The sequence below is a fragment of the Pseudopodoces humilis genome, chromosome 10 (assembly GCF_049639895.1).
Source record: "Pseudopodoces humilis isolate 2021_Gansu_Grassland_sample_001 chromosome 10, ASM4963989v1, whole genome shotgun sequence".
Classification (NCBI taxonomy): Eukaryota; Metazoa; Chordata; class Aves; order Passeriformes; family Paridae; genus Pseudopodoces; species Pseudopodoces humilis.
Window position 1 is genome coordinate 5663160 of NC_142209.1, and position 114196 is coordinate 5777355.

The 114196-nt window shown below is 43.0% G+C and overlaps 5 protein-coding genes, 2 long non-coding RNA genes and 6 other non-coding genes across 26 annotated transcripts; 11 read left to right on the forward strand and 2 right to left on the reverse strand.

The window, feature by feature from the left end:
* The first annotated feature begins 2489 nt into the window (after positions 1-2489).
* Positions 2490-10115, forward strand: SERPINC1 (serpin family C member 1). The gene is made up of 7 exons (XM_005533449.3): positions 2490-2654; positions 5736-6114; positions 7800-8015; positions 8334-8471; positions 8587-8980; positions 9314-9378; positions 9593-10115. The coding sequence occupies exons 2-7, from the start codon at positions 5740-5742 to the stop codon at positions 9764-9766; spliced, it is 1362 nt and encodes a 453-aa protein (XP_005533506.1). The 5' UTR covers positions 2490-2654; positions 5736-5739; the 3' UTR covers positions 9767-10115.
* A 105-nt stretch (positions 10116-10220) lies between these two features.
* Positions 10221-32608, reverse strand: ZBTB37 (zinc finger and BTB domain containing 37). Of its 7 annotated transcripts, XR_001332185.2 has the most exons (7): positions 32564-32607; positions 30704-30802; positions 27484-28436; positions 26089-26188; positions 20121-23880; positions 15888-15942; positions 10221-12161 (listed from the first exon to the last, which is right to left on the reverse strand). XR_001332185.2 is itself a non-coding variant. In XM_088060361.1 (6 exons), exons 4-6 carry the CDS (start codon positions 28404-28406, stop codon positions 23392-23394), a joined length of 1512 nt encoding a protein of 503 aa, XP_087916487.1. In that variant the 5' UTR covers positions 28407-28433; positions 30359-30576; positions 30704-30802; positions 32564-32608; the 3' UTR covers positions 10221-23391. The 7 variants fall into 7 exon arrangements, 5 of the variants coding, with proteins under 5 accessions (XP_087916487.1, XP_087916486.1, XP_087916485.1 ...); XR_015773337.1 differs by having other exon boundaries at positions 15888-23880; XM_088060361.1 differs by adding an exon at positions 30359-30576 and having other exon boundaries at positions 10221-23880; positions 27484-28433; positions 32564-32608.
* Positions 32609-32702: 94 nt separating this feature from the next.
* LOC106628783 (uncharacterized) lies at positions 32703-38505 on the forward strand. 4 transcript variants are annotated; one of them, XR_001332187.2, is made up of 12 exons: positions 32703-32783; positions 33915-33961; positions 34463-34505; positions 34782-34827; positions 35191-35221; positions 35724-35823; positions 36285-36309; positions 36749-36796; positions 37506-37551; positions 37948-37978; positions 38174-38215; positions 38382-38505. It is a non-coding gene; the product is annotated as an uncharacterized LOC106628783 (long non-coding RNA). The 4 variants fall into 4 exon arrangements; XR_015773338.1 differs by having other exon boundaries at positions 32716-32813; positions 34767-34827; XR_001332188.2 differs by having other exon boundaries at positions 32716-32813; positions 37485-37551.
* On the forward strand, positions 33504-33582 carry LOC148183659 (small nucleolar RNA SNORD74). The gene has a single exon (XR_015773417.1). It is a non-coding gene; the product is annotated as a small nucleolar RNA SNORD74 (small nucleolar RNA).
* Positions 34327-34393, forward strand: LOC148183660 (small nucleolar RNA SNORD75). Its single transcript, XR_015773421.1, has one exon. It is a non-coding gene; the product is annotated as a small nucleolar RNA SNORD75 (small nucleolar RNA).
* LOC148183661 (small nucleolar RNA SNORD24) lies at positions 34632-34713 on the forward strand. The gene has a single exon (XR_015773409.1). It is a non-coding gene; the product is annotated as a small nucleolar RNA SNORD24 (small nucleolar RNA).
* Positions 35030-35110, forward strand: LOC148183662 (small nucleolar RNA snR60/Z15/Z230/Z193/J17). Its single transcript, XR_015773418.1, has one exon. It is a non-coding gene; the product is annotated as a small nucleolar RNA snR60/Z15/Z230/Z193/J17 (small nucleolar RNA).
* Positions 37368-37443, forward strand: LOC148183663 (small nucleolar RNA SNORD79). Its single transcript, XR_015773404.1, has one exon. It is a non-coding gene; the product is annotated as a small nucleolar RNA SNORD79 (small nucleolar RNA).
* LOC148183664 (small nucleolar RNA SNORD47) lies at positions 38030-38104 on the forward strand. The gene has a single exon (XR_015773415.1). It is a non-coding gene; the product is annotated as a small nucleolar RNA SNORD47 (small nucleolar RNA).
* A 209-nt stretch (positions 38506-38714) lies between the features above and the next one.
* HEBP2 (heme binding protein 2) lies at positions 38715-42600 on the reverse strand. Its single transcript, XM_005533451.3, has 5 exons — positions 42432-42600; positions 40626-40710; positions 40389-40524; positions 40113-40278; positions 38715-39599 (listed from the first exon to the last, which is right to left on the reverse strand). Exons 2-5 carry the CDS (start codon positions 40698-40700, stop codon positions 39425-39427), a joined length of 552 nt encoding a protein of 183 aa, XP_005533508.1. The 5' UTR covers positions 40701-40710; positions 42432-42600; the 3' UTR covers positions 38715-39424.
* Positions 42601-44762: 2162 nt separating this feature from the next.
* Positions 44763-47346, forward strand: LOC148183665 (uncharacterized). The gene is made up of 2 exons (XR_015773346.1): positions 44763-46032; positions 46361-47346. It is a non-coding gene; the product is annotated as an uncharacterized LOC148183665 (long non-coding RNA).
* Positions 47347-56848: 9502 nt separating this feature from the next.
* Positions 56849-66901, forward strand: NPL (N-acetylneuraminate pyruvate lyase). Of its 4 annotated transcripts, none has more exons than XM_014261978.2 (12): positions 56849-56942; positions 57140-57212; positions 58803-58876; positions 59248-59335; positions 60469-60526; positions 60606-60681; positions 61928-62020; positions 62333-62481; positions 62705-62751; positions 63532-63616; positions 63941-63980; positions 65873-66901. In XM_014261978.2, the coding sequence occupies exons 2-12, from the start codon at positions 57148-57150 to the stop codon at positions 65881-65883; spliced, it is 786 nt and encodes a 261-aa protein (XP_014117453.1). In that variant the 5' UTR covers positions 56849-56942; positions 57140-57147; the 3' UTR covers positions 65884-66901. The 4 variants fall into 4 exon arrangements, with proteins under 4 accessions (XP_014117453.1, XP_087916647.1, XP_087916648.1 ...); XM_088060521.1 differs by lacking the exon at positions 65873-66901 and adding an exon at positions 65048-65866; XM_088060522.1 differs by lacking the exon at positions 65873-66901 and adding an exon at positions 64075-65038.
* Positions 66902-68581: 1680 nt separating this feature from the next.
* DHX9 (DExH-box helicase 9) lies at positions 68582-94422 on the forward strand. Of its 2 annotated transcripts, none has more exons than XR_015773340.1 (27): positions 68582-68782; positions 70896-71036; positions 71995-72109; positions 72353-72465; positions 72835-72980; positions 76289-76335; positions 76744-76877; positions 77519-77608; positions 77701-77862; positions 79180-79257; positions 79566-79757; positions 80368-80509; positions 81003-81085; positions 82206-82362; positions 82530-82630; positions 83235-83448; positions 83642-83736; positions 83884-83957; positions 84589-84741; positions 86128-86288; positions 87934-88045; positions 88671-88832; positions 88931-89058; positions 90155-90384; positions 90775-90858; positions 91956-92071; positions 93346-93364. XR_015773340.1 is itself a non-coding variant. In XM_014261979.2 (27 exons), the coding sequence occupies exons 1-27, from the start codon at positions 68672-68674 to the stop codon at positions 94304-94306; spliced, it is 3744 nt and encodes a 1247-aa protein (XP_014117454.1). In that variant the 5' UTR covers positions 68582-68671; the 3' UTR covers positions 94307-94422. The 2 variants fall into 2 exon arrangements, 1 of the variants encoding a protein (XP_014117454.1); XM_014261979.2 differs by lacking the exon at positions 90775-90858 and adding an exon at positions 94021-94422 and having other exon boundaries at positions 93346-93546.
* The last annotated feature ends 19774 nt before the right edge of the window (positions 94423-114196 follow it).

Below are 114196 nucleotides of genomic sequence, written 5' to 3' on the forward strand. Positions count from 1 at the left end.
CAAAATAATCTGTTTTGTTAATTGCTTAGAAGCAAACCAGACCCTTCAGAGCAAGGAGTGAGCAGCATTTGTCTAATGTTGAGCCTGATTTGGAACTTGCCTTAAAGTGAGAATAAGTTTTGCTCCACAGTCTACTTTACAATGTTTAGTTTTCTCCTTTCACACCTCTTTGTGGTCATTAACAAGTTATTGTCTGTAAATTTGAAACTAGATGAAGCTGCTGCTTCTTCATTGAAAAACGGTTCCTTCTCCTACTCCAGGGCAAGCACAGCCTTCTGCCCCTCAAGTTTGTGCATAATGTTCATTACTATTGTCTTCATTATTTTGAGCCTGGGCACTATGGATCAAGGTAAGGTATGTTTTGCTGGGCTGAATCCCATCACTGCTCATTATTAGGTCCCCTCACACTTCCACACTTACTTGCTGGATGGATGACTTGAAACATTCAGTTCCTATAAAGGAATTGTATTTAGAGGGAAATCCAGCAGAAAACTAAGTTTCAGTTGATGATGATTTCCTTACCCTTTCTCCCACTAATCTGAGGATTCAGGATCCTCATGCAGTGACTCACTTCAGAAGGAAAAAAAAGAGAGCTGAATTCCTACAGTGGTTGGCTGTTAAAAGGAAGATCTGAAGCACTGTGGAGAGTCAGATCCCTGTGGAATGAAGTGGTGGGTGGTCTCCATCAAGAGAGATTGGGGGAAACTTGCTGGGTTTCTTTATGTGGAAAAGAGGGGAGACCAAGCTCAAGTGGACAGTACCTGCTGGAATTTTTTTCCCTTTGGATATGGATGGCAGGATAGAAAAAATCTTGAAAAGGCTAGCTCATGAGATTCCTTGATCCCATCTTGCTCTGAGTGCAAGAGTCATTTTCCTGTGCATAGCCATGAAACTAAACAGTGAACACCCAAAGCACAAAACCAAATTAAGGCAATTTATGTTCCTCCTTGCCAATCAAGTATGTTTGAGAACTGTTTCTTTACAGCTAGGATGTGTTCAGTTGTTTCTGTAACCTCTTTCTTCCTAACTGTGAACTCCAACTCCCTATCTCCAGGACAGAAAGTGTGGGAGAGACTAAAACCAAAATGTGATGCTTCATCTGTCTTACCACAGGCTTTGGTGCTGGATGGTTTTGAGCCTCTGATCTTTGCTTTGGGTCTGAGAGCAGCAGCTTTGTGAGTAAAACAGCCTCTATATTAGAGCAAATGAGGTATCTAACAGTTTGTATTTAGACACTGGCCATCTTGGGTGCTTCCTTAGGGATGGCTGCTCAGATGCGAGTGCTGGGTTGTTGCTTGGAGCTGAATAAGCCATAAATTACCATTTACATGCTGCATTCAAAAGATAGATTTACTCAGCTATCCTAGATTAAAATACCTTGAGAACTCTGGGATGTGCATAGTTGTTTGCTTTTGGTTTTACTGCTTTAAACTATCTTTGAGCACCGGGTAAATGGAAACCTGTGGTTGGGATGTCTGCCTGGGTGTGGAGCATCCCTAATCACTCTGAAAACCCTGGGACCTGTGAGCATGTCGGTTACCTCAAAAAATTAAGCCAGCAACCACCTGAAATAACAAGGTACAGTATGTGAGTTCTTCCTTTCTCATGGAGGACATTTTTTACATTACCCTTCAGTTTATCTCCACAATCTCTGCCCCATTTAACTGTGTCCCATCCTGATACAATCATTTTGCAATTAAATTTCCATTAAGGGAAAATGTTCCTCTTACTGGAGGACAGAAACAGCACCTGCTGAGCCAGCCTGCTTTTGGGATTTGAAATTCAGGGAGCAATGCTGCAGAATTTATAGAGCATCCTGGATCAGAAATGGCATTCAGTACTGCTCACTTACTCTGACTTGTGAATCTGGACAGGAACTGGGGGAGCTGCTTTAATCCTCAGCTTTCCAGCAGTGCAAGTGAAAGGTCACAGAATCACAGAATATCCTGGACTGGAAAGGACCCACCAGGATCACAGAGCCCAACCCCTGGCCCCACACAGACACTCCAACAATCCCACCCTGTGTCTGAAAGTGTTGTCCACACACTCTTGGAGCTCTGTCAGTCTTGGGGCTGTAACCATTCCCTGTGGATGCTGTTCCAGGTGTATTTAAGATGTCATGCATTTGAAACTGCAGAATGTGAAGTGGGGCAATTTCTTCCAACTTGTGTCTGTTCAGGAAATGGGGAAAGAGGTGACAGGGCTGTCCCAGGCAGATGGGGAAAACATTTTGCTTAGCTACAAGATCCTAAAATTAGATCTACAAATACCTTATATAATTTTTATTCAAACTCTTGAAGGGTTTGAGGTTTGTCTCATGGGATAAGCAGTTCATTTTCTGTTGGCAAAAACTGAGGGCTTGTGGCACATGTGTGGGGTAGGTGGTCAAACTCTCCCTTGTCAGATTGAACTTTAAAACCTCTTTCAAACTAAACATTGCCTCTTTTTTCCCTGTTCTTTGCTTAACCTTCAGCAGCTGGTCATCAGCCTTTGGCCTTAGCATCCCACTCCCCTCCCACCATCCCCTGCTGGTGTCTCAGCTCTGTTTGAGCAGAGAGATCCAGTGGGGAAGCTGCTTTGGGCTCAAGCAAGACTGTTCTCTCAAAAATTTGCTTTTACCTCCTAAAAGCAGAAAGCTGGAGGTACAGGGGCAGGTAAGAGAAAGAGATGCTATTCATTTTCATTGTTAATTAATTCCTTGAAACAGCTTCTTTTCCCTTAGTAGGAGCTTATGAATTTTAGCTGCTGCCAGAGTGGCTTTTTGCTCTATTACAGACTCTTCTTTTGCTCTTTTATTCCCACCCTAGCTTTCATGAAAGCTGGCTTTCTAAATTGTCAGGCTTGACTTTTATTGCCAGCCTGCACCAGTCGTGGTGTGGAGGGCAGTTAATGAAGTCAGGATGCCCTGAGTAATTGCTGGCTGTGAAAGAGCACTGCTGGTTTGCTTTGGACTCTGGTTTTGGGGTGTGAGGCAGTGGGGAAGGTTTCTCAAGAGCCTAAATTAATCTCAAAATGGTTTGAGCTATTTTACATTAGCTGGGCTGTGTAGCACAGTGTGTGGGTGCTGTGGCACATTCTCACCACTACCAGTAACCCCAGTAGGTTCAGTAGGGTGGGTGCTAGGGTTCTGCAAGCCCAGTTAATCATTCTGTCCTATAGCGATGGAACAGTAGGATGGAAATGGAGTGTGCTGGTAATAGCCCAGCCATGTTGCACAGCAGCTGAGGGATCGGGGAGTTTCTTGATGTTTCCCCAGAGCCTTCTGATTTTGAGCTGAATCAGCAACTTGTTTCTTGGCTTTCTGCACTTTTTGTTGCTTCACCCTGGGTAGAACCTTTTCTAATTTCTACATTCCCCCTTGCCAGTAAACCCTTTCAGGAAGTGCTGTTGTGGGAATACTTTTGTTATCCTTCCAGGTTGACACATGGACTGCGTGTCAGTGCTGCAGAGGAAAAAGGGAGTGTTGAAGAGCTGTGTAGGGAGGAGTGGGTTTTGGCCAAATGCTATGACAAAGAGCTGGTCTAAGAAGCAGCAGGGACTCTTGCCTGTAAAAGACAAGATTGGATGTGTCAGAAGCTCTGAATTTATGGAGCAGGGACTTTACTGCAGAGTAAAAACAGGGAGCCTTTCTTATTTAATGAGGACAAGGTGAGGATGGAGGTGCCCTCCCCGTTCTTGTGCTTTGGCCTTTAAATATGAGATTAGATTAGCAGCACTTTGTGTGATGGTAAACACCACAAGCTTCTTCTTGCTTGACAGAAGCAGGTGTTTGTCCTTTTACAGACAGGGTCAGGACATGCCTTTCCCTGGAGGTGAGTGGAGTAACAGGGCAGGGACCATGATGAGGTTGTCCTTTCCGTGGTGGAACCGACCACTTGTGTGTTGGTGCTGCTGGAGCTGCAGGACCAAGTGTGGGTGACAGAGGACTGCTGCAGGCAGTGAAGGGCTCTGCTCCTGGCCCCAGGATTGCAGAACTCTGGAGTGTGTCTGGCTTGTTGCTGGCTGACTTTTCCTGTGGGATTGAAAGGTTTGAAAGAACAGCACTTCCTGGTGTATTTTCAATTGTCTTAATATTCTTTCTCTTGCCCTGGGTGTTAATTTTTGCTTTTGTAATTAGTTAACTTCCCTTCCTTTTTAGATTTTTTTTTTACCCTTTGTAGTGTTGCATCTGTCCTAAACCTTTTGCAAGATAATCTATATGTCATTACCAGTGAGAGCTGTGGCCACTTCCTGAGTGAGCCCCTCTTGGTTTGCTATGCTATCACACAGCCTTGGGGCTCCAGACAGTCTTAGTGCCAGATGAGGTAGTTTCTGCTTTTGCAGAGAACTGGAGCACAAATGAAGTCATTGGCCAAGAGCCCGGGGAGAGGGTTGTGGAAGATCCCAGAGGTCGCCTTCATCCCAGATCAGCCTTTGAGCTGCTCCTGTTTTCCTCCAGCAGGTGCTGGCCCACCGGCACTGGAAGATCACAGATAGGAAGGTCACCAGTGCTAAATGCAGGTGACTTTTAATTTAGTTTCTCAGAAGGCAATGCTTGGTAGCCGTGGCAGTATGTGGAGGCAGGCAGAGACTTACCCGACTTAGGACACAAGTTTGAAAAAGTGCCTGGTAGCTGGCAAGACCTGGGCAGGCTGCCAGCCCCTCCCAGTTTTCCAAACTGTTGTGGCTGTGGTGCTTGAGCTTCTTGCCATGAGGTACATAAAGCAGTCATGCAAAGGGCATCTTAGGACCACAGCGTGCAGGACATGCTCTGTCAGCCCTGGGATGGCTCATGAGACCTTGCTGCCAGAGCTGGTAGGTAATGAGATTTAGGAGGAAATTGTTCCCTGTGAGGGCGGTGAGGTCCTGGCACAGGTTGCCCAGAGAAGCTGTGGCTGCCCCATCCCTGGAAGTGTCTAAGGCCAGATCAGGCAGGGCTTGGAAAAACCTGGTCTAGCAAAGATATCCCTTCCTATGGCAGGGGGTGTAACCAAATGATATTTAAGGTTCCTTTTAACTGAAACCATTCTGAGGTTCATTGTGCTTTAGCAAAGTGGAAAATAAAAATTATCTCTCTCTTGCTGGGAGATTTTCAGAGACCAGCTTTTGCTGGAACACGGTAATTACCATTAGCCTGCTACACTCTTTAGGTACCAAGGACAACCAGTTTGCATTGAGGTGGTATGAACTTCAGACAGGAATTGATGTGATGCACCAGCTACACCATACTTTATAAAAGTACATTTTTGGGGGATTAGAGTTGCTCAGTCCATGGAGGGACCAACTTCCTTGGAGACCTTTTCCTTATCACCTTTCTTCTCTGCCATAGTATCTCCTACATCAATAACTGAAAAGTACTGTAAAGCTGAGGTGAGCCTGGCAGGTTCCTTACACTGTAGCCACCTCACCTGCCAATGGGGAGGACTCAAAAGTTCAAATCATCCATTTTGGTACAAACTTGTCAGGGCTGAGCCTGCTTCTTAAAAAAGAGGGGCCCAGGTTACTGGGAAAACACTAGTTTCAGTGTATTGCTTCTAAAAGTATTGTGTGCTCTCACAGGCAAGCTTATCCTGTTATCTGTCTGTCCTTGTTTATCCTGCAAGTCCAGGGCAAAAGATGATTGGAGAAGACTGTGGGATTGGAGAGACTTGTGTGCTCCTATCACTGTGATGTTGGCTGGAACAGGCCAGTGGGCTTTGGCAGCAGCACGGGTTTCACAGACAGGCAGCATGTCTAAGCTCTCTCTCTGGTTCCAGGACAATGTGTCTCTTTGTGGTGTGTCTGCTCAGTGTCTTGGGGCTGACTGCTCCTGAGCACTACACCGTGGAAGACATCTGCACTGCAAAGCCACGTGACATCCCAGTGAACCCTATCTGCATCTATCGCAACCCTGAAAAGAACACCCAGGAGGGTGAGGGGCAAGAGCCAGCAAAGGACAAGCTCCCAGAGTCCACCAACCCCCGGGTCTGGGAGCTGTCAAAAGCCAACTCTCGGTTTGCTGTCATCTTCTACAAGTACCTGGCTGACTCCAAGGACAATGGGGAAAACATCTTCATGTCACCCCTCAGCATTTCCACAGCTTTCGCCATGACCAAGCTTGGAGCCTGTGGTAGCACCCTCCAGCAGCTCATGGAGGTTGGTGGAGATTCCTCAGCCTTTTCCTGTAGCAGATCTGAAAGACAGGAAAGGTGATCATGGCTAATGGCTACTCTCAGGGTCAGGATAGCTTCTTGCCTTGGGAAGGAAATCCCAAGTTGGAAGAACCTTAAAATTTATCTCGTTCCACCCTCTGCCATGGGCAGGGACACCTTCCACTAGACCAGGTTGCTCCAAGCCCTGTCTCTGGATTTCTTTAGATTCCAGCTCTTTCCCCTTAGTCCCTATTTGGATCCAGCATTCCTGGGTTTGAGAGATTAGTTTTCATCTGGAAGCCCATTTGGAAGGCGAGGGAAAGGAATGGCAACAGTTTTCTCCTTGCAGGTTGAGCTAGGCTTTTCCTTATGTAAAAAGCAGGAAAAGCCATGATATCAAGTCCCATTGGCAGAGGGACATTCCTTCTCTCTCTTCCTTGGGACAAAAATCGGACACATGGGAGATCCTGCAGTTCACCTGACTTCCAGGGCAGGGGAGCCAGTACATGGGGAGCCTCTCCCTCCACCCATTGGCCCTATACTCGGGGAATAGTTCTGATCCCAGACTAAGAGGTAATTCTGAGTTCTGGCTCTTCCATGTGACTAATTTAACTCCCTGCCTGTCCCAGCACTCAATGTCAGACTCACCTGACAACTTACCTGCTGTGTGGGGTTTGATGCTGCCTATACCTTTTTCTCCAATGGGAGACCTCAGCCCGAGGAGCCTTTTTCCCTGCAATGAGGAGGTGTAAATCAAACTGCTCTTGTCCCCTCTGTTGCTATCATTACAGATCCTACCTCTGGAACAAATGATGTTGGGGTTCTCCACACAGCCCAAGTAGAGCAGCTATAACCACATCTCCAAAATCTTTACTTGTGTGTCCCCCTCTGGGCAGCCCTTCCCACTGGAAGGGGAGCCTTCTCCCATTGAGCCACCCACACCTGCACTCCTAATCTCCATTTTTCCTATGAAATGGCTGCTAACACCAGCTTTGCCTTACAGGAAACAGTGCCAAAGATCTTGGAGGTTCATAAAGAGCAATGTACTGTGGGATTTTCTGTGCCTTAAATCTCTGAAGTTGGATAGTAGTAGACAAATAATAATTGTCCTTCCAGCTGGCAGCTGGGAACAGATAAAAAATTCCCTGGGCTGCAAAAATGATAGCTACATATCCCTATTCCCTGTAAAAATGTACCAGAAGTACCCAACAGGCCATGAAAATTCCTCCTGGGAAGGAGTAGCCTTTAGTATTGTCACAGGAGGGCTTAGCACATGTGAGTCCTCCCATGACCTGGTATGACCCAAGATTTAGGCCCTGTTGGTGCAATGCTCATCTTGGGGTATGGTAGGGGGTTATGAACACTGTGTTAATTTTAACAGCATTTAAAGGGGAAGCTGGGGACCAGTCAAAGGCGGGGTATAGAGAGCAAGAAAACTGGTGTTGGAAAGAGGAGCGGCATCTCCACATCTAAGCAGAGTTTAATCCTCCATTTGGACTCTCCAAAGGAGGCCTTGGGCTAGTGATGTGTTGATTTTCTATAGATTTGGGCTCCCACACATGGAGGGTGAAGCTCTGAGGGCCTGCAAATTTGTTGCTGTTGAGGCAAAGGCTGCACTACCATTTCCTCTGGGGCCCAGGAGCACAAGAACCTTCTCACGGATTCCTTGTTGGTGTTTGGCTTGTCCAGGTCTTTCAATTTGACACCATTTCAGAGAAAACATCAGATCAGATCCATTTCTTCTTTGCCAAGCTGAACTGCCGCCTTTACAGGAAAGCAAACAAATCCTCAGATTTGGTATCAGCCAACCGTCTCTTCGGGGAGAAATCTTTAAGCTTTAATGAGACTTACCAGAACATCAGTGAAATCGTTTATGGAGCAAAACTCTGGCCCTTGAACTTCAAAGTGAGTTAGAACTGCTCAGGATTTTGCTTTTTTGTTTGGTTCCACCCACCCCCCCCCACCCCCCAGTCCATCCCTGTCTTTTGCCCAGAGGAAGTTCTCTGCTCTGGGTGTGTGTGACATGAGTGAAAGCAAAAGGGAATCTGGGATGCAGCTCTTCTCACTTCAGCTCACCTTAACCACAGCCACATCCCCACTCATCACACCTAAGCTCCACTGTCCTCCCCCAGCACATACCCTGTGAACCTTTCTCCTGCAGAAGGGGTACAAAGAAGGGTTTAAAACCCTTGGTTTAAACTTTTTTTTGGTCTCTTCCTTCAGGAGAAGCCAGAACTTTCCAGGCAAATCATTAATGAGTGGGTGGCTAATAAGACAGAGAAGCGCATTACAGAAGTGATCCCAGAAAATGGTATTGATGATCTCACTGTCTTGGTCCTGGTCAACACCATTTATTTTAAGGTAACAAAAGCTAACAAGAAGCTTTAAAATATTTTAAGCTAACAAAACTGGGGAACAGTACATTTACCTGGAGGAGACATGGTGCTCATGTTTGTTTTCCCCCTCTCCTTTTTAGGGGCACTGGAAATCACAGTTCCCAGCTCCAAATACAAAACTGGATATATTTCATAAAGCCAGTGGTGAGACCTGCCAGGTCCCAACTATGTACCAGGAGTCCAAATTCCACTACACATTCATCGCCCAGGACAAAGTCCAGGTGCTGGAGCTGCCTTACAAAGGGGACGATATCACAATGGTGCTGGTCCTGCCCAGTGCCGGGACACTGTTGGAGAAAGTGGAGCGAGACTTGACATCAGAGAAGCTGCAGGACTGGATAGATTCCATGAAGGAGATGTCTCTCTTTGTCTACCTCCCTCGCTTCCGTGTTGAGGACAGCTTCAGTGTCAAGGAAAAGCTGAGGAAAATGGGGCTGGAAGATCTCTTCAGTCCAGAAAATGCTAGACTCCCAGGTGAGATATGGAGATAGGGCAGTGCAGGGTAGAGGTGAGGGGCAGCCATTCTTCCCTAGATGGCAGGGTAGTAGGTGCAACAACGAGGAACGAGAACATGAAAGCATTTATATGTTGCTGCAGTCAGTGATGGACTCTCTGGTAAAGTCTGCCATGGACACTCATTCCTGTTCTGCACTGAGTTTAGCAGTAAGTTGCACGTGGAGGAAGATGTTTTTGTTTTAGGGTAGCCATGCCTTCTGCCTGATCCCAGGCCATGAAGGATGGATATATGTTCTTTCTTGAGCTGTCTCTAAACTCACAGTTTTACCTTTGTATATTTTTGTATTTCAGGTATCATTGCAGAGGGCCGCACAGACTTGTATGTGTCTGAGGCTTTCCACAAAGCCTTCCTTGAGGTGAGCCTTGTTTTGTGCCAGAGTGTCTTCCTCTTTCTTTTTAAAAACAAATATTAAAGGGAAGAAAATAGCTTTGAGCCTGTAGTGTTCTTTTCTCAGCAGCTTTGGGCTTTGGAGAGAGTCTGGCCCCTGCATTCTGTGGAGGAGGAAGGTGAGCTCTCTCCATGCTGCATAATGCCTGTATTTTAATCCCATATTCTCTCTTGGTTGGCAGGTGAATGAAGAAGGCAGTGAGGCCTCAGCTGCTACAGCTGTCACCATCTCTGGCCGTTCTTTCCCTATGAACAGAAAAATCTTCAATGCCAACAGGCCCTTCCTGCTTTTCATCCGGGAAGCTACCCTCAACACCATCATCTTCATGGGCAGGATAGCTGATCCTTGCTCCTAAAGGAGCTGGTAGGGCCTCACTTCTCCCTCCTCTGCCTTGGGAAAAGGGGAGGTGGGTTATTGTCACAATGCATGGGCTGCTCCTGGGGTGGTTGGTCTTGCTGTTTGGTGCCACCTGCAGGGAGGGACTGCATCCAACTAGGCTGTCCCTGCTCTTCCCTGCCATGTCAGGGGAGGGGGCTCATAGGTCACCTCACCTGTCCTGTCCTCCATGGCAAGGAAAACTGAATTTCATCTGGCACCAGTATTTTTGTGGCACCCAAGCCCAGCATTGCTGTCCTTCCTGTGCCCACCCCTCTGTAACTCTGATCACTTGGTTCATTAAAACCTATAGACCTGTATGTAACAAACTGCTCTCTGAATGCACAGTTTACATTAAGCCACTTCCTAGATTTAAATTCGTCTTTTCCAGTAAATGGGGCCCCACACCAGAAAGGTGAGTGGAACAGCAGCAGCCATAAGGCATGTGCTGGCTGGGCTAGAACACCCTCCTGCAGCTCTGTGTGGGTGAAAGAGCTGCCAAACAGCTGTGCCCTGCTTGCCAGCTGCTCTGGTATGTCCTGTGTGCCCAAGTGCTAAGAGTCACTAGTGACAGTCTTGCATAGCTAAGGCTTTGAAACTCTTTTTTAATATTAAGATTTCATCTAACAGTTACTATAGCAGCAGTGCCCACGAACCATGACAGTGCCCAGGTAAGGTAACCAGTAGCTGTAGCTTTGATAAAAATTTATTATTTTACCTGCAAGTTTACTCCAGGAGCTGAGGTGTCCTGGCCTGCTGTGAGGCCACATGTGAACAGACCTCTTGTTTTCTCAGGGTGGCTGTACTGCTGTAGCACCTTGGGCAGGGCTGTCCTAAAGACGCAGAAGATTTCTCCATTTCAGGCAGTTGTTTGAAACCAGACAGTGAAAGCACAGTTCCTGTCCTCAGGAGGTGATGGAAGTGGTGTGTGCAGACAGAGGGTTGCACTCCCCAGTGGCCCATTTACTCCGGATTGTGTAGGACCAGCAAAATATCCACCTTTGTAAAGGCTTCTTTTGGCAGGAATTACCAGAGTAGCCAAGTAGTGAAGGAGTTAACTTGAACAGAGCTGGTATGTCAGATCTTCGGTCACTGGGTCTCTAGTTTTGGAAGCTATCAGTGGTTTGACTCTTTCCTGTTCCTAGCAGGATTGCTTGAGCATCTGTGCAAGTAGTGTGTGATTAGGACATGGAGGGCCACCTCCTCCACTGTCCCACAAGCAAACTGTACGAATCTGAGAGGTGTCCTTAAGGGGCTAACATGCTCCCCTGGAGCAGTACCTTGGAAAGAAGCTGTGAAGAACTGGGAACCTGGGAGAAAAGGGGAAGCATTTTGAAAATAGAGTTCAGAAAGCAGCTCTTCCTCTCCCTCTCCCTGCCCTCCTCTGGCAGTTACCACTGTGGCATTTCTTGATGGATCCCATCTTCTGCCTGTGAACATCACTGAAACACACAACCTCCTATAATCTCTGCCTTTTTCAGTTGTGCTCCAAGCTGTGGAGATGGACACTGGTGAAAGAGGAGGGCTGAGGAAAGGCCTGGGTCTCCCTAGCATGGCACTGAACCAAAATACTTCCCCTGCCATAGGCAGCTGGGAAAACATCCAAAACTTGACCTGCAGCAAGAGCACAGGGCTTGTTCCTCCTGGGGAAACTGAAAATGGCTGAGCCTGCTGAAGAGGTGAGACAAAACTCATGCAATAAGGACAGAAGCCATTTGAGTTGCCAGGAACAGCCTGGCACTGTGCAACCGCAACCTCTCTTAAGCTGCGCAGCTTAAGGCAGTGGGGAGCTGCCCACAGCTGAGATCAGGTGGAAAATCCACGTTGGGTCAGTACCAGTCAGCCATAAGACACAGACAAGGACCTGAGTATTAAACCATTTAATTCTCAAACCACTCACATGCATAATGTTCTTTTACACAGTGTTAAAAGAAAGAAGAAAATTCGTTTTTTCTAATACAAACAGAATTTCAAGTATACATTTATAGCATTTTCCAAATTCTTACCCAAGTTGCTAAATTTTCATTCACATTGTTCTTAAAGCTGTCCAATGAGAGCGCTTTTTGCTAAACTGCTTTCAATGCAATTGTACAGTCCCCTTTACCTTGGTTTTCTTTCCCCCTTTCCCAGTTCTGGTTCCCCTTCTACCCCTGCTCACTCCCCTCCAGCAGTGCTGGCTGTCCCTGGACATAGTGGCCATGGAGCTTCTGTTTGCCAGCACCCGCTGGAAGAGGAAAAGGGAAGCAGTCATGGAGGACCAGTTTGGAAACAGCTTGCAAAATCACTGAAGAACAGTCTGATATCCACAAGTTACAGAAGGCTTCAGCCTATTCTAGACTAGTCTGAACACTGACTTCTTTTTCTTGAAATAAGGACTGCAATCAAAAATAAAATAATAAAGAATAATTAGTACAGCAGGAAATTTCTTAACTGTGAAATTAAGTCTTGAGTATTAGGACACCTGTCCTAAAAAGGTTTGGTTTACAGGTCACTAGTTGAAGGCGACAGCAAAACTTCTGTTACAAATGGTTACTCTGCAAACCAGCTCACAGCAGAATCAATGTGGGACACAAAAACTTGGATTAAAAAAGAAAAAAAACCAAACAGAACTGACAAGGTCTCCATATTCATGTTATGGAAAAACCCCACAACCCCAGTAACAGTTTTCTCTTAGCTTTGCTATTCAGCTTAGCTCAGCCCTGGGCCACCAGCTGGGTTGTAACTGGGTGCAACTTCTGACCTGTTAAAAAATGGGGTTTAAATCTTCTTGATAGGCAAGGGTGGGTTTCTCTTGACACATTATGAAGTCCCTTAACAGCCACCAGCCCCATCAGTGCTTGGGCACAGTGGGGCTACTCCAGGTGGTGTGGGGGCCATGCTGGCCTGGGGGGCTGCTGGAGGTAGAGCTGCCATGCCCAAGCATCTGGCAACATTGCTTCCCCCCAAGCTGTGGCTGCCCTGGAGCTGCCTGCCCATACAGCCGTGTCCCAAGCCAGCCACAGCTGTACTCATCTGACCAGTTAAAGTGCATTGTGGCAGAAAAGGGTTTGCTTTTTACTTTTTTTTTTTTTTTTTTTTTTTTTTTTTTTTTTTAAGAGGAACCTATTTAAAGTGCTGTTCTAGTTTGGAAAGGGACTCTGTTTAGAAAAAACAATGGCACCTTTTCACATGAGAGATTTCCTCTCTGTATGTGTGTGTGTGTGTGTGTGTGTGTATATATATATATATATATATTTGCAGAGTCAGATCCACGGACTAATGAACAATATATAAAGTGTTTCTATATTATCTTATTGCTTTTTTCTGCTTTTTTCTGCTTTTTTCTTTTTTTTTTCTTTTTTTTTTTTTTTTTTACTGTTGCCTGCTGCCTTGGAGGCAGGAGGGAGATGGATACTCCTTTTACCTTCCCCACCATTAACTGATTTCCTAATGCAGGAATGTGGTCTTACAGCTCTAGCCCAGAGGACAGTTCACTGTCAGGCAGCACAGAGGAGCCGACAAAGTCCCCCTGAACTGTCAGAGCCCCATGGCCAACCTGCAAAGGGTCACAGTAAGGAACTGGAGGCCAAGAAGGACTGTGTGTACCCGAAAGGACTCCCATTGCCCCTCCCAGATGACATTTTCATTAGAGTCACTTTACAGAGCAGACTTGTATTTCTGAAACACAGAGGTAAGGAAAACAAATCTCTTTAAAGTGAAAGCTTTGCTGCTAGAGTGTGTTGTGTAGTGTGGTAACCTCAGCACTCCAAGAGAGAGAGGTAGTTACTGTCCTGTGAATACATTGCTGCTGAATGCAACTACATTTCTGGAGTGATTGCTCAAAAGAGGGGAAAAAAAAAAAAAAAAAAAATTGAAAAATCCCAAAATCCTGTGCTCTTTATTCTCTTTATTACGTTATCCCAGTTAAATCTTTCTGGTGAAGATATACTTGACTATTTCTCTAAGAGGCTTTTGTATTTTAGAAATTGATTGTCAGTTAAGTTTGTTACAAGACAAGTTTGTTTGATTAGCAAATTGCTGTACAAAGCCACTTCCTTTGTTAACTCTTAAAACTTTCTCTCCCACTTCTCAACTATCTGTGCCCTGTTTGGGGTCATGTCCTGTCTGCTCCTGCAGTAGGACAGCATTTCCTGCTCTGAGAAGTTTTAATGGAAAAACCCAAAGTTTTGAAAACAGCTACAGATATCATACTCACAGTGTTGTGCAGGAAAGTTGGAGGGACACCAGGGAAACAAGGGGAGCTCTGGGGACAACGGGGTCACAGCTCATGGAAGCTTCAGCTAGTGTTTAACACACTAGAGACTTGGGAAAACTGCATTCATTCCCTTCCCTTTTCAGACTAAAGTAGTGCTTTGATCCAGCCTTCTCATCCATTGCTAATTCTCCCTGCAAGTGTGGGGCATGAGGTGAGGAATATGTTACTGCAAGAACATACAGGTGCATGTTATTCTCCTCCTCATTCAGCTTCTAATAGACCTTATTCAGAAAAGTCTTTTTTGCCACCCAGGATTGCTCTTGCCCATCCTAAATGTCAGCCATATTACCCACCAACACAAAACAACCATGCCTTATTTGAACAACACTCCTCTCTCCCTTCCCAATATTCCTTACTGGCACTTGCCCCATGAAAACACAGCCCTGGAAAAAACTGTCTAGTGTCAGCTTTCTGCCAGTGCCTTAGGGAAGCCCAAGGAATTAGCCTTAAGCAAAGGGTATAACAAAATTCTATTCTCAATCCCACTTGGGGTGCTTCCCCCAATAGCACAACCCTGGCTTAAGAAATCTTTTAACACATGAGAAAAGTGCCTGCATGCCACCTACACCCTCCTTCCCTGCATCTCTGGAGATCCAGGCTGTCCTGTACAGCCTCTGCAAACACACATCGACTGAAAGAACACCCTGGGGCTGGAGACAGCCACAGTGGGGTTGAGGCTTCATGCCTCTTCCCAAAATCCAATCTGTCAGCCCAAGAATTGCACTGTCCACTTGTTAGTGTCACCCACAGCTGCCACCCTCATCCCACTGGCCTCTTGCAGGCAAGAGTTCTGTTCAGTTACCAATGCACAGGCAAGGAAGGATTCAGGAAAAAGCTTCACAGTAATTCAGAGAGGTTTACATATGTAAACTCTCAGAAATACTCTCAGAGGTACAAACCCCCGTATCAAACCAATGCCCAAGACACGTAGATGAACGAGCAGAGCCAGGGAAACTTCAAGAAACAGCTTTTAAAACTTGACCAAATGGGGAACCAATTCATTGCCATCATCAAGTTAATTTGTTTCTCTCAGACTAGTTTTGTGACTCCTCCTCCTGCCCCAGACTCAGTAATTTCTATTCCAATTCTAGCAGAAGACATCCTTGCCCATGGCAAGGGGGTTGGAATAAGATGAGCTTTAAGGTCTCTTCCAACCCAAACCATTCCACAATTCTGTGATTTGAGTAACTCATTTCAAATGTATTTTATCTTTTTATACTGCCACTTTCTGTATTTTATGATCAGCAGTAAATTAATCCAACGTCATTTTTCATTTCTCATTAGTTTCACAGTTTCATAGCCAATGGTATTGGGTCTGACTGCAAAGGTAATGGGAAGGTTTAAATAAGTAAGCCTTACTGCAGTAGAAAAATAATGCAGGCATTTCACCATCGATCTGAGAGGAAGGGTGTTAGGTACATTAACAATAGCTAAGCTGAAAGTCTGCAAAAAAAAAAAAAAAAGCACTGATTTTTTAAGTACTGCCTTAGGTAACTGCAGTAAAATAATAAATCAGAGTATGTCAGATTAAATAAGGAACTTACACAGGAGTATTTGAAAATACCTGAACGTGTTTCAAAAGCTTAACTTATATGAACTAGGAAGGCCAGTAAAGCTTCCCATTTTACATGATAAAACTAAAAAAAAGGCAACAAAAATACAGCTTGGTGCAGTCTAATGGAAACAGGAACTTGGAGGCTGCACTCTCCCATAATAGAGATTTCCCAGCCTCTCTGGACAACCAGATCCAATGCTGTTTGAGTATACTCACAGTGAGATAATGTCTTATCATACCTAACCTCATTTTGCCTTCTATAAACTGCTGCCTACTGCTGCTCCTTCTTACCACCGTGTGCCTCCAGGAAGGGTCTGGCTCCATCTTCTCTGCACCCTCCCCTGAGCTGTGGAGTTTAAATAGGAAAAATTATATAGGTAAAGGAGAAAGCACTAAAACAAAAACAAACTTCAGTGTTCAACACTTGCAGAAAACTCAGAAAATGGCATTTTGAAGTCTGGTACCACCCTTTCCACCCTTTACTTCTCACCCTTCAGTTCCTTCCAATGGAGTTTTTGAAATGCTCACAGCAAAACTGCCCCCACAGGGGACTGGCCCTTTTTTCTCCAGCAAGTAACAAGTAAAACCCTGGTGCTGCTCAACTGCCATGTGCAGGATAGGCATCTTTGGACACCTGTCTCACAAGGCAGCAGCATTTCCTGCATGCTTCTGCCCCGTGCAGGTTCTAAACCCAGCATTTCCCTGCCCACAGCATCCATGGCATGCCAGATACATGCACTACCTCTTCCCAGTGATGCTCTGCTGCTGTTCCACCTTTCTACCCATCCCCCTGTGCAGTTCCAGTGCCACCAGCACCAGCCAGGGCTGAAAACAGGCAAACTCTCTTATTATTTCAGCTGTCTTATTTCTCCCTAGAGAAAGAAGAGCCACTGCCAAGCCTGCAGGACATGTTAGAGGTGAATTTGTTCTTAGCACTTGCTAATTCCTCAGAAAGGAAATTATTCCCTGACACAAAAAAAAATCAGCAAGATCTTATCTTTAAATCCATTCTTCCCATTGGTGACAGCAGAACATGCGCCTTCACAGAAGTTATTAACAAACCCCCAAACACTTCTAGACATCAGAAAATAGCAACGGCTCATTTCCTAAAACTTTAAATTAGACACTAAATACATCAGTGGCTGGTTTTGTGGCTACCTCCCCAGCTCCCACCTGTGCCAGATCATAGTTTGATTTACTGATTTCTACCATTTTATTTCTAGCTTTGCCAGAACGTCCTTGTTTTACAACAAAACTGTTAAAGACCATGAAGAACACCTTCAAAAGGCCCCCACCATCCAACTTTACCCAGAAGTTTCAAATTCTTTCAAGGCTGCAACTCCCCAGCATCACAAGTTCTTAAGTCTTACTTGTATCCATGTTTATGTCACCAAAGACCTTTCAGAATTCCCACCTAAAAAAAGTTCCTCCTATTTCCAAGAGGATCATTTCACAAGCTGTAATACTTTGGTTTACAACTGGATTAAAATATAAATTAAATAAGAATAATGCTAAATGAGTTTATATTGAAACACACTATATTTGTTTCTATATGTGTATATACAGGTATGTGTGTGTGCACTCCCTAATGACAGCTAGAGGAAGCAAGTCATTCTCCAATGGCTTCTACTCTTCCAACTAGCATGGTCAACTTATCCATTGCAACAATTCCCTGTGCATAAAAGCTAATGAAACACTGGAAGGTGGTGCTGGCGACCAGCTGGATCACACAGACATTCAGGAACAGAAAGACAATAAATTATAAGAAGCAGTAGTAACTTGTTCACAGTTGGGCTGAAGATAATGTTATGGGAAACCTGAATTGTCTACAGTTCCAGGAATAAAAAGCCAAAGGTCACTGAAAGTTACATATAGATATAATGCAGTTAATTCTAAAAGCAAATATCAGATCTGACACAAAGAAATGGCAGAAACCATGTGGAATTTCTCCCAGCAGCCTAAACTCTGGTACCATCAGGTTCAGCAGGAAGCTTTCCAATACCCTCCATCAAAACCAGAATTCATCCCAAGGATGCTCTGATCACTGCCTCCATCTCAGCAATGGATATTTTCCCAAACAGGAAGATTCCCTTAAACCAACTCAATCCTACATCCAAAAGTAAATGCTCCCAGTCCTTTCTTGATTCCATCAGCCCAATCATCACATTCAATCTCTCCTAATTCCCAGCCTCTGTGTTTTTCTATGTTTGCCAAGCCAAAGCCTTTCAGCAGATGGAAATATTTTAGAGATGGTAGGACTCTTCAGATAATTTTGTAATCCACCTGAGTGGGTTCCAGGTTAGGAATAACCTAAATTTCTAGTAAGATTAACTGCAGCAAAACTTTGGCCTGCTGCATTTTACTGGTTATAAAACAATACCAAAAAAACACAGCAAGTCTACTCCAAATCTACTCTATTCCAAAATGTTCTGGTAGGCTTTAGTTTCAAGAAGTAGCCAGTATTGCTTGCATAGTTTTAACTTCTATTTGGTTACAAATATATATATATACATACATACATACACAGGTACATATGTATTTTAGATTAAAATATCCTGTGAATGATAGTGATTAAAATAAGGATTCTGAGCTCCTCTTTAGGCCCTTTAACTGCTGATATCAAAACTCTGTGCATGGCTCTCACCTTGCGACAGAAGCAATGTTCACCACAATTATATTGCTATGGCAGTGGATTCCAGGCTTTCCAACTGCAGTCCTGGCCACAGGCTCAGCTCCCTGGGAAAACTCAGAGCCCAGACCTTGGCAAAAAGTCTCCTTGAATGATAGCTTCTTGACTTATAGAATAGTATGGGGGTTGGAAGGGACCTTTAGAGGTCATCTAGTCCAACCATCCTGCCATGAGCAGGGACTTTTTCTATCCCCAAAATATTTCCAGCAGAGCCTGAACATTTGATGTCACTAATCTGCAGAAACATTTAGATGCTGTCATGGCTAAATTGGCAGGCAAGTCATGGATCAAAGAGAATATATTGGTGAAGTTTAAATGATTTTAAATGCTGGTTTTTATTGGCTTTTAAGAGGCACAATCCTATCTACCTCCCAATCAACCTACCACCCAAATCAATGGCACCTTTGCAGCTGTCTTCCTATTTATGGATTGGATTCTGCAGGAGACATGAAGTCAGCAGCAAATAAAAGCTACAACTCTGCTCTTGCAAAGGCCTTGTTAGGGCTGAATCACCCAAAAGTGCCAGGACTTTACTCCAAAAAAATAATTCTGCTTGGAATCACTTCCTGAAATGGGCATGTCACTGTTAAGTGACATTCCTATTGCAGATGTGTGGGATGGAAACACAGCCATGGAGCTGTCACAAAATGAGAGCAGGACAAGCAATGAGAGCAGACAGAGCTGTCCTGTCCATGTATTTCAACCTTGAGCTCACAGAGGGTTGAAATCCTGGCCCTGTGCCCTCTGCACCGAGCCAGCCCCATGATGCTTTTCAGAAGGGCTGCAGCTTGTTCCCAAAGCTCTGAATAGCTGTCTGATGGGAACAGGGTCAGTCACTGCCAACCCCTCTGGGTTTAAAACAGCAGCAGAGACACAACATGCTCTCTGTTCTTCCCAGCACCCAAACTAAAGTTAAATTATACAGATCACAGCTTGAGAATATTGTAGAGAAGATGATGGTAGATAATGCTGAGAGGACAAGTAGAGACTGCCCTTTGCACCGGCTGCTCTGGCTCTCACCGGGCTATCCCTGGATCTTACTAAGTTAGCTCTAAGCATGTACTTAGCCTCCTGTAACAAATTCACATCCCAAAAAAACTCTCATTCATCCCTCTCTAGCTGCTGGAAATAAAAAGCACAATTTGTTTTCACATCCTCTAACTGTATTTTGGCCTTCTCCTTTTCCCAGCTTCACATCAGTCATCCTCCTGAGACGAAGAGGTTTATCTTTTCTCCAAAGCAGCAACACGGTATTAAAACAATTCTTGCTATTTTCACAGCTATTCACAGGGAACCTGGCAGCACCAGGGAACAGCCGTGGCAACCATCATGTCACTTGGCTGACACTTGGCACCAGGGCTTGCTGCAGGCTTAAGGAAATAACCACAACTCTTCACATTTGGGAGGTAAGTTCTTTGACAGCAAAGAACTATGTCCACCTCCAAGAAAGCAAACTGTAAAACCAGAGTGTGTTCTCCCTGTTGCCTGAGGCAAGAAAACAAATGGGTTAGTAAGCCCTAACTCTAAAGCAGATAGAAATGTTATGTACAGAGGTATTAAAACATCAGAGTTCTCTTCACATCCTCTTTAAATCACAGTTGAAATCACAGCTTTGGGAGAACAAGATGCAGCTAGACATGGGAATGCAAAGCTTTGCCTCAACCCACCACAGAACCATTCACGCTTGGAAAGCTGGCATCTGATTCTCCACAGCTTTGGTGCAACTGCAAAGAGCCACACCAATGCAGAGGCAATGGGACACAGTATCATTCTGTTAGGGAAAGCACCTCTAAGTAGCTACACCACTGCCAGAAAATTCACGAGGTTTTCCATACCTTATACAATCTCCAACCCCTTTTTTCTTGAACCTTGGTCTCATCTGCACTCAGGAAGTCAACCACTGAAAGAAATGTTTAATAAAAATTCCTTCAGAACTGGTTCCAATGTCTAGTGTGGATGGGCCTGAACTGTTTTCAGCACTGTTCAAGAAATATTAGTCGTCATGATTCCCACACATACATACAGATCCATTAAATGCACAGAAATAATATCAAAATGATTCCCACTACCATACCTTATACTGACTCTAGCTACAAGCTATAAACTTCACCTCAGCGAGGCCTGGGCAAGAATATTGGCTCTTTTGCATGCAATCAGATATGATCATTTATACAGTGGCAACCTCTGCACAAAAAAAAACCCAAAAAACAAAAAACAAAAAGAAAAGCAAATACAAAGAAGGAGAAACTGAAAACCTTTCACAAGCTTTGTTTTCGGCCTAGTAAGGTATGAAGGACTAATTTCATGATTTTCACCAGGCCACTTGAAGTAGTGAATCAGCAAACAGGATGCACTGTCGGCATCCTGTATTGTTTGGATGCTCCTCTGTTCACAGTATTGATACAGTAAAATAAAAACCTGCTCCAGAAACTCACAGCTATGCCATGGGAACAAAGGCATTCACCATTTTATGTCAGCCTTTCTTCACTACGGTTGCCACCTGTCTCAGAAAAATGTTGCTTGTGTAGCAGTTACTGCACCTTCACCCTTCTCTTCACAGCAAGCTTAGCAGGGAAACTTTCCCACTATATTTTTATATAATATATGTATATAAATATTTTTTTTTATAGTTTGGTAGTATTCTTTAAAATTTCTATTTTAAAACACTTAAAAATCTTTTATGCAACTAAAAGTTACTTTTTACGCTCTCTAGTGTGAACAGGATAGGATTTCAAAGTTTTTAACTTTTTTCTTCCATTTTTGGTAACTTCAAAAGCTATGACTAAAGCAGCATATCTCTACTCCTCCCTGCACCTTGATTGCAACAAATCCTACCTCGGCCACCCTCTCACCTCATCCTCTGTCACAACTCTCTGGCAACCTCACTCTTTTGGTACCATGATGTTTGACCTTTGCCAGGAAACCTGATGGAGATGGTTGTTTGAGTGGCCAAACCACTCCCTGTGTGATGGATGCCCTTGACAGGAGAGGAGGAAGAAGGTACAGAAGGAAAACAGAGGTGAAATATCAGTTTTCCTGTTTGAAACGGTCAATGAAACGGTATTTTGCAGGTTCCTAGCTCAGAACACCGGGAAAGGTTCCTCTTATTACATCCCTGTTACATATGATACTGGCACCGAGCCCTTTCCCAAACACAAAAACACATTAGAGCCATATCTCTTTTTGAGGGAGAGATGGGAAGAACAGTGAGACACCTCACATATAAAAAAATCTATAAAGCAAGGCAAGAATACATCACCCTTCTCCAAATTATTCCCTCCAAAGGGGCAGGAAAATGATCCCAAGTACCAATTTGCAGATGGGTAAAGCAAGGGCTGGAGATGTTTCCATGTGCACAAAACTGCAGTCAGACAGCAGGTCAAGCTATATTGTCACTCGGTCAGTCTCCAGCCTGCTAAGCCCCCACTCTAACCACTCATCCAGCTTTCTTGCTGAAGCAAGATGAAGTGTTATTTCTTCTCCAATGTCTCCTTGTTCCTCCCATCACCTTAAGGTTCAGAACTTCACCCTTCCTTATCATATACACATTATACATCCTCAAGAGTACTCCTTCACCAAACCTGATACATGCAACCTGTTGTTCCCCGCCTTCATCATGAACAACTTGGCATCAGAACTAGAGAAAACTTAAAATATTGCATATTTTTTTAAAAAAAAGATGTCAGGATATTTGCACTTATCTTCCTGTCCCATGCTTTTCTGGTTATGAACCACATAAGCCCGTGCAAACACCCACAACACACACGCAGGCATATCTCTCCAGGTTTGCTAAATTTGCTCTAAACATCAGAGCTACTCAGAATACAAAAATGTTAAGTCCATGCAAGGGGACAGAGTTGTGATTGCTCTAGGAATCATCCACTATTAAGTCTCCTGAACTGTTATAAGGAAATAGAGTAAGGTTCTCTTTTCTTTTTGCATTTCATTGATAAAAAAGTTATCAAACTAGTTTGTAGAAACAGGTTTAAAAGCAACCACCTGCGATTGCTCGGCTGTGACAACAGCATTGCAGTATTCCCATATCCCATATTGCTGTTCTAAAAGATCAAGTGCGTGTCGAGGGGGAAGCAGGGGTGAAAGAGGACTTTGGTAGCCAGCCTCTAACTCCACAATTCCTTATCAGCAACTCCAGAAAATCTCTTCCTAATCCTTAGCAACACCTGAAGCATGACAGTGCTCCAGCCAGGACCTCAGAGTGGTCTGAGCTCTCCAGTTCAGCTCCAGGAGAGGACAACCTCCTCTGGAAGACCTCTCCAGCCCTTCTCCCAATGCATCAGAGTCCCATGCAAACCTCACAGCTGCAAAATTCCACTCTCAGTAGCTGAAGTGCTTCCTTCACATTTTGCTGACCTCTGGAATACCACTTCGTAGCTGTGCCCACTTTAACAAGGGGCACCAGGGCCGCATGCCTAGAACAGGCAAGCCCAAAGCCCTAAAATAACAGTTTAAATGAAAATGTAAGCCACATGCCTAGAACAGGCAAGCTCAAAGCCCTAAAATGACAGTTTAAATAAAAACATAAAGAGACACACCAAAAATAAGACACGGATAAATACACTTGGGCAAGGCAGGTTCCACCAGGACAGTATTTTTGTTTTCTTTGCTTGGCAACTACCTGGGGAAGGGAAGAAGGCAACAGCCCCTTGCCCCTGCTCTCCCCTCGAGCGGGAGCAGTGGATATGGCTCTGTGGCTGAACCTGGCACTGCTGGTGGGATACCCTGCTGGGCCACAGCGCTGTCCAGAAATACAAATGACTGCTTGTCCCAGATCACTACAGAACAGTAAAAAAATTTAAAATGCTGTCGATCCCTGAATAAGAAGTTGATTGACACAGTTGTTTTGTTTTTCTCCAAGAGGAGGAGGAATAAGGGAGAAAAACATTTAACACTCTATTGGTGTGTGTGTGGGGGTGTGTGAGAGGAAGAGAGAGAAAGAGATTTTTCTATTTTGGCAACATCTTGGTAGCTTCTTTCTGTTCAGTGGTGGCATTGCACTAATTACAGTACCAGCCTGCCAGGTTGGTGCTGACTCTTTAGAGCCAGGAATGGGAACAGTCCTTTCTCCTGGGACTCCACAGCCGCATTTCAATCTGGCCCGGTTGTGGACACAGATCCCTGTGCTGTCTCCCCCACTGCCACAGCCTCTTCCTGTGGAGGAGATTCCTCCTCTGCCTGCCCCCGTGATGTGACGGTGGTCTCAGGGGAGATGCTATGGGGCCCCTCCAGGGGCAAGCAGCCAGGGTGGTTCTTGCGAAAGTGCTGGTTGAGGATGGCCTGGAAAGGGAAGCTTTTGCCGCACACATGGCAGTGGAAGGGCTTGTTGCCTGTGTGCTTGCGGATGTGATATTCCAGCTGATCCTTGCGGGTGTACTTCTTCCCACACATGCGGCAAACAAAAGGTGTGATGCCCATGTGGAGCCGCATGTGCCGGTCCAGGCTCCCCTTCTGGTTGAAGGATTTGGCGCAGTAAATACATGTGAGCCGTGGGTTGTACCGGAACCAGCGCTCCGAAACCTCCTGCTCCCGCAGATATTCCACGTAACCACTCATTCCAAGCATGGCTGATTCCTCCCCCTGCCAAGGAAATGGCATAAATTTAAATAACAAGCAGCCTAAAACAAGTTGTGGAGAAGATCAGGCCTGGTCCAGCCAGTAAAGCATGTGCCAAAACTCAAAATCAGCAGCACTAATGTCTGCAACCTCAAGCACACATTTAAGTGCTGAACTGGGGCCTTGGGGCTGCAGACAAACAAGCAATCAATTAGAAACCACTGCTACAGAGGCCCCTTCTGCCAAGCCATTCCCTGGATCTGGTGAAGAAAAGACAGCCCTTCACACAAGGGCACCTGACCACCAATTCAGTTGTGGATCACATATCAATACTTGTTACTTTTTTAAAAATTTGTGCCAGTTTTATTAAAACACTTGGGTGTATAACCTTCTGTTTTCCTTATTAAAAGGAAAGGGAGTACTACCTCAAAAAAAAAGAAGCCAAGCTTGCAGTAAAACAAAGGAGGAGCAAACCACAAATCACATCTGCAAGTCTTCAGACGTAATTTTACACAGGTATTTATTCACATATCACTTAGAGTTCATTTTATGAGTCTAGTTTGCCTGCCTGGCTGTGTAACCCATCCCAGCCCCATGGCATCGCAGGCAAGGGTGTGCCTGACCCAATTTGCATAGCAAGGACTCTGTTTTCTCAAGTCACACAGACAAACAGCCAAGGGCAACCTGAACCTCAAGCCTGGACTCAGGACAGATACTTCTGGCCATCGTATTCAGACTGAGCAGAAACACACGGACTCCAGAATGCTTCTGTGCAGGAATACCTACTATCTACTCCCCTAGTGCTGTTTCCCAGAGGTGCCAAATGTGGAGAAGCAACAAATGTTAACAGCAGGAGGGCATCTCCTCCACAAGCCAGGGCTCTACTGGCATGAGCAGCAGTGTACTCATGCCAGGTGCTGCTGAATCCAGCTGTACAGGCATAGGGAAGCAGCTGAGGATTAAAGGAGATACACAAAGCTCTGGTTCTTCCTTTCCACTCTACCATTGCCATTGGGCAGGGTTCACAGGCAGGCTATTTTAGTATGGCTATCACAATGCCAAGAGAGTGGAAGGAAGATACTTCCCCATGGTGTGTAAAGCCTAAGGTTTCATGTTTGAGGCTGCCTCACAATGGAGAAATAAGAGCAGCTGTTCTGTAGGCAGAGCTAAAATTACTTAGTATGTCACATTTCCCCTAGAGGGCTGGTTTGACCTGAAATTTTTGCAGTGTCTTCTGGGGACACAAAACAAAGCTTTGCAAAACAAGAACAAAAAATCTGTCGTTTTATGGAAGTGTCTAACAAAGTCAGCAGACAGCAATCACAATTTCCCCCTCCTCACTTCACTTGGTCTCACTCAAGGGCAAAACAGCCTAGTATCTCCTTACCCACCTCCAGCCAAAGTCCTTTGCTTACACACTGACACATTCCCTACCTGCCAGGCTCACAAGAGTCCTTCTGTATTGTGTTGGCTGACATGCTTGCACTACAGTGGCACTGTGACACTAACTGGATGCAACTAAATTAGATCAAAATGATAAGGCACAGGCATTAATACCATGTCCTACTTTGCTGCACTCTACCAGCCCACTGCCTTCCCATTTCTGTGCATCTCTCCCTCCTGCCCCAAAACTGTGCCCAAGAATGCAGAGAATTCAGAGCTTTTATGTTGCCAAGTCCACTGTGCAACACAGTCGCTTGGAAAAGACAGAGACCTCTCTAAAACTCCACAGCTCTTTGACACTCCACCCCAAAAGGTTTATTGGTCTAGTGCCTGGAGGGCTTTTGGAAATGGTCTTGGTACTGGCATAGAAAGGTTCAGCTGTTGTCACCCATCTTCCACAGAAGCCAAGACACACCTCCTCCCTCTGCTCAGTCATTTGCTGGGAGTTGTTTGAGGTCAGATCCAGCTCTGCAGGCAAATGGGGCTTCTCCTCAGGAGTTGGTGGCCTGCTGAGAATAACAGTGGATATTTATGCCCTCAAACAACAAGAGAAACTCCTTTTGTTTTCCAGGTATCACGCCAAAATCCCAACAACAGCCAGAATCAGTTTTAAATTGTACATGGCCAGCAAATGTTCTCCTGTGAGCAAATAGATCCTTTGCCAAAGTAAAAGGTCCTTGTATCACACACATTATTGCTTGGAAATACTAAATATAACACACTTCATCACAACAAAGTCCCCTTCACCTTCAAGCCAACATATACTTCCAAATGTCTTGATCTGCCTACCTGGGAACTGGGGTGCTTAGGCTCATCCATCCGCCCGGGAGACTCGCTTTTTGATCTGTACCGCTCAGTCACAGCAACCATGCTGCCAGAAGGGCTAAATCTGTGGGGTGGGGCAAGAACATAAATAGAATTTCTAACTGGCATCAGGTCACTACAGTATTTAGAACAATGGGTGAGTAATAGAGGCACCTGTGTAGCATCTCTTCATCCTCATCAGCTAAAACACTAGAGGTGGAACAGTGCAAATATAAATGAAAAACCAAATCATCCCAGTCTACTGTTTCAGTCTGAACATCTGAGAAATAAAACTGAGTCATTTGGCTTCTAGTTCAGCAACAGAGAGGAATGAATAAACCAATATGTGCCTGGTGACTCAGGAACTGCACAGTAGGACAGAAACCATTTCTCAGAGGACACCTCTCTTCCATCACCCTCCTCCTCCATTCCCAGTGTGAAACCTAAGGGATGTGATGGACTAGAGGTGGGAAACAGTGCATACAGACTGCAGTGCAAAAAGAGATGCTAGAGACTAGCTGATCCATTGAAAAGAGCTAAGGAAGTAGGAAAGCATCACTATCCAAGGGCCAGCTCAACATTGTTCCCACTGATTGATTTATTAAGTGACAAGTGACAGAATATCTGCTGCTTCCAGGTAGCTGTTTCCCCATGGGGTTGAACTAGAAGAGAGGCAGATGTGAAGGGAAACCCTAGAATTACAACCTCCTCAAATAAAGCAGACCTGCCCTTTATCAAATCCATTCTCTGGCCCAAGCTTAGGGCAAGAAAGCAAATGCTGGACTGGAAGAGAAGCAGACAGATGGAGAATCCAAACACAGCAGATTTCACCTCTCATTTTCAACAAAGGCGTTCTGCTCTCTCATATAAGTCAAAACAACAGTGGAGGCCACTAGGTTACCCATTTCAACTGCCTCAGAAGATGTAAACCCAGGGCCCACTGCTGTCATGGACCACTGGGAAGACCTTGACCTACAGCTGGTGTCTGGACTGTTTCTCAGTCAGAACCATCTCCAGATCTTCAGGACAGAAGGCACCAGTGCAATGGAGATATGTAACATATATTGCATATGGCCTCATTAATCCAAATGCTGAGTTTGGTACCTACTGAGGCTGAACTGAACACCTTCCTTTAAAAAAAAAAATCCTACCTCAGCTGAAATATTGAAGTAGAGATCCCAGCCTCTAAGAGATAATAAGTAATTTCCCAAGTTAGCCTGTACCTGGAGATCCTGGTCTGATCACTACCCAGCCAATGCTTAAGATGGCCAAAGGAAATAGAAAGAGGAAATGTTCCAAAGCAACTGACCCAGCCAAGTCAGAATCTTGCATAATCTCCTCTTACAGCCAAGGTGAATAATGAAGTTTAAGAAAACCCACCTGTCGATCTCGCTGCTGGTCGGCCTGACCACTTTGGCTCCAGAGGAGCCTAAGGCAAAAGCCTCCTGGCCCAGCGATCCATGGCCCGTGGTGTCGATCACCATGGCCGTGACCTCCTCAGCGCTGCTCCCATCTTCTCCCGAGGGCTGGTGCTCTGTCCCCAGCCACTCCTCCAGGTTTTCCGTCTTAATGCGCACTCCTCCCAGCACCCGCACCTCCTCGTCGTTCTGTGCCCCGCGCTCTCCCATTCCTGTCTCAACATACCACTGTCCTGCTCTGTTAATCCGCAGGATGGGCTCCCTGCCTTCCACATCTGAACTCTGCTCAATTATTTGGGGGCTGGTGGACTCCTCAGGTGGGCTTAGCTCCCGAATGTCCAGCACTGTGCTAACCTGGCCCAGGCGACTCCCCTTGGGGGTGTTGTGATGTGGACTCAGGGAACGGTTTAGATTTGGTGTTGCCCGGTGAGACTCGGGTGGTCTCTCCTGGTGCTTTGTCCTGGTCTGGCTCAATTCCGCTTCCACCTCTGCCACATTAATTTTGAAATGAATCCCCTCAAGGATCTGCGTGCATTTGTCTATGATGTGCTGCATCTGCAAGAAACTGGCAGCTGTCAGGTAACTGATAATGTCAGCCAGCTGCAGACATATCCTGCCAGTGTAGCAGAAGGAGAGGAGCTGCTCAAAAACAGAAGGGTTCTTGATGACAGAGATAGACACAGTGCTCATCTCGTTCAGGGACATGTGGTCACGGAAGTAGGGTGAGCTGGCAGCCAGCACCACCTTGTGCGCACGGAAAGCCTGGCCCTGCACATTGACCACAATGTCACACAGCCGACCCTGCATGCGCAGCTGGTTCAGGTGGCTCAGAACAGAGTTACTGAAGTTAGGAATCTCCAGCTGAATGTTTCCACTCTTCTCCATGGTTGTCCCAGCTGCAGGTGCACGACTCTGCTGGAAAAGGGGGAAAAGATCCCATCATTAGCACAGCCAATCATTTGAAATGAAAACATTCTTCATCTGCTTCCACACAGTTTGAAACACTGGAGTTTTTAGAGACCTTCCTCACCTGTTGAACTGTCACACACTTGGCAGCAGCTCTGTCACGAACAAGTGTGTTTGAGATTGCTTAAAAAAACATTACAAAAGCTCTCTGATCTCTCCATGGTATGCATCCCCTTGCACAAGAGCTTTGCTAAACCAGTCCCTGACAGACCCCCCCCCATTCCCTGCAGCTTTAGTATGTGAAACACTTTGTTCTGCCAACCTCAATAAAAACACACCTGCATATAAAAAGAACATTAAAAACTACACAGGTATTAAAAATAGCCACCTGATTGCATAATGGATTAAAATGCACACCATTTGTAAGTTCTAAGCATTTTGAAAAGAGAAAGTAATAAGCAAAGCTCATTTGTAAACAGGAACCGGAAAGGAGACACCTCAGGAACCTAAATCCTCCTGAGACTTTGGAAAAGTTGGCCAGCACACATCTGACCTCAAGGAATCCTAAGTGCCTTGTTAACTTGAGATATCCATCATATGTGGCACTTCTGACACATACCAGAAAATATATAACACAATATAATATATAACAGGAGGTTGAAAAAATAAGCTGTGGCCCAGGAGGGCTCAGAGGGATCTCAGGATCACTTTTGTAGGGTCCCAAGAGACTTCACTTCGGTCATCCTAAGTTCCCATCCTGGCCATACCGTAAGTCAGTAACTCCTGGACTTTTTCCTAAGTAGAGCAATGATGAGACTGTTCCACTCAGGCTACAATTCACAATGGTGCTGCTTTGCTTGGGCTGCAATCCAGATAAATGGTTTACCCAAGCTACACGTGGCTTATCCCTTGTTTTCCATCTTGGCTGGGATGTTCCTAGATATTCCCACCTCTACCACACAAGAGCTCCTGGTAGGCTCAGGGAGCACCTCACAGCCCAGCTGATGCAGACGAGGGACCCTTCACCACTCAGCCAAGTCCACTAAGGCTTATCAGGAGATCTCAGAGCAGGGCCAGGGAGGGGGGCTTGGGGATGCACCACCACATCATCACATTTCATTTCAGCTAAGTTTGAAAAGAAGCCCTGACCATATACGTCAAACATTTGGAATGAATAAAAGTGAGACATAAACTCATTAAAAAAAAAAAAAAAAGAAAAAAAAGTAAATAAGCTTGTTAAAGTCCACTCGTGGCATAAGCAGCTTCCAAGCTGGATAGCATCTGAAGTGTGGATTGAGGAGAGTCCAGCAGATGTCAAAATCATTTAAAGCAGGCTGGGAATACCAAGGCTCACAGTGCCCACTCTGAGGAATCTCCAAATCTAAGGGATTGGCACATGAAGAGCATGGTCTGCCTTAGGAGGACTTTTTATCTGGAATTTCTGTACACTGCAGCATAGTACATGTCCATATGCCCAAGCAGGCTTTGTGCAAACTTGGCAAACCCAATTATTAAACATGAAACTGCAGGACAGCCTCTCAATCTTGTGGAGTTGTGTCAAGGGATTTTCGAGTGGCAGGATGGCTGCGTGTCCCTGGGGAAGTCAGATCAGAGTGCACAAAGCTTCACAAGGTGCAGCTGAACAGTGCCAGATCTTAGGGCTTTTTCTCTCCTCCCCCTATCACAGAATCATTTAGGTTGGAAGGGACCTTAAAGCCCATCCCATTCCAACCCCTGCCATGGGCAGGGACACTTTCCACTAGCCCAGCTTGCTCCAAGACCTGTCCAATCTGGCCTTGGACACTGCCAGGGATCCAGGGGCAGCCACAGCTTCTCTGGGCAACCTGTGCCAGGACTTCACTACCCTCACAGGAAACAATTTCTTCCCAATATCCAATCGAAACCTACTCTCTGTCAGTGGGAAGTCATACCCCCTTGTCCTGTCACTCCATCCCTTGTAAATAGCTTCTCTCCATCTTTCCTGTCAGCTCCTTCAACTGGAAGGCCATAGTTAGGTCATCCTGAAGCTTCTCCTCTTCAGGCTGAACAACCCCAATTCTCTCAGCCTTTCCTCACATCAGAGCTTCTCCATCTCTCTGATCATCTTGGTGCCTCCTTTGGACTCACTCCAACAGCTCCATGTCCTTCCCTTTTAGGAGAAAGCAACAAACCCCACAAAAATCAGGAAACCACAGTGCACAGGTCTGTCAACACAGCATTGGGAGCAGAACATCAGCTGCACAGAACAAGGGGAAATAGAAAACCCAACATGTTACCTGGAATGCTGTGAGTTACATGCAGTGGGAAGGATATGGGGGTACTGCCTTCTCTTTTTCTTCTGATGTAGTAAGAAGAAAACTTGTTTCCCCCTTCCCCTTAGGAGGCAAAAAGAAAGAAAAAATTAAGTGCTGAGGAATTGTGTTCTCCCAAGCACAGTTGTGAACATCAAGCTTCATCATTCTTGGTTTTGGTGGAGGATCTAGCAGCAGGATTAGCTCACCATTTCCCCAAAATAGTTGTTCCTAAAGCAATAAGCATCAGGGTACACTCTCAAGAAAGACAAGGGTGAAACACCCTTGCCAAGACCATGAGCACCCAGGGAGGCAAGAGAGAGGCAGAGGCTGAGCTTGGGATATACAGAAAGAGAAGGGCAAAAAAAAAATCATCAGACCTTAACTGATGAGCACGGCTGGGCATGGCTGTGGAGAGAAGGCAGCTGCTCCCCAGAGAGCCCAACAAATTATCTGTGAGCTCCTGCTCAGAAGGCAGGGAAAATCCATCTACTCTTTATAACCCACAGAGCTCTGCTCACTTCAGTGTCAAGGAAACTCCGTGTTATGATCCACTCAGAGACTGGTGAGAGGGAATCTGTCTCTTGGTTCAAACTACCCTGTCAGAGGCTGATTAAGGAACCTGAGTAAGGGAACCTCTAGTCAGCTTCTGCACCTCAGCCACAGGGCAATGACATCCTGATTTCTCTCTTCTCTGGGAAGTCTGTCACCTCCACCCACCTTTACCTGCAGGCTAAGCTGAGTCAGCACAGGGCACAAACTGAGACACCGCCATTTAAAAATCTGAAATGTCACCAGCTGAGACTCAGTCTTATGTCAGCAAATGCCACCCAGCCTGTGAGTCAGCTACCAGGAACGGGTGGAATTCTTGACCCATCAGGTAAGAAGCAGAGACAGACCACCCAGCAGATGATGCCACCCTGGAAGCTGCACTGAATACTCTCAGCTTTTGGGTTGAGATTTACTGTAATTGGGCAGCTTCACAGAATCACAGAATATCCTAAGCTGGAACAGACTCATACTGAGTCCAACGCCTGGCCTTTCATAGACACCTCAACAATCCCACCCTGTGCCTAAGAGCATTGTCCAAACACCACTGGAGCTCTGACAGCCTTGGGGCTGTGACCATTCCCCAGAGAGCCTGTTCAGTGCTCGAAAACCCTCTGGGGGAAGAACTTTTTACTTACATCCAGACTAAACCTCCTCTGACACAATTCCAGCCGTTCCACGGGTCCTGTCCCCGCTTCCAGAGAGAGCTACTTAAAATCCCAGAATGGTTTAGGTTGGAAGGGACCTTAAAGCTTATACCGTTTCACCCCCTGCCATGGGCAGGGACACCTTCCACTAGAGCCCAGCTTCCTCCAAGCGCCGTTCATTCTGGCCTTGGACATTGCCAGATATCCAGGGGAAGCCACAGCTTCTCTGGGCAACCTGTGCCAGGACCTTACTACCCTCACAGGTAACAATTTCTTTCCAATAAATCTATTTGGCTACTTGCACATTCTAAGGGGATTCCAACAACTATAAAAACAAACGTAACTCTAAACTGAGACGAGCGGCGGTGGCTTCTCGCCCGCCCCCACCCCGCGCACGGGACCCGGTTCACAAAGCCCGGTGTCTCCCCGCCCCATCGTTCCGGGACCCTTCTGAAGCGGGGCCCACGGCTCGTTCTGACCCATGACAGCCACGCCGCACCGGACCGGGAGTGCGCGGGGCGGGCGGGGCCAACCTCCCCCAGCCCCCGCCCCTTCCACCCTTGGCCCCGCGAGGCGGCGGCCCGCGCCCGCCCCTCCGCACCCCCGGAGCCCCGGGCGGCTTCCCCTGCCCCTCCCGGCCCAGCCTCACCTGCCGGGGGTGGGAAGGGCCCGCAGCGCCGGCCCGGAACCGAAACGCGCCAGCGCCAGCCGCGCCCCGGAAGGAAACGCCATGAGGCCTGTAGGCCTCCGCCTCGCCCCTGCCTGCGGACCACACCCCAGTGGGTGTGGTGCGTCATCACCACGTGACTTACGTTATATAAGGAACGGTCGCGGGTAGCTCTTCCTCTTTTTTGGTCCCGCGGCGCTGGGTATGTTGTGTGCTGGCTATGGCCCCGCCGGTGAGTGGGGGCATATTCCACGCTCGGGGTGCGGTGGTACCGGTCTGGGGAACGGCATAAGGGCCCCATGAGTGCGGGTCGGTCGCTGATGCGAGATGGCGAGGGAGGATTAAAGTGGATTGTGTGGCCGGGTTTCTTCGCGGCCTAGGCCGGCGGGGGCTGTGCCTCATGGCAGCCCAGGGGGTGTGTGAGGGGGATTCTGTAAAGCCCCACACGGGTTTGGGAGAGTAACGGCTCAGGGTGATACCTCAGGCGTTGAGTTACGGGGTCTTGTCTACCAGTCTGTTACCTGTAAGATGTGGTCGTGCACAGTATGTCGAAGTCACGTGCCCGCTGCAAATACCAGCAATAGGTCTCCGCTTTTTGTGGGCTTGGATTTTTTTTAATTGCATTGGGCTTTAAGGAGCTTGTTTTTGCAGATAAGTGGAAAACGTCGTGCAAAAAGCAGTAGTAGCATTACGGAAGGATTAAGGATCCCCGCCCAGCTGGGAATGCACGTATTGTAGAAGGGTTAAGGACGGGCTTCACAGTTATAAGGCTGCTAGACTTTGAGAAGCATTTGGACAGTGCTCTCAGGCACATGTGGTGGCTCTTGGCTATAGTCCTTTACGAGTCTAAGAGTTGGACTCCGTGGTCCTTGTAAGTCCTAACTCAGCACATTTAAAGAAAAATGGCTTACTTCACTTCTGTATGCTCTGCATATGATGAAAACTATGTTGGTAGGGACATCTGAGAGGGTGATGAATGCCAACATATCTGAGCTGGGCATGGAATGCTTCTGATAGCCTATCCGGGATGGCTGAGACACCACTGGGCCTTTCTAAGCAGCCTAAGTTCACACGTGCCTGGCTGCCCCAGTGAAAAAACACCAGAATCGATGTAGAAAACAAAGTAGTTTAGTAATCATATCCTGCTTAAAAATACTTAATAGCAATTAATTTTTGTGGTTTCAATTCTTCAAAGAGCCGAAATTCAGATTGCATCAGAGGAAATCTTCAAACTCCAAGTATTTTGGACGTTGCTTGGATTTTTCAAAGTAATAATTGTGAATATTGCATTATTTTTGGGAGAAGAAAAACTAATGTGCTTTCTTGTTTTCAGTTCAACATGCATCAGCTACACTCTTCCTTCTTGTGGCTTCAGTACAGGTAAATGTTGCTTCTGAAATACAGCGTTAAAATTAACAAATGTTGGATTTGTGTATACCAACTAGACTGGAGTACTGTTGTATCATGGAGTTACAGTATCAGCAGTTGTAATTCAGGTGTTGTCTGTAGTGTCTTGGGGCAGGCCTCACTTTTCTGCTGGAAGTCACCCGTTCATTTGTCCTGGAGTGTGTCTGTGAACTACTGCTCATAGTGTAACCAGACTACAAGAGTACCCCCGGGTCGCTTTTTTTCCTTCCTTACTGCTGTTTCTTTGTTCACAGCAATAAATAATGTTTTTAAAAAACTGCCTGGAGTATGTTGTATAAAATGGGTAATTAGAGGGATTGATGTTAAGTAAATCTCAAAGCCTGTGATGGTTTCAGTATAAGAGTAGTGGACAGAAGTGATTTCTGAAAACTCAGTTCTGAGGCTTTCTGATGTGGTTCCCCCAGAGAAGCTCCCTAGTTCTGCAAACATCTCTAACTCTTTTATCTCTTCCAGATCTGCCCCCGAATGTGGAGACTTAAAGCTACTTCTTCCCAAGGTAAAAAAAAAAAACAAATAAACTTGAAAATTAAATATAAAATGGTGCTTAGTGTTTGTCTATATAGCATCTTCTGCTCTGATATCAGAAAACAGCTTAATTCCTTGAGCAAAGCTGTCTCTCTGGTGCCACAGTGATGACACTTATTTGCTACTCTTGACCAAGAGAGTGATGAGCAATTTTACCACCATAACAGTTTTCTGAGGCACAGCAACATAAAATTCCCCTTGATGCTTTGATTGCTGAATATACTGTTTACAGGTTCTTTTCTTCTAGAACTTGAATCCTGCACTTCAGAGATACATAGAAGAAACATCACCTGGTGAGAAATATGCACTTCATGTTGAGGTTTCTTCCACTGAGCTGTTTAGACACGTTAGTAAGGACGGGATGCATATTATGATTAACTTCCACTAAGAACAGAAACAATTTATACTTGCTAGTATTCAAACTTTTAAATATTACATTTTTAATTGGGGAAACTTGCTTGTCAAAGCAGTCACAAGAGGTGATTGCTTGGTATACAGATACAGTGATGATGGCATAGTTCAGCAGAATATCCTGTGATGAACGCTTTTGTTCTTCGCCCCTATCTGATGTATCTGGCTCTTGTGGTCTCCCAATAGGAGCTGTGGGCTTGAGTGCAAAGGCTGAAGGGATCTGATTTTGTTTTCTATTGTTGCAGGCACTGAGAGATTAAACTAAGCTGTTACAAGGTAAATACTGCATTACTGACATCTGTGAAAACTCATTTCATCCCTGCTATCTGGAAAGGCTGTTGTGTGATGACTGCATAGTTCAGCAGATAACCTGTGGTGATCACAGTTACTGTCTTAACCCTCCTGTCTGATTCAGCCTCCTGTAGCTTAGGCTATTTCAAACAAATCATGTGGGAAGCTGAAGGTGAAACACTTTATTTTGTTCCATGAATGTGTCTTAAAAGTATCTCAGTAGACCAGTAAGTGGGTTAAACATCAAAAAAGTCTAGTAAGATGAATGGAAATATTGAGAATGAGATGTGGTTATGAAGTCAAGCACAGAATATAGGAAAATTAAGGTTAATTAGGTGTTAGTACTCCAGGTTCTGAAAGTCTTTTGTTGCTTTGTGGACTGCCCTGGATGGAGGAGCCCTGTGTCTCTTGTGTGAGAAACTATTTCACCTGTTACTGATGTTGGTGAAGACAAGACCTTCCTAATTAATAAACCTTTGTTTTTCAGATGGATGCTACTGCTGTCTGTGCCACATTTGAGAGTTTGCTTTTAGAGATGCTTGCAAATTAATTTTGTTCTTAAAAAATGTGAGGCGAAGATTAGTATCGTAAGTGTGCCTTTAGCTTACTGTCTTTCAGAGTAAGAGCATGAAATAATTGTGGTGTTAATGATCTGTAGAATTTTCTTGTTGAAACTAAATGGTGAATGCCACATTACTGTGAATTTAGTGTCTGAAATTATTTTCCTTAACATGCACAACTTAAGTACACAAAGCTCGGGTCACTGAACTTTGCAATTGCAAAGTTTGCTCCTTCATGTAATTTCAGCACACTCTGGAGTTGAGGAATGAACATATCACAGCATTGGAGAGTGCTAGGAGATGGCCTTACACCCTGCCTTCAGAGGGGGGATGGGAGTGTTGCAGCCTACTGTAAATGATGTTGAATCAGGTCTCTGATCCCCATGAGGATAAAACTTGACCAAACCCTGATACAGTATTTTACTTGAACTGTTCTTACTGCTATAACTTCTGCTGGACCCTGCCTAATAGCAAATTCTTCTTTGCAGACTTCCTAATGTTTCTCATTGTGAAGTAAGTACTTGTTTTAACTTCTAAGAATTAGGACTTCAACATAGGCTTCTAAGTTTTTAACAGCTTATCAGCTAGGGGAAAAGGGGCGCAAGGTTGGTTGTAGCTTGCATCTTGGCCAAAACAGGAGGGTGTTTTAAAGGGACAGCTCGCTGGTGCCCAGTCTTTACAGGCTGGTGTGTGCTAAACTCATCATTGTGAGCTCTTGACTTTGCTCTGATAGCACTATTTAAAGTATTTGCTCTCTTCCCCATAGCAGCCTAGCCCTTTAGCAAGGCTGCACAGGGGCTGACAGTGTGAGCTGCCTGTGTGATGAAATGTGACTGCCTTGACTTCAATCATGGAGGTCTTTAATTAGCTCTATCTGACTGCAGGCGCCTGACTTGAATTTCTTCCTTCTGTGCTTGTTTCTGTACTGTCCTAATGATTTGCTTTGATCCAGGTGTGATGGAACTGGGAAGTGATGGACGTGGTAGTGCTCCCAGGAAAAGTAAGTTGCTAACACGTGAGTGACTGGTCAGAACTGTGTGATACAGGGAATGAGAAAGTTACTGGATTCTTACCTTTACAGTGCAGCTGCAGCATTAAGCAGGGTTCTTGATGATTTTATTATACTTTCCAGGTAAAAAGCTCACAGATTTGCCAGCAGCCTGTAGGATTCTGTCTGTAGGTGCTGCATATCTCAAACTTAAAATTACCTGCTTTCTGTGACTAAAAACAAATAGTGGGGACCATTTAAAATGTGTAACTGCTGTGGACTATTTAAATTCCTATTTGATAAGAAAAGCTCTATGCTACCATGTTGCCACACATTCTGGGCTGAACAAATGCAATACAATTACTTGCTATTAAACTTCTTGCTGTTTAAATTTAGTGGACTTTTCCATGGAGTAGCACTGATCTTGAATGCTTATGTGGTAAATAGTTTATCTCAATGGCTAGATCAGAGCTTTTATGGTGAAGTGAATGAAGATACGGTTGGGAGTAAGGTCCCAAATTTCAAGGTCAGATCCCCTTTAAAGGACAAACCAGAGATTTAACATTAACCTGGTCTTGGCATGTACTGTTTGTGATGAATTCTAAGCAATGGGAATCTCTCTGAAAGAGGCTGAGGAGAACTCTTGTGCTGAAACAGTACCCACAATCACACTCTCAAACCACTGCCAAAAATGTGCTAGTACAATTTCACATCTTCACAGGGTGAAGCTTGCATGGAGTTTAAGAAACAAGATAGATGTGTCTGAGGTAAGTGTAGAATACATGGGGTTTAATAATTTCTGGAATAGTGTCTTTGCGCTGAATGCTTTAATAGTGGTGCCTAGAATTAGTCCTATAAGATACTTGCTTTGTCTTCCCTTTATTGTATGTGCCTGTTCTGTGGGCACTATTGTAACATGGCACTCTGGAATTAAAATAAAAAAGTCCCTGATTCTTCCAATGTTAGTAGTTTTGTATTTCCAATTAAGTTAGCAGTTGTAAGCTTTGTGTATCCTATTTGTGTGTTGCAAGTTGAACTCCTAAGATGCCAGCTAAAAGTCAGTTTCCTTTTAGATAAAATAGTTTGGTGAATAGAAATTAATGGATAAATAAACTTTGCATATATAATGCTGCTGTTATTCTGAAAGTACTTTTCTTTGTTAGGAAGGGACTTCTGTCTGCAGCCTCACTGTGGGTAAGTCCACACAGCAAACTAATTGAATTAAAAGCTTCTGGAAATATTTGTAGCCACTGATGAAATTGATTCTGCCAAATGAATTACTGTGATATTACCCTTTCCGTTCCTTTTCCATCTGAGGTTACAAAGTTGTTGTGGAGCTTTTAGCAGTTGTGCTGCTATGTATGCAAACTGGTTTTTTTTCTAATTTAGGTAAAGAGGCAACTCTGAAACTGGAAATGAAGAGTTGAGAAGGTGAGTGTAACTGTTGTAATAATGTTACTTGTTGGAACAAGTGATGACAACCTTAGCTTGAACTCTCTCACTGAACAGAGATGAAAATCTATGGTCTGAATTGTTCCCGTCAAGTGTGTTGGGCTGGTTTGGTACCTTATAATGATTCTTATGTCTGTCTTAATAGGTGGAAGATTGCTCATAAATGGGTTACACTTGCATGAACAGCACTAAAAAAGCCAATGTGTTCTTACCTCACTGGTAATGTTTGCCTGATGCTGATTGGAGCCAATAAAAATCTGCAAACCCTACCTGGCGTTGTGACATCCTTTCTGGCTGTAACAACTTGATGTAAAACACCTTCAGTCTGCTATATTAAGATTGAAAATGTTTAATTTAGTGCAGGGACTAAACTGTATTAGACACTTAGTCTTATCTGAGGTGTCAAGTACTGCTGGTGTGCAGGCTGCAGGTGACCATATTTAGACAAAGCTAAATAACTTAAGGAGTATTTCAAGTGTTTAAGGTAAGAGCTAAACTTGTTTATTTGCTACTAAAATAATAGTCTACTAGTAATCCTGGTATTACATGTTCAGGTGCAGATCTTCTCAGAACAAGTGTACAGCTTGGACTTTAACCCTTTTCCAAGGGTTCTGAATTTAAACAACACATTTGGCCTTCAGGAGGAAAAAAAGTTCAGTTGGAGAGGTGTGAGATTTTGATAATACTAATTAATAACAGTTACTGTTTATGAGTCACTAAAAAACATCTGCTAAGATGTTTTTGCTTTCTAATGCTCATTAATGGAAACCTGCTTCTCTTAAAAGTTCATTTAAATACATCTCTGGTGTCAAGGGTGATGTCAATATGAGGAAAGTCTATTTATGAAAGTCAGTTAGGAAGAACTCCCTTTCCATAACACTTCAACTAGTGCTGTAGCATGTCTAATAGGAAGTAAAGCTATGTAGCTAAACTTCAACAAGATTATTTTCAGATATTATTGTTGCTTAGAACCTTTCAATAAGAGAAATAAAGTTTGTTTCCTGCTCAATCCACCTGGTGTCTTGAATTGCATTTTGAACTGGTTTTAGCCAGAAGAGTGCTTCATCCTAGAGAAAGTAAAGACATTGTGTCCATTCAAATTAATGCTCTTCTGCACTAGAGCAAAAAGCCAATACTAAGGTTTTCATCCAGAGCTGATTAGTAGCCTCTTAATATTCTCCCATCATGTTACTTTTTAAAATACCACACTTCATTATGCCTGTTAAAGAGCTTGAAGGGACTGTCATAGCCTGCAGTGTAAAAGAAGTCTTCGTGGAATGGCTGGCCTCTGTTTCTTAAGGTTCTGGCCAAGATGTCAGCTTCCTCAGCATATTTCTCTGGGGTGGCAAATCCACCGAAGGACCTGGTAAAAGTGAGGGAAATTTTTTGGTTCAAGTCCCTGGCTTTATTTTCAGACAACTTCAGATTTGCAAAGCTAGTTTGAGCACTTCGGATGCAATTTGTAGTTGAGTAACACAAGTATTTTGTCTGTTTTCAAAGATAATATTTAAAACAAGCAAACACCCAGGTAACAACTGCCCTGCATGTGTTGTGGCAGTTCAGGACTACAAATAAGAGTGCTGGGAGAATGGTTTAGATGTTCTGTAGAACAAGCTGTCATCAGAAGATGATTCTGGAGGCTGCATCTCTATGAAAATCAATGCAATTTTCAATGGTCTTGGAAAAAAAAAGATCAGTGTTTCACAACTTGGTCACTTGACTATGGTAAGACACCCAAGCATAAGATCCAATGGCTGGGTTTTAGCAATTGAAACTGAACAGTAGGATATATCCACACTTAATATCTCTTAAGAAAATGTAGTCCACACTTAAATGAGGGCTGATTCATCTGGTGTCAGCTGCTGGTTTTGCTTACCGGACAAAGAGAGGTGCTGCCTTCCTTTCCTCAATAAACACATTGGAGTCAGTGGGCTGTGGGGGGCAGTCCTGGTGTTCAAAAGGCACAAAGAAAGAGATCTTGAAGTCTGTGCAGCCTGATTTTACCAGGCAGGTCACTGGCACAGTCATATCAATCTTCATTTCTAGGGGAAAGGAAAACCAGGTGTCTAAGCTGCATCTCCCAGCTCCTCTATTGTTATTTATATTAATTAGCTACGTATAATTCTTTCAATTCAAAACTGTCATGTTCTACCTTTTTCGTTCTTTCCTTGGATGTAGTGGAAGAGTTTCCAGAAGCCCTGGCGCATTGCTTCCTTCTGGGTTTCTCCCCTAATGACTGTGCTGACCCACTTTGCTGTCTCATACTGACGCAGTTCATAGTCCTTTGCCTGAAAGGCAGCAAAAGTCACAGAAACCACATGTTCACAGGTGTTAACAGAAATTAGTAGCTACTTTATCCAAATCAGCATACAAGTATTGTTCCAGTTACCACTGCCTCTGCTGAGCTCCAGCGAGGGGACTTCAGGTCCAGGGACAGAAATGTTTGCTTGAAGGACTTGATCATCTTACCAGAGCTGGAAGGGAGACACAGTTCATTGGCATCTCTTAAATATGGCACATGGGCTTTTCAGTTGTAGCTGAACTGGTGGAAGGCCTGAAAAAAGGCTGAAACCCATTTAGCCCTGCAGGAACAGAGCACCAGGACCAGGAAACTACCTCTACAGGAGGAAGGGAATTTTGTGAAATTCTGAAAGTTAAAAGGACTTAAGTCTTCCCTTCTGGATGAAAAACCAGTAGTGGTTTGGTGGGTGATCTGGTGTTGACTGTGTCCTTAACTATTTGGCCTATCATGATAGCTGATGACTTTCTTAAAGGCCTGTAGCCTCAGAGTCCTGTGGATAAATGAGTTTTTGCATTTCTGAATAAATAACTATTTTCCTCCATAGCCTTCACATGTGAGGAAAAAAGGTGAAAACTTAAAAACACTGCCCCAAACAAAGCGAGTGAAAGTATTCAAAACCACTGTTGAAATAATCAGATCTAGTTAGATGCTGAGCTTTTAGTGGCCTCCATATATAACTTCTTTTGTTAACCAGGCAGACTGTAGCATGACACCTACATTCTGACAGTCTCTGCCTTCTGTTATATTACAATGTCCTTTGCCCTTTGTGTTGCAAAGGGCACATAATAATTCAGTGATTATCTAGATTCTTAGGTCATAGAATGTTGTCTTCTCAGGCTATAACTAAATTACCTATTTCTTGGGCAACAATGTGAGTTTTGTAAAACCAACTGCTTTATGCTACTTAACTACTTCCTTGGCTGTTCCATCTTCTTGCAATATCTGGACTGCTGTTGAAGTCTATTAATCCCCTTCCATACCCTGCCTAGAGGCGGCTATAAAGAGTTCTTGGGATCTGAAGTTGAAAAGTTTTTATTAAAGCACACCAATAAAAAGGTCACAAAACCTGGTGGTACTGTGTTCCTTTAGAATGTAAAGTAGTATGTGGAGCCATTTAAATATTGAGCTTTTTCTAGCAGCACTTTCAGTTATCACTATAGATCAAGGGAAGGTCTGTATCAAAGAGCTGGATACAGCTACTAGTAGTAAAGGCAGATGCTGTTCCTTCTCTGTCCCAGCCTGAAGGTGCATCATCTCCAGCAGACCTGACCAGAATGATGGTTACCAGAGACTGTTGCATAGTTGTACTCTATTAATAGACTTTGTCCATGGTGTTAACAAGTCAACAAAGCATCATGAAACAGAAAGCCATATAATTAGAAGCAAATAGGAGCAATTACACTGAAACTTCCTACAACAATTTATTGCCACTTCAAAGACAAAGATGCTGCTTAATCACTTCTATTGGCTACTGAATGAGCTAGTTTCTCTTTGCTGGCTAATTCCAGCTGCTTCCCAACATACTTTTCCTTAACTACTACTGGGTAGCCCTCACAGCTCTGGATTTTGTAACTATGGATAGTACTGTCAGTGACTGCTTGTTAGAAATATTTTTTCATACTTAAATCAATGCTTTGGGATGGGAGAGACAAACAGAAGAATCTTCCAGATACAGCTGAATTTTTTTAGATGTACAGGAAAGCTGAACTTTGAAATTTCCATCTCTTCATGTAAATATGTTTATAGGGTGCTTAGGTTTTTTTCTGCAGCTGTTAATACATGGACCAAAGGGAAAGGCAGCAGGGTTACACTGCTAACACAAGTGCAGCCAGAACATGCCACTCCACAAACTACTAGTGCTATTAAAGAAGTGGAGAAGGTAGATGTACTTACAGTTTCAGCTGTCCTTGTCCTTCTAGATGTTGCAGTGTGTCCTGTCTAGGCTGCACATCCTCGTAAGGTGCTGCATGTCAGTATTTTTTGAGTTTGGGCAAGCTCCTCCCATGCCCCAACCCTACTGGAGGGGGCTGCTGTTAAAAAAAACACCAGAAGGCTGGAGCCTTGTCCTGCTGTGAGTCTCATTGGAGAGCCCCCATACAAATGCCAAAAGCCCCACCTACTACCCATGAGGCAGCACTGGGACTAGTGTGTGATCTGGCTCCATAAACAGTTTTGCACTCTTGTGTAATTTCCCTTTTGCCATGGCTGTGTGACAACTTATGACAGGGTCAGTGGCAGGTTTTGTGCCTTGGGGGAAAGGATTTCACATAAATAACATATCTCTCCCACCACTCAGTTTGGATTATGAGAGAGTTGATACTATACAGAATGCCAGCTTCTTTTTGCCGCAGAGGTAAAGGGTAGGTAGAAATCTGGCTGCATACTCTGCTGAGACCATCCTCACGAGATTTTTGCTGGCATGTTATGAAAGAGACAGTGTTCTCTGATGCCTGGCTGTTCTAAGCCGTATTTGAGGTTAATCAGTCCTATTAGCCCTTGGATATCTGCACAAAGGGGTTATGCAAAGCTATTGTGAAATCCTGTCCTGCTTATAATGCACACAGCAAAGCTGGGCTCTTCATTTAGCCAGCTGCAGCTCCAGACATAGTTTGGTACCAGCACAATAGGGTAGATTAAACTCGACAGTTTGTATTCTGAGAACACCTCTCAGTCAGTCATGGTTTGTGCAAATTCTTTGCAGCCAAATTCAGCTGAGCTCTCAGGGGCATTTGATATCAATAGCTGGAAATGACTTTTTACAGGAAACCCACTTTGCTTGCAGGGAACTTCATCAGGATGTTCAGTCCTGTTCTGAAAAGGGAAGTAAAACCATGCCAAATAACAATTACGAATTTAAAGTCACAGATCTCTCCAGAGCTGCAGAAGAGGGTGGTGTACAGTCATTTGCTACTGGAGTTCATTCAAACAGACTGAGGCCTGAAATGTGTAACCAGTTCTCTGCATGCTTTGTGCTTTTTATTTTAGGGAGTAAAATATTTCTCCATTTTACCTGTGCTCTGCTTGGGTCAAACAGGAACATCAGGGGGGTGTTTGGAGGAGCAGATGCTGCTTGGTCTTTACTTGGGAGCAACAGGCATGCAAAGGCATGGACTGGTATAAGGTGACCTGTGACCTTACTCTGTCACCCCAGGGATGGAAGTGTTTTTGAACACCTTCAGAGTAGAAAAGGCCATATGAAAAACAATACCCAGCAACAATAGTTTGGCAAATCTCCACAAATTTACCTCATTGGTGAGTGCTGAGAAGTATTACCTTGGAAGGGTGGCAATAACTCTATAGATAAGGACAAGCCCACAGTGGATTCTCATTTGGTTTCTGAAGCAGAGAGGCCCAGAACAAATCCCCAATGAGTTTGTACGTATTCAGCTGATGTCCCTGACAAAGAGGTTACTGTTTCTGGTGGAGCACCCCCCGGCTGGAGAACAATCCTTGGTGTTTTCCCAAGAGGTTGTTTTCCAGCACTCTTGTTTTTACACAGAAAAACATCTCACATTGAGAGAACATGGCAACAGCTGCATGAGACAATAGGGCAGAGATGGGGCATGTATTCTGTTTATATACATCACAAAACTTAGAAAATGGGCATGGGCTTATGGTGCAAGCTGATACACAGTCTCACTAGTACCTCCAAATAGAGGAAAATCCAAGTACACAGCAGCCATTAAGTCTCAAAGGCTCTGTGACTTGACTTCTGTGTAATGGCATAAGTACATGTCTGACACTTGGCTGGCATTTTCTAGAACAGCTAACAAAGCAATATTTTTCTGTTCCCTTGCCTTAAGGAGCAGAGATGAGGGCACAAGCAGATAAAAGCATGTGGTTTGTACCTTAATTTTACTGTCTTCATCTGTGCAGGAACACTGTAATGAAATGGTACTTAAATAATAACTTAGAATGGATAAGCACAAGCCTGTAAAATGATGACTTGTGATTTCCACTTTTCCTCTCTATAACAAGACCTTAACGTAACATTCTCCACAGCAAAACTGCTTCCATCTGCTATCTGGCAGCATTACAATTGCTGCTCTCCTATCAATGCAGTTGTGTTGTAAGTTACCTTTATCCCTAGAGGTAAACACAGACTGTTTGCACAAGCAGGAATCTTTTCCACTGACCTAACTGTGTCAGGACTGGAGGAACACAGGAAAAAAATGTGTGTTGTTACAATGTGATTAATGATAACTCTTGAGTCATGTTCTTGTAGCTGTCATTCTGTGGTATAACGTGAAGAATGGGGCTGTGAGAGACGGACAGAGATGTGTGGCCACTCACATGTTTTATCAAGTGATGATAAAGTTCCAGGCAGTTTTGCATTGCTGCCTAAGCCTGTCAGAGAATCTCTGACAATGATTTTAATTGAAAATAACCGAGTCTCTTAATATATAAATGGCCTTTACTTTTGTAAACATATACTCACCTGATGGTGCAGAAACCTCACTTCACAGCAAAGGAGTTGAGCATGTGATGCTACTGTAGTTACTGACGACAGCAGTAGAAGTGTCTTTATATGTTGTTAGATGAACTATGGTTTACTGCAAATTCCTCTACCAAAAGAAGCCTCTTACCTCCTTGCTCTAAAGAAAGCCTCCATTTTATATCGTATTCTCACTCCCAGCATGGAAAATGAAGAAGCATAAACACCATCTTCTAAAGGAGCAGGTGAATGTACTATAGTACCGTTCCAAGGAGGTTCCTTATTATCCTTAGAAATTATGGAAAGGAAATCTCTAACTGCAGTAACGTGGTATTTAGATCTTCTTCTCTGACCTACGCATATTATATTAGTGGGGGAATTTGTTACCATTGGATTCACCTTTAGCCAAAAATCATCTGCTTTCTGGAAATGTGTATGTGGATTTTGTCCATGTTTTTGCCTGTTTCCAGCTAGTTTGTTACAAGTGATATGTGAAACTACTGAATCTTCCTGCTTACTCAGTGACAGTGTTACCTAAATCTTGCTGAATGAGTGATTCTGTGCTTACTTCCTCAGAGAATGCTTGGAACTGGCTGCTCTTGACCAAATAAAAAGCTCCCTATGCCAAACACCACTCCAGAGTACTCCTGACTTAGTATTTTCCAAGATTTCTCTGCTGAAGCTCACATTTTGAAACCATTCCAGGTTTGGGGAATTAATCCTAAATGGATCCTTGCTTCCAGCTGCCATGGAAAACATTAAAAAATCTTCCTGCCTTCTGTGCATGCAGCCCAGAGAGAAGCTATCTCAGCTTTATATACTTCTTTATTTCTACAATAAGGCTTATTTTTAATGTGGATCTGTTCTGGGATCTAACTAGAAACTGGACTCCACAAGCAATTGTCTCAGCAAACTTTAGCCTGTGAAAGAAGTTACACAGATCCACAGAAACTTCCAGTCCTCTCTGGGCGCTGAGAAGAAATTAATTCATCTTCCCCTACAAATTGATCCACATTCTGTTATTGATATAGTCTTCTCAGAAATAAGAACATAAAAAAGGTAATTTTTTATCTTCAAGACAGGAATGTTTCATTAAGGGAAAGAGGTAATACTGCTTGCTAGAAAAAAAGTCTTGACACAAATTTATTGCATTGCTGGTTTTCCTTTTTTAAATGGTGTAGGAGAGACTTAAGCCTAAACTGACTGAATACACCTTATTTGCAAACTTATAGCTCTGAAGAGGCAACAGCTTTCTGGGCAAAAACACAGTGGGCACTGCATTTTTTTACTTTGATCCCCCTTTCCAGAGTTTTGAAGTGATCTTTTCCTTCTCTTTTTCTTTACCTGCTTTGGCCCCCTCCCTTCCCTTCCTCCCTCTCATTCTCAGCCTACTCCAGTCTATATGCTGTGTGGAGTGAGACCACCTGGCAGCTCCTCTGCCAAGGACCTGGGTTAAGCTCCTGACTCTGCTGAAGCGTTCTGAAATGGTGGGAACAGCCCAACATGTCTGAAAAAGACCCTGATATGCAGAAATTGCACTAAAGAGCTCAGGATTTCCCTATGTAGTCCCAAGAACCTGAGAACATGTCCAGACATGATGGAAAAAGGCCCAGAGAATAGGGATTAATACGTTAAAGGAAATATTTTCCTTAAAATAATATTTTCCACTTCCAAAAAGCCATGAAGAGGTTGCTGGAACTGAGGGTTTATCTCCTAAGCTTCTTCCTCATCTTACTGGCATGAGTGTGGATCATATCAGAACTCTCCCATCTTCTAATAGTAGGGATATTGGTAGTGGGTGGTGTAAGAGACGGTCTGAAGATTCCCTCATCTGTCTCACAACCGTCTCAAGGACAGAGACTGAGACCCTGAATATCATAAGGGACTTGGTTTGGGGATTTGGGCCTAGCTGAGATGGATGTTTGCTAAGTGATTGTTTGCAGGTGGTTGCATGGTACATTGCTCTTGTTCCTGCTGGTGAGCAGAGGCTTGGTAACCTGCACAACGGGTTTTCCACGACACATTGCCCTCGTTCCTGCTGGTGAGCAAAGGACTTGTATGACATGGATCGCTCTGTACCCTACACCTGCTCCCCGCGCAATGGAATTCATCACAATGATCATCAATCTCCTCTGGTTTTGGCCCTGCGCCCCTTACCTTGCAAAAGACTATAAAATTATACCCCAAACTTACCTTCCTTTGAGATCTCCCCAACGGACAGAAGACCCTGCGTCGTTGGACGGCTGAGTGGACTTCAACGTTGGTAGCTATAATCCCCTTACTCTCTTTTCCGTATGCTTTGCTTTCTCCTCTTTTCCCTCTATCGCATATTAGTGCTGATGAGCACTCAATAAAGTGTGTTTTGCTGTTTAAGTCCTTGGTTTGCTGATAATCTTTTGTACTCTAAGACCGACTAAAAGAACCACATCACGAATCCCACCTTGCGGATCGTGACAGGTGGCAAGCACTTCTGTTCTTTGGATGATGTAAGGCCGTCAGAGATGGATTCTTCAACAACCTGGTCTCTTTCTGTCCATTCTGAGAATGAGCCAATGCTGCATTCTGCAGCAGATGGCACTGTCGGCTGTGTTCCGTGGTGAGCTTTACTTGAAGAGTAACATCCCTGATACTCTCTTGGTTGCCACTAATACTTTGGCTCCAGCGCACCCTCATAGTTCTATTTCCAGAGACATAAATAGATTATACTCTTGTGTAGATTATACTCTTGTTGACTGCTAATGGGAAAGCATCTTAACATCTAAAAAATTAATAACTTGGCATGTTACAATGTTTTTTATGCAGCAGACACAGCAACCTGAATCAGAATCACAGAATGGTTTGTGTTGGAAGGGACTTTAAAGAGCTTATAGTTCCAACTCCCTACCAGGGAATGTCTGTGTAAAGGCTAAGGTAGGAAAATCCTCCCGTGCGGACCTGATTTTTCTGAGCCTGAAAGAATTACAACCTGTCAGTGGCTGACCTGTTCCCAAGGGAATGTCTCTTGAGAGTGTCTCTAGCTCAAGGTCTATCTTTGTAAACAATCTCATTTTCTCAAAACAGTTCTGTACAGCTGTGGTTAGTGTGTTTTTCTCTTATCCCACCAATGGGATAAGAGGTGGTGTTCCCTTTACCAATCACATTAAACCTGTAGCATAATACCCTATAAAAGTCTGAAAAGTTCAGGGAATAAAGGCCTTTCCTAGCAACTCGTTCTGGTGCGTGCTGTGAATGAATCCACACTTCTACATTGTGTCCAACAGCGACACTCAAGGATTTACTCTTAACTCTAGAACAGTTAAACTGGCAAGTTTTCGGGTAGAATCAACAGCAAACTTAATAGTAGTATTGGGTTGCAATGCAAGATGTAACCAAAAGTATGTATTCTGTTACCATCTGTTAAAACCTGGTGTTGCAGTATTCTTTATCTCTTCCACAACCCATCCTCCCTCCAGGGGGATATATTCTGGTAATGGGCCATTGGGTCTCACTGCTTGACTGATAAAATATCATCACCCCATTGGGAGATGCTCCACCCAGGGGGCAAAGCCAAGCATTCCTACCTGGATATAATCAGACTTGGAACACCACAGTCAGCCTTCCTCTACTGGATTCACAGAGGAAAACCGGACCCAGCTACACCACCACTGGACCTTTGGAGGAAAATTACATCCTTCTACAGGATCATTGCTTCAGCAGAACCACTCCTGGAGGACTGCAGCCACCATTTAATCAGACTGCTACCAACACCCTGACCAACAGGGTGTCAGGTTGCATTCTGAGTTTCTCAGTGGTTTTTGTACTACTGCATTTTATTTTAATTTTCCTATTAAGTTGTAGTGTTTTTTTAAATTTATACATACTAATAAAGAACTGTTATTCCTATTCCCATATCTGAGAGCCCCTCAATTTCAAGACTATAATAATTCAGAGGGGAGGGTTATATTTTTCCATTTCAAGGGAGGTTCCTACCTTCCTTAGCAGACACCTGTCTTTTCAAACCAAGACAATAGTTCAAAATGAAAATTTAATATCCAAGAGGTCATTATTTATTTTGATTTTTGCACATTTTGATTTAGAGCAGAGTAAATGTAGGTAGGTAGATAGATACATATGTAGATAATGGCATCACATCAACTCTCCAGATTATGTACTTCTGAATACCAGCCAGCCATGATGGTATTTAACAGAATTTTATCACTTTCACAGATACTGTCTTTCTGAATTTTCATTTAGGCTTCAGTACTTCATATTTCTCTGAAAATAGACTTGGGTCTCTCTTTTAAAGAAAATTACATCTGGATACATTTGTTTATTGCAGAGAAAAAGAGGCAAGAGTATAGTGTAATTATGCCACAGCAGAAGTCCCCTTCTGCTTTTGAGAAATGTGAAAGCTTGAATGTCAAAAGTATGTATAGGTAGAGAGAGCTGTGATTTGGGGAAAGTTGAAGTAAAGGACAGGGATGGTAAGTTGTTGGTGGTGTATTGGAAAGTAATGGAAAAGTTAATACACCAACAACAAAAAGTCTGAAGGAAACTTGCAGGGCCTTTGGCTTTAGTTACTGAGCTCCTTCAGCAAATCAGTTACTTGAATAATGAAGTTCTTATTAAATATATTAATCCAACTTGTTGGCACATGGCAGCAAAAGCGTTTATAACTTCCCTATTTGAAATTACCTTACAAAGTTATTTGGATAAGCTTTTGACATTCATGTGCTTTTCCATATAGAAAATTTGCTTAAATCTATTAAAAACTGGTTTTTTATTGCTATACTTATTTTGGAAAAATAGCAACTGATTTTTGTTGCTGTTTTCACTGCTGTCCTTATCCTCTGAGTCTTAGCACCACTGACACTGTACTGCTTATTTCATGGAAGACACTTTTCCAGTCACTACACAAGATGCTGCAGCTGCAGACAGCCTGAACTTCTCTTCTGTCTTGCCTAGAATTTACAGTGCAAATTTTGGAATCTGAATGTCAGTTCATGTATTCAAGTTCTTCTGAATGTGCATTCCCACAGCCATTGAAGCATTCCTTTTGGCTAGAGTGCAGTTCTTTTTTCTTCTGGTGATTCAGAGTCTTAGAATTTTTACCATCATTTTCTCAGTTGCATTCCTTCCACAGATTAGTAATGACTGCCCTGGGACAGGAAACTTTTAGTTTGTGATAGTGGAGGAGAGGGACAGGGGTAGTGAGGGGAGTCAGAAACAGTGACCAGATGTGGGAAGACAGTTCCAACCTTGATCTGAGGGAGGTGATTGGCTGGACCAACTAAAATTTGTCAAAACATCTCTGAACTACTGTAGGATATTAAACACCTCTAGGCATCTCTGAACTTCTGTGTACGTCTTCTGAATTGCTCTAAAATCCTTTAGTTAGCTCTGAAGAGCTGTAGGGATCACTTATATTTCTCAAATAAGGTAATTGCCTCAAACCAGATGTAATTTATACAACTCTAAGCCATCTCTAAACCACTCTAAAACTCTTCTAATCAGCTCTAGACTGCCATTAAAGTATATTAAACATCTGTAACACTTTATTGCCACCTTCAAAATACCTTTACAGTTCCTGAAGCAGCTCTAAAGATCAGAAAAATAGCTCCAAATTCCTCCATAACTCCTCAGAAGCTCACTAAATAGTTCTGAGGAGCTGCAATATCCCTTAGTAGAGTGCTTGAGTCCTCTAAACTCCATTAGCATCTTTCTAAGCCTCCTCTAAGGAGTATTTTTTCTGATCATATCTGGAACTCCTCTACATTGATTTGAAGATCTGTGAACTTCCTCTGGGCCTCTTAAACTCCTCTAAGGACCTCTAAACCTTGAATATGCTGTGAAGTGTTCTAAACCCTTCTAAAATACCACTACACAGCTACAAAATGCCTCTGATGAGCTCTGAAAGAGCTATTTTTTTACACGCCCTAAGTTATACCTTTTGAAGTCTGATTCTAAGACACTCCAGAGTGCTAAACCAGTGTGGACTTCTTTAAAGGGCTCAACAATACTCTAGAAAACTTAAAGAGCTCTAAAATACACCACACTGCTCTACAACCCAACAGCTCTAAAATTATTCTAATTGGCTATAAACAACAGTGGGAAATCATAAATTCCTCTAAAATTTCCAGGAAATCCTCTAAACAACACTGCTACCATGATGCTTAAAGGAGCAGTAAAATGATTCAAAACAGATGACAAGCCCTTCTCAATTTCTGTGGGGAACTGATTTGCTCCCCACACAGGGCATCAATCAACTGTGGTGGCATGACTGAGGTGTCAACACATCAAAGGGGATACAAGGGGTTTTCCAGGTCTCAAGGAGAAATGAGCAGTTGTTGGTTGCTGGAAATATATTTCTTGTATAAAAGCATCAGTCTCAAAGGCAAAGAGTTCAGAGAGTTAAAGTCCTTGCTAAAAGCTTTTAGTATAAAGTCCTGATGTCCTGGGCAGCAGCTTCTTGGCATGGAGTCCTGTTGTTCCAGGCCGCAGAAGCAGTTGCAGTAGTTCTTGGTGATGATGATGCTGCTGCTGTTCTTCAGGTGGGTTTGTGTCTGAGAGAGATCCCCAATACAGGGGATTAAATTCATAAATCATCCAATCAGCTAAAAACATGGTTCTAAAACAAAACTTTTTACATCAATCCAAGCTTAATTCTAACTAATGAAAGCAATGTTCTCTTTACCTAAATCCTACATATAGGGTATTATCTGTTTACATGAATAATCCTATCTGTTCTATCTAGAAATATAAGCTATGTTTTCATTATGTTTAGAGCTAAGTTGAATCTGTGAAGGGTATCACTGAACTTTAAACTGGGAAATAAAATAAGGCTTTTCACTAGCTAACACAAGTTCTTAAAGCATTTAAGCTGTATTTCTACCTACTTAAAACTAAAACCTACACTCTTTCCCTATATCTATGGCTTAATATATTTTAATTATTTTCTCTCTCTGAGGGACTCAGAGAGGCTTTTATTTTGGATTCCAACACTGAGGCAGCCCTTTCCTCAGTGTAGTGGTTTAGATTTGCCAATTTGAGTTTCACAGCCAATGCACCAAATAATGTGGTGGGTTTCAGCACTGGCTAAAATCACATGGGGACTTACTCATTTCTTGCTGTGAGATATGGATTAGAAGAAGGAGGGCAAAATAGGCTCAAAACTTAAAAGGAATAAAGAAACTTTATTAACAGGACTACAAGAATAAGAAACCAGAATAAAACCACCAGAAACCTTTCCTCCTCCTACCCAACTTTCTCCTTTCCCAACTGACAATGTACAGACAAAACCTGGGATGTTAAAACAGTACCAACCATACATTAGTCTTTTCATCGGTCCTTGTAGGGAGATGAGTTTTCTTTTGTCATGCCATGGAGACTTCTCCACAAGAAACAGATTTCTCTGGCTTTTCATTTCTACAAATAGCAGCTGCCCAGGCAAAAATTCTGCCATTGTGACATTTCCTCCCATTTTCACAGCCCTCCTAGAGGTGTGTCTATGGGCCATGAATTCAAGTGGTATTATTTTAAGGATGAATTATTCCAAGGCAAAGGTTCTCTCCATCTGTCTCTGTGATCATCTCTAGGAACAGAGGTTTTCTTTTTCTCTCCCTGGGGGCAAAGGGTTTTCATCAACTCTCATCTCTCTCTCTCTCTCTCTCTGTTCAAGTGCTTCATGGGATCACAGCTACTCCGATATCTGCTTAGCTTCATCAGTGGATGCCTCTGCTCAGATCTACAGCTTGAATGCTTCATTCCCCCAGTACTCTTTCATTAATAAAGGACATATTTTCAGTATATCATTGTCCATTTCCATGGCCCTACCAAAAGAATATTTCAGCCCCATTTGGCATCTCCTCATCCATCTTCCATCTGAGGCTTGACTCTGTTATAAATTGTCATGACTAAATCAAGGAGCCAATTTAAATGATCATTCATGAAAATCAATTTTATTAATTCAGCAAGCAATGAGCAAGCAAAAACAGAGCTGGGCACAGCCAGGAGCTCTGCTCCACCCAAGACTCATGTACTTTAGCTGAGGAGGTTCCCCCTTATATACATTTCCTGTATGTGTTTTCATTGCTTCTTCCTGGGTTGCATCTGAGCTTGTGCCGCCTATTGCTAGGTGGTCGTCCTCTGCCTCCTGGTGATCGTGGGATGAAGGCTTGTAGTCTTTCTCAGTCCGTGCTCAGACGCTGGTCCTATATCAGTTATGCAATTTACAGTATATACCTCATAACAAGGAGATGTTCTTATTCGTGTTTGCACAGCCAGATTCTGTGGTCAGGCCTTTTTACAGTTTCAGCACTCACATGCTTTAGCAATCACTTGTCTCACCAATTATATGTATTAAAAGCAAAGCAATCACAATACATTTTTTTATTTAAATTTGATTAAAAAACAATTGCAATCTATTACAGACTCCTTCTTTATTGACCTTGATGTTTTCATGCTGTCTTCCTACGTGTCGATGTGTCCTTTCCCTGGAGAGAAGAACAAGATCTGCACGTGTCATCTGTGTAGTGAAAGGGTTAAATCTCGCCTAGTGCCACAGCAGTCATGGTGCTGGATTTCAGGCCACACTGGTGCCTCCCTCAGCCCAGCAGCCACTGAGAGGGGTGGGCGGTCCTTGGCCTGGAGCTGTCTGTGCTGGGGGGGGGGGTGGGGTGGGGTGGAAGATGTTGGCGAGTGTCAGCATCCATGGCCCGGCCCGGGGCCAGACACCCCCACCCCATCCCCCGCCCCGCGACCACCATCTCCCACCTGGGAGCCACTGGGGTCCGGCTCAGCCCTCACCCCCCAGCTGCACAGGCCACGGGGGAGTAGGGCCGGCCTCATCAGAGCTGTGCTACTTTTCAAGGCCAGAAAAAAAAGAGAGTTCCTGGGCTTATGGTTTTTAAAAGGTGGCATTTACCTTTTAGAAGATGAACCTAATTTTCAATGGTGCAAAATGTTGTCAGTTCCCAGAACTGGCCAGCTATTGGCCTATCTCAGGCACAGAGGAAGCTCTCAGCAGCTTTTCTCAAAGAAATCACTTTCGTAGGTGGCTTTTATTATTTTCGCTAAGTGTCAAACCACCACACTCAGTCACTTATCATTCAAAAGACTCTCTATAAAAGCTCCCCTGGATAATAGTGTGTGAAAAACAAGGTTCACTTTCTTAATAAATTATAAAAAGTTTAATATAAACAAAAAAACAATTAGGAGACAAAGAAAATAAAGCAAAGGGTTAAAACGGCCAAGTGCCCTGGTTCGTTGCCAGGAACACACCTGGTATCTTTGGAACACCCTTTTTATCCCCTCCTGCTGTGAGGGTTTAATGCATATTCAAACTTTCCTAAGAAATATTTTGCATGGTTACGCCCTGAACTTGCCTCTTCAGAGCATGCTTCGTATGGTTTTTATTTTTGCTGATCATAGTTTTATTTGAATTTGATTTCCTTTCTTTGCAAGCGGTCAGTGCTGATAACAGTCTGGGCCCCTCGTCGTGCCACCGGTGACAGCTGGGCTTCACATCCTTCCACTGCCAACGGCCTGGTCCTGGCTGCTGATAACAGCCTTGTCTCCATGTCCTGCTGCTGATAAACAGTCTGGGTTTCATTGTCTTTCCACTGATAACAGCTTGGGCCCCACTGTTTTTAGCTCTCTGGGGTTTCCTTGCTTTGTACCACGAAATTCCTTTACGCTTAAAACTTGTTAGCAAGAGAAAAAGTACATACATAGCCAAAAAGTATTTAACATATAATATTCATCTCAATACTTGCGAAAGCCAATATCACAATATGGATTTATAACATAGTGCCTTCACCAAAGGCAGGTATATGTATCAGCAGCTTATGCTCTTATAGCAAAGCTCTCATACCTTCCTTCTGTTAGACAGCATGGGCAGCCAACTCACTCCACTCCCTCATAATTGGGCAACCCAGTCTTTTGTAACAGATCTCCTTACTAGACACAGCTACAACTCAACAAGGGCAAGGCTGTCTCTACTCTGTTGTCATTAGACACAACTGCAGCCCATCAAGGGTGAGGCTGCCCACAGCACCGTCCTACACATTTCCTTGCAACAGCTCTAGAACTCTTTCCTGCAGTTCTGGAATCTCTGCTTAGAGACAGTGCCCTTCTGAAGCCCTCTAAAATCAGTCTGAACTGCTCTAGGTTGATCTAAACATCCTACAAACAGTTCTAAGCAGCTCTAAAATCCTGTGAAATGTGCCAGAACTCCTGTAACATACTAAACTCCTTTTGATCTTCTAAACATCTTCTTGACACCTCAGAGCTCCCCTAAACTGATCTAAAGCTGCTCTATCTTGGTGTAGCAGCACTAATATATCTTTAAATGCATCTAAAATGCCTCTAAATCTCTACTGTACAACTTTCCTCCAGGAGGCTTTAAAATTCCTCTGAAGAGCTCAAAAAAGCTCTAAAACCCTTTTATGCCAGTCTGTGACTCCTGCAGAATTCTAAGTAGCTCTAAACTTCTCCAGACTACTGTAAAGCTTCTCTCTTGTGCTGTCAACACCATGAAGTAGCACTTGAACTGCATTAAAATATTCAGGAAATCTTGTGGACTTCCTCTAAATGGCTCTATAGAGCACTGAATTGTCTGTGAACTTCCAGAAATACACTGGTGCTTTGGGGAGGTGGAAGAGGTTGCAAGAGCTGGAACTATTGAGCCTGGAAAAAGATAAATTAACAGTGGGAATGGAAGAGTGTAGAGAAAGGGGATTTCTGGAAGAACAAGATGTCCCTCTAAGGAAAGGGAAATATATGTGCTTTGTAAGGAGCTGCTAATAAGGCCAAAACCCAGAGAGTGATCTCTGCATGCAAACAGCCTACAGTGAGCATATTTTGTTATGGAGGAGGAATACCACAGCCTCAAACTCCTGAGGTTATTATGTGAATATGTGAAAAATGTGCTCCTGGGTCACACAACAAGGGATTATTCTCTCTGCAGGCACTGGGTGCTCTCAGAACACGCTCTAACAGAAGATCTGGAAGTGCACACTGAATGAAGACAATTTTAAAAAATATTTCTTGGAAGCTTATTGGTATTAATCTGTTCAGGGCAATACCTTGCCTTATAGGATGCTAGTAGTCCATTGGTCAGGTCTCCTGGGAGTAGATTTGAATCCTGGCCCAGATGCAGTTCTGGTAGGATGGGGAGGACTGTGCTGTGATGGAGCTCACACTCCACAATGGACATGGTACACATCTGGTAAAACCACAGGTCGGGCTGCATGCAAGGAGCAGAAAGCCTGAGCTCTATTTGCCTTTCTCACACAAGGACATAGATCCATCTGTCCCAGAGCAGGGACACTGCACTGTTATTTGGAGCACTTCCACCATCTCAGCAGGGCTGAGAGGACAATATTAGGTGAGATATTTGGAAAAGGTTTCTCACTGTGATGATTGGGAGGCCCTGGCACAGGCTGCCCCCTGGAAGTGTCCAAGGCCAGGCTGGACAGGGCGTGGAGCAACCTGAGATAGTGGAAAGTGTCCCTGCCCATGGCAGGGGGTGGCACAGGGTGACCTTTTAAGGTCCCTTCTAACCCAAAGCATTCCAAGATTTTGTTTGTCTCCATCCTGTTGTTTATTAATATTTAAAGGTTCATTTATTTATTTTTATCTTGAATTTTACAGATAATAATGGATAACCCAAACCAGCCTTATCTCTTGCTAAAGCATGGGCAGAAGGAGCCCGTAGGGGTCGCGGCTGTGCTGAGGGACCACGGGGGGCTGCGGGGCAGGCAGAGGATGAGTTAGCCACGGGCAGGCTGGGTGGAGATGGGCTGGATATGGGGACGCTGATGAGGAGGGTGTGGTTGGACTGGACGGGAGGCTGGGCTGAATAGGGTTGGCTGTGCAGTCGTCAGCTGCTGCCGCTGTCCCAGCCCCTGTCCCCGCCTCCTTCCCGCCTGGCCGTTCCCACACCGCCGCTGGAGGAGCGGCTTGGGGAGCCACTGTCGCGGCTGATCGAGGTGAGGGGGGAGCTGCGGCGGAGCCCTCCCCCCGCTCCCCTGCTATCCGTTCCCTCGGGAATAGCTCGGGGTCTGCGTCTCTGCAGAACCGCCCTCTCTGCCCGGAGGGCTCGGCTGCACAGCCCGTGGCATTTTTATCCTTTCACAGAAGCACTTGTAGAGAGATGGTAACCCCTTTTATACTTTTTTTTCCCCAGACAGCTCGATGATACCCCGAAAGAAGTTAAAGGGTCTTGTAGCTGCTACCATCACTCCAATGACTCCGGATGGGTGAGCTGTCAAAGCTGCATTGATTATTGTTTCCTTCCACCCCTATTTTCCTTCTTTCTCATTTGCAGAACTGATCTGCTTGCTTTCTTGCTGTTTTGTTGTTGTTGTTTTTTATTTGTTTTTTTTAAAGCAGATCTCTGATGGGATTGGGGGAACTATTAAATTAGTCCAACTAGGACCAGACTGAGATTCCCCTCTCTCTGCTTCCTTCCTTCTGCTGCCAGCAAGTACCTTGCCTCTGGGTTCAGAGAGTTTCATATCTCCTTTTCTGTTGCTTTGTATGTGCAAATTAAATCATAGTGCAGTTACATGTGTAGAGCATTGCAGTGTTTTCACATTTGTTAAGGAAAATTGCAGTCCTAGTTAAAAAGAGCTCTTGAGAGCTAGAAAATAATTGTCAGAATCTGAAGGCCTTTTAGACTTCTCTGTACCTTAGCTAAAGTCATGCATGCAGTCATGTGTATGAGTGCATGGAATTAGTCTAAACTTGAAAAAAATACTGCAAGGACAGCACAGTTTTGAAAATAACATCAAACTGAAACTTGAAATTCAGCTTTCTTCAGACCAGGGGTGGAAAACAAAAGCCTCCTCACTGCATTTTAATGTTGCAAGACTGAGTTGTTTGGAGTTAGCAGAGACCCTAGCTCTCGTGGAGGATGTTTCAGGATCTGTATGTGCTTTTGAGAGAGACAGTGGAGATTTACTAGTACAGATCTCCAAAAGTGAACTTTAAGTGCTGAAAAACATGGCTTCATCCCAGTCATGGAACTCATTCCATTGCAGTCCCTGCTTTGATTCTTGCTTTAAAGGAAACTTTTTTCTGATTTTTTTTTATTATGACTCAAATTTATTGCAATACGGTATTTAGAGAGTGACCTGAGCCCTCTGGCTGGACTGCATGGTCCTTGTAAGATATATTCTGGGAAGGCATCTATGGAATTTTAAGTATTGTGTAAAAACCTATCAAGGCATCAGAATTTACTTCCAGACCATAGGTTTGGTTTGTATTTTTGACAAATGAGAACACTGAAATATTATACATTAATAAACAAAATAAGTTTGTCTTGCATAGAAGATAACCCAAGAATTCTATTTCCCCTCTTTTCCAGGGAATCCTCTTACTCTCCTCATCCTTTAATGAGAGAGGTCAAAGTCACATCCAGTGAATGCTGTTTCTGTATCAAGCAGTTATAACCATCCAGCAGTTTAACCATTTGCCAGCACTTGCACAAATAACTTTGTGCTCTTAAGAGGACTCCTGTTTCCCTCAAAAGAGGAAAAGGTTTAAGTGTCTCCTGTTCTCTCATATCTCCCAAAAAAGTTCTTTGCTGTGACAAACCTGCAGCAATTCCCAATAAAAGTTTGGAATAGCAAACTTCAGGAGGAAGAGAAACTGCAAGAGAGAATTCAAGGCTGAGCTGCTACCCTCAGATGTTAAACAGATGCCAAGGGTTTTTAACCCTTGGGTAATCTGTGTGTGTACAAATGCAAGGGTTCAAAATACATGGGTTTTTTTCTGTTTCTTAATCACTACGTTTGAAGTAACTGTAGGTGAGGACTTAATGGTTGCTGTGGTTCCTTTTATTGCAGAAAAATTAACCTCCCGGTGATTCGTCAGTATGTAGATTATCTGGTAAATGAGCAGAATGTGAAGAATGTTTTTGGTAAGTGACAGAAACTATGTTACAGACCTTTTACCTGGATGGGAATCCTGTGATATCTCACCTGATAGGAGCTGTAGTGGGAAGAAATGTGGGTGGGATCATCCTGGCCATTTATATTTACCAGTGGAGAGAGTGCAAGAGGTACTTAAGGAATCTGGTTTTGCCCACACCCCATTTCTGTGGGGAATAAAAAAATAAGGTGCCTTGATAAGGTGGTATTCCTGGAGATTAATGGATAATGCTGTGTTGATAGAGAAGACTCATCTGAATGATTCTTCCCAACTCAAAAATGTTAGTTTGTGTCTTCAGTGAAACCAATGTGTGTAGGTGCGGCCTCAGCCAGTGTGTTGTGTGTTGTTGTGTCGAAACAGTGAATGGCACAACAGGAGAAGGACTGTCCCTTAGCATCCAGGAGAGGAAGCAATTGGCAGAAGAATGGATGTGCCAGGGAAAAGACAAGTGAGTAACTGAAAGGGAATGGGGGATTCCAGGTCTTACATTATAATAATGCCTGATTGCAGATGATTTTTTTTATTTTTCTTTTTTTAAAGTATTTTGTTGCTGGGCTTTGTTCCCCAGCTCCTTTATCACAGAAGTATGTTTTTGCCAGGGCAGTTAGCTGGTGTCTGTTCCTGTTGCTTAGAGAGCTTGCAAGAGTCCTTCACTTTGGTACACTGAGAGGTGGGGGGATGAGAAAGGGCTTGGAAAAGCTGCTTTGCTTAGTCTTGAGAAGAAATGAAAATAAAGAGCGTTTCTGAACCTTTTAATGTATTACATTAGTTGATATGACTGAAGTTGAGGTGTCAAGTGCTTAACTGCTTCCCTAAAGGTGCAAAATTAGTAACAGAAGAAAGAATTCAATCTGGATCTGCAGCTGTGTATCCAACTGCAGCTTCATTCTCCCTTTCTTGTACCTGTCATAGCCTTGTACCCCTTGCTGCTGCATTTCTCCTGGATGCTGGGTCAGAGGATATGCAGAAGAGAAGGTGTTTTGGGGGACAACGATAATGACGAGAAATAAACTGGTGTGAAGGATTGTGGCCTTCAGATCCATAGCCTTTATATCCATGTCTTCTATGGATATAAAGGAGAAAAACAGCAATGGGGCTGATAGACTGGAACTCCAGTCCAGATACACTCTAAGAGGTAGAATCCTCCCTTTGCAGGAGACAAGCAGTCAAAGGTGCTACTGTGAGGTTGAACTCTTCTGGTAGGTTTGCAGAGAAATAGGTTTAGAAAGTAAAGATATGCTTTGATTTCCTTTACTCTTCCCAGCTTCCCCTTAAATCCTCAATGTTTTAATTTCAATTTCCTAATAAAACGCTAAGATTCATCCCTCTTGACAGCCTTGCAAGTACAGCAAGAAGTCACATGTGATTCATGTTTACAAATGTGTTGTCTTTCTTCTACCACCACTTGTCACTGTCAGCATTTTCTCTGTGTTTCTGCTCATCAGGTTGACACAGGCTCAAGTCTTTTTTTAGATTCTTGTTCTGTGGCTGCCTAGGCTGAAGTGAGTAATTTTGGCAGCCTGATAGTTCACAATCACTGAAATCTCCCCAGAATATTCTGAATTTGTTTTTTTTGTGCAGATTGGACCATGTGATCATCCATGTGGGAGCACTGAATCTGCCAGAGTGCCAAGAGCTGGTGTGTATATGATATTTTTCACTCTGTGTGTGATAAATAGAAGCAGATGGACCCTCAGATACTTTCCACTCTTTTATAGGCAAGACATGCAGCAGCCATAGGTGCTGGTGGCATTGCTGTCATAGCCCCCTTCTTCTTCAAACCCACAAACAAAGGTGAGTAGATGTGATTTCTGAGGCCTTTTTATTGCCCTCCCAACCTTCATAATTGATAAAGGATTAATGCCAGGTATTTTATTTGGAAAATATTCTGATGATAATGTTTGCATAACTGTAATGGAGAAGCAAAACCTTCAAGAAGCATTTTTTTAAGATGAGAGATAGCAGAATTGTCCTGGTAAGAAATGGGAAGGATGTCTTTTGGGATGTATCTTGTTAGCTTTTTGTAACAAGAAGAATTTTGGAAAGAATAGTCTAGTTAACTAGTCTGTTCTGAATGGATAGTTTGCTGTTCATGCTTAGTCTGGGCCACACTAGGAAGCAACTGGTTCCATGCTGACCACTTTCCAAGTTGTGCAACTGCTAATACACAGGTGTGGCTCTTGTTACTGAGGTGATCAGCTTTGGTTCTGTCTGTCTAAGGTTACTTCAAAACTTGCAAACTGAGTATTTTGTCCTTAAGATCCTGACAATAACATAAAAGAACCACATGATGTGGAGGTCTGTAAAAGAAATATTAAACATTGTCTGAATGAATTCTGAATGGAAATGTTAACATGAAAGCACCAGAAGAAACCAGAGTAACTTGCCAGAATGGCTGGTAGTGACAGCCAGAGCACAGTCAGAGGCAATCAGGCTGGTACTCACAGAGGAATAGCACAAAAGTCAGCAGAAACCTCACTGAGAGTAGGATGGCAGTGAGGGTTCAGCACTGTTTTTTGCCATTCTTCTTCCTTCTGTATAAATGAGAAAATTGCCTAAGATCTACTAAGGATGCAATGAGCAAGATTCTCATGAATAATGTCAACCATAACTCTTTGATTCCTAAAATGGTGCAAAAGAAATTGTCCAAAACCCTGTTCATCATCCTCACCAAGAAATACCCCAGGGAGGTGAACATGAACTTGATCCCTTGTCCTCTGTTGCACACAAGTGATCCTGATGAGACCACTTGGCACACAGGTCTGGCACATGTGACAGCATGCCTGAGTTACACCTGTAAGAGGATGTGTGTGAGTTACTGAAACTAGTTTGGTTTGAAATAAATATTGTCTTTGCCTTTCTTAAGGTCTTCCTCTGATTTATGGCACATTTAATGTTTTATGACTTGTGAAGGGTTTTGTATGACTTGCTATGTGTGGTGCACAAGCTAAGGCCCCTCCACAACCCCTGTGCTGTGTATCTGAACTGTGTCTCCCTATGTATAGTCTCTCTTATGGGATACTTGATGGTTTCCTTCTAGATGAGCTGGTTGCTTTCTTACAGAAGGTTGCATCTGAAGCCCCTGAGGTGCCATTTTATTACTATCACATTCCTCCTCTGACGGGTGTGAAGAGTAAGTACAGAGTACAGATCTTTGGTTATTTGGTCTGGAAAGCAGATTATGTGGTATTTTTGAAAGCATTTTGAAAGGATTTATGTTTAGTCTTAAATGTGTTGTTGCCGGTTCATTCCTAAACTTTTTCTGATCTGGTAAAAATGTCTTACTCTTTGTTGTCTTACTTGTTGTTTTAGAGCTGTATAGTTTACTAGGCTTAGGCTGAAAGTAATCAACTTGTAAAATATGAAGTCTTTCTCTTGGGGACAAGGAAGGAACTCTCCCAGAACTGGCCTGTGTTCCTTCATATGAGATTGCTATTCTGCACAGTTCGTGTGGAAGAGTTGCTGGATGGGATAAAAGCACAGATCCCCACCTTCCAGGGTGTGAAGTTCAGTGACACAGACCTCTTGGACCTGGCACAGTGCATAAACAAGAACGAAACAGGGGACTTTGAATTCCTTTATGGGGTGGATGAGGTAAGAAGCTTCTCTTAAGAATAATTTCTTTTAAGAAATAACTCTTCTTATTAGAGGATTAAGAAAATCCTCTCTTGCTTCAGCCTTGGGGAAGAAGTAACCCTGGACACTCAGTAGTTCTGCTGTTCCCTCCCACCCTTTTTTTTATAATCCTTGATTTTATTACATGAAGTAAAATTTTTTTATATTTTTATTTTTTTTCCCTCCCTCCACCCCAAACTAGCAACTGTTGGCTGCACTGGCAGTAGGGGCAAATGGAGCAGTTGGAAGGTCAGTATGGCTTGGACTCCTTCCTGTCACACATACACTATGCTGTTTTATCTTTCACTATCTGCATAGTATTCCCTGACTGCCTTCAGTCACGGCAGTGGAGGATTTTGCAAGATAGGGATGTACAGAGGCAAACAGACACATAATCTAGCTCCAGTCCTAGTGATGGAACAGTCATATAACCCAAGATCTCAGATTATGTTCCTTTGGGTGATCATTGTTGTGGTTTTTAAGCTGACACAAAGGTTTCAATATACTTTTTATCCACATGGCAAATTTTGAAGTAGGTAATCACTTCTGTCTGCATTGGGTAAGGAACCAAATCCCAGAGAGGTTAAAACTCTTAGTTCACATAAGCAGTCTGTGATGAAAAAGGCTGTGCTGAGTTGAATTTCTAATTTATCCTCTGCCCCTCATATCAGGTTGATTAGATGAATTATTGTGTGATACCTGTGTTCCCATCTAGGCAATCCATTAAATGAACAAGCAACTGGAAAATTAAGTGATTGACTTTCCTTATTATCCGATGATGTCTTTTTAATTTTAGTTTGCAAAGCAGTTCCATTTGGAAAGAACTGGGAAGAGAAATTGTCTCTCTTCCATGGAGCTTGGCATACTTCAGATGCTTGACAGTAGACTGCACCACACATAAATTCCACAAATTTCACTCATAATGACAATGTCAACAGCAAAAGCCTGTGGTTACTTCTTTTGTTTCACTGGTTTCAAGTTCCTTCTTTGCATCTACCAATTCTATTTTTGGTTTGTTTTTTTTGACAGTACATACAACTATTTGGGCCGACAAACCAATCTTATGTTGCAAGCCTTTGCAAAGCCAGACTTTGCCTTGGCACAGCAGTATCAGGTACAGCATCTTCCCAAGCCTTACTGGGAGCAGCCTTCTTTCTCTTCGAGCTTTACTGTGGCTGTTTCCCATGTGGTTCTCATCCATACTGAGACAGCTTTATTAAAGAAAAATTCTTCCATCTTCAGCCCCCCTTTTTGTTACTCATCCCTCCTCACTTTTTTCACCATTCCTCACTGCCTTTTAACCAAGACCTCTTAATGACTGACTCTTCAACTTTAATCTCATCCATGCAAGTAAGCAATGATATAAATATAGTAGCTTTAGATGTTTTTACACCTTCAAATTTGAGTGTGTTAATAAATTATTGTTGGTCTTTTCTAGTTACTCACTGGGGAATTTCTCAACTTTGTCATCAAACTGGGTAAGTAAACTGGGTAAACACTACCTATTTCCCTCATTATGTCTAAAAGTGCAAACTTTCTGCTTCTCAAACTCTCTTGTTGCTGTGCTCTTAGAACTTCCTTCCTGAAAGATTTTGCAGTGAAAAACTGTTGCATCTGCTGTCTCCCAGCTTAGTAGCAGTTGGGACCTCAACAAAGGTTGCTGACCAAGCATGCTGGACAGATTCCACTCTCTCTTCCTTCCTTCTGCTGTGAAGTCTCACAGATTTAAAGCTGTGACTCCCTGATTTACCCTTGTTCTTATCCTGACTCTGTGGGTTGTTTTATTTGTTAGGTTTTTTTTCCTTCCATCTCCAAAAGCTCATTTCCAGCTTTATTTCTACAGTTATTTTTCTGAAATGGTCGTGCCTAAGTAGAAGAACAGCTCTGATACTTCTCTCTCCTGCCTTGCTGTAATTAAACAGAAATTTTGTTGAAGGCTGTATACAAGGCCAAAACATTTTAAAATTGAATGATTTCTAGAAACAAAATCAAGTTTAAATATAAAAAACTATTAAGACCAATAGAGTGGTGTAGGGAACAGATAGGAAATGTTTACATTAAATTATATCAGCCATTTAATGAAGAGAACTGTTTACTGTGGGTTTGCTGTATATATGCAAGTCCTGATGAATCTCACCAAGCTTTAGAGCCTAGTTGTATTTCTTGGGTTCAAAGTCAGAGAAGCTGCATTATTTTTTAGCCTTATAGATGAAAACGCAAACTCTATCCAAAGGTACGTAAGAATTCGTAAGCTATGGACAGAGAGCAGGATGTTGCTACTTCCAAGGCTTGGCTCTGTGTGTCTGCATTGGGGGATGCTTATTTATGAATAAATATAGCAAGTAGGAGTAATTTTTACTGCAGTGTCATTCCTGTCTGCAAGCAGTTACCTCTTTTCAATATCCCTATTCTAAGAAGTGTTTGAAGCCTGCTTGATACTGGATTACACAGAAAATCTGTAGTGCTACTTTTTTTGACACCTGTATTGAGGCTGGTTTAAGGAAAGTGGTCTGTAAATGTCCTGATTTTGCTTTTGTCTGCCCAGGTTTTGGTGTTGCACAGACTAAAGCTGTAATGACTTTTGTTTCTGGCATTCCCATGGGACCTCCACGGCTTCCACTTGTTGATGCCTCCAATGAGTTCATTGTCAAGGCCAAAGCCAAGCTGGACAGCATTGTGTGGCCTAATGGTGATTGATCATAGTCATGGAATCATTAAGGTTGAGAAAAACCTCTAAGATCATCAGGTCCAGCCATTAACCTGACACTCCTGGGTCCACCACTAAGCCACATCCCCAGGTGCCACATGTATGATGTTGTTCACTTCCATGTTGATCTGGAGATTCATTTTCTGGGATTCTCTGCCATATAGCACATCTCCCACATAATGGGCAGGATTTCTTTCTGTGAACTGGTAATGTGCCAAGCCACTTGCTGTTACGGCTGGCTTTACTGGGGCACACGTGGCCTGACATTTTACACTGCTGCCCTGGAGCTCTGCATGTTCCAAAACTGGCTGGGATTGTTTAATAAAAAAATAGCAATTTTTCCCAGTTGGAGGAGAGGGCTGATGACTTTTGCCTAGGAAGGAGGAAGATCTGTGTCTGCCCTCTCTCAGCTGGATGGTGTTTTGTTCTCTCCATGAGGACACTACACTGTGGGTTTAAACAGTATGACACCATCAGGTTGCTCAGGCTGGTATCTGTTCATCAGAGTCACTGGGACATGGTCTGTGCATATAAAATCCTGCTTCTGTCTGAGCTCTGTGTTTATACACCTTAACACAAAATTTAAAAAATAAATCCCTTTTGTAACAGCAAGATTTGGATCACTAATAAGCAGGTATTTCTCTTTTTTTTTTTTTTCTTTAGGACCAAAATAAAGTCATGATTGAGCTGTGTACCTCCATGTGGCAGTGCAGAATGTTGTCATGCAGGTTAGGAAGCCATGGAATCATAGAAACCTAGAATGGTTTGGGATAGAAGGGACCTTAAAATCATCCCATTCCATCCCCTGCCATGGGCAGGGACAGCTTGCACTATCCCAGGTTGCTCCAAGCCCTGTCCAACCTGGTCTTGGACACTTCAGGGATGGGGCAGCCAACTTGTGCCAGGGCCTTACCATCTTCACAAGGAGGAACTTCCTAATATCCCATGTGACTCTACCCTCTGACAGTGGGAAGCCATTCCCCCTTGTCCTATCACTTCAGGCCTCGTCACAAGTCCCTCTCCAGCTCTCTTGGAGTCGCTTTAGGCACTGGAAGGGGTTCTAAGGTCTCACATGAGCCTTCTTTTCTCCAAGCTAAATACCCCCAGCTCTCCCAGCCTTGTCTCCAAAGCAGAGAGACTCTAGCCTCCTTGAGGGACTCCTCAAGGCCTTCTCTGGACTTGCTCCTGAAAGGGTTAAAAGCATTGGGCCTAGGCATACTTGGGCAAGAATAAGATATATCATAACCTATATAGAAGCTAGCAAATATCAAGCCACAAGCTAAAAACACAGGATGAAACTTGGCAATAGGGAACAAAACTTGCATAAAATGAAGGACAAAGCTTGCTAAAACCAGTGAGGAAATAACTGAAACAGCTGCCAAGAGACAACACATGCCTAGAGGAGAAAGGTGAAAAAATGGTGAGGAAGACGTCAAGCCTTCATCAAAGAACCACCAAGGAAAACGCGGAGCCTTTCTCAGTGCAACCACTAGGATGCACTGCGCCTGTGCTTCGCGTATGCTACTGATAATGATGCGTGCTAAGAAATATTTTGCATAACCACACCTTTTCTAAGGAAAACAATGTGCATAAAGTATACCCATATATTTTAATTTGCTGTGTGCCTGGGTGTGCGCTGTTAGGAGGAGTGATCCCGGCCCCACTGAATAAAGCAAATACCCACTTCTTGGACTTTGTCTTGGAAGAGTCTCTTGGCCAGGTTTGGGGTGATTCACTCCAGCAGCTCCATGTCCTGATGTTGGGAGCCACAGAGCTGGAGGCAGTTCTGCAGGTGGGGTCTCAACTGCGCAAGTCACCTGCTGTCAGATTGAAAGGTGCATTTTTTTTAATGCTGGCTGATGGTCCCTGCGCCTGACACACGAGGTGTCCTGTGCCCTGACTGCTCCTCATGAAAAGAATGATTGCAGAGGGGCTGGAAGGAGGGAAGAGAGATCAGGAATGTACTGGAGGACTTTGGTTTTGCCACAGCCGGTGGCACAATGTGCTGCGGCGACGGAAAGCCTGGAGCACCGTGACTTCTCTAGAGAAACAACCCTGAGAAGGGCTGGGCCGAAGCGTGTGAGCAGCTTCAAGCAGTTGAGTGATTCCAGCTCGGCTCAGCAGCAGTTGAGTGATTTCAGCTCAGCTCGGCGGCGGCAGGCAGGCAACACAGGAAGCAGGGACGAGAAAGCTGGTCCAGCGTTCCACCAAGCACAAACCTTTATTCAGGCAGAGCTTCAGCGAAGGGAGCTAGCAACAGCAAATCTGCCGAACAGGGGAAAACCCGGGGTATTTATGGGGAAGGAGAGGGGCAGGGGAAGCCCGAGATACCTGTATTAGGGTGGGACAGCAGGGAGGAACACCAATGGGGCACAACAATTTAACATATCTAACTCAAAGACCCCTGGGAGCGATACATTGTGTCTCTCTGAGTGCAAGGTGTCTTGCCTCCAGGAGAGAGCCAGGAGTGTGGGCTCTGCGGGCTCCCTCCTCCACACCCACAACAACGGATGACAACAACAGAATTGTGACGGATTGCATCCAGAATCTCACTTTCAAAATTCTTCAGAGGTAAGGCCTCTCTCACTTCTTGGATCTGGAAAAATTAGCCCAGGACATTTCCAAAACCTCCAAAAATCAGCCTGTTCTGCTCCACATCTGTACTTTCCCTCACTTTTCTACACTTTTCCTTACCCAAAGGAAAAACTGCCAAAGAACAGGTCATAGTTTGTATTTTTTCCTGGCACAGCACAACTCACCCCACATCCACCCCAGTGGAACATCCAGCACTTCTGAAAACATGGTGTGCGTTTGTGCTGAAATCCAGCCTTACACTTTGTGTTACGTTCAACCCCTTCTGGAAAATAAAGAGCAAGGATGACAGGTCACAGGAAACACACTTACCCTCTGTAATTCCTGATCCTGCTCCAGATGGTACATGAAATCACTTTTCAGATCCCTGCTTATTTGCTCCGGAGTAAGCTGGAAGTGCAAGACATTATTTGGAAGCTTTTTGACCCCTCTTCTTATCTACATCATAACTTCAGTATCAGATCAGTCACACCAACATCGTGATCCCAAATATCCATAGAGGATCGCTTCCTGTATAACTCCCTGAAATCAGTTATGCCTCTGAGCTGTTTTATTTCATTCTTTCCAGCGTAAAACATTCATCTCCAGAGAAGCCTCTCAGAAAGACAGAGAACACTGAAAAAGAACGATTGTTTAAATTTAAACACTTGGACTGCTTGAGAAACAGTCTATTCAGCAAGAAGCCAAGAAGATGACGGTTCAGACGAGAGCCCGGTCAAAGGGCGCTGGAGGGCGGAGGGAATGCTCCCGGCACCTCCTCGGTCCCTCCCGGCCGCCGTCTGGCCGCGCGCAGGCGCTTCCGTGTGGTGCTGCTGCGGGCCCGGCGCCGACTGGAGCAGGCGGCCGTGTCCCAGTGCCCGCTGCCCGGTCATGGGGGAAGTGAAGAATTACCTGTACGCCTGGTGCGGCAGGAGGAGGGTGATGCCGGCCTACGAGATCCGCGCCACCGGCTGCCGCGGCCGGCAGACCTTCCTGTGCGAGGTGCGGGCCGCCCTGTGGGGGCCTGAGAGCTGACGGGGACTTAGGGCTGTGCCGCGGGTTTGGGGACACAGAGGGGGACTTGGGCCCTCTGGGCTCTGGGTGTGTTGCCTGGACTCTGTCGGGGATCTGAGGGCTTTGAGTGTGTCCGGGGCCCTGCCGGGCGTCTAGGGGTTGTGCTGCGGGGTTCGAGGCCGCGACGGGAGCCTGGGCTCTTACCAGAGGGAACTTGGACCATACCGTGAGTCTGGGTTCGCCTCCAGGAGCGACCTGGACTCTGCCGAGCGTCTGAGGACCCTGTCAACGGGAATGGGGGCCCTGCCAAGGATTTGAGGTTCATGACGGGGTCTGGGCTTTGTCAGGGGTCTGACGAGGACCCTGTCGGGCCGCACCCGGGGCTCTGCCTCAGGGTACGTGGAATCATTGCCGGGGGTCTGGGAGCAGGTCTGGCGGCTCTGTCAGCGGGAACCTGGGACCCTGCTGCGGGTGCTTCCGGGGTCTAGGTTCTGTCAGAAGGAACCTGGGGATAGCACCGGGGGTCTGGAATCCTGTCCGGGGTCTGGTCCCTGCCCGACTTGGCTGGGAGTCAGTGGAAGCCGAGGGTTCAGGGAGGGCTGGGCCGCTTTGAGCCAGTATCCTGGCTAGGTGTGCATGGTGTGAAATGAGTGAAAGGAGGGAAGAAGCCCGAGTGATGTTCTTGCAGGGAAAATGGATTGGTTTATTTAAGGGTGGTATGTGTGTTCAGTGTGTGCGATCCTTCTTGCAGTTAAAATAGTTGGTGAGGGGTACTGTATGTCACCTTTGCCAAGAGCTTTGGTCTGGTCTTGAACTTGAGATGACATGTATTAAAGAATTCTTGTTGGAATGGTTGCTACTCTGCACTGCTGTAGCAGTACTTTACTCCTGCCTCTAGATATTGGGGATGTGGGAGCTGTGAATTCAGATTGATTCTCACAGGTAGCTGGTGCTAAGTGTGAGGCCATGTGTAGAACACATCAGTTCATGAGTGATGCCATGGATTTGCACTAAACACCTTAAATTTGTCATTTTACCCTTTCCTTCCCTGTTTATCTTCTGTGTCAGTAAGAAAACTAAGAAACACGGTGGCATTAAAGGAATTTTCAAGGTATTATAACTGGTTAAGCATGAAATGGTTGTATGAATAGATATATTCACAGAATCATGGAATGGTTTGAGTTGGAAGGGACCTTAAAGCTCATCCAGTCCCACCTCCTGCCATGGACAGATACCTTCCACTATCCCAGGTTGCGCCAAGCCCCATCCAACCTGGCCTCGAACACTTTCAGGGATGGGGCAGCCAGAGCTTCTCTGGGCAACCTGTGCCAGGGCCTCACTAAATTCACAGGGAACAATTTCTTCCTAAAGTCCTATCTGACCCTGCCATCTGTCAATGTGAAGCTGTTCTTGTTCTGTCACTCCATGCTTTTTGTAAAGTCACACTATACATACATATGTTGTATTATACAGTATATAAGTACTGTACTGGTTTTGGTATGTTGATGCCTCCTAATTATCCATAGAAGCTTAACAGGTGAAAGGATCAGACTCACTGAAACATCTCTTTCTGATTTTTGCAGCCCAGTAGAATGGCTGTGAATCCTGTATGGTTACTATGTGGTTGGAGGTACCATTGTCCAGGGCATAGAATTGCTGTTCTAAAGTTAAAAATATAAAAAAAAAAATCAGAAATAAATCACATCTATGTAGTTGGAATAACATGGAGCTATGGCTGAGTGGACACAAGGTCACTCCTGTCTTTGTTGTCCAAGAGTTTGGGATTTAGGTTGAGGAAAGTGATCTTGCGCAGAGTTTGCTGCTGTGTGTTGCCAGAGTCCCTTCCTACATTGATTTTTCTTCTTCCACAAGGTTTTGGGAAGCCCTTGTGCTCTGAGAAGTTCTCAGAATGTGGCGGTTTGCTTTTCAAAACCCACAGAAATATATAGCTATATATAATGATACGTAACAATACTTAGTAATGTTATTTTTCCTGTACTTATCAGCAGCCAGAATTTGGTGTTCCAATGAGTGTTGCTGGCCTCCAAGCCCCCCCTCCAGCTGAACTGCATATGCCAGAGCTGTGTGTTGTTCCTTGCAGGTTCGAGTGGAAGGCTTCAACTATGTTGGCATGGGCAACTCTACCAACAAGAAGGATGCGCAGAGCAATGCTGCCCGAGATTTCATCAACTACTTAGTGAGGGTGAATGAAATGAAGAAGGATGAAATTCCTGCTTTTGGAGTAAGCTGCTCTTTCTCCTTACCAAAGACTACTCTATCATTGTGCTGTCACGTTCCCGGTTGTGTTTCATCCATGGAGTTCAGTCTGGTGCCCCTGTGCAGTGATGAATGTGAGGGACTTCTTGCACTGCTGGAAGGCTGGGGCACATACAGAACATCAGTGGAATCATAGAATCATTTAGGTTGGAAAAGACTTTTGAGATTATCAAGTCCAAGTGTTGTAGGTTAATCTGGGAAATACAGCTGTCTATTGGGCTGCAAAACTGAAGAGGCTGGAAGGACTTCAGAGTCCCTGAGGTGCAGCCTGGCTTTACAAGTGCTGAGTATTCACACCTGACACTGTGAAATTTTACACCCATGTTCTAATATATATAATATAGATAATCCTGTATGCTTAAAAAAAAAAAAAAACAAAAACAAACCCAAAACCAGTTATCACAGATATATCAAACTAGACATTGAAAATCTGGCATTTTTAAGTCATAATTGCTTTAGGTGTGTAACAGGATTGCTGCTTTTTATGATGTTTTGTGAACACTCAGCAGTGTTCACTTAAAGGCTGAGGAAGAGGAGGGTAACTCTGTCATTACAGGAAGTTTAGAAAAATAAATAAAGCATGAAGTTGAGTGGGAAGAATCTTCTTCTAGTGCTCCATTGAGGATATATGAGTTTTCTCAGTGGAAGCAGCCTCCCTGCCTCATCAACCTAGGTGAAACCCAATGGGAACATGCTGGTATTTTCGTTTTGCTGTGCCAGTTAGTTTCATGGCAGCTGAGTGTTAAAATTCACAGTTGTGTTACTATTTGGCTTGCTACTGGGTAGTAACTATTGCATATTTACTGGGGATTAACTGTTGCATAATGTTACCTGAGCAAACTTCCTGAACAGTTTCTAGCTAAATAGTAAAATTACTTATTCTGCACTGATGTGCTGAGGTTTTCCTTCATTCCCTTCCCTAGCCAGCAGCAGGTGATATCCCCACTGGAGGACAGGAAGCAGCTAGAGATGTCATTGGTTCCAGTTCAGCTGTGGGGGGACCTCTTCCTCCACATTTGCTTTTAAAAAGTGAAGTAGGTAAGACTGAAAACTATAATTTCTGTGTATTTGAATGTATTTTGGCAGTGAATTTTCCCCCAAATTGCATCACTCTGCAGATAGGACTCTGAAGTCATAGTTTTGAAGCAGAAGTGTGGATAACTGCATGAGATCTGAGGGACCGGTCATGGCCTGTCAAGATGGGCAGGCAATGCCTCTCCATTGCTAAGAAAATGGTTTGGGGAGTTATTTAAATTTTTAAATTTTTTTTCTGTGTGGTAGGCAATGGACGAGGTTCAGCACCTGGAAACTGTGGCAGTTGTGGAGCTCAGTGGGATCGGGGTGCAGACTTGCAAGATTATTATTCCAGGAAAGAGGAGCAAGAAGCGCATGAGGTAAGTCATGCAGAGGAATTATCCTTTAGGTCTTAAATAGGTATATTACATCCCTTTTAATATTTTATTTGCATTTATAATCAAGCTTGTAGTTTTCTTTTGATATTTTACTGTTAGTTTAAGCTGCAGGTTTAAAGCTGCAGATTTGCTGACTTTTTTTATTAAAAGTAATTTGTTTAAGCTAAGGACAGATAAATCACTCTGGATAGTCTGAACATCCAGGACTTTGTATAGACATTTTACTCCGAAAATAAAGAATTACTGAGGACTTTTTAGCATTTTCTGTGATGTCTTAGTTATTTTATAGCATACAGGTGAATTACTTAATCTTTAAACTCGTAAATTATGCTCTTTTTTCCTCCATATTAGAACTCAGAGTCAGAAGTGGACTTAAATGCAGATCTTCACGGGGGTTGGACCTTGGAAAATGCCAAGGCACGTCTGAACCAGTTTTTCCAAAAGGAGAAGATCCAGGAAGAATATAAATACATTGAAATGGGGCCTGATCACAACAGGTTTGGTAGTTTTAGTCACCGTCTGTGTATGAAGGGTTCAAAATATTTTTGGTGACAGTGGTTGCTCTCATTTACTTGCCATGCTCCATAGGGCCATAGGTTCATTGCCAGGACCAACAACATCCCTAAGTATTGATATGGGAGTGAGGAGCGTCAGTGTAGAGATCTGAGCAATTGAAGACATTTCTGAGAAATTCTGGATATGCAGCTTTTAAACTGTTTTCTGTCCTCTAGTCAGCTGCTGGGGTGTCAGTTTCTGTGAAGAGAGCTCAATTGCTTGTCGTAATTGTTCTGTGACTGTTGTTGCCTTTGTGTGTTTTAAGTAAATCTTAAATCTGCTTATGTAACAATGTACTTTAAGGACATTTTATTTATATTTTTCTTAGTATTCTATTATATATATTTATTATAATTAACTGTCTTGGCAATGGAATCTTCTTTTGAAAAAGCAGTATGGCAGAGTCTTCTCAAAGGAGTTCTTAGAGTCTAAAGTTTCAGTTAAGACAAGCTGGATTTTACTCTTTTTTGACTTTCAGCCATTCCACCACAGAATTTGCATGTGCTTCTCCCAAATGAAGGTAGTTTGTAAGAGATTGTGCATAAAGAATTGATAGTTTTTATTATTTTATCACTTTTAGGAATAGTCTTTAGAAATCATCTAGACATTAGGACACTGTATTATTTTTGGTAAAATATAATGATGTTTTGTGGCCGGAAGCAATGGCATACTGCTGCTGGATTTTCCTGAATGAGTTCGGGGTTGGGCTTTTTTGCATTATGTAAACTTGTGTTCTGTGAGAGTTACATTTTTAGAAAGACTGGAAAATCTTATTATTACAGCCTTTAAAGACAGTCTCACTTGCAGGACTTATGGTATTCCTCTGTTTATTGAGTCTTCCATTAATTTGGAACATCTAAAAGATGTGTATTGGTGCAGAAAGTTGTAAATTTTTATTTAAAACCTGTCTTCAAGTCACTTCATCTCAATTTATGTTTCTCAGGCAAGGCCATTTCCTTCGCTTAAGTGAGTGACATAAAAAGTTATTTTGTACAGTACTAGGCATTTAAATTATGCTTGTTTCAGGCATAGCTTCTGAATATTTCTTCGATCTTGTAGCATAGGGATTATTTGTATAGCTCATTTTTTGTTACACCTTCTGCAGCATTAAACCTCATGTATTTAAATTTATCTAGTCTTGAGCAGAATGTATTTATACAGATGACAGTATGTTTCTCAGCCTGGTTATTGTTCTTCTGGAGTGCATTTCAGAGTTTCCTATATACTCTTTATTCAGGGAAGTGTGTGTGGATTGCCCTGGATGGAATGGCAGAAGGGGCTGTTCACTACCTGCTGCAACAGATCAGTCATGAAACAATGCTAATGTGTTGTTGGGCTCATTGAGAGACTGTTGGGAGACTGTTGGATTTAATCCTTTAGTGTGTGTTACAGGGATCTTTTTGGAGTTTTGAGGACATAGGTTAGGTTGTTGGGTTTTTTAAAGAAATATCAGTTGTCGTGCATCTTGCCAATCTGTTTTGGGTTTTTTTTTAAGGTAATGATCACAGATATAGATTATAACAGATATGTCAGCTATGCTCTCAGAGGTTTGTGGTCAGTAAATCATACTCATGGTCTGAGAACTTAGTAATAGTTCTCAGAAATTCTTGAAAATTTGAATTTCAAAACTTCAACTGTGACAGGGGAGTATAAGTTTTTATAATATAAAAATGGTTCTCCTAAAATACAAAGCATGAACTCATATTAAGGGATGGAATGTGGCTTTTCTCTGTTGGAATTCCTGCACCGCCTTCTGCTATTGCTGAAGACCAACACCACAGACCTATGCCTGCTCCCCCATGGGCTGCTGAGGCTGGACTAGGGAATCATGTGGGATTCTGCTGCAAACTGATTTCTGGTGTTGCTGTTCTCCCCTCAGGTGGAGGAGAATGAGATTGAATGCTGACTGTAGGCCTGGCTAAGAAACATACTGTCATCGGTGTCTTAGGTGGCTGTTGTGTCCCTGAGAGCCAGTGGCCTTTGACCCCTGAAGCCACTGTGCCTGAAGGTCAGTTTGCTGATAGTGCAGGAAGGAGGTCTAAGCTGCAATTTAAATAACTCACTTAACCTATTATATTGTTTGTTTTCAACAAAAAATAAAGGATGCAGGTGCAAGGTACAGCCTCCACCTATGCAAATGCCAAGGCCTAGTTTACAAAGGGGACCTCAGTCCAATAAATTCTAGTCATGCGCCTTGAGTCGCATTTGCCAGTTTAAATGCTGTCTTACAAGAATTCAGTTTTAATATTTCGTGTGCTAAATACAGGCTTAGGTTTGGGATTCTTGAAAACATGGAGAATGATTTGTATTCTCTGCTGAGGATTTTTTTTTTAAAGCCTGAATTCTTCCCTGTGAGGGTGGTGAGGCCCTGGCATAGGTTGTCCAGAGCAGTTGAGCTGGAAGTGTCCAATGCCAGGTTGGAGAGGGCTTGGAGCAAGCTGAGATAGTGGAAGGTGTCCCTGCTTATGGCAGGGGATTAGAATGAGATGATCTTTAAGATCCCTTCCAACCCAAACCATTCCATGATGCTATGATTCTGTGATAAATATGCCAGTTAATCTTTAACTGAACTGCTTACATGTCTACTAATCAAACTGTTGGGTTTGCTGCCAGAGTTACCCTTAAGTAACTCTGTTACTCAAGTTTTGCTGTTTCCAGAATATGGCAATAAGGGAATAGAAATTCATGCAAATCCAAATATTCTGTCTCTTGTTCAGATAAGTTCCATGTTTTTGCCTAAATGACCTGGTTTGGTTTTGTTTATGCTCTGAACTGACCAAATGTGTGGCAAAAAGCAGAGTAACTGTATTAAATGTTGCATCCAGTCATTAATCACAGGCTATTATTGGGTTATGTTAGTGTTATACCAATACTAATGTGAGATACAGTTAATGGTACATTGGGATGCATGTTCATGTTACATTAACCTCCCACTTGCTTTATAATTGTTGCCTTAAACTTGGACAGCTTAGAGCATATTTCCTAATAATCTGGCTTTAAATATCAGTGCTGAACAGGGGCATATTCAGAACTCTCCTAATCAAATGTACTGGTTCTGTTGATGACAGGTCTGTTAGCTACTAGTTTGGGATTAAAGGGACTAAAAGCAGTAATACTTTACCTTGGTGAATTGAGGGTTTTAGATGGAGGACAGAGATATTTGCCTAGAAATATTGGAAAGAGTAAATTTTTTTGCAGTGTCAGCTTTGTCAGTGTAATTGTACCTTTGTGTTCCTTCTTTCTCTTGCAGGAGCTTTAATGCAGAAATTGACATTTATGTGAAGCAGCTGGGCAGAAGTAAGTGCTCCTATTTATTTTTTAACTTAGCAAGAGATTGGTGTTGGTATAAAGGAACATTTGTGGGTAAAAAGTTTATTATAGTTATGTGTTGGAGGCACTTCCAGAGGTAAAGGATCATTTGTATGATGTTGGTGGGTGGTATTGGATAATCATACTTCCTTAGGAACTGAATGCAGAAAAACTTCAAAGGACTTAACAGTATAGTGACATCACACAGCCAGTGTGAGCTGGGCAATGGAGGGACCTGGTTGGATTTTATGTTGGAATTCTGGATTTATCAAGATTTGAGACTGTCCATGAAACCTGGTCTGAGTGTACAGTCAGAGAGCCCAGTTCAGAGTAGTGTCTTCTATGGAAGCTGCTTGACTTTTCCACTGCTACAGCTCTTACCTTTGTGTGCTACAGGGATTTTCAGTTGCGAGCACGGATCAAACAAAAAGCTGGCAGCACAGTCCTGTGCCCTTTCCTTGGTCAGACAGCTCTACCATCTTGGTGTCATTGAGCCTTACTCTGGGCAGATGAAGAAGAAAGGAGAATTGGTGAGTTTGACAGGAGGGACAGGAATTCTCTTGACTGACTCTGTGACAGAAGCAGTCTCATAAAGAGGAGTGAGTTAAGAGTTTGCTCTCCATATTTAACATCTTAAAAGTTATTAATAATTTTTATTCTTTAGCAGCTGTTTCTGTTCTGTTCTGGTGAGTGATTTGGATCAGAAGTATAACTTCATGTGTATGTGATTGGAGTAGTAACTAATTTTACATTCTATTAAATTAAATAGGATTTGTGACAAATGCTGTTTTCAGTATAATTTTTCTACAAGCTTGAATATTTCTGTTTAGGCTCAGCTGTTTGGATTAATTATCTGTCACGTGAGCATTTTCTGGCAATTCAAATATATGTATATACATACCAAGGAATATAAGTTATTTAGGTATTTAGTTGCAAGTTTGGGAACATGTTCCTCTGAAATTGAACTTAGATATTTAAAAATAGCCTACAAATCCTTATTCAGTGAAAAGTCAGCAAAACATTTCAAGAATGTGAATTCTGAACTGATTATATTCTCTGGCCTTGTTTCACAAGGAGGTGTTTGATGGTTCACCTCTAAAAGCCCACAGTTTTGGCTTCCAATGTCTGTCTTTTTGTGTATAATGACATGTAGTTCTTAAATATTTCCTAGTTGGAACCCTATGAGGTGTTGCTGTCTTCTGACTTAGAAAATCATCTGCAAAAGACTATATGGGAACTGTCCCTGCAGATTGTGCCTTTGGTGAGTGTGTTGTTCGATACTCAGTACAGAACATCACACCTGCTCGTTTAATCATTTATCTGTCTTTTCCCACTCTGCTTTTGGATTTATAGCCTGAAGATCCCAGTAATCCAGTTCTGATCAACGTTGGAAAGTTGGCCCATTTCGAACCATCACAAAGACAAAATCATATGGGAGTTGTTCCCTGGTCGCCACCTCATTCCAACTGGAACCCTTGGACAGGCTGCAATATTGATGAGGGTCCGCTGGCAAATGTAAGACAGCTTAAAAAATGGATCTGTTGCTTGATTTCCCCACGCTTCCAGAACTTCTAAATGCTTTTCCCCTACCAGGATGTAAAGTATGAGGCATTTCAAAGGTGAAGACAGTCCACTGATAAATTTTCTTCCCTTCTTGACCTGGAAGCAGAGAGTTCTTTGTGTTTACTTCATGACTTATCCGGTCTTGAGCAGCAGTGTCTTGAGTGTCCCAATTCTCTTCTTTGTTTCACCTTTTCCCTGTTACTGTGCAGCCCGTACAAAGTAATCAAAATTAATAGAAAGGTAAGTTCATGGGCATATAATTTATAATTCTCTGGCTTCTCTTTCACACACTTCCATGCTCAGACTCTTTCTGGGAGGAGAAACTACTCCAAGCCAGTGCCACTATACAAGCAACCAACTTTCTTACTTTTTGTCATTTCTAGTCCCATTCAGCACAGAACAAATGAAAAGCAACAGTGTGGCATGATATAATGAAGGAGAAGGGAAAGAATTACTGGTTTGCCAAGTTCAGAAGGTAATTTGGTCTGACTGGTATAACCAGGTCAGAAAAGACTTTCGGGGCAGGAAGTTGATTTTCCTACATCATCCAGATTGCTTATAGCCAAAATAATGATTTCATTCTTTTTCTACTGGAGATTTTTTCATAAATTACAGTAATTTTGTATTGATTGTTATATATTGAGTTTAAAATATAGGGAAGTAATGTAAATTCTGTTGCTGCATAAAACACATAACCAGTATGGACATTGCAAACTGAGCTTGCTTCAAATCTCTTCAGGATTTACTTGTGCTAGTTTTGACTGGAACAGCTGACTTACTTGCAGTAAAAACAGCTAGCACTTTGGTAACAAATTTTGCATTTCTTCAGATCCGTTTTGCAGTTGAAAACCAGGATTTGTCTGATGAATTTTCTTCAAACTTTTGCCTTTTCAGCTACTGTTTTAAGGGTGGGTTTGTGTTTACATTAGGTCATTGCTTATACTAAAAACATCTGTTTAAATCATCACCTTCTTGGCTTCTTGCTGAATAGACTGTTTCTCAAGCAGTCCAAGTGTTTAAATTTAAACAATCGTTCTTTTTCAGTGTTCTCTGTCTTTCTGAGAGGCTTCTCTGGAGATGAATGTTTTACGCTGGAAAGAATGAAATAAAACAGCTCAGAGGCATAACTGATTTCAGGGAGTTATACAGGAAGCGATCCTCTATGGATATTTGGGATCACGATGTTGGTGTGACTGATCTGATACTGAAGTTATGATGTAGATAAGAAGAGGGGTCAAAAAGCTTCCAAATAATGTCTTGCACTTCCAGCTTACTCCGGAGCAAATAAGCAGGGATCTGAAAAGTGATTTCATGTACCATCTGGAGCAGGATCAGGAATTACAGAGGGTAAGTGTGTTTCCTGTGACCTGTCATCCTTGCTCTTTATTTTCCAGAAGGGGTTGAACGTAACACAAAGTGTAAGGCTGGATTTCAGCACAAACGCACACCATGTTTTCAGAAGTGCTGGATGTTCCACTGGGGTGGATGTGGGGTGAGTTGTGCTGTGCCAGGAAAAAATACAAACTATGACCTGTTCTTTGGCAGTTTTTCCTTTGGGTAAGGAAAAGTGTAGAAAAGTGAGGGAAAGTACAGATGTGGAGCAGAACAGGCTGATTTTTGGAGGTTTTGGAAATGTCCTGGGCTAATTTTTCCAGATCCAAGAAGTGAGAGAGGCCTTACCTCTGAAGAATTTTGAAAGTGAGATTCTGGATGCAATCCGTCACAATTCTGTTGTTGTCATCCGTGGTGCCACTGGTTGTGGCAAGACTACTCAAGTGCCCCAGTATATCCTGGATGAATACATCAGAACCAACCGAGCTGCTGAGTGCAACATAGTGGTGACACAGGTGAGGAATGTGTGGCCATTGGAGTTCTGTGATGGATGTGAGAAATCACCTGTTGGTTAGGATAAAATCACAGAACCGTGGAATGGTTGGGGTTGGAAGGGACCTTAAAGCTTATCTCATTTGAATACCCTTCCACGGTCAGCAATGACACCCACTAGGTGAGGTTGCTACAAGCCCATACAACCTGGCCCTGAAGGATTGAGGGATGTGTTGAGGAATGTTATTATCATTGCAGGACATGGTTTATAAAGTTACCTCCTCAGCAATATAAATAGGAGAAACCGCTGCATCATGTGTATTTTCATTTAGAAAATTACTCTTTAATGGTTTGGATAACCTGGCTTGAACCTTGCCCAGGTGAAAACTCTCAGCAGACCAAGGGAAAATGATTTAGGAAATGGCAGCTGGTCGTTGCCATATATCCTTATAGCCTTCCTTTGTGAAAAAAACCCTGTGCTGTTACAATATTAATGTTTAATGATTGCTTTGTAAAGAAATCTTAGGACAGGACACCTGTAGCATTTGTAATTTCCTTTATCGCTTTCAGTGGTATTGTGATAAACTTACAAAACCTCATCATTAAGTTCGGGAAAACTTTTCCACTCCTCAGCCCCGGAGGATTAGCGCAGTTTCCGTAGCGGAGCGTGTGTCCTATGAGAGGGGGGAAGAGCCTGGGCAGAGCTGTGGGTACAGTGTACGGTTTGAGTCTGTGCTCCCTCGGCCACATGCCAGCATCATGTTCTGCACTGTAGGTCTGTATTGCTTCCTTATGTTTGGAGCTTATCATGGATCTGAACTCTGAGTTAGCAGCAAAAGCAGAAATATGGTTAGATTAAAATGTTTATAAAGTCTGCTTAGAAGATTGAAAAGGTTTTATTGGATAAAGGTTAGCTGACATGCCGTTGTGCAAAGCAAAATTAAGATTTAAGATTTTTGTTCAGAAATCTGATAATACAGGTCTGATAGCACACAGAAATAATCCCATGAAGAGATAAAATTACTGTATATTGATTGTCTTTAAAAGACAGAAGGCAAAGCAGCATTGGGGTGGGAAAGACAGAAGGGCATCTCTTGTGGTAATGTTTCATGGCCTTGCTGTCACTTGTACAAAGGAAAGCATGGCAATTAGAGATGGGGTTGGAAAAGGGGCTGTGCAACCTGCACACTTCCTGGTTTTTAAACTAGGGGCTGGAAGGGGGATGGTTGAATTGTTACATGAACATTTACCTACATTCTCTGGTTTAGGTGTTCTTCTGAGAAAGGTGGAGACTGGTATCCGTGGCATTAGTCATGTTATTGTTGATGAGATCCATGAGAGAGACATTAACGTGAGTTAACTGATGACAGTCCTAATCTCTATATGCTTCTGTTCTGTTTAACTTCTGTATGTGTTTGTGTGTAGTAGCCAACATGTGAGAGGAAACTGTCTTACTGAGTGTCAGATGTGTGAGTTTTCCTTCTTTGATAAGATTTTTAGAACTTTTTATTCCTTATCTAAGTAGCAGAGTCAGGACCTGTGCTTCCTTGCTGCCCTCTGACTATTTTCTCTTTAGGATCCCCTGTATCTTGGTCCTTTCTGGAAAATGGAACACCACAGTACAAACACATCTTGTCCAAGTAGGGGAGCACGGTGAATGACACTGTTATTTTGGAGTGCTGTTTCTACTAACAGTGTTATATTTCTGGTGATATTCACAGAACCTGTAGTCTTGATAGTGATACATTGAAATTCAGGGTTTACATGAAGTAAAATACAAGCTGATTATAGAATTAGTAGAGGTATTGTATATAATTTGAAATGGCAAACATTTTCTGTTCCCTTGATTATTCTGTATAGTTTTCAGCTTTGTCATACCAAGAGTGAGAGAGACTGTGAAGTTCTGACATGTTATTTGAGCTTGTTTGGACAGAATTTGGGGATTCATTTGAATAAAATTTCAACACACATTTTTCTGATGCATCTCCTTGTCTATTAAATATATGTTAATGATGTAAAATACAAGTTTGGAAATTGGGAGTGAGATTGAGCTAAGTATGTGCCTAACTACCTGCATGACAGAACTAAAAAGTGTCATATTTAAACAGAACTACAAACACCACACACACCTGCACTGAGTAATTCCTATTTATTTTATGAATTATGGCTACTTTAAATGTAAGCCAAGTTTAAAAATACCTGGGGTTGTAATGTATTGTTAGGAAGGAAGCAAGCTATTTCTGTAGAAAAGAAAAATCATTATTTACACTGGATATCCTAAAAATCACTTATCCTAGGCATGCCAGTAGTTTGAAAATAAAGCACTGACAACTGTTTCTGGTTTTAGAATACTTATGTTCTACTTGTTACTTCTCTTGCCCAGCAAATGTGTAATTCCTTCTGGTTTCTTGGGAAGATACTGTTTTTTACAGATATGAAGTTAATGATGCTCTTACTCTCTTTCTGTGCAGACTGACTTCCTTTTGGTGGTGCTGAGAGATGTCATTCAGGCAAATCCTGAAATCAGGGTTGTCCTCATGTCTGCCACTATTGATACCAGTATGTTTTGTGAATACTTCTTCAACTGTCCCATCATCGAGGTCTATGGGAGAACCTTTCCTGTCCAAGGTAAATCCTTGTGCTTCCAGAAACTGCTTGAGTTTTTATCAATCTTGGATTCATACTCTGAAATATCTTGATTTCTTTCAGGAGACTCTTGAGAAATGGTGTAAAGAATTATGTTCCCTTGCACAGGCTTCCAGCAGTAAGTCCTTATCATCTGTCTGTCCTTGCAGATTATTTTCTGGAAGATTGTATTCAAATGACTCAGTTTGTCCCTCCACCAAAGGAAAAGAGGAAGAAAGAGAAAGATGAAGAAAGTGGTGAAGATGACAATGTATGTTTGAATTTTAATATGAAAAATTGAACAAGTGCCATTTTTAGTACTCCAGCTTGAGTGTAATTCATTTGACATTGTTGAAGTGAAACATCTCTAGTAGCTTTCCTATTTTTAATATCTGAGATTGCTGTTAACTTCAGCGGTCAAACTAAATTTTTTCTTGCCCTTGTAAACTGAAGAATTTTTTTTTTTTCATTTAAACTAAGGTTTTCATGTTTTGTCAACCTACTTCTCTTAAAAGCTAAAACTGCAGTGCTTTTAAATGTGATGATTGATGACCTTGGAAGAAGAAATAGAGAAATATGAGCTTGGTGGTACCTTTTTAGGGTGAAAATTTATATTCTCTCCCTTCTTCTCTTGCAGCTGATATTGTCAATGCTTACATACATTGTCAAGAAAATATCAGTTTTTATTCAACTTTTAATTTTAAGGTTTGAAACTTTTGTTTGGGTCACTTAATTAATTTTTTTTTTATATGGCCATTTTTCCTTGAAAGGCATCTACCCACACACCTCATTTTCTTATTTGCCTGGCCAGCCAGTCTCTGTAGTTTGAGTAAATTAATTTATATTATTTCGTTTCTTGTATTTTTCTTTTGTAGACCAACTGCAACCTTATTTGCAGTGATGAATATGGCCCAGAAACAAAGCACTCCATGGCTCAGCTGAACGAGAGAGAAACCTCTTTTGAACTCATTGAGGCTCTGCTGATTTATATCAGGACTCTGAATGTCCCAGGAGCTGTCCTTGTTTTCTTGCCTGGCTGGAATTTAATCTATACAATGCAGAAGCATCTAGAAATGAACCCGCGCTTTGGTACCAGCAGCTGTTTTGTTATATTTCATCTTTTCCCAAGGAAACTACTGCCTGTGTGAAGATGGGAGTTGGATGAGTGGCTTAGGGAGCTAATTTGTTGTGAGAATGAATGTCCAGAAATTTTTATATTGTGGAAAGAAGAAATGAGATTCACATAGTAGTAGTTACCAACCTTCTTGTATTCCTGTTGTAGGAGGCCACCAGTACAGGATTTTACCTTTGCATTCCCAGATTCCTCTAGAGGAGCAGCGTCGAGTGTTTGATCCTGTGCCTCCAGGGGTGACCAAAGTATGGAGCCTTCTCTATATGCAGTTCTCTTGGGCTTTTGGGGAACATATTGCTGGCTTTTAAAATAAATTCTGTAGTTTATCTTGCTGGGCATTATCAGCTTTTTCAGACCAAATAATGTCACTTTGCATTTCCTGGTTTTTATAGGTTATTTTATCTACCAGTATTGCTGAGACCAGCATTACCATCAATGATGTGGTCTTTGTTATTGACTCTTGCAAGTGAGTTCATGAGGCAGCTTTTTGTTTTATAAATCCTACCCTTGGGAATGCAAAAGAGGTTTTTGCGGGTGCACAGAAGTGCCTTGTGTTCCCATACTCCCTGAGCTGAGCTTGTGGACTCTAACTCCCTCAGGACAAATTAGCATTGTCTTTAGCTGGTCAGCACAGTGACACAGCATGCTGGCATCTCAGGGGATTGGGTTGGTCACGCTGGCACTATTCATGTGAAGTGTCACTGGGTCTCCACACCAGTTTGATAGACGTCATCTGCCAAAGGAGTTTTACAAATCAGTGTCTAGCTGATGATAAAGAGGAAGATTCTTGTAGTCTGTTATGGTTCCTGCCTTGCTGTGAATGCTCTCTGAGAAAACTACACATGGAGAGCTCATGAACTGATGAGAATTCTAAGCTTTTTGGACATTTGTGAGAACATTATTCTGTGCAATAGTTTGGGGCACTGCTTTAGAAAGCATGTGATGCTTTAGTCTTGAGACTGATGCCTGACTAACCAAAGCTTGGGGGTGGTTGGCTTCTTAAAAGCAGTGTGTCTGCAAGCCATAAAATAGGAACTGATTTGGCAGGGCTTAAGATGAAGGACGTTTGATCTTTAGTGGTGTTTTTCCTGTAACAGGCAAAAAGTGAAGCTGTTCACTGCTCACAACAATATGACAAACTATGCTACGGTCTGGGCATCAAAAACCAATTTGGAGCAGCGGAAAGGGAGAGCTGGGCGTGTGCGAGCCGGGTTCTGTTTCCATTTGTGCAGCAGAGCTCGCTTTGAGAGGTGAGGCTGTGGTCTCCAGAAATAAAATGCCTTCAGGGAATTCTCCCAGAACTATTGAGTGCTGCTTTAGGTCAAACTGGGGAAATCACTGCAGAAGCCACAGAGAAGAGATGGATGATGTTGGCTCACACTGATATACCTCAGTTCTTTGTCTTAAAAAAAATGTACATATGTTATGCTTTTACCCATAGTATGAAGTGGATAAATAGTTCATGATTTTAGAATTAAGAGTGTCACTGCAACCTACCAAACCTCTCAAGAGGAGAGCAATGCTGCTTGGGAATTGAGGCAAGGAAAAGAGCTTTGTAATGAGGACAAGGCCCTAGTCTGCCTTCAAACACTGGGGGCACCTGGCATTGCCATGTAACAGGCCTTTTTGACATGAAAGTGGTAAAAAAACAGGGACGGCAGAAGTTATTTTTCTCTCCATTGTCATTCCATGGCCAGGAAGCCACTTCATGGTGCTCTAGCACCTGTTGCTTAAACTTTTCACCTCTCCGCCAGGCTGTTTTTCCATTACTAGAGCCATGAAAATCTCTTTGCTGGTTGGAGAAGGCAATATAGCTGTTAGTTACACTCTGATCTCTCTGCTGAAGGTTTCTGTGCCCCTTTCTCTGGCTGTAACAGCATAGCTGTGTTTTGATGTTCAACTTCTTGTAAACTCTTGAAAGCCTCAGTTGATCAGAAACTCTCCTTGAATTTATTTAGATCTGTTGTTGAGTACAGTGCAATGATTTTAATTAACAGTTTTTGACAGTGAACTGATTTTAGGCTACTGAAGTAATCATGGTTTTAAGATTACCTTCATTTAGAGAATATAAATCCAAAATATGCAAGATCCTTGGTGCTTAGGAAAGAATGTTTGTGGACTTGTACAGATAGATTTTTTTACAGAAATAATCTAAATCTGGTGCCAGCTGAATCAGGGTGTCTGTTCAAGGTGTTTTGAAACCTTTTCTAGCTGCACTAGAAAAATGTTTTTTCATAGGGGTGGCTGAAAGCAGGTTGTCTCTCAGGAGTATAAGAGCTTCCTTATCAGAGAAGGAATTATCCTTATCCTTTGTAAAGGGCAAATCTGGGGCTGGACATAGCCATGCTGGTAATTGTGCTCCAGCCCTGCAGGCTCTCTGTGGTCAGTTCATGCTAGAACCCACAGCAGGCAGTGGAGATGTGAGGACTATTCCCTCTGCATTCCCAATGTAAATTTACCCCAAAGGAGAATGGAGAAGTACAGAATTTTGTGATAGAAGAGCCCAAATTCCAGGAGCACAGAGAGAGCCAATGGGTGGGCTTGGAGACAGAGGAGGGCAGTGGTTTCTGCTGATTTCACTCCTCATGGTGATCAAAGCCTGTGTTCAGAGAAATGGGACTTTGTTCTCATTCCAGACTTCAGACTCACATGACGCCTGAAATGTTTCGAACACCACTTCATGAAATTGCTTTGAGCATCAAACTGCTGCGGCTGGGAGGGATCGGGCAGTTTTTGGCCAAAGCCATTGAGCCGCCCCCACTGGACGCAGTGATTGAAGCGGAACGCACGCTGAGAGGTATCCTCATGTGCCAATGGGGCTAGGTAGTAATCCTGGGCTAGTGGAACTGGCTCCAAGTGGTTTTCCATGGATGTGATCTCTGAGAAACGGCTGTACCATCTCTGGAGGGATTGGTGGAGCAGCATATTCTGGCTGACAGAGCAACGTGGAGGCATCATGTGGGTGTTAGTGGTTTGTGCAGCTAAAGAAATATTTGAATTCCCAGTGGAGTGTCATTTCTTTTAGAAACTTGAGCCTTCAAACTTGAGACTTATTTTGTTGTTTTACCAGTAACTTATGTTAGCTTTCAGCTTCCTGTTTTCCAGCTGTGGCACTGCTGTGTTTGACATAGACTCAGTGCAGTGCTTGAGGCATTCAGAAAGCTTCCATAAAAGTACTGAAAAACAGAGGTTGGTAGTTTATTAAATAATTACCACTTTGTACAGTTTGCTGACCCAAAATCTCAGATTTTGTAAAGAATTTAAATCCCCAGTTAATTAAATCTGCATGAAAACTGAAGAAACTGAGGTGTGGATTGTCTCCCCACTCTCTTCAAGGAGCTAACTAGAATATGAATAAAATAGAGCAGGGAAGAACTTGGAATTTGTGCTTTAGATGTAGAGCATAAAAGTGACCTCAAATCTCAGCACACTTTGTAAATGTCACTAAATAAGCCCTTCCTTCAATTTTTAACAATGGAAATATCTATTGATTGTTGATTTTATGGAAAAATTGTGTGCTGAGCCTACATTGCTTGTATACAGGTGGGAGACCAGAATGAAAAAATATAGCTGGGGATATGTAGTCTGGTTTAATGACTTTCTGTTCTGAAAATTATTAGTACTTTTCATACTGTGCAGCTGAGAATTGTAGAGCCAGAGGAAAAGGCAAACGTCTTCAGTTCTGACACGAAATAGCTGTTTCTGCAGGTGTCTCCCTTTCCTGGGTGATTTTTCAGTGCAGGTACACTGCTAGTATGTTCTTAGGAAGGTGAAACATGTTATTCTTTAAAGTATTCCTTAGGCTTTTGGGTTCAATATATACCAGGTAAAATGGATTTGATAGTGGCCAAGGAATCCTTGATTTCCTTTCCCATTTAATTGCTGAGGCTACAAAGCTGCTATGTTTTTGTTTGGTTTTTTTTTTTATGTGAAAAAACCTTTAGTAGCTTTGAGGATGAGTACAGGTGATAATTTTTAGGTAATAGGATGAGGGAAAGGTAGGTGAAGTCTCAAGGAAGAGAGAGTTTGTGGTGTTCTCTTTTTGATGAAGAGAGTTGTGTGATTTGGCAATGGCAATGAAGATTCTACAGCTGGTTGTGGCAGGGCTGCTTTGATTTTTCCTGAGGCAGAAATTAGTTTAGATTCATTAGATAATAGATGGTTTAATAGTGTAACAGGGGTTTGTACAGAAGCAAACTAAAAAGGAATAGAAAATTATGTATGTGAATTACATTGTGATTATTCTAATTGCAGAGGAGATAGTAAAAATTCTGTAAAGCTAAAGTAAAACTTTCGCCTCAATAACAACAACAGTGTAACCAACATTAAACTTAAATCTGACTGGGGTTTGGTGTAAACACAACTATTAAAAATCCGAGTTTCTTATCTAAACATTTCTGGGGTTAGCTAATTCTCTTTGATAACAAGGGATCTTGTTTCAGAGCTTGATGCCCTGGATTCCAATGATGAGTTGACACCTCTTGGAAGAATCCTGGCCAAACTTCCCATTGAGCCTCGTCTGGGCAAGATGATGATCATGGGCTGTATTTTTTAGTAAGTTGAGTGGTCTCAGTGGTCATGTTCTTGTTTCTCTGAGTTCCCGAGCCTCTTGATATGTGCAAGAGAGAAAAACTAATATATCTAGATGAGCAATAAGTGCTGCAGCTGAGGAGAGGTGACTGAATCTTCATGGACCAGAGAAGAAATAACTTCCAGTGTAGGCAATAAAGTGGTGATGAAATTCAGTTAACAGCAAGACACCAGTGGAGGCTGAATATTTCTGAATTAAGAGTGGGACTTGAAACACTTAGGTATAATAGGGAGCTAGGGGTGGGGAGATACGGAATTTAACAATGACATAAGGAGAAAGATCAGTCTCCACATTTTGCTTTAGTATAAGATCTGTTCTTTGTCACTGTGATAGCTGTAGGGTCCTGTGGTTACTGTAGGGACATTTTCACCAGAAGAAGCTGGTGTATGGATGGAAAGGAGGGCAGATGGAGCTAATTCAACATCCACTTCCAGGGAAGTGTTTCAGTGAAAAACTCTAGCAGATAAAGGCCAAATTCCTAAGGTCTTTAGAAGTTTTAGTTTAGTTTTGCCTGATATCTGCAGCCTGCAGCAGATGCTGGCAGTACTAACTCTGAATGAGCCTGATCCCTTCTATGGTTTCTTTCAGCGTGGGAGATGCTGTATGTACCATCTCTGCAGCTACCTGTTTCCCTGAACCTTTCATCAGTGAAGGCAAACGCCTGGGTTATGTCCATAGGAATTTTGCTGGGACCAGGTATTCAGATCATGTAGCTTTGCTCTCTGTCTTCCAAGCCTGGGATGATGCAAGGTATGTTGTCTGGCACAGCAGGTGATGGGAAGTTGTAACACAGCATAAGCTTTTCCTTTCCTTGGTCAGGCTTCTAATTCCCTCTGTTTGTTTTTCAGAATGGGTGGTGAAGAAGCAGAGAAAAGATTTTGTGAACACAAAAGACTCAGCATGGCCACTCTTAGAATGACTTGGGAAGCAAAAGTCCAGCTAAAAGACATACTTATTAGTTCTGGCTTTCCTGAAGGTGATTCTGATTAAATTCAGTAATTTAATGATTGCATATTTCATTCTGAGGTGATAAATAAATAACCAGGATCATCTGTGTTGAGCACCCAATACAAGGGGAGTATAATGGATTTGCCATAACACTACCCCACCCTTACAGCTGCGTTCAGGTGGAATTTTAGTGTTCTAAAGTTGTGATGGCTTTGGTACAACACGGAGATTTTGGAGGCTGAAGTTAGAGCAGCAGGATTAAAAGTCTATTAAACAGGTGTCCTTAGAGTGTTACCTCCCTGACTTCCTTTCTCCTTCACTTGTTGCATCTCCAAAATGTGCTGTGCTTCCCCTTTCTTTCCATAGACCTTAGTGTGAAGTCTGTATGATCTGAACAGTGTTTTGTTCTATGATTTCGTGGGTTTGCGCTGCAGGAGGGATGTACAGCAGTGTCCAAAATTATTCCATTTTCTAGAGAAAAAAAATCTTAAACTTGGCCAGGTTCTGAATTTGTCTAATGTAGCCAAGGAGCTCAGTGAAGTGGCATGGCTGCCTGGATTAAGCAGATGCTTATCTCTCCTCCTTTTCTTTGTTTTTTTTTTCTCTTTAAATTACTTTAATTTTTTTCCCCTCCTTATGCTGTTAAGATCACTGCTGCATTTATCCATAACTTTCATTCTGAACAAGATGACTTGAAAACAAGCTGCCAGAGACTCTGAGGGAGATTTGTAACAAATGAACTAACAAAAACATTCATTTTAACATTTCCCAAAAGATTTGTTTCCAAAACAAATACAGTAAACACACTGTGGTACAGCACATTCTGGGCAAACCCTTCTCTCCTTGGTTTTGTTTCTCTCTTGTTTTGGGAGAGAAAAATACCTCTTTGTAGTAGTATTTTTCAGCTTTTCATTCTCCATTAAGAAATTAAAAATTGAATGTAGAACTTAAATGGTCTGAGTGCAGAGGTCATTGGAGATCACATCTAGCAGTTGATTCAGTCAGAAAAGGCATTGATCCGGGATGCTAAACAGCCCTGCATTGATCTTGGATCCTATATAGTTGTCTTGTGCTCTCCTACATGTCCCATGGATTTGAGCCACTCTTCTGTTCTCTGCCAATAGAATGTTTGATGACTCAGCCATTTAACAACACTGGCCCTGATAATAACCTGGATGTTGTAATCTCCCTGCTGGCTTTTGGGGTCTACCCCAATGTCTGCTACCACAAGGAGAAGAGGAAGATTCTTACCACTGAGGGGCACAATGCTCTCATCCACAAATCATCTGTCAACTGCCCTTTCAGCAGCCAGGACATCAAGTATCCATCACCTTTCTTCGTTTTTGGAGAGAAGGTAGAGACTTCGGGTTTATTCTTGATCATGTGCTGCCAAATGGTTCAAGAGGCTCTTTTTGGTAAAGAAGTAATAAGAAAAAAACCTGACTGCAATATTTACCTAGATTTGGGGAGGTGGAGGGGGGGACTGTTGTTTATTGGTTGGTTTTCTTTCCAGATAGTAAATGTTATATGGTCTTGGTGTTACTCAGCCTCCTAGTAACTTCCAGTCAACCACTTTCAGTAGAAGTAGAGGTCTAGAGAAAGTTACTGTGAGTTTTTCTGCAACAGCCAGGTCATAGAGATAGAAAGACTTAAATAATTATCTTCTTTAAGAGTTTGTTTTAGGAGCTCTTCCATACTATTTGGGAATCAGGGAATTTTTACCCTTATCACTTCTGCTTCTTAGGAATACAGGAAGAAAACAGGAACTTGGAATATGGCAGTGGGGTGCTCCTGTTCTGGCCTATAGGTAGTGCGTCATCTCCCGAGGGTAATTTGCATTTCCCAAACATCACTCAAAAGGTCTCCATGACCTTTTCTTCCATCCTATGATTTTGATGTACATTCTGTGCATGTCCATTGCAACCCCTGTGAGCTCTCCTGTACTCCAGTGACAGCCATCGTGAGCTCAGCTACTCCTGCTCAGGGAGCAAAGGAAGGCCATGCTTTAGTGTTTGGTAATAACCAGAATTTTAAATCCTTTGGGTACAGGGATTTTGTCTTGACAATCTGGATTCCATAGTCCAGAGCTGTGGTGAGGCTTTGCTGCTTTGCTGCTTCTTAACCCTTTGTATCTGGATCCCAGGAGGGTCAGACCTTTGATTCACCTTGACCATCTCTCTCAAGTGAGATTCCCCTAAACCCAGCAAAAGACTTTTGAGCTCAAACAGTTTTGCTTTATTAAACTAAAATATTATATAGCAAATGGAGACTGACTGAGATGGTGGCTTAAGAGTAGCTTAGACAGCACCTGGGTGAGGCTGGGATGCAGGAAGGATTTGTATGCAGCTCTCTCCCTGCCCAATAGATACCTCTTTTGTTCCTCTTTAAACTGAGGGGCAGGAGCCATGTGGCAGGGCTGTTATCTCTGGCTTGATGTTGTCCAACTTCCCAGTTCAAGCTCAAGGTCAGTGTAACATGACACAGCAGTGACTGCTTGGACATCTGGCAACTTCCACACTTGCATGAGTAGGACCCCACTAAAGCTTTTTATCACAGCCCCAGTAATTGAAGGGTGGGAAGAAAATTCAGATGTGCCCTTGTCATTTTCAGGCTGGTAAAGCATGACGTGGCAATTGCAAAAGCTGCATAACTACAGGCATGGAAAATTAATATTTTTAAATGGAAGATAGTTTTTGTTGAGGTTTTACACCAGACAGTGCTGAATCCCTGTAAACCTCTGCCTGGCATTCAATTTTGTATGTGCACATACTCTTGCAATTTCCTAATGTTATACGTAGCTTTGTTGTGTGTTGTTTGGGTTTGTTTTTTTTAACAAAATTCTCTAGTTTCAGTGCCCAGAGGAAGGTGGGAAGGTGTAGAGCTCTGTTTTCCATTTCAAAAGTCATTTTCCTTTTTCACTTGCAGATTCGAACACGAGCCATCTCTGCCAAAACCATGACCTTGGTGAGCCCACTGCAGCTGCTTCTCTTTGCTTCCAAGAAAGTCCTGTCAGATGGGGAGATCATTCTGGTGGATGACTGGTATGGATCTCCTTGGTGCTCAGAATCATGGAATTATGGAGTGGTTTGGGTTGGAAAGGACCTCAAAGCTCATCCAGTTCCGACCCCCCGACTGAGGGGAAGTGCAGCTATCACAAACCAAATGTCTATAGAACAGGGATCCCAGAGCAAGCCATGTGTCACAGGTGTGTTGGGAAGGCATCACCTTTGTTTCCTGTGAGGAAGGAAGGTTAATTTGAGCCTGTTTCATGCAGATCATCTGCTTAAACTGAAAACAGGACAAGGCAGTTTCCATAAAAACTGCTGTTTTTTTCCTCTTTAACTGAAAGGTAAAAGGCACTATGTGTTTTGAAGCTCCTCCACAGACAAAGGGAACCATGTTTTCAAGGCACAGAAACACGGCTTGAAGAGAAAAATGCCTGTGGCAGTGTAAATGTTATGGCCATCACCAAATACCATCTGAATGGTTGTTTTGTTTTGTTTTTTTGTTTTACCTCCTAGTCAGTAAAACAGACACAAAGAATCCTTAAGCTTAATTTGCTAACAGTTTGAGGGTTGGACCTTTCAAAATCTTGGAGCTTCATGTTTTCAATTTATTTTATGTATTGTATCTTGCTGTTTTGATGCAAGAGGTTACGTGTTGAATTTATCCAAGCATAAAATGATAGAATCACAGAATGGTTTGGGTTGGAAAGAACTTTAAATCTCTCCACAGGTTTAAATCTCACCTTCCTGACCAGGTTGTTCCAAACCCTGTTCCCTGGCCTTTGACACTTCCACAGCTTCCCTGGGAAACCTATGCTAGGGCCCTCACCACCCTTACAGGGAAAAATTGCTTCCCAATATCCCATCTAACCCTGCCCTCCATCAATTTTAAGCAACTCCCCCTTGTCCTATCACTGTCTGTCTGTATCTCCTTTTTGAAAGCCCTCTTTAGGCACTGGAGTGGGCTCTAAGGCCTCCCTGGAGCCTTTCCTTCTCCAGGCTGAACACCCCCAGCTCTCCTAGCCTGTCTCCAGAGCAGAGAAACTTCAGCCCTCAGAGCATCTTCATGGCCCTTTGTTAAATTTCAAGAGCAAATTTTGCCAGAATAATAGTTGTGTTTTAACAGTGCCAAATTTTAGGGATTTTTCAAATTTGCCCCCTGAATTTCTCACACTTTCAGTGGCAAATTAGAACTTCTGAGATGAGAATGTAGGTTTCTGGCCCAATGAAAAGCCACTCTTCAGAACCTCTTTCTTCCCAGGTGCTCCTCTGGAAATCATGGCAGCTCTAACACCCTCTTTGTGCTGCAGGATTAAGCTGAAGATGCCGCACTTGGCAGCCGCCTGCATCACTGCTCTGCGTGCTGCCATGGAGGCCCTCGTGGTTGAAGTGACCAAAGATCCTGGGATCATCCAGCAGCTGGACCCTGCATACGAGAGGATGCTGAATGTGATCCGGCAGCTGTCCCGGCCAGCTGCGGCAGGGATGGCACTCACAGCTGCCAGCATCAGGTGAGAGCCGGAGCTTGGAGGTGAGGATGGGGTCTTCAGGCTTTGACTTCAGTCCCATGCTCTGAGCATGCGTGAAATGCTTGCACTCAAAGCCTGATGCAGAGACATTACACTGCCTGTTTCCACAAGGACACAGCTCTCAGGAATAAAAGCTGTCATCTCCTCTTCCAAAACACAAATTATCTCTTAAAGAAAAGATAATCCATATTTACTTTGGGCAAACCTTTTCCTGGAAAGAAAACACGTATTTGACTGGGCTTACACCCCTCTGTTGCTCCTTGTTTCCATCCCTTGCTTCTGAAGCAAAGGAAACTTTTCTGAAGTGGAAATGGTGCAGAAGTGTAGCTGCACTTCAACCATCAGATTGTGTTCACAGAAAATTGAGGTGGCTTAGTTGAGGATCATGCTATTTCCCATCTTTAAAAGATGTTATTTGTAAGATTGCTTCAAGTGTATGTTATTCATCTTTGCCAGGTTCGGGGATGGCCCCCGCCCGCCCAAGATGGCTCGCTACAATAACGGCAGTAACCTTCGAGGCTGGGGAGATTATGTGCATGGCTCCAGCCACAGGGGCAGAGGCTATGGTGGCAACTCCAGCTGGCACTCCGTGGGAAGAGGATACCCTGGTGGTCCTGGGCGAGGCTACGGAGGCGGGGGTGGCTACCGAGGAGGAGGAGGATACCGAGGAGGAGGAGGATACCGAGGAGCAGGCAGGGGCTACCGAGGAGGCTATAGGGATTCGGGCAGGGGTGGGTGGTAGTGATAGCAGTTCAGTGGAGTCTTTCCACTTAACAGAAGTGTGTTTCCTTCCCAAATTCCTTTCTTCCTTTTCCCAGTTTGTATGCCTTTTTTGGTTCCTTAGTACAATTACAGCTCTGTAATATATCATGCCCTTAGGGAATTTCCTGCAAGTTGTATGATTTTATTCTAAATAAAGAGTTTGTTTCTAAAAACTTGCATGCTATACCTTTGATTCTGTGTTTGGATTAGAATTTCAAAGGTTTCTGTTGCTAATTGTGACTGTGGGAGATAAAAGGCATTCTGAGGAAACCTTTTCGGTGTCTAAAACTACTACCTGCCAAACACATTCCAAACAACATCTTAGACTCAGTGGGGATTTCACTTCATTGTCTAACAAGCTGTACCAACAGTCTTTGCTGCAGTGGTTTTCTAACCATGCCAGGCAGCACTAGGTTCCTTTGCAGCCAGCATCCTGCATGCTGTGTAACCCTCTGTGCCGAGTTCTTTGAGTGATCCAGATCATGCAGGAACATGGAATACCTTTTCCAAGACTGATGTGATGCTGCTGGCCTCTGCAGAACCTGGAGCAATCTCAGAAGCATGAATTTCTCCCTTCATTCAAGACAGTGTTCATTACTATTCCCAAACAGTCAGGTTTCATTCCTTCATATCCGTGTGGAAGAGGACAATTCTTTAATGGGAACACATTGGATTCCAGACACGGGAAGCTCATCTGCTGCCTGGTGCTCACAGAAGTGTATTGACACAGAGGGGATAAAAAGCCTTCCAGCCCTGTTCCATTACCAAGTCTGACAAAACTAACCTCTCCACTAATGCCACTGCAGAACCAGTAATTATTTGTGCTTACTGGGGTGTGGGAGATGGTGGTGGTTGCAAAGCAAGTTCAACATTTTTTGTGTTCTCATGAAGAGTTCTTAAAAACTAGGTAAGGGTGAAGCACTGCTTCTTTAATCCTGCTCTGAATTACAGAGGATTTATATTAATTTCCACATTTGATTTACTGTGGAGCATGTATTATCTCCTGCATGCTCTGCTGCAGTAAACCCCACACTTCCTTCTGCTGATGCAGATTTTTCTGTAGATTGAAGAATGAATGGATGAAGAATTGTCACTCCATGCCACCGTTACCAAAATATTAATTATTTTTATTTTCCTGTTTGGGCCCAGGAAAATCTTATGGGGGAGTCAGCACCAATAGCATTACCCAACTTCCCTTTGCAAATCTGTAGTCACTGCATCCAGACAGAAACTGCTTTCCTTGGCTTGGCCCTCACACATGGTGTTCTCAGTCATCTTACTGGCACCAAACTGGAAGCATGAAGCAGAAGTCCAGTGGTTTTAAAGATAACTCTACTTAATTTTAGTATCAAACTCACAAGTCTGGCCTATGATCTAATATCTGTTAAAACTTTCTAATTTCCTCCGGCTGTTGCTGGTCAGCATCTAAACGGGAGGCAAGAGATGGATGCAAGGTGAGGAAGTAGAATAGGATACCAGGTATTATCAAGTATATGTACAATATTCTATGATACTAGTGAAAAATGGTTTTACTGGGGTATTTGATGTTAAGTCCTAGCTAAAGAAATTTCCTTTTTAGAGTGAAGTTGATCTTTCTCTGGTCTATTTACAGAATTGTTTCTAATTTGTAACTATAAAGCTATTATTTAATATTACTGGGAAGAAAAGATGAAAAAATATTACCATTAATACCCTACTGGTTGCTAAAGCCCACCACAGCCCCATTCATTCACATGAAGGTCTTAATTTGTGTGATCCTTGGGGTGTCCTATGCAAGGCCAGGAATTTGGCTCAGTGATCCTTGTGGGTTCCTTCCAGTTCAGGATACTCTATGATTCTAATATCACGTTGCTTACAAGAACTGGTAAAAAAGTTAATGAGCTCTTAAGGGAACAGCCAGGTGTTGAAAAAAGGGAAAGTGTGTCTGGGAGCTCAGCTGCAGGTTGTGAAGGGAGAAGGAGCCATGGACTTTTTAGCGTCTACAAATGACAACTTATGGTTTTATTTATGTGTTTACTGCTTTATATATTAAAGAGTGTCAAACATGAAAGTACTGCTTAACAACATTCAGCCTGGTTTTTAATATCTAATCCATCATGGCCAATTAAGTGGAGAAGCAATAATCCTTTCCTGCACTTGATGAATGGCACAGTCTAAACAAGGACTGACATGCTAATGAGGAGCTTAAGCAATCAAGATACAGAAAACCAGAAACGACATGTACGTTTTCCCAGTAAAGACGGAGACAGCAGTGAGTTTACTGTGCCAGTGCATGGATCTGTGCGTTGCTTCAAAAAAGCCAGAGTCCCAGAGCACTCATGGGTCTTGTTCAGCATACTGAATTACTGAAATTCAAGAAGAAAGAACTGCCTGAGACATGGTGCCATCGACTGCTCTCTGCTGCACCGACCTGAGGCACCTTGGGTTTGTATATCACATATATCAAATATTTTTGGCTTTTGATATCACAGAGTTCTCATAAGGGGATTTTGAAACAATAATGATTTCTTCTGGTTTTCCAGTTACAAGTGGAAAAGGAGAAAAGAAATATTAACAGTAGCCTCAAAATCATAATATGAAGGATAACACTTAACAGTTTATCTTCAAAATTAGGATTGCAAGTCACTAATTTTTCTTTCTTTTTTCTGCCTCCAAATCAAAAGAGTGAGGAGTGCCAGCCAGAGGGAAGCTAATGTCATGGGTACAACTTGACCAAGGTGAGTGACCAAGGTGTTTGAGAAGACCCCTCTAAATCTGGATCTGGTCTGCGCACCTGCAGCTTTGATGGGAAAAGTTCTGGAAATGACTACCTGGAAGCAGTTTGTTAGTTCAAACATTGTCTGTTATAAACATGTCTTATTTGAAAGAGATTTGTTCTCTGTATTCCAGCAGTGCTATTTTTTTCCAAGGCAGTAGCTAACAAGCTCTCCTCTGTTGTTTATTTTCTCATTGAAAGTTTTTAATCCCATTAAAAGCCCTGGGGAACTTAACACTTCCCTATCATTTGCTGAGAACCATTAATCAGGACTGTATTGAGCTATGGATCATTAAGGTAAATTAGAAGAGAACATAATACTAAGGCCCAATAATAATGTGTTTAGTTAACAGGGATAAGTTTACAGCCTCATATTCCTCTGGCAAAATGACCTCATGGTCTCCACTGTACCACTTACTAAAGCCACATTCAATTTATGTTGCTAAAGTTGAGGGTCTGTAGGAAAATTTTCCACCTCACAGAGTTGAGCACCGCTTCCTACATTTAATCAACTAAAAAAAAAATAAGCAAAGTTTTCAATTTAAGAGCAATCTATAAATATGCCCCACCCTGTTTCCTGCAGTCGGTTCCTTTAGCAGAGGTTTTAGATACCAGGACTGTATTATAAAATTCCAAGTTTTCCTCCTGCCATCTGCAAAGAGATGTTCAGAAAGACTGTACTGGAAAATACATGGAGAACTGTGTTTTTTCCCCTATCTACTGGTTTCACACACATGTTAACTCCTGACCTACAGTCAGTGCCTGATGTGTATTTCCTCACTTTTCCTCTTACTTTCTACTAAAGGAATTAATAGCCATCTGGATGTTTTGGGAGAAAGGGGAGTAAGAGTTGTCCCAACTGCATCAGTGCATTTTCCAAAGAAGGCAAGTGCAGAAGATCTCCATTATGGTGAGAAAAAAGCATAATATCAATATATAATGTGGCTCTATTGCTATAATGCTGGGCCAAAATTCTTACCTATGGATGGAGAACAGAAAGTCAAAGGTTCAGTCATAAATCACAGAATCATGCTGTAGTTTGGGTTGGAAGGGACTTTAAAGTTCATTCCATTGCACCTCTTTGCCATGGGCATGGACACCTTCCATGACCATGTTGCTGAAAGTCCACCCTGGCCTCGAGAAGTCCTACCTACCTTACCAGTCCTGGGAAAAAACTGGTAGGTGGTACCCAGGAGTTTAGGTAGGATTCCAAGGAGGAAGAAGAGGTACCTCTAGTGTTGGTTGTTTGGTTTTGAGGATTTTCTTTGTTTTTGTTTTTTTTGATTATGTTGTAAAGCATCTCAGAAGGTAATTTATCTTTCAATGTATAATTCCAACAGAACAACCACTTCAGTTGCTATTCATTGCTCAGCTGCTCAGTTGTTTAACAAATAGATAGGACCAAAGTACTTTGAATGGAGTTTGAGTACCATATAACCCAGATCACCATTTCATGGCAGGTTTATTGGTGGGTTAATTCTACACTTTGCCACTCAGGCACTCTGCCTTACTCCATGCACTGATAAGTGACCTTCCCGAAGAATTGCTCTACATTTGTTTTCTGCTTGTCCTCTACTTTTCACCCTGTATTTGTCCTAGTTTAGGGCAAATTTGGGGGAGAACTTCTAAATGGGTTTTCCCCAGAAAAGCAAAATTCAAATGGCCCCTCCTCCCCAACTGGTTCGGGAAAAGGAGATTTTCTTGGAGAGAAGTGGAAAAACCTGTTTATTTAACAGAAATTGAATAATAGTAAACAATAAAACTTCTCACTGTTCGATGGTGTGATGGATTGGCATTTAAGAAACAAAGAGAAACACCTAAGGAAGTTAAAGCTGCTGGAGGCTGATGGGAGTTTTTCTCCTGGCCAGTAACTGGTCATTTCTGAGAATTTACAGTAGTTTTGACCATTGAAAAGTGAGATCAACCTGTGAACACCACCTTAAGATGTAAGCCCGGGAATTTCTTGCTCTCTTTGATTTCTGGCTTTTGAAGAAGTAACAGGGCTCCAGTTCAGCCTCCCCCCAGCCCAGGCCAGACAAGGCTGCGGGGGGGAGCGGGGCTGGCCGGAGCTCTGCGGGTCCCAGGGAGGATGGAGACTGTGAAGTGTCAGGAGCCCCTTCCCAGAGGGCTCGCTGGGCCTTGTACAGTGGGCCTGCCGGGCCAGGCAGGTCCCTGGCTCGACTGCAGTTTCTGCTGCTGCTGAGTTTCACCAGAGACTGCTGAGTAAGGGGAGGGAAATACATTGACCTGTGGCATGCTGAGATAGTGACCACACTCCCCCAAGAGCAGCCATGAAAAATCTTCCATCGCAGACAGCTCCAGCCGCTGCTCTGGCAGAGATCACAAGACCATCTACAAGGCCTGGGCAAGATTTTAACCCTTTCACTACCTAGATGAGACTTTCAGATTAATCTTTTTTTTCCAGACAAAGGGGAAGAGAGAGAGAGTAATCAACATGTAAAGAGACAACATAAACTATCAAAGACAGTGAAGAAGGGAATTAAGCTTCAGATGGGGAGAGAAAAAGGAGATGCTTTAATAAGCTGAAATATTCTTTTGTTAAAGCTATGGAGATGGACAATAATATTCTGAAAAAAACTCCTTTAATTCATGACAGAGTATTTTGGGGGGAAAGGAGTATTTCCAAGTGTGGATCTAAGCAAATGGTGAAGTAGTTGTGATCCCATGAGATGCTGGAACAAGAAAAAAGAAGTGATAGTTGTTGAAGATTTGTGGCCCTCAAGAGACAAAGAGAAAACTTCTGTTTCCAGAAATGATCACAAAGACAAATGAAGAGAACTTTTTGCCTTTGAATAACTCATCCTTAAAATGACACCCCTTGACCTAATGGCCCATGAACACACCTCACAGTGGTGTGGAATGAGAAGAAAGAACTCATGGCAGAGTTTTCTGGGCGGCTGGCATCAGAGAAATAGAAAACCATGAGAAAATGGTTTTCTTGTGAAAACTCCATAGATTGACAAAAGAGAACTTCTTTTTCTCTACAAAGACTGATGAAAAGACTATAGCAAAGTTGGGACTATTTTAAGGAGACGGCACCAGCCCCAGCCAGGCAGAGCCCCGAATGTCAGTGGAAATAAAAGCCCCAGATTGCAAGCCGAAAATCTATCCATCACTGCCATCTACTGTTCACTGGGGAAAACCATAAGACATTCCTTTCCCTCCAGACGATGATGCGTTGATACATTCAGAAGATGGGCTACCACCAGCAGGAGAAGAACCAATAAATTGTAACGATGCATTGAAAAAAGATCTATTTTCTAATAGTTAATTATATGCCATTAATAATTATGCAACATTAATGCCATTAATAATAATGGCAACAGCAAATAGAACAACTTGTGCAACAACTGCAAGCTCATATTGAGCAGTCATCAAGTACAAGTGGAGCTCAGCATCATCAAGAAAAAACAGCTCCACAGCAAACACTGAGACAGCAAGCAGCATCTGTTCATCAACTACAGGATATGATACATCCTGAACCATCTGCTCCACCTTTGGAGACACTGTTAACACCACAATCTTATTCAGCTTCTACTACTACCTTAGAAGAAGAGAACAAGAAACAAAAATCAGGGCAAAGATGGACTGGCATCATTTGAGATGCAATCCTTGAAGGAGAATGGCAAGCAGCAGAAGCAATAGCTTGCCCTGTTTTATATGACCAGCAAAATCCATGATATGAACAGCATGACTGGAAAATCCTGCAGCAAGCCAAAAAGACAGTTACTGAACATGGCATTAAGTCTGAAGCTGCAAGTACTGCATTGGATTGGTTATTCACCTCTGATGTTAATAGTCCCACAGACAGCCAGAACTTAGCACATCTGCTTTTACCTCCATCACAGTTTATGGTGTAGGAGAAGGAATGGAGAAGGTTAGCTATTTTGGAAGCCCATCGGCCTCGAGATCAAAATGATATACTGTATGGATTTAATCCTCTCATGACCACCGCTATATATTCACAAATATTCAGGAATCTACAGTCACATGCCTGTACGATTAAATTATCCCCTTACAACGCATCACTTGTCAGCGCAGCTTGCTCATCAAGCTTTTAATGCTGTGCCTGATTCCAAACCTCATTCTTCCTTCACAGCAGTATGGCAAGGACTCGCAGAACCATATCCTCATTTTATTGATTGTCTGTCAGCGGCCCTGAAAGCTCAAAATGACATGACTGAGGAAGCAAAGCAGAACATGTTTAGATTGTTAGCTTTTGAGAACGCCAGTGCAAAAATAAAGCCTATTCTTGCCACACTCCCAAAACAAGCAGATGTGGGAGACATGATGGATATTGTTCTGAACGTTAATCAGTCACAACAAGGACAACTTGTAGCCAATGCAGTTGCAGAAGCCATAAAACCAACTACAGACTTACTTGGTGCTGCGGTCAGTAGATTGGGAAATGGACACAAACCTAACACTATCGTTCTAAACATTTGTTACTGATGTGGCAACAGAGGCCACTTGTGAAAGTCCTGCCAAGCTACTGTATGGTGTGATCGATGCCAGATAGATAATCATGCTATTACTGCATGTTGTTTTGCAAAAAACGTGAACAAGAGCGTGAAGAGTCGCCACACGGTGACACAGGTAGCTGGCCCAACTCAACCCACCATCAACCAGGGGAGCCTGGGAATTAATTTGGCAGCATCAGTAGATGTCACTCTCATTGACAGTACCATCCACAAGATCCCAACTGGGATCACAGGACCCATTTATTCTATCACCAGCACACTTGGTGCTTTGCTAATTGGAAGATCTACTGGAGTTGCAGGACTCATTGTTCTCCCAGGAGTTATTGATGCTGATTACACCAGTGATATTCAAATTTGTGCCTACACATTAGCCCCTCCTCTCATGATTAAAAAGGGGACAAGGATCGCTCAATTGGTGTTGTTTCAAAACGTAGTAACTGAAAAAAATATTTTTATAAGCACCCCTAAATGTGAAGCCAGAGGATTCGGATCTACTGGAGATACAGTGGTGAATCTTGTTTAACAAATGAACCATCGACCAGTAATTGAAATCACCCTACGCCAAAGAATGAAACAACAAAAAGTCAAAATGATGCTAGATACAGGAGCTGATGTCACCATCATTAGCCGAGTCTGGTGGCCAAAAGATTGGCCTCTCCACCGAGTCTTAAACTCAGTGCAAGGTGTAGGACACTCTACACCACTGAGAAGCATTCATCCAACTCAGTTTCAATTTCCTGAGGGACAGACTACCACCTTATGTCCATATGTCATGCCTTTGCCTGGGAGCCTTGGAGGGCTCATTGGTCTAGATGTTCTAAGGCAGCTCAGAGCAACATTAACGTTTCCTGTCCAATCGCCTTTTCAGTAGTCGCCACTGCTGACAGGCCGCCGACCCCAAGGATTCAATGGAAATCTAATGAGCCAGTGTGGGTCGACCAGTGGCCTCTCAAGAGCGGCTGGCAATTCCACATGAGCTTGTCAGTGAGCAGCTGCAAGCAAAACACATACAACCATTGCTCAGCCCATGGAATACTCCAGTCTTTGTCATCCCAAAGATATCTGGAAAGTGGCGATTACTGCATGATCTGCATAAAGTAAATGACCAAATGTGGACAATGGGAGCATTACAACCAGGGATGCCCTCTCCCACAATGCTACCACAAGAATGGCATCTTTTAGTTATAGATTTGAAAGACTGTTTCTTCACGATACCCCTGCAAAAGGAAGGCACAGTGCGGTTTGCCTTCACCATACCAGCAATTAATAAAAAAAGTCCATCTCAAAGATTTGAGTGGGTGGTCCTTCCACAGGGGATGAAAAACTCCCCAACAATGTGCCAACTGTGCATTAGGCACTGATACTTGTGCATGCAAAACTTTCTCAGACAATTATTTACCACTACATGGATGATATTTTGTTTTGCCAATCTGATATATTCCAAGATGATAACTGTTGAGGGTTAGGTGTCCTTTTTTTTTTTGTTTTGTGTTCTGGCCTGGCCGGGGAATTTTTTCCCATTATGTGCTGGGACAACCTAACTACCTGTACTTAGGGGTGCTCACAACGGACAAAGAGTGGCCGTGCCCGGGGGGGGGGGGGGGGGGGGGGGAGGGGGGGGGAAGGGGAAGGGGGCAGAAAAGGAGGGTGGGGACAGTTTTTTTAGCTGGTTTTCTTCGGCTTCAGGGAAGGACGTTCGTGTGCTGGGTCGCGGAGGTGCTGCGGTGGAGAGAAGGGAATTTCGCCATCACCCAGACAGAGCTGCTGCTTCTTCTCCTTCTCCCCTCTCTGCTGGTGGCCTCTCACCCCCTGTCCTGCCGGGACGTGTGGCAGCCACCGCCGCGGAGCTGCTGATACACCTCAGCCACCGGCCCAGGATCTCAGCTCGTCCCTGCTGTTTCCAGCCGACTGTTCCTCGGAGCCCTGCAGGAGCACCGGGACTGACTGCCCGAGGGGTTTGTGAAAACAAAACCTCTCCTCCATCCCATCTCAGCCGAGAAGGCTGTCCCGGGATCCCTGGTTCTGTGTTCTTGTTATTGCTGTAGTTATTGTTTGTTTGTTTGCCTGGTTATACTAGTAAAGAACTGTTATTCCTATCCCCAGATCTCTGCCTGAAAGTCCCTTGATTTCAAATTTATAATAATTCGGAGGGAGGGGGTCTACATTCTTTCATCCCAAGGGAGGCTCCTGCTCTCCCTAGCAGACACCTGTCTTCTAGAACCGAGACAATAACCTTGCATATATTGCTGCTCAAGTTGCTGCAAAAGGCTTGGTAGTTGTCCCAGAGAAGATTCAAAAACAAGCCCCATGGAAATATCTAGGGTGGATTTTAACATCTTCATCTGTCTCCCCTCAGAAATTGAAATTAACTGATGAGATCAACACCCTCAATGATGCACAGAAACTCATTGGAGACCTGCAATGGGTATGATCCATTGCTGGCATTAGGAATGATGAGATGGCACCTTTAATGAGCCTCTTGAAAGGCACGGATTTACAAATTCCTGTTACCCTTTCTGTAAACCAAAAGAAATGTCTTACATTCCTAGGGAAGAAACTACTTTCAATGCTTGCAGACAGAAGATTGCCAGATGTGCCTTTGGAACTTTTGATCTGTAATCACCCCATTGCCCCGTGTGCTATCATATTTCAGTGGCCTGCTTGGCAAAAAGAAAAAGGGGGAGAAGCCCCGTTTGAAAGCTGTCAGGATGCCAAGCAGCCTGTTAAGGAGGTACAGTCTGTTAGATTATTAGCAAAATGTGAAGAACCTTTGACAATCCTTGAGTGGATTTTTACACCACATAGACCACCTATGAGTACTTGGCAGAGAAGAGAAGCAATTGCTTACCTCATCAAAAAGGCGAGAACACAAATAATGGAGATTAGTGGTGCCAAACCTGAGCATATTAGCTGCCAGATAAAAATAGAAAACCTTGAGTGGATGCTGAGACATTCAGAACCGATACAATTAGCGCTACTCAGTTATCCAAGAACTGTTCATAACAAGCAACCTAAAGATCCACGTTTACAGATCATCTTAAAGCAACAGTGGTTGCAACAGCCCAAAATAGTGCAACAACCAGTGGAAGGCCTTACAGTATATACTGATGCGGGAAATCAACAGAAAAAAGCAGCCTGCACCTGGCAAGAAGGTTCGAGTTGGAAAAGCAATACCATAGATGGAGATGCACATGACTCACTGCAGATGACAACTTACAGCTGTCTCATGGGCATTGTCTCATTGACAAGACAGAAAGATGAACATTGTATCAGACTCATTATATGTGATAGGTGTGGTCCAACGTATCAAAGATGTTCTCATCAAGCCACCGAAAAATAAGCGACTGTGTCAACTATTCTTGCAAATTAAGAGAGCTATTGAAGACATAGAAGAATCTTGTTGCATCATTCACATCTGCAGTGATCAGAGTTAGGTCTCAGAAAAGGCAATGCAAGAGCTGATACGCTTGTCAGTCCTGCTGTTGCAGCACCAAGAGACTCTTTTGCAGCTGCAAGAGAGAGTCATGCTCTCTTTCACCAAGCCGCAAAAGCCTTAAAGAGACAATTTGATATCAGCTCAATAGAAGCACAAGGCATTGTAAAATCCTGTCCACAATGTAGCCAATATGGAACCAGCCTAGGCTTAGGTGTTAGCCCTAGAGGTCTTTAAGCCTGTGAGATCAGGCAAATGGATGTAACACACGTGCCTGAATTTGGTCGCCTCAAATGTGTACATGTTACAGTAGATACCTTTTCAAAAATGATTTGGGCCACTGCACAAGTGGGAGAGCGAAGCATACATGTAATCTGACATTTAGTAGTTTGCTTTGCTGTGATGGTAGTGCCAAAAGAGCTGAAAACAGACAATGGGCCTGCATATGTAGGAACACGGGTATCTTGGTTCTTGCAAAAATGGGGAGTTAAACACATAACTGGGATTCCCCATGTGTCAACTGGATAAGCCATTTCAGAAAGAGCCCATAGAACCTTAAAAGAGTATTTAAGTAAACAAAAAACACCAGAACAATCAGACCCTGTCATTCAATTGCAACAAGTGCTATTTACTCTAAATTTCCTCACTTTAGTTGGAGATTTAGAGCAACCCCCTGTGGTAATTCATAATAGTCAGATAAAAATGCAAGCTACCCCAGAAATTAAATTATATTATAAGAATCCAAAAACAGGTATCTGGGAGGGACCAAACCCATTGCTGTTTAACGGGTGAGGATACAGTTGTGTTTCCACAGATGCTGGACTGCTATGGGTGCCTAGCCAATGGACCAAACCAGCCACGAAGGATGTGAAGAACAATCCGAACATCGATGTCCTCAGTCAGTCACTGATTGACTGCCAACTGACATCATAGGAGCAGCGGATGTTCCAAGACTGAATCAGATTAAATCATAGTCTGTTTTGTGAGAAAAATTTTGTAGAAGATCTAAAAGAGTATAGAGACTCCGACTGTATATAAAAGCAAAATTGTAACTGTATTTTTACCCTTTAGAGCAAATTGCTTTCATGCTTAGATTGCATGAATACCAGAGCACATGCGTTAAAAGTAGTTAGAGAATAGTTTAAGACAAAAAGTTTTTGCTTGTGTGATAATTGTTATTTGCAAACTATTGATAATTTTAGAGAAGATATTAGTATAAGGTGTAATTATCCCCCCTTCAAGAGTTAAGGTGAGCACATTTGAAAGTTCATTTAACTTTAAACCTTAAAGGAATTCATTCAACAAATTACAAAAGCTTGATTAGCTATGATTCTGAAAGTATGGTGTTGTTTGTGTGGAACAAACTACTCATAGTAATTGTGTTGTATGTAGTCCCGACCAACTGTCGCCTAACTAACATCCAAAAGCGACAGAACATATGGGTCACTCTGGCACATTTAACAGGCCAAGAATCAATGTGTCTAAGCCTAGCCACACCTGGAGATCCTTTTCACACCTGTCTCATAGGAGTCCCTGAATGGGATCTTCAAGCATTTAAAGGTTTAGTTAGTAATGAAACTCAACTGAATCAATTGGCAATGTTACAAGAGTGTAATCGCACTGTTGGCTTCATGTCAAGACAACTTGAAGCCTGTTGGCAAGCCAAAATTATTGAAGTTCTTAATGTTACCATAGAGTCCCCAGAAGAATTGGACTTGTTAGGCTCCACCAGTACCTCAGGTGGATGGATAATGTTTGAGCCCCAACAAAAAGCCACTCCAACAAAGTGATGCAACACTGGGCTACAGTTAACCCTATAGTAGATCTTATCACTAACACCAAAAGTAAAGCCCTTTATTCACAGTATAATCTCACAGGACAGTTACTCAAAGCAAATATTCTTAATCTGTGGAGATAGAGCATGGAATGGGATTCCTGCTAGCCTGTTGAAGCAGGGTCTGGCGTTCGGAAGATATCGGAATGTAACTGAAAAATAGTAACCCCCCCCTCCGTTGGTATGGTAATGACTCCTGCAATTAGCCAGTAGCACCTAGCTGTGATGAAAGCAGATGGGAGTAACACAGTGACCCTAGGTTATAAAATGTCAAATTCTCCAGCAATAAACGCCATTTGCCATCCATCACATTGATGTCTGTGTGCAAAGGACCGAGTGGCCTGGGTATTGGTCACCGTGCTGTCCCTGAACCAGGGTGTCTGCCTTGCTTAAAAGGCAACACTAGCCCACATGAAGGACCCTGTTACCTTGGAAAACTTACTTTGTTCCATCCAAATTTACACCAATTGCTGAATATAGCTGGTAAAGTAAAAAACATCAAACAGTCAAAGCGAAGCCTGAATGAATTACAATGTGATGATGTTAGAGACCCAGACTTTTGGGGTCGTGGTATAGTATGGCTGGCCTCCTTTTTTACCCCAGGAGCAGCTGCTGCTAAAGGCTTATCAACTCTTAAAAGGCTAGTTTGTTGGACCAGGAAAGAACTGAATTTTACATCAACCATGTTTAAGCTGACGTAAGTAGTGTATGTCACGTCGTATTAAAAAATCGAGCTGCAATTGATTTCTTGCTCTTGGCACAAGGACATGGTTGTGAGGAGTATGAAGGTATGTGCTGTTTGAACCTTACTGACCATGCAGTTTCAATCCACAAACAACTAAAACAGCTACAGAATGGGTTACATGCCCTGAAAGAAGATAGTGACCCCATTGAAAGTTGGTTAGCCAACTGGGGCATTACTGGATGGTTGAAGTCTCTTGTGCTAGAAGGGGGACAAATTTTGCTTATGGTATTAATAGGAATAGTTGTTTTAAGCTGTATGTTATCCTCTATACGTAGAAGTCTAGAACAAATCGTGTCCAAAGCCTGGCTTGTGCAAAAAGAAAAAAGGGGTAATTGTAGAGAATATTTTAGCAGAACTAGGGCATGATATTTTAGTAAAAGCCTGTCTGCACAGCCCAGCTTTCAATCCAGGCAACAATATTAGAGGCAGTGTCCTTGAAACTCTCCTGGAACAGCGAGAATAAAGAAAAACAATGGCATTGTGTACTTGGAAAAGAATGTAAAACAGTATGTATTAACCAATAGTAGCTTGTTAAGCCCTGTGAACCCTGTAGGACCCTATAAAAGTGTGCTAAAGATAGAAATAAAGGACGTTCGCTATACCTCTATGAGGACTCAGTGAGTAATCTGAGAAGTTTTCCATTATAATTTTTTTTAAAGATCTGAGCATTTGTTAGCAAAAAGTCAGTTTTTAGGGATAACAAGTGTCAAATATACTTTGGCATTTTTGTATTTTTATCTTCCTATTTTCCCCCCAAATTTTCAGGTAGCTGATTACTCAAAAGGATTGCCAGAGACATAATTCCTCCACATCTTCAGCAGTTCAGAGAGCCTGACTAGGTCACTTTTTCTTGTATTTATCAGCTTCTCCAGCTGCCAGTTCTTCTTTAACATTACTTTGATAATTATTCCACTCCAAAAACAAGATCTTATATGTTTCCAGATATTTTTTAACATGGGACCTGCTACAGCATGAGGAGGAGTTCCTTTACCTGAGCTGACTATTTCAATTTCCATCGCCATCTCAGCCCCTCCAAATCATGTTGCTGAAGAATGCAAAGGGTATCATGGGTATCATCACATCGTGGTAAGGGGACAGCAGTCATAGAGAGCAGGAAAAAGTTGTATTTTTTTTTTTTAACAGACATGTAAAAGCTTGCAATTAATTTTCCTATTATGGGAAGTCTGGAAAAAAATATAACCAAATGAGATAAAATCCTGGCATAACTGTGGTAGCTTGGCATTAAGGAAAAAAGTGGAAAACAACCACGGAAGGGATTCCTCTGAGAGAAGCTGCTGGGAGTTTCTTCTCTGCTTGAGATCAGGCCAATAGCTAGCCAGTTTTGAGAACTGACAGCATTTTTGACCACTGAAAAGTAAGATCACCTTTGTGAATGCCACCTTTTAAACCAAAGTCCAAGAACTTCTTGTCTCTTTGTTTCCAGCCTTGAAAGGTATTTGAGCTCTTGTGCGGCTGGCCCACTCCCCTGCAGCCTGTGCAGCTGGGGGGGCCTGGGCCGGACTGCAGTGGCTCCCGGGCAGGGGATGGAGACTGTGGGGCTTCCCCCAAGCCCAGGCTGGGCCAGGCCACGGCTGCAGACACTTGCCAACAACACCCCCACCCCCACCCCCCCCCCCCATGGCCCACACAGATGGCTCCAGGTCAAAAACTGTCGCTTGCTTTCCAGTGGCTGCCGAGCTGAGAGAGACACCTGAAATCCAACACCATGAATACCTGCCACAGCTTGGGCCAGATTTAACCCTTTCACTACACAGATGAGACCTGCACACTTAATGCCCTATCCAGAGAGAGGAAAGTGTTAAATCAACATGTAAAAGGCAACATGAAACATCAAGGTCAGTAAGAGAAAGAGTCATGCTTCAGATGGAAGGAGAATGAGGAGATGCTTTAATAAGCTGAAATATTCTCTTGGCAGGGCCATGGAGATGAACAATAATGTTCTGAAATACTCCTTTAATTCATGGAAAAGTACTGGGGGGAATGAATGTAGATCTGAGCAAAGTTATCCATTGATGAAACTAAGCAGATGGTGGAGCAGTTGTGATCCCATGAGAGGCTTGAACAGAGAGAGAGAGAGAAGTGAGAGCTGATGAAAACCCTTTGCCCCAAGGGAGAGAAGGAAAAAACCTCAGTTCCCAGATATGATCACAGAGGCAGATGAAGAGAACCTTTGCCTTTGAATAACTAATCCTTAAAATAATATCCCTAGAGTTCATGGCCCATGGACACACCTCAGAGTGGTGTGAAAATGGGAGGAAGCCATGATGGCACTTTTTGCCCGGGCGGCTGCCAGTCAAGGAAATGAAAAGCCACAAGGAAACTGTTTTCTGGTTGAGAACTCTCCGTGGAATGACACGAGAAAACTCCTCTCCCTACAGAGACTAACGAAAAAGACTATTATATAGTTGGTACTGCTTTAACATCCCAAGTTTATTCTCTATGGTGTCAGTTGGGAAAGGAAAAAGGTTGGGTGGGGGTAGAAAAGGTTTCTGGAGGTTTTATTTCTTGTAGTTCTATTAATAAAGTTTCTTCATTCCTTTTAAGTTTTAAGCCTGTTTTTCCCTTCTCCTAATCCATATCTCACAGCAAGAAATTAGTAAGTACTCTGGTGATTTTAGCTAGAGCTAAAACCACCACACTATCATTCATGGGGGAAAGGGAAGAGCAAGAAGCAATCCAGGACAATAAAGTGTCTGTTCTACTGCAGAACACAGTCAGTTGCACACAAAATAAGCAAAACTCTCTTGAAGAGAAGAATTTGAGATCCTGTCACGTCACTAGCTGTTCCAAGGCATCTCCTGAGTACATCCCTGCAGAGATAAAGCTGAAGGAATTCAGAACCTGTAAACTATCTGCAAAGACCACTGTGGAAGCAGAAGGAAAGGCCTGCTAAACTCATAATGCAAAAATTAAGCACAGCAATGGAAACTGTTCAGTTTTACTCTTAGGAGAAGGCAAATGAGAAGTTTTCTAGTACATCCCTGAATGTGAGACAGCTTTAGACTTTTAGATATTTATAATCTCCTAGAATGCCCCCATAAACAAAGAAGCCCAAAAGTCCTGGGCTTTGCATGGATTTATGCAGGAAAGGCAGAATGTGTATTTTCAGACAAAAGTTTTAAAGTGTTACAGGTCTTGAGACTCATCTTAAATAGAATAACCAGTCTCCCACTGGATAGAACAACCCCAAATTAATGAACTAAATTTTCCTGATTCTCTAGTTTGTAATATGAACCTCACAAAGCCAGGAGAGAGCTTTGAATTGCTGGCTCTCATGCAAACCACTCGTATCCAAGTTGCTTGGATCACTGGGAGAGCAGATGAGCAGTAGCATTGGTGTTTACTCCGCGATCTTTTACAGCTGCCATAAAATGGTTCATCCCTTTCCCTTACGGCTAGTGGAGACATTTATTTGGCTAGTGGAGCTGGCAAGCTGCTCACAGGAAGCTCAGCAATGATTCAGGAATGGAATTTGGCATTGCTCATCCTTTGGACATGGCAGCAGTCTGTCACAAGAGGAGAGAGAAAGAAGAGGGGGTAAAAAAATACCACACCTGTGTCTATAGAGGCCAATTCTGAGCAGTCATATGGGAGAGATACTCTTGTATGAGCCCAGCAGAAGAAGAGTGGCCCTGCTCTGCTGGTGAAGATGAGCAAGGGCAATGAAGTAAAGATGGGCTAGGCCATGCTGACCAAAAAGAACAGACCAAAAATAGATAGCAGTGGATCAGCATCTTCATTCTGCACCAATCCTGCCCACAGCAGAAACAAACAATGCCTTTCCAAGGGCTTGCTAAGGAACTTAAAACTTTCCAATCCCAGGAGAGGCACTGAAGAGGCTGTCAGCCTCAGGAACATCTCTAGTGCATCAGTTATGGAAGATACCTTTGTTATGTAAACAAAGAGAACTTTGCTTCCAAAGACTTTTCCTTGTTTTCAATAGGAATGCCCATGTTTGCACAATCATACTGGCAATGGTTCACAAAGCATTTACACCAGGACATGGATATTAGGAAAAAGTTGAACATGCAACACACATTGATTTTGGTTTGAAGTAAATTAGGATAAATCATGCAGAAAGATGTTTCTCTGCACATGCTAATGATTGCTGAGGATCACTGTCATCACCAGACAATGGGACAATCAGACCAAGTCTCTATATCAGTTTGTCCCCAAAATAGCAACACCTCTCTATTAAACAGATGAGTAGAGGGTTCTGTAGGGGCCTCACCTGCTCTGCTGTGAGGTTTTGCAATTTTTTAAGCTGGCTGTAACACATAACAAAGAGAAAAACAAAGCCAAACCCTCAGTAGGAACAGCTTACAGGTTGTAGGCTGCTGTTTGATAATCTTTATTCAAAGGGTGCAGCACCAATAAGCAAAACAAATCAACAGCTGAATGTGAAAGCATTTTTAGGTTTGCAGACTCTCAAAACCTTCAGATTAAGATTTCTTCTTCCCTCACTCAGGACAAAGTCCAAGGATAACTTTCAAAACTCAAAAGTTCTGTGTTCGAGTGTTACCAGTCACATGCACTCAACAAAGTTGAGTTTTGTTTTCTTTTGTTTTTTTTTCCAAAGAAACAACTCTGGGATTCAGACTGATTGTGTTACCTTAAGTGAGTGTATAGTCACTTTAAAGTGTCGCTTTAAATTTATCACTGGGACAAAGCCAATGTTACAACGACCTTTATCTCCCTGAATGGCTATCAATCATGAGAGGATCCATACCAATGTGGCCTACTTGATATTTTTGACCAAAAAGATGTTTTCAAACATCCTGTCAGCTCTCAAGATAAACTGCTATAGCCTTAAAAACACCATGCATGGAGAATAGTAAAGCAACATGGAACAATGCCTCTGGAATAACAAGAGCAAGGTGGGAAAAAGACATGCAGCTGGAGTAAGGAGACTAAAATCAGAGATTTCTGTACAGCCAAGGATGGAGCAACTACAAGCTGATAGACATTTCTGCATGAGGTCAACTGAGCCAGAGAAGTTTCTAAGCAATGTGACATTAACATTGCCGGGTATATGAAGAACCAGAGAGGTGGACATAGCTGTATGATATTGTGATTCAGCTCACAAAGTTACTTAAATAAACGGTCTGTAATGCAAACCAAAAATCAGCATTTGTGAGAACAGTATCTTATCCTTCTGCAATTCGTTCCAGGTAGAATACTTGCCCAGACTCAAAAATATTAAAAAATATACGTTAAAAAGAACGGCTACAACAGGTAGCCATAGTAACCTGTGACAGTGTGCCTCAGGGAGACAATGAGTTAACATTGTCCCATCCCAAACCCCTTGAGAAGGGTGGCCCAGGTGCTCTGATTGGGTTAGAGTCCCTGGGGTTTCTCTCTTGGTGTGCTTCTACTGGCCCCTGACCCTGAACTCCACCCTCAAAGGTGGAAACCCTCGGGAGTTCTGTCCCTCAAAAACCCCTGCTGTGCCTCTGTTCAGGGCTCTCTGTTCTGGACCTGAGTTTGTTCCCATGCTGAATAAGTGGTTTCATGAACCAGGAGCCTGCCTCGTTCCATGCTGGTCCCCAGAATCCTGCTGCTTCCCTGGACGAGATCCCGAGGTTGCGGACTGCAACACACTGAGATGCCATTTTAAAGAGCATTCTGTGATTTAAAATAGTATCTAAATCTCCAATGTTGATTCAATGCTACTTGTCGCCCTGAGAATCAGGCATTTTGATATTGTTTTTCACAAATTCTAGCCACTTTCCCAGGAAAGTAACTATAAACACAGGTGTTTCTACATTCCATTAGAGATATGTCTTTTGATGGATGTCTCTCATGGCCAGTGTGGTTGGGAAGGTGGTAACCTGACTATCCAATCCCTGGTTGTGGTCAAAAACCTATAAATACTGAAAGAACAAATAAACGATTATTATTCTTTCACCATACCTTGAGCTGTGTCCGTGTGAATCATTTCGTATCCAACAGTGACAGTACTTAAAATACCTTTTGCTGACAGGAATCTGAATCTTTGTGAGAAAACACTAGCAGAAGAGGTTGACACTGTCATTCTATAAAGATGTAGGTTCTCCTCTGCAACTTCCCCTGGTATTTACTGTAAGTTAACTCCATCACAAACTATTACAATTCACTGTTTAATAAATCAACATACTAAATATTTATTTTGCTTCTTAATGTTATTTAAAATAACTTATATCCAGGCTTATAGCTGGAGGTAATTTACTGTATCAAATATTAATGTTGCAGTTGATCCAATCGGATAAATGCTTTTAATACAATAAATACACTGCTTTTAATATGATTGGACACATGATGTAAAAGTTTTCCCGAGCTCCAAATTGGAAGAAATTAATAACAGTTGCAGAAGCTACAGATTTCCTATTCTTTAAAGATCTCACAAGTAAAAGAACAGGATACAGGGTATAGAATTTCCCATTCCTTCACAATCAGTCCATTTTGCTGAACACTTGACTTTGTTCCCCTGATATTTCCATGAACTGAGTGTCAAGGATGAAAATGTGGGTAATATATTGAGGTTTCCAGAAAGCAAAATGCAGCCTACAGCTATAAAAACTGTGTTTTTTCTTGCCTATTG

What these genes read in the sequence shown, in the direction of transcription:
- NPL (XM_088060521.1), top strand. Translation starts at nt 57,148, where the DNA reads ATGATACCCCGAAAGAAGTTAAAGGGTCTTGTAGCTGCTACCATCACT. An exon ending in TGCCAGAGTGCCAAGAGCTG is followed by an intron (nt 60,527 to 60,605) that starts GTGTGTATATGA and finishes ACTCTTTTATAG; the next exon opens with GCAAGACATGCAGCAGCCAT. An exon ending in GCAAATGGAGCAGTTGGAAG is followed by an intron (nt 62,752 to 63,531) that starts GTCAGTATGGCT and finishes TTTTTTTGACAG; the next exon opens with TACATACAACTATTTGGGCC.
- HEBP2 (XM_005533451.3), bottom strand. Translation starts at nt 40,700, where the DNA reads ATGATCAAGTCCTTCAAGCAAACATTTCTGTCCCTGGACCTGAAGTCC. An exon ending in CCAAGGAAAGAACGAAAAAG is followed by an intron (nt 40,279 to 40,388) that starts GTAGAACATGAC and finishes CCTTTCCCCTAG; the next exon opens with AAATGAAGATTGATATGACT. An exon ending in GCAGCACCTCTCTTTGTCCG is followed by an intron (nt 39,600 to 40,112) that starts GTAAGCAAAACC and finishes CACTTTTACCAG; the next exon opens with GTCCTTCGGTGGATTTGCCA.
- ZBTB37 (XM_088060361.1), bottom strand. Translation starts at nt 28,406, where the DNA reads ATGGAGAAGAGTGGAAACATTCAGCTGGAGATTCCTAACTTCAGTAAC. An exon ending in ACCAGCAGCGAGATCGACAG is followed by an intron (nt 26,189 to 27,483) that starts GTGGGTTTTCTT and finishes CCCACCCCACAG; the next exon opens with ATTTAGCCCTTCTGGCAGCA. An exon ending in CTAAGCACCCCAGTTCCCAG is followed by an intron (nt 23,881 to 26,088) that starts GTAGGCAGATCA and finishes TTTCCTTGGCAG; the next exon opens with GGGGAGGAATCAGCCATGCT.
- DHX9 (XM_014261979.2), top strand. Translation starts at nt 68,672, where the DNA reads ATGGGGGAAGTGAAGAATTACCTGTACGCCTGGTGCGGCAGGAGGAGG. An exon ending in TCCATGAGAGAGACATTAAC is followed by an intron (nt 81,086 to 82,205) that starts GTGAGTTAACTG and finishes CTTTCTGTGCAG; the next exon opens with ACTGACTTCCTTTTGGTGGT. An exon ending in TAGTTCTGGCTTTCCTGAAG is followed by an intron (nt 89,059 to 90,154) that starts GTGATTCTGATT and finishes CTCTGCCAATAG; the next exon opens with AATGTTTGATGACTCAGCCA.
- SERPINC1 (XM_005533449.3), top strand. Translation starts at nt 5,740, where the DNA reads ATGTGTCTCTTTGTGGTGTGTCTGCTCAGTGTCTTGGGGCTGACTGCT. An exon ending in TCAACACCATTTATTTTAAG is followed by an intron (nt 8,472 to 8,586) that starts GTAACAAAAGCT and finishes TCTCCTTTTTAG; the next exon opens with GGGCACTGGAAATCACAGTT. An exon ending in TCCACAAAGCCTTCCTTGAG is followed by an intron (nt 9,379 to 9,592) that starts GTGAGCCTTGTT and finishes CTTGGTTGGCAG; the next exon opens with GTGAATGAAGAAGGCAGTGA.